This window comes from Hibiscus syriacus, unplaced genomic scaffold (genome assembly GCF_006381635.1).
Source record: "Hibiscus syriacus cultivar Baekdansim isolate YM2019G1 unplaced genomic scaffold, ASM638163v2 tig00110940_pilon, whole genome shotgun sequence".
Taxonomy (NCBI): Eukaryota; Viridiplantae; Streptophyta; class Magnoliopsida; order Malvales; family Malvaceae; genus Hibiscus; species Hibiscus syriacus.
In genome coordinates this window covers 2,494,916-2,604,464 of record NW_024062923.1, presented here as the reverse complement: position 1 = coordinate 2,604,464, position 109,549 = coordinate 2,494,916, and the positions used below count along the sequence as shown (strand labels likewise).

Here is a 109,549-nt window from a genome sequence, read left to right as displayed (position 1 = left end):
TTCCTCCCGTTCACTTGAATCGAAAATGCCGATGCTTCCTTTCGTTCTTCTTGAATCGAAAGTGCTGATGCTTCCTTCTGTTCACTTGAATCGAAAGTGCCAATGCTTCTTTCCGTTCTTCTTATTCACCTTCATTTCTTTCTTCTTCATCCTCTTATACAAGATTACTAGACATATTTGTTTTTCCCTAAAGGACTATATTATCATACTTATTACAAATTCACCCCAAGTAATTATATCAATTTTACTTTACCAAATTGAAGGGAAAAAACAGTTGATACAGTAAACCACGAACTCCTTTAGATGAAAAATAGGACCACCACCGGTTTAACACGCCTGCTATGGCTCATCAAATGATCCTGTACATCCAAAGCCCAGAGAGTAATTATATCCCTTAGCAGTTGCATTATAAGAGTGTTGTCCTTGTATGACTCTTCTCCAAGAGTATCCAGCTCTGCGATGGCTTCATCGAAAGCCTGTTTCGCAATAGTGCAAGCACGATCCGGAGAGTTCAAGATCTCATAGTAGAATACGGAAAAGTTCAAAGTCAATCCTAATCGAATAGGATGAGTTGGGGCCAGCTCAGCAGTCGCAATGTCCTGAGCAGATTTATAGGCAGTGAGCGTGTTCTCGGCAGCCGCTTTCCGGTCATCTCCAGTCTTGAACTCAACCAAGTACATATGGTAATCTCCCTTCATATTCATAAAAAATACCTTGGAATCACCGGTCCCAGCGGCCGAAACGAGCTTCTTCTTGAGGAGCTTCAAGATTCCGGCATAAATCTCGGACAATTCGGCCTCGATCTTGGCCCTGTACTCACGGATGACGGAGACGTGGTCGATGTTGCCAGGTCCTTCCTCCTTCTGCTCGATGGAGGAGATGATTCGCCAGGAGGCACGGCGAGCACCGATCACGTTCTTGTAGGCGACGGAGAGGAGATTCCTTTCCTTGACGGTTAGTTCGATGGATCCAAGCTCCTTATGGACGTTCTCTTTCACGAGGAAATCACTCTCTTCCGCAATGAAATCGAAAACCTTCTCCAAGAAACCAACGGGATTCGCTGGATCCAAACTGGTAGTAAACGACACCGGTTTAGCAGCCGTTACCGCTGTCGAAAATGTCGGTGGCATTTTCTCCTCCTCTTCCATGCAGTGGAAGAAAAATCAAAGTCAGGACCGTTTGACGAATGATACCACATTGGGAAACTAGATTGAGCTTCAATATTCAACAAACATTGAATTCTTTCTTATTACTTTCAGTGCATCAGTTACATTGTTTATATAGCATCTCGTAGAAGCTTAGCACAAGTCTAGAAGCTTTACAACTAACTACTAACAGTTCTAACTCCCTTAACTGCTTAGCTATTCTAATATGCTCTTTCGAGATATTTAATGGTTGAACAATTACGTCTACAATGTATATATATCTTAATGACTAAAAAAATTCTAAACAAATAATACGTTAAATTGATAGAAAACACAATATAAGATATTCATAAAAAAGCTGAAAATCTCAAGTTTGCTTCTATTATTAGGATAAAAATATAAAATAAAACAAATGAAAAATTAATGTTCATCATAAAGATCCTTGATGGTATTAGTTTCATTTGTAAAATTTATCATTAATACACCTAACAATAACTTTAAAGAAATACATAAAAGTTATAATTCTAACATATGCCAATAGAGAAATAAAGAAGATGGCATTCTTGTTAGAATTGATTAAAAATTTAACGTAAGATACACATAAAAGAAAACGGGAAAAGCCGAAAATCTCAATTTTGCTTCTATTATTGGGACAAAAATATAAAACAAAATAAGTGAGAAATTCGTGTCGTGTTCATCATAATAAATTCATGATGGTATTTTAGAAAATAAAATAAGCGGCTGTGATGTGGAGGCCGAAACCAGCCTCCAACACGCTTTCTAAAGCAAGTGAAATTGACATTGATTACTTTCATCAAAAAAAAAATAGAAAATATAATATTTAATTATTTTCGTTTTTATTTAAATAAGATAATATTGATTAACTATTATTATACTTTTAACAAATTATTGATGTTTTATGATGAATATATTGGTTATATCTATTGTTTTCGGGTGTTCTTATCTTCAATTCATTCAGATTACAGGGACAATAATCGGTGTCTTCTCGATTTTGTATTAGTGATCATTTGTATAATTTTTTTAAATTTTATATATTAATTATGTAAATCTGTTAAAAGTTTAATAATAGTTAAACTTCAATTATCATATTTTAATTAAATAAAAATAAAAATAATTAAATATTATATTTTTTGAATTTAATAAAAAATTATACAAAATTCAATCATATTTTTTATCCAATGAAATAATTGTACCACTTAATAATTATATAGCTAAATTGGAGGTTTATTTTCTTTTCTATTAAGTAAAAATAAAATAAAAAATTCACAAGTCATAAAGGTAGTACCTTACACTTTGAAAAAGTAAAATAGTGTTGGGCGTTTTTCACGAAATATCACATTTTACCATTAATTTTTCTTGTCAGATACTCTTTAGACTATTTTTTTCAATCTAACACCCTTTGCAGTAAGGCGCGTCCCCTGCAGCGCGCCTTAGGTTTAATTACCTACCTACCCCGGACGTTCACACCCCCACCCCTCCCTATAAATACCCTCATTCTCAATCACTTTAATCACACCAAATCCTCTCAACTTCTCTCAAATACTCTTATATTATCTTATAATTGTTTAAGGTATATTTTATTATATTTAATATTTTATTTTTAATTTATTTAAGTATTTAAATTTTTTAATATTTTATTTAATTAATTTTTTTGCAGATATAAAATGGAAGGCGGTCTACTTCGCTTGGAAGGAAATCATATATCGCGACATTTTGCTGATACGATAACATTTTAACGTTTTAATTTAAATTATTAGTAATAATTTATTTATTTATTTAATGCATGATTATTAGTTTAAAAATTAATTTTTGTAATTATTTAATTTTAGGAGAGGGATCGTGTATTAGATCCTTTTATTAGGAACCTTAAGCTAGTGATACCTAGTCGTGTCTTGCTGTATTTAGTAGAGGCTGGATTCGGCCACAAAGGTAGATATGAGGGTCACTGTAAGATATAACCAGACCTTATTGCTGCCTTAGTAGAGCTGTGGAGGTCGGAGACCCACACATTCCATCTTCCGTGCGGAGAGTGCACGATTACACTTGAGGATGTTTCTATGCACCTGGGGCTTTCGGTGGATGGAGATGTGATATTGGGGATGGCGCACGGTTCATGGACTGCTTTGTGTCGGGAGTATCTAGAATGTGTCCCGGAAAGTTTTAACGGTGGTCAGATACCATTAAATTGGTTAGATGCCAATTTTTTGGAGTTAAGCGAGGATGCCTCTGATGATGAAGTTAAAATGTATGCAAGGCATGCATACTGCAGCTGATAAGAGGGTTGCTGATGTCGAACAAATTGTACAACCAAGTTCATTGTATGTGGTTGCGACATCTTGTCGACTTTCGTTTGGCCGGATCACTCAGTTGGGGCTCAGCAGTTTTGGCTTTCTTGTACAGGGAGATGTGTCGAGCCACTGATTACAAGAAAAAGGCTATCGGCGGATGTCTCCTGCTGCTGCAGTCTTGGGCATGGTATCGATTGCCATTTTTATGACCCGTTGTCAAGAACCCATTCGTATTTTCGCTACTATTGAGGTAATTATAAAACTGATTTCGTATATTAATCATTTTATACAGTGTATAATAAATTTTGTTTTCATTGAATAGGTGGTCTACTGATAGGAAAAATCATCAGGAGCTACCTGATGATTTAGAAAAAATTAGGGTGATAATCAATCAGAAGGTTGGCACACAAGTATGCATTTTAATGTTTAAAAATCAATTTTAGATTATAGTTGTATAATTAGATTATTATTTTGATAAAAACTATATATATATATTTGTTTTAGTTTGAATGGTTGTCATATTTTAATGATGATGTGAAGATGGTGATCCCACCTGAGTTGAGGGGCCCATTTGATGTTTGGATGGCGATGGTCCATTTGATATGTTATGCGATCGTCGAGTGGCACTCCACTGATCACGTCTTCCGGCAATTTGGTTGTTTTCAACCAATTTCAGAAGCACCTCGCAATATGGACGAGTTGCATAGCATAGATAAACGCGACAAGACTGATACAGATTGGCTGGTGAGGCATCATGAGTGGGTCGTGCTGTGGGAGGATCGACATCGATGCCTTTCCCGTAGAGAGCCAATTTATGTTGACCACTTAATGGTTGGTGATGATTATTATGAGTGGTTTAACAGTAATGAGAAACCATTTATACTTTCCAACGATGCACAAGGGCGAACCTTTTTGCGACGTCGACAATAAATTTCACCGACACAACACCATCGTCCCCCGACTCGTGGACGAAGAGCAAGTATTTTCGGTTCATCCTCAGCTGCACCAGCAGGACCTTCACAGTAGCCACCGTCTACAACGACTTACATACCGCAGTCATATGTGATGCCTCCACCGTTATTCCCTTACCTGATGCCGTCGTCACCTGGTTTTATGACCCCACCGCCGCCACCGTCACAGAGTTATATGACCCCTCATGGAGGATATTACGGGTCTATGTTTGCAGATCCGACTTGGGGTTCATATACCCACATTTTGGCGGGTTCAGCCTCATCACCCATGGCCGTAGCACAGATACATCCTGTACAACTTTCACACTCAATGATGTCTGGGTTTTATGAGTTTTCCCAGTTTTCGCAGGTCGGTGGGATAGTCAGTCATACACCTCCAGAGTCCTTATTCTATGGAGGTGCTTCATCGTCATCAGCTCCTCATCAACCTGATGTAGCTTCTCAGGACGACGACGACGACGACGATGATGGTGATGATGATGACAGCGAGGAGTCACAACCAATGATACGAAGAAATCCTCCTCGAGACTAACAGCCACCGCCTTGCAGAACACATTCGCGTCGTAGGCATTGATATATTTTGTTTTTTTATTATATTTGTATTTAGTTGTTTATTGGACTTTTTATTGTAATTTTTTTTATTTATCATTTAATACTTACTTTATTTCGTTAATTTGGTTGGATTTATTTTTAATTTATTTTGTTAAATTTGTTGGACTTTTTGTTAATGTATTTTGGTTAGTTTTGTTTATTACCATTTAATATCAGTTATTATAATTTGATTATCATTTACCATTTAGTACTTATTGTAAGTTTGTTGTATTTAGAATTATATTCAAATACCAAATTGTTATTAGTTTGATAAAATTTAATAATTTTGTTCGATAACTTTCTTCAGTTTGTCACTTATTATCTATTTTATTATAATCACATATAACGCCAACGTCCAATCTTGTATTCTTGTATCGTTTTTTTAATCTTCATCATCGGTTATCGAATGACATTAACTTGAAGTAAATGCAATTAAAGTGCAAGAATTATTATTTGATAAACAACTACATCAGTTCCTCATCAATTGTTACTTGATGACAACAGAAGTGGACATGTTTTTCTAGTGTGTCATGGGTTTCTACAATGCCCACATATTATGTCTTGTCTAGATCTTTCTCGAATATCCATATCACAATGAATTCGATTGGATTTTGGACGACCACACTCCCTCAATAAAGTCAGATTTGATACAATTGAAAGCCAATCATGAACCTAATCAGGGTCTTTGTCATTACCTATGGGGGGAACTCAAATTCGTATACCTTAAAAACTTCAGATAGTATGTATACGAGATCCACAAAACAGTTATTGTCTTAACGTGTATACGAGTAAGCTGCTATCACATGAGAGCATGGATACTTCAGAGCTTGAAAAAACCCGCAGTCGCATGTTATGTCTCGTATATTTACTCTTAACGACACAGCTTCAACCCCTTGCCCCGCGCTATAGCCCTACGTGGCGTAAGGCGTGCTCCAGGGGCCGCGCTTTAGACACGTATGTCCATGTCAGCATAAGGCGCACTGCAGGGGACGCGTCGCAGGGGGCACGCCTTTCCCCACGTGGCACCAGATCAGCGTAAAGCGCGCTGCAGGGGGCGCGCCTTATTGCAAAGGGTGTTAGATCGAGAAAAATAGTCTGAAGGGTGCCTGACAGGGAAAATTAATGGTAAAATGTGATATTTCGGGAAAAACGCCGACGAAAGGTGATCCAATCTTTTCGGTCAACTTTTAAATTTTGATGTTAGGTTTACTGAGGAAAATGTGATTCAAATACAGTTTTTTATTATGATTTTAGGTGTTGGTGGGTTGGTGTTCCATTTTTTAGTTTGAGTTGAATTCACGTGTTTAAAAATTTAATTTAACATTTAATTAATATTAAATGGGTAAACTACATAAAATGTCATTAAAGTTTGAATAAGTTTCTCTTTTTGTCACTGAGTTCACCGACATTATCGGTTTATAATAAATCAATCATTCAACCGTTTATAACTATTATTAGGACTAACCTTATGTTGACGTGACCATCAAATCAGTTGACCTGGCATCATTTAACCATACGGGATAACAATTTTGATCGACATTTAACTTCTCATTCACTTCTCTTTATAAATTAGATATCACATCATGACTTACATAAACAACTTGTCATTTCTCTTACAGATCTTAGACTAAGTTAATGGTAGAATTGGAAATTGTAGATACTCATTTTCGGCCGAAGTTATTTTGTTATTTTTATATATATATTTTTATTATATATATATATATGTGTATATAGTAATATAGTTTGTGAAAATGTTTTTGACAAAATATAATATATAATTTTCAGAAAACGATTTTTGAAAGTTTGTATATTATATGGTTTTTGAAAATATTTTGAAAATATATATAATATATAGTTTTGAAAACATTTATATATTATATAGTTTTCAAAACATTTTGAAAACTTATATAATATATAGTTTTTAAAACATTTTGAAAACTTATATAATATATAGTTTTTTTAAAAAAAAAATTGGAAAATTATATAATATATAATTTTAAAAATGTTTTTTTAAAAAATTATATAACATATAGTTTTAAAAACATTTTTGAAAAAAATTATATAATATATAGTTTTAAAAACATTTTTTGAAAACTTATATAATATTTTTAAAATATTTTGAAAACTATATAATATATAGTTTTGAAAACTTTTTTAAATATAATATATAGTTTAAAAAAATATTTTTGAAGAAAATATATATTATATAATTTATATTATTATTATTATTTATTCATTTTCTTTTATTATTTTCTTTTTATGTTTTTAGGGTCCAATAAAAGTCCAGATTTCAGTCCAGATTGGGCCTAACCCAGCCCAATCTCGAGTTAGGGTTTCTAGATATTCAAAAGACACCGCAAAGGAGGGAAATAGGGAGACCGATAGCCAGTCAAGGCACGTCACAACAGCACGAGATTTCTGGCCGGGGAAATCGAGACTGACCCATCCCGAAATCCTCGGCCAACGACGAGTTTGTTACCACGGCCATCGGAACTGTCCAGCACCGGTAGGGGTATAAATACCCCACCATATATCGAAAAGGGGGGTGAACGTCTACACCGAACAAGAATGCATATCAACCAACAAACCGAGGGCCACAAAATACCAACACAGAGATCAACCATCACGAGAAACCATCATCGGCCAAACACACAGAACCATCAACCCATACTACCAAGACAGTAAACCAAAACACCAAAAACCAGCCAATCACAGAAACACAATCACAAACAAAATGCAACCATCAACTAAAAATCAAGGCAGCAAACAACGAAGCAAGCATATTTGAAACAGCAAAGAACAACCAAAAGGTTCAGTTTCTGAACCATTCGGAAGAGAGCACGGCCGTTGAACACTAAAGGTCACCGAAAAAGCGAGAGGGCGACGCATCAAAGGTAAAAAGCCGAAGCTTTGAGCGTAGATCTACGCCGGTGGGGGGATTCCTTGAGTGTTTAGGTTTCGATTTTGGCTTGGGGGCATTAAGACGAGTGTTTCGGGGTGAGCTTTGATTTTTCGGCCGTCGCGAGCGGCGACGTTCGGTGGCAGAGGTTCGACCGAGGAGCTGGTTGAGAGAGTTCTCTCTCGTTTGAGAGAGATGAAATGGTAAGAAATGAGAGAAAAATGGTAATTGATCTATTTAAATACCAGGGGCCTCTGTGTAATTAAAGGATTCTTAAATTCTTTCTGTCGTCCCTCATGTTCTGAAGTGTAATTCGTTTCAGTCACCATATGCAATTTGGCCACTGAATTTTCAATTGATTCAATTTGGTCCCCGTTTATATTTTACATTTTTTTGCAATTTGATCCCTAAATTCTTATTTTATTTTTTTATTTATTATCATGTTTTTTAATTATTATTAGTATTATTTATTTTTATTTCATATTTTTTCCATTTTATTACTTTTAAAATATTTTTTTATTTATCTAATATTTTTAAATTTTATTTTATTTCTTTGATTTGTTTTTGTTTACCATTATTTTTATTTTATTTTATTTTAATCTTTATTTCTTTTTTCCTTTGATTTATTTTTTTTATATCACTACTATTATTTTTTATTTTATTTTTTTATTTTTATTTGTCTTTTTATTTTTATTTATTTATGTTTCTATCTAATATTCTTTTTGTCTTTTTTCAGTAATAATTTCAATCGATCAAAAGGTAATTAATTCGGATTGAATCTTTGAATTTCAATTTTCGCAAATAAAGACAACCGGAAAATTAATTGGTACCGAAAGGGTGGTTCAATAGTGCTAATCCTTCCTTGACCGTAACCGACTCCCGAATCCGACATGTTTCTGGTATAACGCAGATCAGGTAAGATGGTGTCCGACCCACCTAAATTTGTTTTACAGTGGTCGGTGGTGACTCTAACCATTTAATCCAAGTCGAAGCCCAATTCCGGGGCCCAACCGAAAGACGGTTCCGACATGACTCGACTCGTAAACTCTGAAATAGAGCTTGACTTGACTCGAAAACTCGCGAGCTTAAAATTTTCAAGCTCGACTCGAACTCGAAATCCTGAACTGAAGCTCGTGAGCAGCTCGAAAAGGCTCGAAATGAAAAAAAATTCTTAAACTTAACTCGATTGAAGCTTCAAACTCAAACTCGAACATGAACCTTCAATACATAAAAATCTTACTGTATTTAAAAAAAATCAATGCATAAATATTAATATTATTAATAATTTATTTTCTAAAAAAATAAAATCTTAATATATTATATTTTCGAGCTGCTCATGAGCTTTTTGAGTCGAATATCGAGTAGCTCGTTTCGGCTCGTTAAGAACTCGAGTCTAGCTCGAGCTCGAGTCGAATCCATTCGATCCGAGTATTTATCGAGCCTTAATCAAGTCGATCTCGAATAGCTCGCGATATGTCTCGTCTCACTTACATCCCTACTCTTCACAATTTCAAAAATATGGGTAACCTTAGATTTCCATTTTAGTTCAAGTGCCAATGCCCTCTCAACTGCTTCCTTTTGTGAATTCTCTAATTGTTGATTCAATTCAGAAGTCATCTCATCCGACCTTTCATGTAAATTGAAAAAGTGACTATACATTTCAACAAATTTTAATTGATATTCAATTTCTGACAAAGCTCCGCATTTTCTGAATTACATCTTTCTTACTGCTTTGGAGCTTCCTGGAGAACCTCAAGTTCATTGTTCTTAGCTTCAATTAAAAATACATGCAGCTTAACAACTTCATATAGAACCTCAAGTTCAATGTTACTTACTTCAAGATTATCATCATATTCTTTCAAAGCTTCATGTAGGATCACGAGTTCCCTAAATGTCAAATTAGAAAAATTTTACTAAAATATAGATGATGAATTAGTTCCATGTCAAAAAATTAATGATTGAGTGGCTAAAATATAAAAAAATATTTGGATGACCAAATCATTAATGACCAAAAGTTGGATGACTAAAACATTAATTGATGTTAGAGGTTTAAGGCATAGGTGACCAAAAAGTTAATGTCCTAAAAGTAGAGTGACTAAATTGGAAGAATTTTGTTTAGTGACTAAATATTAGAAACCTAAAAGTAGAGTGACCATATAGATAGTTTAACTAAATTAAATGATAACCAAAGATGATATACGGAGGAACAGGTTTCGTTTCTACGGAGGAACAATGGAGAAATTTGTGTTTTTGACTTGAACAAGAATGTTGGAAACAACGAAAGTCCAAACAAGAAGACGTTTTACACGAGCTTGAATATGCGGTATCCAAATTCCCAACTCACATTTAAAATCCAACCAAATTTTCTCCTCACCCGATCATCAAAATTTAACCTTTTAGATCATAGCCAGAAAACCAGTTGTCAAAACACCAGAAATAAAATCAAACCACGAAACTCAATCGAAGTCTCGGTGTGGGTGTTTCAAGAAGGAACCAAAAGAAGAAGAAAACAAAGAAAAAAGCAGAGAAAGCTTTGAGATTGAAGAATTTGCAGAAGAGATTATGGATAATATGTTATGTGATGAACTATTACAGGAAATATTCAAAAGACTGCCATCAACGCCATCATCTTCTTTATCAGTTTCCTTAGTTTCCAAGCGTTGGCTTAGCCTTTATAGAAGCTCAAAAGCTTCACTTTCTCTCAGGTTTTCCCCCCAAAATTCAGTAATTGTTTCTTTAGCTTCTCTTCTTTCTTATTACCCTTCACTTTCTTCTCTCTCACTTCTTGTTCTGACTGATTCAGTCACCAAGGAACCCAATTCAAGCACTGCCTCCTCTGATCACCTGCTTTTCATAGTTTCTACTTCTTGTTCTAATCTTCATCATCTTAGGCTCTTGCCCTGTCCAGTTTCTGTTTCTTCTTTATTTTCGCTATCCAAATCTTGCTCTCAACTTACTTGTATTACTGTTTCTTTATCTGAGCCTCTTTTCCTCAGCTGGATCGTTTCATTTCCTTGCTTGAAGGAGTTATGTTTGTATATATGCCCCAATGAAATAGTTGACGGTGAAGTTGAACGATTCAGGTCGTTTTTATACGAGGAACTGAATGCAGAATTCGGTTTAGAAACTCTTTGTTTGTCTGGGATTCAAGCAGATGATAAGGGTGTTGATTGGCTATGGAGGAACTGCAAAAGGCTGAAGAAATTACAGCTAAAGAGCTGTGAAAGTGTTGGTGATGGAGACTCATTTTCATCGTTTATCTTGTGTGTTAAAGGTCTTCAAGAAGTTGAATTAAGGAAATGTAGGAGTATCGTTGATGGGGTTTTGTTAAGATTGGCAGAGAACTGTGTTTCATTGAATTCTCTGTTGGTTTATGACGGAGGAAGCAAAGAAGGTTTGCTGGAGTTCATAAACACCTGTGGGTCGAATCTGCAGAAACTCGACCTTAGATTGCCATTAGACCTCAACAACAATCATCTCGCGGCCGTTGCAACGAATTTAAGACATATCTCAACACTTAGGCTTCAAAGTTGCTGTCTTGTTACAGGTGAAGGTCTAAACACTCTTGGGACTGCTTTACAGAACAGTCTTGAAGAACTGGCATTGATAAACTGTGATGTCGTCGAAAGAGAGATAGGGTTGTTAGCCACCTTGGGGCAAAGTTTAAGGATGTTGAGGAAATTGGACTTGTCTTATAATGAGCTATTGGTTGATAAAGAGCTTGTTTCGATGCTCATTTCATGCAACAATCTGACGGATTTGAAGTTAAGAGGATGCAGGAAGATAACTGGTGTGGCCTTGGTTTCTATATCTAAGAACAGCAAACGTTTGCGAAGTGTTGATATTACAAATTGTCCCGGGATAGAAGCCGAGGCTGTCGAGTTCTTTGTTTTGAACTGTTCACAAATGAGACAAATGGTGGTCGAGGAGAGCAAGATTTCTGATATTGCAAGAGCATGGGCATTGCATAACGTTATAGAGGTAACTTCTGGTTGATCAATTGATTGATTGAAGTACATAATATATATTTATGTATACACCAAAACTATTGCTTGTTTTCTGTAAATATCTCATTGAAAGGAGCTGCAATAATCATGCTTAAAACTGTTTGTTATTGAAATAAGATACCTGCAACCTAATAGAATAAGGGATTGCAGTTTTTAAAATTCGAACATCAGCTGTATCATATGTTGCCTTGTAAGGGTGATGATATAAATTAACCGAGTTAAGTCTCGGATCGGTGCAATAAACCATTTTTCATATTCATGATACTTGCAAGTTTACGAGTGATTGAGTTTGATGTGGTTATCTTATCTGTAAACAAAGGTGCTGCCTTTGTAATAATAGAATTAGTAATTTTCTTGGAAATATATGAACTAGTTTCCTGGAATGTTTTGCTGTCTTCTTCACGGAGGGGTATGAGGTTAAATCCAACCATTGAAATGTTTACATCGAGAAATGTTTCATATTATACAATATAATGAAGGCAAATATCTGAATCGGTATGAATAAGATAGCTTGGAAGAATAAGTGCGGACATTCCTTACCAACTTTGATGTTCAGTCTGCCCCAGACGTCATCCAGCATGATCTTTACTCATCTTTACTCATCTTTACTCAAGTCAACCTTAAAAACATGGTAACCCAAGTATTGGTAGGCACGTGTAGGGGTGTAAACTAGCTGAGTCGAATTTGAGTTTTATTGAACTCAACTCGAAAAGTTTAAAGTTGAAATCGACTTGATTTGAAAAAGCTTGCGAGTTTAAAATTACCAAGTTGGATTTGAACACGAAATTAAAAATTGAAACTCGACTTGACTCGAAAGCTCGTGAACTTAAAAATTTCAAGTTTTACTCGAAATTAAAAATTAGAAGTTTGACTCGAGCTTGAAAAAATTTGAACTCAAAACATTTTTAGACTTAATTTGATTGAAACTCAAATTCAAGTTTGGTTCAAGCTCAAATTCGAGTTTGTACTTGAACCTTAAGTACACATGAAAGTATTTAAAAAAAAGTTAACAACGTATAAATGTTAATATTGTTAATAATTTATTTTAAAGTTTTAAAATATTATTTTTTCGAGTTGTTCGCGAGCTTTTCATGTCAAGTATCAAGTAGTTCATTTTAGCTTGTTAAGAACTTGAGTCGAGTTCGAGCTCTGTGAATTCATTCGACTATAGTATTGATCAAGTTTTAATCGAGTCAAACTCGAGTAGCTCGTGATCAGTCTCGTCTTATTTACAGTCATAGACACGTGTTCACCTTAAAATCCAAATTTTCTACGATTAATTATCTATTTTACCGATTGTATTTACTCTAAACGATTAGTTACCCATCTTATTCAATAATTTTGTGTTATTAATATATTTGTCCACCATAAAAAATATTTTTGTATGTGTTACTGTTATTTACCGAAGAGCTGAAACAGACGGAAAAACAAGTAATGGACTTTAGCCTTAGCCTTGGCCTTGGAGAGTCTCACCAGACTCCAAATTGATGGATGTTCATATATTAAAGTATTTCGAAATAAAGACTTTCGATTTTTATTTTTAATATTTGGAATTTATAGCTAGATACAAAATATAGTCAGAGTACTCTTTCGTCTCAAAATCTGAATAGAACAATCTTTATTATTTGAGGTGATTCTTTCGGGCAGTTATCAAAAGAGGATTATTGTTTCGAATTTAATCAATTGAGATATTTGAAAACAATAATATAGATATTTCATTAGGACATTTGAATTCAAAGTTGATTCTTTTTCTATTTCTATATTCTTTTTAGATTAAAGGATTAAGTACCGAATAAATAAAAAACAGATACTAGATTCGTGGGCCCTACCTTATAATATAATGAAAGACATGCTTGATAGAAAGATTAGATCAGGTCCTTCATTTAAGGCAGCACGTCTGATATCATTCACAACACACCTCAGCCACTTAGAAGCTTTGCATGGATTAACAATCCACTCCTCAACATTAATCTCAACCTAAAAATTAACCCCAGTAATTGCTCGAATAAATTTTAACATCTCATTTCAATTTGAGGTTAGCATGCATGTGGTGTTTCAAGTTACTAAAAAAAACAAAATCCCATGAATTTGAATAACCTTAAGTGAAATCAATACATCTCAAGACCAACTATTCTCTCACACATCTCGTCCAATATTTTCGCCTCAAACTCTCTGCATTTCTTTTACATCGAAATCGAAGAACCGGAAACTACTCTGATGGCATTCTCTGTTTTCCACCTATCTTTGGTTGGTATAAAAATATACAATTTATATTCAAAGGCATGACCCAGAGCTTTTAAAATAGTATGAAATGGACAATCCTTCCCAATAATAAAAAAGAATACTGATCTCTTTAAAGGTCTTAGATTCGAGCATCAGCATTTATAAGGTATGTATATTGTCAATAAGTTAAGAAAATTCTAAACATAAACAACAATGACATGTATCTAACTAAAAAGAATATAACAATTAATTAGTTGATGCTGGATTAAAATTCATAATAATTGGTACATATGTATAATATTATCGTAAATTTGATATTAGTATATTTTTCTTTTAGAAATAAAAAAATTAAAATATTATATTCAAACGGAAAAAAAAAGAAGCAAAATGTGAAATGAATAAAAATGGAGGGTTATTAAAGTCAGAAAAGAAAACGTGGCCAAAATTGCTCTAATAATGTATTGAAAAAAATTAGTCATAGAGGGTGTAAAGGAAATTATTCTTTTAACTAGAGTGTTTGTTATACTATCTGTTAAAAATTGTTTGGAGATTTCTAAAAGTAGTTTGGATCATTTGACGATTTTTGGAGCACTACCAACTATCCTTATTATCATGTAATGTATGAAGACTTAAGAAGACACCCTACAATTTAAACAATTTATAAAAATCGTCGTGTATTCCAAATAACTTCTAATAGATTCTATAATAATTTGAAAAAAATAATTTTTATATACTCAGTATGACAAAAAAAATCAACATATTAATCAAAATGAATTGCAAAACTTGAAAATATGTCACCTATCTAATGTTTGAGGTATGGATCATGCTCACAGAATGACGACGTAGGATTGGGTTGGCCCCACCGGTGGTGGCGGTGGGCCGGTGGCAAATGGACGGCATGGCCATCCAACCTTAACCATGCACTCCTACTAGCGTATATGAATGCTGACATGGCTCCACCTATATCTTTAGGTTGGCTACCGCCCTATATTCTACGAGGATATCATTGTCACCAAATTATTTTGACCTTCACATAAAATGATAAAATCGACTTATTGAGATACGCAACGTCTACATTCATATAAGTTTTCTTTTTTCATTTAATGTTCATTTTTTTTCAATGTCGGGACATCTTTGTCATTACTCGGTTAATCTTTCTTACAATGCATGATCTTGCGACTGACTCACTTTGCTTTAACACTTAATATAATTACATATAATCAAGAGAAATTATTTTTGAATTATCCGAGGTGATAAATTCTTTAGAATTTAATATTACAATTTAAAATTCTTAACTCTTCTCGTTATACATTAACACTTATAGCCCAAAACCTTCACTGATTTCTCGATTTAAGAGTGAAGCACTTTATGCTAATTTTATTTAATTATAACGTCCTTAATTCTATTAATAACTCACTTTTGTGTATAACAAAATAAATTATTGATCCAAATTAACTCCGGCGATTAGGTTATTTTATTATTTGGAATAAATTAGTGTTTATATTAGTTAACAAATAATCTAATAATGGACGTGACAGTGATATGAACCAACAAAGGACCGACCATGATCTATAGTTATCAAGATTGATGCCCTTTATTGACCGATTATGACCAAATGAATGGAATTGTGGGACTTGTTTTCTATTCAACACATTAATTTTATATGGCCATCCAACTTCATGGTTTATCCATAAATTTATAGTAATTTATAATTGAGGGATACATTATTAATAATGTGCTCTTAAAAGTTAAATTATTTATTCAATTCAACAAATTTAGTTTGATAACAATTCTTTTAACTTAAATTAAATAAGTACGAGTCCAATTATTATCGAAAAAAATTATTTGAATATTTTAATAGAATGATTATGATTATATTTTGTATTAATATAATTAAATTTGATAAAAAAATCTAATAACTAACGAAAAATTAATACTCATAAATATTAAATTTTTACTTTAAAAACGATATTGTTAGAATGGAAGTCACACATGTAAAAAATTTCAGAGGATATCGAGAGCTATTTTTTAAACAAAGAAGTAGTTAAAATTTGAAACAAGTTTTTGGATAATAAGAAAATAATAACTTAAAAATAATTTGATCGAGTCAATTCATTTGTTGAATTCACGGAAACATGGTTGACGATCGTCCATCATGTGTTTTAGTAAAGGATTGCGAAACGTTCATCAAAGAAGGTTAGATCAAGGAGTGCGCAGATCATTTAGCAAACATAGCTCAGTACCAACATGAAGCTCTCGTTATTTTAGATGAACCTCCGACTAGTCTTCTCCCGCTGTTGAATACGGATGTTAGGGGAATAGACACTTTGTAGCTCTAATTACTTTTCTTTCCGTTATTTAAAAAAACCCATATAATAACTAAATTTATCTGAATTAATTTTATCAAATTAAAAGAATAGTAAAGATTTCACGAAGTGGGAATAAAATAAATGTTAACATAAAATGAATTATTATATGATGTATTATTAGTTCAAATGGCAAAAGACCAAGTTGGTGGAATCTTTGTTCATCCACGCCGAGGGCGGCGGACCACGACAATAAATCTTTGTTTGGCCGGTTTGGTTGAGGTTGTTCTTTTATTTAACACTTCACATAAAGAAAAATAATGAGTGGCTGTTTCATTTTTTTTTGAATAAACAATAAATTTTATTTATAATTTAATTTAATTTAATTATTCAATGTATTAATTATTTTTCTTATTTATCCCATAAATATAAAAACTTATTAATATTTTAAAAATTACTTTAATGAATCATGTATCCCTAAGTTATAGATACATTACATAGTTATCTTCTAATATTTATTTTAAATTTATAATTAATTCAATAATTTCTATTGTTAATAATAATATTTTATTTATAATTTAAAAACAATCTGATCTGAATCTAATTTTTAAAATAAAAAATTAAGAAAGTTTGAACCCGAAACATAAATTAACAACAAAACTATCAACCAGAAATGAGAAAACAAAGTTTGAACCCGAAACACTGCCTATCCCAAATGAAGAAAAGATTAGTCAGTCGCCCAAAGAAAAACTTGTTCACTATCGATACCACCATTCTTCAACGAATTAAAATATTTATTTGTAACACTCAAATTTAATTAAAAGAAAATTAGGGACCAAATTGCTAAATTTTGGATTATTTGGGGTCATTCGATAAACTCCAAATCATTTCAGGGACCTAACACCAATTTTACCCATCCATTCTAACCATAAAAAAGTATGGATATGTGTTAAACACCGTGACCTAAGGCATAGTTAACAATGCCTCTACCACTAGACTATGTTCCTATTTGAGTTGTAATAAATGTGTTATTTGATTATATATGAACCATATTAATTCAAAAACAAAAAAACCCCATTAGTCGAACCAAGCTCTCATTTATCGCCCATTTCTTCGTTTAGCCTCCGGCCACCGGTGACGAACACCGCCACCACCGGTGTATGCGTCGTCGATTCGCGACCAAAACCCAACCTACCAAACTCCGAGAAGTCTCGTCGTTTGTTGTAGAAAGCCCCGCAAAGATTCGTCAGAGTTCAAGCTATCTCCTTCAGGTTTTCAATGTTTTCGACCGATCCCGATGTCCATTCATAACACATTCACCTTCTATGTGTGCCTTGTCGTTTTGCGAACAAACCCTAACAGATTATGCCCCCTCACTATTGCTCAGTCGTTGTCACTCACCCGTCACTGTTGACAAAGTTTAAACATTTTAAAATGTCACACTCCGTCGTAAAATAACTCATGCACGAGACTCTTGAGGTGTCGATATACACGAATGGAAAATTTCTCACCGAGCCAATGACTAGAGTTGCCGCACGCGCCGTTCCCTGCGCGTGGGCGTCGTCTGTCAACTAGGGGGTCTGTTGATCGGCTGAATCGGTCTGAACCAGTTGGATTGGTCTAAACCGGTTGGACAAGTCTTAATCGAGCCAAGCCATTGATCATGCCTTGATCGTTGAACAAGCGTTGATCGAACATTCACTTTTTTGGGAACACCTATCCTGATATTATTCGATATCCTGAGTACGTTTTTTAGGTCCATTTCACTAAATTCGAACAAAATAAGTTATTTTTCACTGATTAACCTCATGATTCAATCTTTTTTTGTAATTAAACTCCTTTTCTGATGTAATTTTTGTTGATATGTATTTGAGATATTATTGGACGTTGGATTCAAGTTTGAGAGCGATCAAACAGAGTTTGAATGTTCGATCGGTGTAGCTCGAGAATCGATGTAATACTTTACTACCCTATGCATACTTTACAGTACATGTTGGTATTCATAAGTGCATGGATGAATATATTTCATCTCATCTGTATAGTTAATTATTTCTAAACTCGATTCGAATGCGGTAAAAAGTAAGTAATTGAATAAAACTCTAATGACTCATATAAGAAATTGGAAGATTTATAAGGAACAATTCCAAGTTCCGTAATTAACCATTGAAGTGTTTAACCTCATAACCCTTAAAATTTGATTACTCTAGTTAAAATTTGAAACACCGAAAATACCTAGATGAGAAATTACAAAATTACCCTTGAGAGGTAAAAATAACCTGGATTGACCTTGATTGAAAAAGCATCATGAGAATTCGTATCTAATCCGATAAATTATTGATTTAACTGTTAAGTTTCTATTTTTTTTCAGAATATTTCTGATAAACAGTTCGTAACCTCTAAGAAGGCACTAGACCTAGAATTTCTAATTTATGAGCATACACCTAAAGACTAACTTATCGAAAATACTATTATTGTCAGAATTGATTGAAATGAAAGAAATAATGACAAGTTTGAATTAAATGGAAAGATTGGACGGAAGGAAATGAAATAAATACCCTTGAATTATAAAATGACCAAAATACCCTTGAAGTGTGAAATAACCTAAAATACCCCCAATCCCTGGAATGACTGAATACCCTTAAGCTTTGGAATGAATAAATCTAACTCGAATATCAGAATGATATAAATACCCTCATGACTTGGATTAAGCAATGCCTTTGGATAACTTCTGAAGATACCAGTGAAGTTTTAAATGTTGTAACGCCCCTGAGGTTTTTAGAGTACGACCTAAGTAGGTTGATCATCCATAATACTATTACAATACGGGAAGTAAATAAATACTTCTTAAATACATGTTCTTCTCCTTATGATCCGTCCAAAGATGGTTTTAGAGGTGATCAGTTCGATTCTGCAGTTGAGCCAGTTTTAAGAAATAAATATTCGTGAAGTTTATCTACCTTCATAATTGACAAGTGACTCCTTTGCTGGGATATGTAAAGTGTGATTGGAATTCTGTAAATCACTGTAAACCCTTATTAAATGGATTTATCAAATTTCTCAAGAATTAATTGACAAAAATACCCTTATAAGCCTGATTGATGAAACCACTTTAGAAATGTCTGAATCCTAAATAAATTTTGATTCAATAATTCCTGAATACCTTGCTGATATATCTGAATACTATATGATCTTGATAAATCAATTCCTGAATAACTGATGAATCCATTAGCTATTAAACTCTCTTTTTATAGGGATCTCATTTTGAAATTCCATCAGTTTGTAAAAATTTTGTGGCTCCCCACCTGATAAATACCAAGTGCCCCGAAAAGTAATTAGATCCTCTAGTGTGTTCCCTATGTGTTATAGAATTGTTTTATCTATTCTGAAATGTGATTCATTGAAGTTACTGAATTACTAAAAATTTTAACTGTTCAATATTCTGACTTACTGATGTATTGATTTACTATTTATGAATTATGGCTACATGATATGTGCTATCTGGTTACATGTTTTCACTAGAAAAATATAATTATGCTTGATTTATGGATCATGGAAATTACTGGATTTCTGTATGAATCGATTTATTGGGATACTGTCTAGGTAGGATTCTAGAGTATGGAGGTTCAACTCTGATTAAGCTGGTAAATCCTTACGGACTTAAGGTGACACTTGGGTAGGTTCTGAGGCCTCAAGGTACACTCTTGGTGGGCTCTAAGGCCCCAAGGTATTCCCTTATGTAGGCTCTTAGGCCCCCAAGGTACTCTATTGGGTATTCTCTCATGCTCCAAGATAATCCCTTAGGTTTGCTCCTACGCCCAATGAGCCTAGGGTAAGTCCTTATGGATGCAGTTATGGGAATTGCATATCTGTGTTCAGTTTAAGGGTATTACTGTGGTTTTAAAATATGTTTTAAACTACTAATGTTTTTAAAGGATCTGTGCACATTTCTCTATTTTGTTGGAACAAACTAGACTCTCCAATTCAATATTCTAAACCTTTCTCTCTGAATGCTTCCTTCAGACCGTAAATTCCTGTTTGTAACTGAAGACTCAACTAATGAAATCTGAAATCACCGCTAGAATCTGATGATGTCTGTCCCGCTAAGGGAATCTATGCTTTACCATATACCTGATGACCTATTGCATTCATCTGTTAGTTTTGTATTATTGAGCTTTCCAATGTTCACTATGTTACTTACCATTTCAGGTTAAAGGAAATGTCATTGTGTTGCTTTCGACATCAGTCTTGGGAGTTCCTTCGACGTTGCTTGCAGAGTACAATGTACGTGTAATTAGGGGCTTGTATGTCGCAGTTATTTTTATATTGGTGTCTAAACTCGTTTTAATAATGTATATATTTGACTTATGTTTTCAATATATGAATTATTTCTGAACTTGTGTTTTTATTTATAATTGCATTACGGTTTCAGATGATTTAACAAAATTTTAAATTTCTCTGAATTTTCAGTGTGGGTCGTTTCGATGGCCATAATGTGACACATTGGATTAGATCGGGTCACCCGTATTGATATGAGGGTGTTACATTATCTTTGTAAAATTAAATTAAATTATTTGATATGAGATATCAACTTGACTAAATATTTTTAAAAACCAATAGATTAACTTAAAATAATTATGAAAAAATAATTTAAAGATTTTTTTTTACTAAAACAATAATTCAAATCCTTAATATAAAAAAATAGTTAAGATTCGATTCTAAAGTTTATGTTATTTGATCACTCCAATTAATAATTAATAATTAATAATTTCAATGTTATTTTCTTGGATATTATTTTAAAAAATATCATTAATTACTTTCAAAGAATTGATCATGGAAGTTGCTGCCTTACAACCACTTTGATTATGAAATTGTCTCTCTAACAAAATCCTCATTTTTACAATCAAAGTTACCCTTGCAATTGACATCTTTCATTGTTTCTAGTAGGTAAATTAGGATAAACCTTCATTTCAATAATATGCTTAATGTTGAGGCAATCCATTTAGATTTTTGTCCATTTTAAAAGTTTTAAACTTTTATATAATTTAAATATTTTTTTATATTTTTATTCATAATTTATTTTTGTTTCATGAAATTTTATATGTTTGTCCCTTAAAAATTTTATAAATTTATCATTTAACATAAAATATTATGTCGATCTCTTTATTTAATATTAGGAGGTTGCATGGGCAAGTTTGTATAGCAAAAAGGACTTTTAAGAGAATCTAAAGATCACAAATTTAAGGTTAATTAAGAAAAAAAAGGATGTTGGAACCCCCCAACAGACAACTCTGACAACATAAGGCCTTAAGACAAAAGAGAAACTGTTAACAGGGTTTGTCTGAAACTGGAAACATGTCAACAAAATTCTCATGTTCTAAAATCAAATTTGATCTTAAACCAAAAGAGAATATATTTTTGCATTATCAACAAAGCTGTATCAGCCATCACAAGCCATGTGAGTGACTAATCAGTAGGTCCAATGTCCAACTCAGCATCTATATCAGCAAATACCAAGTTGCATTTGTCAGCTTATAAGCCTTGACTTTGAACAATATACCTGTTTATCAGAAGATTAATATATATACGTATACATATACATATATGTACATGTATATATATAAGCAATCATCCAGCAATTCATGTTTATGAATGCTTAAAGATCATAGGTAGTTTTCTTTAGTATTCTCGAACTCGAAATTCGATTATTCTTCTGCAGGAAATAAATGGCAACTGAAGCAGTGATCATTCAAGAACCCGTTTCCATGGTGGTAGGGTTTTTTTTTATCTTCTATGCTCCATAATTTATGAATGTTTAGAAACCGTAGACAGTTTCTTTAGTGTTCTTCAACTCGAATTCGATTACTTCTGCAGGAAAAAATTGCAACCGAAGCAGTGATCATTCAAGAATCCATTTCCATGGTGGTAAAGTTCTTTCATCTTACATGATTAACAGTTTAAGAATGTCCATACTCACGGGCAGTTTTCTTTAGTGTTACCGAACTCGAATTCCGTAACTTCTGCAGGGAAAAATGGCAACTGAAGCAGTGATCATTGAAGAACCCATTTCCATGGAGGTATAGTTCTTTCATCTTACATAATTTGCTTAATAATTTGCTTAATGTTTAATCTCCATGTCTTCTAGTAATTGTTGATTGGTGATCATGCATCGAGTTTGATATTCAAAATCACGTTTTTTTTCTCTCTCTCGAGTTTTCGATGTTTATGAAAAAACTTAAAACTGGATGATCTCTGAGATCTTTCATTATCCATTAATTTATGTTGGTTGATGAAGATCTTCTTTCTTTTCAATCAGCATAAAAGACTGTAATAAGCTTATAGCAGCACTGCGTTCACTATGAGGTATTATAGTCTTTAGATCTCCAAAGGCATGAACAAGATCTCTCTTTTGTATCAAATTAGTTGGTCCAAATACAAGGAAAAAATGGAATAAAAATTTAACACAACAGGTATCCGTATTCGATATATAACTCTAGTCGAGTTTGGTAATTTTATTTTACTTCCCACAACCAGACTAAGATAAGTACCTAACACTAACTATTCGGATTCGGATATTCATTTCGTGTTCATGTTATTATTTTTATAAATTTCTTTGACATGTTAATAATTCGTGTTCAAAATTGGCAAGTGTTATCTGACAGCCAAATAGCTTCAGTATCACTATTATTTGAAAATCCTTTTGAAGAATAGTTCAAATGGAAAAGGGAAAAAATCCAAGAAATGGATAGGCTTACCAAATTTAATGATGTTACCAAATTTCATTCTTCCAGAGAATAACAATAACAGGTTTCTACCATATGTGCAAATGAAAATAACTCTTTATTATCAACAAATAAAAGAAAAAAATAACTTTTTTTCCTCCATGCAGAAAACAGAAGAGATCAAGCACTTGACCTTGGAAGTATCCGCTAGTAATAATGGCGTCGAAATGCCAGATTTTGTCGCTGAAGGCAATCATGGAATCGCCAAGAGTGAGAGTTTTTTTGATGTCACCTGAGATTTCCAAGGTTGCCAATGAGACCTGTGGAGTGTTAGATCACATTGAGGTTGTTGGCACTCCATTTAAAGCAGAGAAGATACCAGAGGATGAAGTTAAGATCGCGGTTCTGATCGAGGAAGAATCTGGAATTGAAGAGGGAGATACAGTTGATGGCAGTGAAGAACTCGAGAAACAAGCTTCAATGGATTCCCATGACGCAACAGTTGAAAGCTTGAAGGAGGCTAAAGAAACAGTTACTGAAGCCAGTAGCACCGATCAAGTTAATGAAGCCGAAGACACCAAACCGGAGAAGCTGCCAGCCGAAGCAGGAAAGGAACAAATCATTTTGGATAGCCTCGGAGAGACCTTAACTGAAACGGTAGCTGAAAGTGAGGGGATCGATTGTATGGATGAACCTGAAGTGTATGAAAAGGTTGAAGAAGTTTTCAATGAAGAGATAAAATGCACCAATGGAGAAAATGATGGCCTAGAAGATAATGTTGACGAAAACGGGTAAAGAAAACGAAAGAACACGAGAATTTTACGAGGTTCGGCAATGTGCTTACGTCCTCGGTGCCTAGGCGGCGCTAGAAGTTTTATTCAATGATATTTTAGGTCCAGGTTACATCTCTATTTATAATAGAAAACCCTGGTACATAATTACAAAATCAACCCTGTACCGTACCGCGGGGGCTGCGCCCCCACACCCCCAACCCACATAATTCGTAACCCCACAACGAGACCTTTTATGAGCCATACATAACAAATCTCCACCTTGGCGAATATCCTGCCCCTTGGAAACTTCAATGTGGGTTGGGTTACCTTGCTTCTTTAACAACTCGAAACATTCAACAAGTCCAAGCAATGCTTGAACTTGTCTGTCGTAACTGGCTTGGTGAACATATCAGCGGCATTCTCATCAGTATGTACCTTCTGAAACAAAACCTCTCCAGATGCAACCAACTCTCTCTGATCTTGTGGAACCTTACATCAATATGTTTAGTTCTAGCACGATACACCTGATTCTTAGCCAAGTGAATAGCACTTTGATTATCACAAAGCAACTGAACTCCACCTTGTTGAACACCCAACTCCTTCACTAAACCAGTAAGCCATAAAGCTTCTTTTGCAGCTTCAGCCGCTGCCATGTATTCAGCTTCAGTTGTAGATAGTGCCACGACAGATTGAACAGTAGACTTCCAGCAAATAGGCCCTCCACCAAGAGTAAACACATACCCTGTCGTAGATCTTCTATTATCCAAGTCACCTGCATAATCTGAATCCACATATCCTACAACCAAAGGATTATCCCGCTGACTCCCAAAAACAATTCCATGTCCCACAGTACCCTTTAAGTACCGAAAGATCCACTTGACTGCATCCCAATGTTGCTTACCAGGTTTAGACATGTACTTACAAACTTGACTAACAGCATGAGCTAAATCAGGACGAGTACATACCATCGCATACATCAAGCAGCCAACAGCATTAGAATACGGAACCTTTGCCATATTTTCAGCTTCCTTATCTGTCTTAGGGCACTGTTCTGATGAGAGCTTAAAGTGATTCGCCAATGGAGTGCTAACTGGTTTCGCGCTGCTCATCGCAAACCTTTCTAGCATTTTCTCAACATAACCCCGTTGAGATAGCCGCAGTTTCCTTGAGTCTCTGTCCCTGCAAATTTCCATTCCAAGAATTTTCTTTGCAGCACCTAAATCTTTCATATCAAATTCATGACTCAATAAAGTTTTCAAACCGATAACATCATCCATGTTCTTCGCAGCAATCAACATATCATCAACATACAGTAATAGAAAAATAAAAGAACCATCATCAAGGCTCTTAACATAGACACAACAATCATACTCACATCGGTTGTAGCCAATCTTGATCATATAGGAGTCAAACCGTTTATACCACTGTCTCGGAGACTGTTTTAACCCGTACAAAGATTTCTTCAATCTGCAAACTAAATGCTCGTTTCCAGGTTGAGTGAAACCTTCAGGTTGCCGCAGGTAGATCTGCTCCTCTAAATCACCATGCAAAAAAGCAGTTTTAACATCCATCTGCTCTAAATGCAAATCCCAACTAGCCACCAATGCAAGTACTGCTCGGATTGAAGTGTGCCTGACCACAGGAGAAAAGATTTCATCATAATCAACTCCTTTCTGCTGTGAAAAACCCTTCGCTACCAAACGAGCCTTGAACTTCTCCCCCTCTTTTTCTGTTACTGCTGGTTTCTTCTTATACACCCATTTGCAACCAATCGTCTTCTTACCCTCAGGAAGGGGAACTAACTCCCATGTGCGATTGTGATTCAAAGACTCCATCTCCTCAACCATGGCTGCCATCCACTTGTCGTTTTCCTGACTAGTAACGGCATCATGAAAAGTAAGGATCATCACTGCTAACAGTAAGTGCAAAAGATACCAAGTCTTCAAAACCCAATCTGTTCGGAGGCTTTATATTCGTCCGTCTCACCCTGTCTCTGGCGAGACTATAATCCTGCAAATCATCCGTAGTGGAACCACCAGAAGTCGGTTGAGAAGTTTCTGGTTTCTCAACTGGAAACTGCTCGAAATCTACCACTGTCGTGTCTTGCTTCTGCTGCAACATAGACTGTTCATCAAAAACGACATCTCTACTAATCACAACTTTCTTCGCAACTGGATCCCAGAACTTGAATCCTTTGACACCTTTCTTGTAACCCAGAAAAATGCACTCCTTCGATTTTGCATCAAGTTTGGATCTCTCATCAGCAGGTACATGCACATAAGCAGGACAACCAAAAATCCGTAAGTTATCAAAACTAACATCATGACCAGTCCATACCTCTTCTGCAACTTTCCCAGCCAGCGATGCCCTTGGCGATCTGTTGATAAGGTAACACGCCATGTTAACAGCCTCAGCCCAGAAGTGTTTGGGAAGCCCCGCATTCAACCGCAAACATCTGGCTCTTTCATTCAACGACCTGTTCATTCGTTCCGCAACACCATTCTGTTGTGGTGTCTTGCGCACTGTAAAATGTCTCTGAATCCCATGCTCCTTACAGAATTGTAGGAACTGTGAATCTGTGTACTCCGTACCATTGTCAGACCGCAAACACTTGATTTTTCGTCCTGTTTGGTTTTCTACCTCAGCTTTCCACAGCTTGAACTTCTCAAAAACTTCAGATTTCTGTTTCAAAAAATACACCCAAACTTTCCGTGAAAAATCATCAATAAAAGTAACATAGTACCTAGATCCACCCAAAGACGATGTCGTGGAAGGCCCCCATACATCAGAATGCACATAATCAAGAATCCCTTGAGTTGTGTGCTTCGCAGTCTTAAAACGGACTTTAGTCTGTTTACCAAGAACACAATACTTGCAAAAATCGAGCTTACAGCTTTTGACACCATACAACAAGTTTCTCTTGTGTAATTCTGCCATACCACGTTCACTAAGATGAGCAAGGCGCATATGCCACAATTTTGTCGTATCATCACAGGACTCAACAGAGTGAACTCCACCTGCAACGGTACTCCCTAACATCTGTAGATATTCCCTGCAGTCATCTTGCCTTTCATCACAGTCAATTCTCCTTTAACAATCCGAATGGTTTCCCTATCCTCGTCAGCCTTAGGGATAAAACCATTCTTGTGCAAAGTGCCCAAGGAAATCAAATTCTTCTTCAAGTCTGGGATATGTCGAACACCACTCAACGTCCGAACGGAGCCATCGTGCATCTTAATTCTGACATCACCAATACCAACAATATTGCAACATTGATCATCACCCAAATAAACCGAACCAGAATTAACCGGCATGTATGTCGAAAACCATTCCCTATTTGGCGTGATGTGATAAGAACATCCAGAATCAAGAATCCAAGCATCCGTCAATTGTGTCGTTGAAATAGAAAGCATATCACCCTCACTGCAATCAGAAGTATCATCCTCGACCACGTTCACAGACTTGGATGAGCCATCACGCTTCTCATCAGTCTGCTTTTTCAACTTCGGACAGTCTCGCTTCATATGTCCCGCTCCTTGCACTTGTAACAGTGAATCATCTTCTTATCCTAGACTTGGATCTGGAATTCCGCTTCCCGGACCCTGCCTTCTCTGGCTTCCGTCCACGATCTCGATTACCCTTGACATAAGCTATCGGCTTGAGAGCTTTCCCCTGCATTCTGCTTCCGCTGGTTGTGAGCCAACAAGGCTGCAGTAATCTCCTCAACGTTGATAGTCTCTTTCCCATATGTAAGAGTAGTCACCATGTGTTCGTAAGAGGAAGGCAACGAACACAACAGAATCATCGCTCTGTCTTCATCCTCAATTTTCACATCAAGTCGAGCCAGATTAGAAACGATTTGATTGAAGACATTCACGTGTTGCGCCAAATCGTGATCGTCCTGCATCTTCAGCCCATACAGCCGCTGCTTCAGATACAGTTTTGTCGTTAAGGATTTGGACATAAACTGACTTTCCAACTTCCTCCAAATTTCGTCTGGAGACGATAGATGCATGACGTGATACATGACCTCGTCCGCCAAGCATAATCGTATGGTTCCTGCCGCTCGCTGCTGCAATTCTTCCCAATCTTCCTCATCCATCGACGCCGGCTTTGTAGGTCGCAAAGCCTTCAAGATCCCTTGCTGCGCCAATAGATCCTTCACCCTCGTTTGCCATAATCCGAAGTTACCCTGACCATCGAATTTCGCGACTTCGAATTTTGCTCCTGACATCTGATACCAATTGTTGACGAAAACGGGTAAAGAAAACGAAAGAACACGAGAATTTTACGAGGTTCGGCAATGTGCTTACGTCCTCGGTGCCTAGGCGGCGCTAGAAGTTTTATTCAATGATATTTTAGGTCCAGGTTACATCTCTATTTATAATAGAAAACCCTGGTACATAATTACAAAATCAACCCTGTACCGTACCGCGGGGGCTGCGCCCCCACACCCCCAACCCACATAATTCGTAACCTCACAACGAGACCTTTTATGAGCCATACATAACAGATAAGAATTCCATCATGAAAACTGAAGAACTGCCTCCACAAGCACCTGATTTCGGGACGCAGAGTTTCAGCCAAAGCTTCGGAATGCCAAGTGAATTAGATAAAGATTATGCAAACTCTGAATCTGAAAAGGTTGCGGTGGATGTGATACAGGTCACATGCAAGGATCTGGCCGTGACAGAGGCATCAAAGGAAATGAAAAGAGATGAGGGATCTGCTGTTGCAATGCCTGAAGGATACATTACTGAAGTAGAACTTGTTTCGATCCCGAATAAGAAGCCCTCAAGTCCTATGAATGTAGTTTACAAAGATGTTGATACTGCCATCTCTGGTGAAACCGCAGAAGGAAGCGCAAGCATTGAAGACACATCAGTAAAAGACCATAAAGAGAGTTCCGATGACAATGGGAATACTGAAACTGTGGAAGTAGAGATTTCAAACAAGAATGCTGATGATTCACATGTTACAGATTCATCAGTTGGACAAACGGTGGAAAACAAGCATGAAAATCCGGATGAGTTCTCCTGCATTCAACCCGAAGAACAAGGCAATGAAGCAATTGGCACATCTGCAAAGAAGGAAGAAGATAGTGAAGATGTCTCCAAAGCATGTCAAAGCAGAGATAACACAAATTCGGTGCATATAATCACAGAAGCAGCAGCAATAATAGATTTGAAATCGGAAACTAGTCAAACGCGTGAGGAGAATGTAAAAGAGATTTATGTCGTGGACACTGAAAAATGTTCACAAAGCAACAAAGTCCTTGAATACAAAGAAGAGGATTTAGAAGATTGTAAAGCGGAGACGACGGATGAGATATCTGAAGAAGAGAATACTGCAGCAACGATGTCCATAAAAGAGGTAACTAACTTATATGTCTCACTGATCTTTGAACTTCTCACTTGTTCGGAATTTCCAAACTATTCGCACGCGCATGCACACCATGACATAAGAGCAGACCAGGACTCCCTTATATCGTATTAAAACGGTGTACATTAAAAAGATTTTTGCATTATCCTGCATCAAGTTTGGTCTTGTTTAATCTGATCTGTTACCTTCTAGTACTTTGTCACGGTTAAGTTAAATTGTGTTTTTTTCATGCAGGTCCATAAAGAATACGAAATAGCAGATTCAGGTACCGTGAAAGAAAACCCAGGAATGAAAGAATATCCGATAGCCGACATCACTAACTCATCAATTAGTGATAAAACTGTTAAAGAAAGCATGAAAGAAGGTGAAAGCAGGCCGATGAAGTCAACAGAAGAGGTCAGCTATTAATGGAAGTTGATTATGTTTGACAAGTATTTTCCTTTCGAACCCTCATTCGTTGTCAACTTATGGACTCAATTCTTTTATAGGTTAGCGACTCGAACATTGAAGAAATGGACTCTATAGAGGAAACAGAAAAGCCAGAAAACAATCACAGTCCTTCCAATGTAAAGGAGTCAAAAGAAGAAATAATACCAATTGAAGTGAAAGAAGACCATGTCCATAGCTCATTGATTAAGCTTGAGGAGTTCGGGAAGGACACTGAAAAAGAAACAAATGTAAATGAAGGGGAAAAGAACCAGATGCATAACATTGTTAGCGTTGAAGAGATTGGTGTAACGACTGAATATGAAGGGATCAGTAACATGGATGTGAATTCAACGGATTCCTCCCTGACATGTGGTAAGAACTTGGAGATACCCGAACCCCAAAATGATGGAATGCAGGATAAAGTTCCCAATGCAGGAAGAGAAGATGATGTTGAGCTGAAAAAGGAGATTCGGTTGAAAGAAGTACCGGTAGACGAAGTTAAGGAACATTCAATGGTGCCTTCAGAAGAATATGAGGACACACCCATTGAAGAGAGGACAATAGCTGATGAGACTTTGGAGAGAGATCAGGATCTGTATGAGCACTTGGAAAAAGTTTCAGTGGACGTGAAAGTTGTACTGGACATAGACAAGGGGCCGCAAGTGGTAACGGAGGTATTAGATGAACTGAAAAGGGATGAGGAATCAAATGTTCCGATGCCTGAAGGAAGAATTACTGAAGCAGAAAATGTTGATTTAGTACGGCAGAGTCAGGAAGAAAGATCGAAGGAAGAAACCCTGGAGAGCTTCCAGCAAAAGAATGAACCGGAAAAGGAGAAGCCTATTTGTCCTTTGAACGTTGTTTCTGAGGATGTCAATACTGCCATCTCTGGTGAAACTGTAGAAACAAGCACAAGCATCGAAGAAACAACATCAATTAAAGACCGTGAAGAGAGATCTGAAGAAGAAGGGAGGGAAGACTCACCAACCAACCACCTGCAAATTGAAGTTAATGAAAATACCGAAACTGTGGAAGCTGAGATTTACAATAATGCCGATAATATACATGTTGCTGATTCATCAATTGGACAACTAGAAGAAAATGAGCATGAAAAGCAGCATGAGTTCTCTGATGTTCAACCCGAAGAACAAGTCCATGAAGCGATTGGTGCATCAAAGGAAAAGGAAGAAGATGGTGATGATGTCTCCAAGGCATGTCAAAACAGAGATAGCACAAATCCAGAGCATACATTCCCAGAAACAGCAGCAACAACGGAGCTGAAACCCGAAACAAGAGAAATGGACAACAAAAACACAATGTTCATAAAAGAGGTTTATCTATTGGACTCCAAAAACTTTTCAGATACCAATGAAGATTTAGAGAATAAACAAGAGGGGATACAAGAAGAATTAGGAGAACATGCTGCATATGCCACGGAGAACATAGAAGAGGTATAGTTCTTGAGAGTACCAACTCAGTTTCGATCTTTTCGTTAAAAGCAAGTGAAAGAAAAAAAAGGAGAGATCATCTCGTAAAAGTACTTGTTCTTCATGCAGGTTCATGACGGTCCAAAGGAAGAATGTGCAATCATAGATGACTCACTGAAATTTATAAAAGGAGAAAAAGAAGAGAAACCTGAAGTAAAGGTGAGGTTCAGACTTTTTAAACATTTTGTGGCCTTGTTCTTGAGGTCAAGTTGAAAGCTGAAAACCTCCATGTTTAACTGATCTTTCGATATATTTTTCATTTTCATTCAGGTCTGCGGAAAGCTGGAAACAGATGATGCTGTTGAAAAACAAGTTCCAGAGGAAGAGAACGAAGATCAGATAACACTGAAAGAGGTAAAGAAATTATACAACTCACTTGTTCGGGATTTCCGAACTCGAACTTCCATTGAAAGTAATTCAATAAAGTTCACTGAAGAGGTCAGCTATTAACGGAAGTTGATTATTCCGAATGTTATTCTCTTTCGAACCATTATTCGTTGTCAACTTACAAACTCAATTATTTTACAGGTTGGTAACTCAAACATTGAAGAAACAGACTCTATAAAAGAAGAGAAACCTCAAACATTGAACACCTTTTTCATTATGCAGGCTCATGAAGGTCCAGCAATGATCATAATGGTAGATTGTGCTGTCACAGATGACTCACTGAAATCTACTGAAGAAGATGAAAATGAAGAGACACCTGAAGTAGAGGTGAGATTCAGAAAACTTTTAAAATGTTTTAGACACTTTTTCTTGAGATTATGTTGAAATATTGAAACCTCCACGTTTCACCGACCTTTAAATATATTTTTGTTCAGGTCTGTGAAAAGCTGGAACTGGACAAAACAGTTGAGATTGCTGAAAAACAGATTCTAGACGAGGAAGATAACAAGGGTGAGACAACACTAACAGCAGAGATGGTGAAAGAAAAAGCTAAAGAAGAGAATACTGCAGCAATGGTGTCCATAACAGAGGTAAGCTTGATCTTCCATCAACTTATACATTCAATTGTTTTACAGCCTAGAAACTCGGTCATTGAGGAAGTGGACGCTATAGAAGAAACAGCAAAGCGACGTAATGATCCTAATCTGTTTGATATTGTAAAGGAGTCAAAAGAAGAAATAACACCAATCATAGTGAAGGAGGACCACGTCTGTAGTTCTTTGTTTGGGCTCGAGGAGTCCAAAAATGACACTGAAGAGGAAGCCCCAATATCATGTGCTACAGAAACAGAAGAAACAAACATAAAGGGAGCTGAAGCGGAAGAAGAAAAGAATGAAAGAAATAATGCTGTTGTTGTTGAAGAGAGAAGCCTAGAAACAACTCAACTTGAAGGGATCGGTGTATACAGTGCAGAAATGAATGTGAAATCACCAACTGAGGACACAGAAATTCCCCGAGAAATAGATGCAGTTCAGGACAAAGTTCCAAATGCAGGAAGTGAAGATCGATTGGAGATGAAGGCTGAGGAGATTCCTTCGAAAGAAATATTAGGATGTGAACTGAAGGAATATGACCCCACGCTCATTGAAGAAAGGAAAATATCTGCTGAAACTTCAGAAAAATATCGGGATCTGTATGAACACTCCGAAATTCTGCTGTCACAAGAAACAGATGAGAAAATAATGCAAAATGAGGATAATCCAAAATCAGATGTCCCTAAAGCAGAGCCTCAAGATACTGGAAATGAGAGCAGACATGAAGTTAAGGAACAGTTGGCGGAGGAATCTAAAGCTGAGGTCACCAATGTCTCTACTGGGGAATTACGTAGTGAACAGGACAATCAAACCGATGCTTCCAATGCAAAAACTCTGCAAGATGAAAAATCATTGGATTTAAGACTGAAAACAGAGCAAAATGAAGATGGAAAGCCGTTAGATGAAGTCACGGATTTGGGAGAAACAGTGGGTTCATGTAATGATGATGAAAAGGTTATCAAAGAAGAGAACTTAGCTAAGAACTCGGAAGAAACAGAAAGCTTGAAGGAAGATAGTGAAATAGGAAAAGAAGATCAGATTCCCCGGGTGATTATCATGAATGATAATGAAAAGGTTAGCGAATAATTACTATTTTCATTCTTTAATGTTCTTAAGAAACAAAATCAAATTAAAGAATATGAAAACAGATAACAGTTCAATTTGATAATTTTCATTTTTGCAATCATGTAAGAGATTCAATCTTATAAGCAATCTTGCTTTCTATGTCTCAAATAAATGTATTGGCAGGTGGAAGACTACAACTCGGTGTCAAATGAATGTCTCAACGAAGAAGATAATAGCAGATAGTAGCAGAAAACTTGGAGCTCGAAGAAGATAAAACCAATGACGGAGAAGCATCCCACATCATGAAAGAATTAGAAGAAACGAGACAGGATGAAGAATCCACAGATCCTGTAAGTGTGCACATTGAAGATCGAGAAGCAGAAAGAAATTGAGATTATCCATGACTCGAAACAATGTCATGAAGAGAGTTGTATTGAAGCTGTAACAGAAGTAAGAGCTGAGAAGAGCTTAAACGACACTGATGAGAATTCAAAAGCATTGAATATCCACTCAGTTGAGACGAGTCCAGAAGTTGTTGAGAGTGATGCTAATCAGGAGGCTGAAGTAGAAAGCAGCTTGAAGAGAATCCTCTGGCTTGGATCCTGATGTCCGAACTAATAACAACGACGATGTGCAAAAGCAGAATCTAAATGTGGAAACTTTAGACAAGGATGAAGCTGAGGTAATCAAGAGAGCTCCCAATGCATTTATATGCCTGAAGTTCGGATTAATGAAGCTGAGAAAGGCCACAAAGCGAAATGGTGATGAACTGAACATGGATCATGAGCTTGTAGAGGAAAAAAGTGAAGCCTCCAAAATTCGAACGCTGATGAACTGGGGAAAATTGATGACATTGGTCCCCCTAAAACTGTTTTAGAAGTGAAACCCGACGAGCAAATCCAAACTTCAGTTTGCACATTGCTTTCTGAGGATGAAAGAGATCAGAATTGAAAACCCATTGAGAAGATTGAAGAGAAACAGAAGGATGCTGAAATAGAACATGATAGTGAAGAAGATTCTTCTGAAATAAAGATAATAGAAAAGGTACGCTTGTCAAATGAAGAACAAAGAGAGCTTAAAGCAGTCTCGGAGAAGAAACTATTGCTGATCAGGGTCCTCTAAATGATGAACCAGAGGAGCAAATTCAAACTGCATCTTCGACATTACCTTCTGAGGAAAGTGAGCATGGACTGGAGCCATAAGTAAGGAGATAAATATGGCAAAACAAAGGAAGAAGTACAAAAAAAGCTAGATGCTGCTGCAGGAGATGAGTAACTGGTGAGCAGACTATCTCAGATGATAAACCAGAAGAATGGATTACCAGCCCTCCATTGGTTTCAAGGGAAAAGGATGAAGAAAATATGCACAGTTGAGAAGACAGAAAAGAGAAATAAATGAAGCAGGCATGATTCCGGAAAAGATTTCAGAAGAATTTTTTTTTGTTACGGAGACAACAACTGAGCTATGCGTAGAAAAAGAAGAGCTTCTTGAGCTTGATGATGATAAAAAGGATGATGCTGAAAAGAAGATGAGAAACAAAAGAAGTGTCATCATAAAAGATGAGACTGAAGAAGATGCTAACGATACAAAGACAAGATTAGAGATATGTTCACAAACGGAAAGGTCTGTTGAACTAGAAGCTGTTGGAGAATATGAAAGACAGCTGTTGAGACTCTTGCCGAAAGATATCAACGAACAAGTTCCGAATCTGACCATTGCCAACAAATCAGCTTCATCCTACAACCTCAATGTTTCCGTCTGAGGTCCAAGGAGATGAAAGGAAGGAATTGAATTGGAAGAAGAACAGAGTACTGAGAAGATTCCAGAACAAACACAGGAGATTGGGGAAGCTTCGTATTTCAATACAGAGATACATGAAAAGGCTTAAAAATGAATTACTCGACAAAACAGAAGATGTGACAATCCAGGAGAAACTTGTCAAAGGAAGAACTGAGGCAGGGAAATCATACTGAATGAGGTTTCAGCAGAAAAGGTAAGCAATGCTAAACTTTGTCTTCTTATTCATTCTGCTTTTCAATATCTATATTGAATTTTAATCTATAACAGGTCATAGTGGAAGCTCAAAAGACCAGAAAATGAGGATCTGGTCGAGATAAAACTGTTGAGGCTCCTTGCCAAGCTTCAGTTGCCAGGAGTGAAAGCACAGCGGTAATAGAAGAAGTTAGACTGCATCAAATCCTATTTCCGAATCTTCATCAGAAATCCATTAAAATGACGAAAGGGATTCCAAGTTTCGGCATAATAGAACATGGTTAACTCATTGAAGGAACTCATGAAATCAACATTAATACACATACAATAATGGAAAAACCAAGTTGTATAAAATGTCAATTCTTTTCAGATGTTTCATATCACCATTCAATTGTATTGTTCATTTAAGTAGGTAGCAGATTCCCTGAGCCCTAAACTAATATATCGTTTTCAAACAGAATGTAGTACTAGCGGGTTTTGAAGAAAAGCCCAAATCTGATCTGCACCAGTGACTGAAGACCAAAGTGAGGGAACATTCCCTGAATCCAGCAAGTATGAAGATGAAACCAGCATTGATTTCAGAATCAGAACTGGAGAACAGATAAAAGAGGACTGAAAGACAAAGTGAATGATGAACATATTATTAGCAGAGACCAAAACACAAATGAGACCGAGGATATCATTTTGCCTGAAGAGGTAAAGAACACTTGTAAATATTTTTCCTACATTGTTATTTAAGGGGATTTCTTATGTTAATTGAAAAATTCATTTTGAAAGGTTGGTAAGGAATTGAGAAAGCCGAGGGTAGTAGTGAATGCATTGAAGAAATGTCAAGGAGAAAGAAAGTAGCACAAATGAAACTCATCAAGTACCGAATGGAGACGAAGCAATTAATGAGGTCATATCATTAGTTCATAATAAGTCGTTATGGTGAATAGCTCTTTTCATGTGTCAAATTCTCAATGACTTTACTATGTATTATAGGTGGAAGATACAGTGCAGTCTCAACTGAATGTATAAAGGAAGCCGAGTCCGAAGAGCAGATGCAAGCAGAAAACTTAGAAGTTGAAGAAAATTCAACCAACGACAAAGAAGGTTCACCTGTCATGAAAGAATCAGATGAAGGGAGACAGGATAAAGAGTCTGGAGATCTGGTAAATGTGCATGGTGAAGATAGAGAAACCGAAGAAAAAGATGAGTTTACTGATGACGTAAAATTCTATCATGACACGAGTCATAACGAAGTTGTGACAGAAGAAGAGCAGAAAACTAGCTTAAATAGCACTGAGGTAAATGAGGAGCTCGTAAATACATCGAATATCGGTCAGTCAATATAAGTCTAGAAAATAGTGAGATTGATGCTAGTAAAGAGACTGAAGAAGTGGAGAAGGTGCAGCTTGAAGAAATATCCTCCAACTTGGTACCCAAAGTCCCAACTAACAATGATGAAGTAGAGGTAAACAAGAGAGATGACGAGGAGTTTACACAGCACAAGATCGACTGCTGAAGCTGAGAATGGCCTAACTGTGCAAAAGGTGGATCAACTAAACCAGGATCATGAGCTCATAGGGACAAAGAGTGAACCCTCCAAGAAAAGCCTAACAGCAGAACTGGAAGCTGATAACGTTGATGAAACTGAAGGAGTACCAGAAACATCATCCGATTACATCTGAAAGAGTTGAAACTATTCTCGAAGATGATGATAGTTCAAATAATACTTTTCTAGAAGAGAAAGAGGAGGAGCATCTTCAAAGTTCTACCACACATTGCTTTGTGAGTATGAAGAGATCAGAACTGCACACCCAATTGAAAAGATTGAAGAAGAGATACAGAATGATGCAGGAATAGAAGACAAGAGTAGAGAGGATTCTTCTTACACAAAATTAGTAAAAGAGGCATGCTTGCTGAATGAAGAACAAAGAGAGCTTAAAACAGTCTCAGAAGAAGAAACTATTGCTGATGAGGACCTTCCAAATGATGAACCTGAAGCTGTGTTGGAAGGTGAAACAAATACTAGTCGGCTTATAGCAGAGGAATCAGAGGAGCATGGGGCAGTTACGGAAGAAATAAAAAAAGATCATTTGAAGATGAAAAAATCCCACAATCAGCGTGCACAAGGAGCTTCAAGGTGCCTTGGAAGTTGGAGCAACTTCGGTTCATATTCTCCCAGATGAGATGTCAGCAGATAACCTTCATGCTACAACCTCCACATTGCCTTCTGAGGTCAAAGAAAAAGAAACAACGGAAACAGAATTGAAAGAAGACGAGAGTCCCAAGAAGATTCTGGAACAAACAACAGAGAGATCGAGGAAACCTCGAATCTCAACAAGGACACATGTAAAACTTCTTTTGAATTACTCGGTAAAAAAGACGCTGCTGCAAATGAAAATATATTTATCATGGCAAGAGATGAGACAAGGGGTGAAGGAAATAAGTGCGAGAAAACAGAAGGAATTGAAATCACATCAAACGAAGATTCAAAAGAAGAGGTAAACAGAAGAGGTAAACAAAACCAGCTCAAACCTTTAATAGTTTCATGTATTTCCTATTTATTGTCTTGCAATTAAAGTTTAGTATCTTGAAAAATTTTAAATGAGGGGAAAATTAACAGGTTATGGAGGACAAGGAAGTTACTGAAACATGATTCAACTTCACATTCAGAAGAACCGATGAAAGATGGCTATGGAGAAGAGAGCTTAAGGAAAAATTGGTGGAAGACGAAACACATGAAGAGGTGCGGAAATAGAAACTAAACTTTTTTCATATTTATCTTCCTTGCTTATCAATATCTATATTGAAGCCTTGATCTATAACAGCTCAAGACCAGTGAAATAGAAAACCAGATCACAGATAAAATCATTGAGGATCCAGGCCAAGCTTCAGTTGCTGAGATTGAAGCCACATCAGTAACAGAAGAGGTTAAATCATACCAAATCCTCCTTTTAAACTTTTTATAACATTTTATTACAATGCAACTATAATAGTAGTTAAAGTGCACAATTGTCCTGTTGATTTCATGAATCTGTTCGAATGATGAAAGAGATTCCAGGTTTAGTATAAAACATGGTTTAACTGACTGAATGATCATATGATGTCAAATTATTAAAGAAGACTAAACAAATATATATATATATATATAAAAGTATACACCGTAATGGAAAAACAAAGTAGTAAATAATGTCTGACCTTGTCCAAATGTTTTTTTTTAATAAGAAAGGGAGGCCTCGTTAAAAACCCCCTTCATACTCGTCAAGAACCGTGGGGTATCTTGACGGCCATTGGAAGGAGGAAAAGAGTGCCTCATAATTGTATTTCTGCCGAACAAGCCATTACATTATAACCAGTACATAAAATACAAAACCAGCAGAACAGAATAATCTATAGGAACCTAAAACCAGAAATTCACCCAATTCCTATCTTAGCTAATTCATCGGCTTTACAATTCACAATTCTACTAACATGTTTTACAACAACACTTCTATCTTCTACCAGTGCACTAATTTCCTTGACTAGTGAGCTGAAAATCATAGGTGAAGAACTCGGCCACTTGATTCAATCCACCATCGGCTTTACAATTCACAATTCTACTAACATGTTTTACAACAACACTTCTATCTTCTACCAGTGCACTAATTTCCTTGACTAGTGAGCTGAAAATCATAGGTGAAGAACTCGGCCACTTGATTCAATCCACAACTTTACTACTATCTCTCCACGATTAATCTGCCCTCGAGCTCCAACTAGACTTGAAGAAGAATAAAATCTTGCTTTAATAGTCAACAACTCGGCTAGAATTGGAGGGCCTCCCCCAACACTCTCAGAGAAAGAACCCAACACAACCCCGTTTCATCCCTCAAAATACCACCTATTCCCCCTTTACACCAAGATTTCTCCACAGCTCCATCAACATTAAACTTGAAAACCTTTTGGAGGAGATTCCAAGAGAGCGAAGAATCACCAGATTTAACAGTAAACACACAGGAATCAGCTAAAACCGGATTCCCCACAAGACAAAACATAATAGGGATATCAGGAAATTTTGCAACAAACCAAGAAACCAGTCTATACCGCTAAGAAATGCAACAAAGCAGTGTCCATCTTCCTAGCATCAAATATAATCTCATTCCTGAACTTCCAGACTGACCAAATAATAGCTCCTGGAATAAACACCAATATTTCGAATGAGGGAACATCATTCCCCACCCTGCAAGAAGATCGTATGGACTTTCTGGAACAACAAAAGAAACGTCCCAATTCAGTAGAAAGTAAGACCATAACTGCCAAACTATCGGGCAAACAATAAATAGATGTGAAACTGTTTCTGCAGCCATACCACACAGGGGGACATATATTATCCACAATCCCATTAACTCCACGTTTCAAAAGCTCAACTTTAACCCCAACCTTCATTCTCAGAACCTGCCATAAAAAAACTTCACCCGAGGAGGAGCCATCCCAAGCCAAACAAGTTTTGCCAGTCCATATCCATCTTCTCTTTCTCATTCATTAATCTTAAACAAGATCTAATCGAAAACCCCCCTCCTCATTCCCTTTCCAGACAGAGGTGTCTTCCAACGAATCATCAACCACAGAACTGCATAAAATATAGTTTAAATCGAGCCAAAGCTGTAACTACCAATCCGCAAGATTTCTCCTCACTTGAATGTCCCAAATCCATCCTGCTTGACTTTGCTTCCTGTACTCCGAGATTGTTCCCCATTTGTTAACCGCAAGAGCATACAACCTTGGAAATCTTTCTTTTAAAGACACACTCCCCTCCCACACATCATGCCAGAAAAGAATAGCCTCCCCACTACCAACCTTGTAACTGAAATGCTTTATGAAACTATCCCCAAAATCATCATTGGCCAAACAACTATTAATCACTCCTTTCCATACCCAAGAAGCTTTCTGAAATCCCTTCTGTCGATAGAAAGATCTCTCGGATCCACATCATTCTTACAACATACTACCCTTTTCCACCAGGAGCTAGATTCAGTCGCAAAACGCCAACACCATTTACCCAAGAGAGCTCTGTTCACGAGGTTCAAATCCATAATCCCTAGCCCTCCTAACTCCTTAGGCTTACATACAAACTGCCAATTTACCCAATGGATTCTTCTCCTTCCATTCAAATCACCCCATAAAAAATTTTCCATTATTGAATTCAACCTCGATAGGACAGTAGATGGCAACTTGAAAACTGACAAGTAATAAATTGGTAAGGAACATAAAACCGATTTGATTAACACCACCCTCCCTGCAATAGAAAGAGAAGCTTCTTTCCATCCCGACAGTTTCTTATAGAACCTCTGAATCACTGGTTCCCACAACGACATCGAACTTTTCCTCGCTCCAAGCGGAAGCCCTAAATAATCTAAAGGAAAAACTCCCACTGAACATCCGATCGACCCAACCCACTCTTTTAACTCCAACTCATCCACATTTATGCCAAAAATTCTGGTTTTATGCAAATTCAACTGCACCCAGACATCAATTCAAACAAAAATATTACCCTATACACAATTTTTAATTCGCCGCCCTCTGCACTACAAAAAATAATAAGATCATCAGCAAACTGCAAATGCGACAACATAAAGGCATTATTACCTTCACCAATCTAGAAACCCCTGAATAGACCAACATTAACGCCTTTGACAGAAAAAGATCACAACTCCCCTACCAAATTGAATAGCGATGGATAATGAGCAACCTTGTCGAAGACCACGAGCAATCGAGAACTCCTCCGAAGGAGAGCCATTCACTAACACATACATAGATGCCGAAGAAATACAAGCTCTTATCCAGGAACACCACCTCTTACCGAAACCCATAAATTCCTTTGTCTTCAACAAAACTTTCAATTTACCGATCATAGGCTTTTTGATATCCACTTTAAGTCCAATACCTTTCAGACCTTTCTTCCTCCAATAGTCTATTCCTTCGTTTGCGATCAACGAACAATCCAAAATTTGCCTTCCTGGAATAAATGAAAACTGAGATAGACTAATGAGCGAATCGATGCACTCCCTTAACCTTATTGACATCACCTTAGACAATATCTTATAAAGCCTGCCTACCAAACTAATAGGCCTATAATCTTCTACTCCAACTGCACCCCCAATTGAGAAGATAGAAGAGATACAGGATGATGCTGGAATAAAGCACAAGATTGGAGAAGATTCTTTAGACACAAAGACAACACAAGAGGTACTGCATCAGGAGGATGAAGCTCTTGTAGAAGAGAACATTGACAATGCTTCTGCTCTAAATATCCTGTCAGAGAAGCCCGAGGAGCAAATTCAAAATCCTGCTGTAATATTACTGTTCGAGGAGCATAAGCACAAAACAATCAATGAAGTTGACAAAACTGAAGAAATGAAAAATGGAGACTCCCATGGAAAAGAGGTTGTAGAAGAGAAAATCACAGAAAAGAATGAGACAAGGGAGCCTGAAGAAATGTTGGAAGGGGAAACAAATACTTGTCAGGTTATACCTGAGGAATCGAAGGAGCACAGAACTGTTACAGAAGAAAAGAAAATAAAAAAAGCAGAATCATTTGAAGATGAGAAAAGCACACAATCAGACTGCACAAGAGAGCTTCAAGGTGCCTTGGAAGATGGAGCAGCGGCGGTTCATATTCTCCCAGGTGAGAGCTCAGCAGTTAATCTACATACTGCCTCTACATTGCCTTCTGAGGTCAAGGGAAATGAAACAGAGGAAACAAAACTGAAAGAAGATGAGAGTCTGGAGAAGATTCAAGAACAAACAAGAGAGATCGAAGAAGTCTCAGATTTCAACAAGGATACATGTGGAAGGGCTTCTGACAATGAATTACTCACTGAAACAGAGGATGCTGCAAACGAAAAGAAAATTCTCATAATCGCAGTGATCGAAGTTTTGAAAGAAGAGGTAAACAAAACCATCAAAACCTTAATAACTTCATGTATTTCCTTGCAATTAAAATCTATTATCTTGAAAACTATTAAATAAGGGGGCCAAACTAACAGGTCATGGAGGACAAGAAAGTTATTGAAACATCTTATTCAACTTCCTATTTGGAAGAGATGATCGAAGATGGCTCCGGGGAAGATGAGCTAAAGGATAAGCTGATTCAAGAAAACAAGGTCAGGAAATGAAAACTAAACTTTGTTCATCTTACATGTTCTTATATTTCAATATTTGTATTGAAGCTCTGATTTGTAACAGCTCATTGTGGAAGCTCAGAAGACCAGTGAAAATGAGATAATTGAAAACCAAATCAAACATGGTCATGCTTCTATTTCCAGGATTGAAACTATAGCAGTAACAGAAAAGGTCAGACTTCTTTGCACCCTAATGTCAAACTTAGTATAATGTTTTTTTTTTTTTGATAGAAGATGAGGCCTCATAAAAACCTCCTTTTACCCTCCATGTTATGAAAGTAACATGAAGGGTAATGAAAGGAGGAAAAGAGAACCTATAATTTTATTAAACAGAAGAAAAGTACATTACCCACTTTACAACAAAATAAACCTTCCCAGAAAGCATAAGACTTAAAAACCACTATCAGGAAAGCGTAGACACAAATTACATAATACTGAGAACAAAACCTGCAGAAACAAAATGAAACATCCACTCCAACTCCTCAAATACAAAGGCAGCTAATCAACCAATTCCATCTTTAGCTAGACTGTCCGCTTCCCAATAAGCATAAGACTTAAAAACCACTATCAGTGGAAAGCGTAGACACAAATTACATAATACTGAGAACAAAACCTGCAGAAACAAAATGAAACATCCACTCCAACTCCTCAAATACAAAGGCAGCTAATCAACCAATTCCATCTTTAGCTAGACTGTCCGCTTCCCAATTGGCAGCCCTCAAGATTAGCCTTAACTAATATCCATCCCTTCCATAATAGAGACAATCTCCTTCACCAATGATTGGAATAAAGGGGTGCTTAATTCCGGATTTTTAATCCACTTCAGAGTTAGTAGAGTCGATTCTAAGATAATCCTCTGATTAAGAACCTCACCTGAATCAATAACCAAACACAACCCTCTCTTAATCGCCAAAAGTTCTGCCAGAATCGGAGGTCCACCCCCAACCTTTTCAAAACCAATGAATCAACCTACCACTGCTGTCCCTAATCAGACCTCCTATACCTCCTTTGTTCCACCCCTTCACCATCGCTCCATCAACATTAATCTTAATAAAACCAACTGGAGGAGGAACCCAGCAAGACGATTTGGATCTTGCTTTGTGACTAACCATCAAATCAGCAAGTGTTAAATCACCCACAAGGGAGTCGAAAGGAATCAACATATCAAAACTAGCAAACCAAGAAAATATTCTAAAACGAGCAATAAGAACAACAACACCCCATCTAGCTTCCCATTCTTAAAAATAACTCGTTCCTGATTTCCACACCGTCCACAAGACTGCCCTGGAATGACTTTCCAAATACTAGAGTTCGGAAGAAGCTCATCCCACTGAGTGATACAATCTAGGGATTCTAGGAATCACCCAAGCAACATCCCACATATTCAAAATCTGGCCCACAGTCCCCAAGCAACCTCACAAAGCAGAAAAAGATGAGAAACGGTTTCCCCAAATCTGCAACAGCCTAGTGGAATTTCATGAATCTGTTCGAATGAAGAAAGGGATTCCAGGTTTAGCATGGTTAACTAATTGAAAAACCTCATGAAATCATATCACTAAACGAAGACAAAAGCCAAAACTTTATATGCAATATATATATACCTTAATGGAAAACAAAGTTGTATATAATGTCTAACCTAGTTCAGATGTTCAAACCGCCATTCAATTGTTTCTTTTCGTTTAAGTAGTAGCAGGTTTCTCAAGCCATCGACTGATGTATTAATTTTAAACAGAATGTTGAGCTGGCACCACCAGGTTTCGAAGAAAGGCCCGAATATGACTTGGAATCTGTGGCGAACACACATGTCATTGAGGAAGAAAGTAGCACAAATGAACTTCATCAGTATCAGAAGGAGATGAAAGAACTAATGAGGTTATTAGTGATTCAAAATGAATAATTATATTCAACAACTCATTTTTTATGTCAAATTCTCAAACATTTTAACTATGTATTCACAGGCTGAAGACTACAGTGCAGTCTCAATTGAACGTATTGTGGCAGCTGAGTCTGGAGAACAGATACAAGCAGGAAACTCGGAGGATGAAAAAAAATTCAACCACAACAAAGAAGGATCACACATTATGAAAGAATTAGATGAAAGGAGACGGATGAAGAGTCCAGAGACCCTGTAAATGTGCACGGTGAAAATAGAAGCAGAAGAAAGAGCTGAGACAAGATTAAATGGCACAGAGGTGAACGAGGAGCTCGTAAACACATTGAATATCGACTCATTCAAGATGAGCTTAGAAACCATTGAGAGTGATACAAATCAAGAGACTGAAGAAGTAAAGAAGGTGCAGCTTGAAGTATCCTCTGACTTGGCACCTGAAGTCCCAACTAACAACAATGATGAAGCAGAGGTAATCAAGAGAGATCCGGATGTTTTACATGTCCAAAAATCAGAATGCTGAAGCTAATAATGGAACAAAAGCAGAACTGGAAGCTGATAAAGTTGAAATTGAAGGAGTACCTGAACCGTTGTCTGATAATGTAGCCCCCAGAGTTGAAACTATTCCCAAAGATGATAGTACTTCAACTCATACTTTTCAGGAAGAGAAACCAGAGGAGCTACTTCAGGGATCTCCTACACATTGCTTTCCTTTCCAAATGAAGAACAAAGAGACTTAAAGCAGTTTCAGAAGAAGAAACTGTTGCTGACAAGGTTCTTCCAAATGATGAACCAGAGCAAATTCCAGCTACATCTTCGACATGCCTTCTGCAGAAAGGGAGCATCGAACTGGAGCCATAAGTGAGGAGATAGAATATGCAAAAACAAAGGAAGAGTAACATCTAGAGTTACGGAGCTGAAATAACTGATAAGCAGACTCACGAGACTAATAAACAGGAGGAGATTACGAGCTCTCCATTGGTCTCCCTGGAGAAGGAAGCAGATGTAAGCTCGGTTGAGCAGATAGAAGAAGAGAAATTAAGTGATGCGAAAATTCCAGAGAAGATTTCAGAAAATCCTTTTGATGAAAAGAAAGCAGCAGAGACATGTTTGGAAATGAAGCAATAAGGAGCTTGATGATGCTAAGAGAGACGCTCAAGCTCTCCAAATGGAGGAATCAAATGAACAATCTTTTACTTCAGAATTGCCTGTTGAGAACCTAAAGCATAGAACTGAGGCCAATGATGAAGAGGTGAAGGAAGAGGAAATTCTTGGAAAGGAAGGACGTCAGGAACATGAAGCTGTCATCAATCAGAAACCGTTGTTGCTCGGGCTTCAATAACTGAAGAATCACAAAAAATTGAACCAATAAGGATTGTTGAGAAGCTAGGTGAAGAAAAAAGGAAAGAAGCAGTAAAGGTTGAAGAAGAGAGTTGTGAAGACTCGTCAGTTGGAGAAACAAAAGAGTTAAATGAGTTTCATTTACTTACAAAACAAGAAACTTCTTCTTGTCTAGCTTTCTCAGAAGAGCAACTTCATTTTTTCACCCTCTTCTATAACTAGTGAAGAATCGCAGCATGAAACGAAGAGAAAGAAGATGAGAAAACAAGCGAAGGGGAAATCATAAAGTATGAGATAGAAGAAGATACTTCAGATGCAAAGACAACAGTAGAGATATGCTCACAGAAGGGCAGCCATGTTGAGGTAGAATCTGTTGTAGAAGATGAAATGACAGCTGACAAAGCTGAGAAGATGGAAAGCAAGAAAATAGAGGAAGCAGAATTCTTACAAGATGATAGCGGAGAAGATGCAGCCTTGCAAAAGAAACTGCTTCAGGAGGAAGAAGCTCTTGTGGTAGAAAATAAGCTTCTTCACAGACTATCCCAAAACAGAAGCTGAGGAGCAAATACCATATCTGGTTGTCACGTTGCCATCAGAGGAGCATAAGCAAGAAACCATCAATGAAGTTGACAAGATTGAAGAAGATAAAATAAAGGAAGAAGGAATGAAAAATGGAGACTCTGATGGAGTAAAGACAGTAGAAGAGCTAAGCACGGAAAAAGATCAGACAAAGGATGCCGTAGCAGTGTTGGATGAAGATGAGAGTCTCAAGAAGATTCGAGAACAAACAGAAGAGATTGAAGAATCCTCTGATATCAACTTGGAGATACATGAAAAGGCTCTCAACAGGAATTGATCGATGAAACAGAAGATGCTGCAATCAGAGAGAATCTTGTCAAAGCAATTGATGGATCAGGAGGAGAAGCACATCAGTATGATAAAATAAATGAAGGAAATGAAATCATACAGAATGAAGTTTCAAACGAAGAGGTAAGCAATACTACCTCAAAACCTTAATAACTGCATGTATTTCGTATTCATTCTCCTTTGTATTGTCTTAACTGTTAACTGAGCCGGCAAAATCGACAGATCGCATCTCATTCAACTTATCAACCGGAAGAGCCAACCAAAGATGGAGAAGATGCACTTAAGGATGAACTTATTGAAGAAAAAACATATGAAGAGGTCAGGAAACAGAAACTAAACTTTGTCGTATTTGTTCTTGTTTTTCTATATCTGTATTAAAGCTGTCAATAACAGCTAAATGTGAAAGCTCAAAAGACGAGTGAAAACAAGGTAACTGAAAAGCAGATGGAAGATGAAGTTGTTAAGAATCCAGGACAAGATTCAGTTCGCAGGGCTGAAACCGCAACAGTAACAGAAGATCACATTGAGAACACGGGGATAACAAGTTCAGTTTTCGAGGAACGTGTTCTGATAGATTTGCAGGAAAGAATTGTGGAATGCTCGCAAAAGGCTGAAGTCAGAGATGTCAAAGAGACTTATCCGGAAGTAGTTGAACATGTTGCAGAAAAAACAGTAAACAAATCTGTGGAAGATTCAACCACAGTATCCTCATCTGATGATGTTGAAAGATTCAAGGAGACAGAAGACGAGAAAAAGAGCAAAGTGGAAATCATAAAAGACGAGACTGAAGATGCATCAGATACAAGGACAACAGTAGAGATATGCTCACAAATAGACACCTCTGTCAAGCTAGAAGCTGCCACAGAAGATGAAATGACTTCTGGTCAGACTCTCGCCACAAAGATATCAGAAGGACAAATGCAGAATCCAACCTCTGCACCGCATCCAAAGGAAGAGCAATGCGTAAGAGCAAGTATAGCTGAGGAGAACGAAAGTAAGAAAATGGAGGAAGTGGAATTCTTACAAAATGATAATGAAGAAGATGTGACCTTACAAAAGGAACAGCTACAGGGAGATGAAGCTCTTGCAGTAGAAAATAACGCTTCTTTACAGACTATCCCAACAGAGAAATCCGAGGAGCAAATTCCAAATCCTGTAGTCACATTGTCATCAGAGGAGCATAAGCACGAAACTGTTAATGAAGTTGACAAACCTGAAGAAGAGAGATGATGGAGAAAGAGAGTAGAAGAGTTAAGCACAGAAAACGATGAGACAAAAAGGGCTCCAGCCGTGTCAGAAGGTGAAGTTAATCACCTTCATATTACAACCTCTGCATTGCCTTCTGATGTCCAAGGGGGTGAAACAAATAAAACAGAATCAAACGAAAATGAGAGTCCCAAGAAACTTCCAGAACAAACAGGTGAGACTGAGAAAGCCTTGAATTTTAACGCAGAGATACATGAAAAGGCTTCTGACAATGAAACAGAAGATGCTGCAATAAAAAAGAATATTGTCAAAGCAATTGATGCACAAGGAGCTGAGGAAAATCTGAAAACAAATGAAGGAAATGAGATCATACTGAATGAAGTTTCAAAAGGAGAGGTAAGCAATACTAGCTCGAAACCTTAATAATTACATGCATCTCCCATTCATACTCCTGTTTTATTACCGTCTTTGATAACTGCTAACTAATTGGGAAAAATCGACAGATCATATCTTATTTGACTTCCCATTCAGAAGAGCTAACAAAAGTTTCCTCGCACGAAGATGCAGTTAAGGATGAACAAATTGAAGACAAGACATATGAAGAGGTCAGAAAACTGAAACTAAACTTTGTTCATCTTTTTGTTCTTGTTCTTCAATTATATTGAAGCTTTGATTCGTAACAGGTCATTGTGGAAGCTCAAAAGACAAGTGAAAATGATATGAACGAAAACCAAATTAAAGGTGGGGCTGTTGAGGAACAAGACCAAGCTTCAGTTGTTAGGATTGAAACCACAACAGTATGAACCCCCCTTCAAACTTTGTCTAATATTTTATGCGAACGAACCTGTAATAGGGAAATAAATCAGTTTGGTTTGATTTCATAAATCTGAACAGATCTTTGTTTCGCCTTTTATCAGGAATCAAGCACAGAATTAATGATGACGGAAGGCAAGCAAATACTCAAATACATTCAACAGACCGGGAAAACAACTAAAACAGCATCTGATATGCCAATTCCAAGGGAATTAGATCCCACTGAGAACCCAGGGATAACAAGTTTGGCTGAAAAGGAGCATGTTCCAGTAGATTTGCAGGATGGAGTTGCAGGGTCCTCGCAAAAGGCTGAAGTCAGAGATGTCAAAGAGAACTATCCAGTAGGACTTGAATGCAGTGGAGATATAGCAGCAGACTGTTCAGGCGAAGAAGTGACTCAAGACATGATTGGGGGAGATACAAAAGATGAAACTAATGCTTCCCGACTTCTTCAAGCAGAAAAACCAGAGAAGCAATCTCCAGCTCCAGTAGAAGAAGAAAGGCTGAAGGAAGCGGAAACCCGAGATAAAAGTACTTCTGACCCAAAGACCGGAGGTGAGATATGCTTGGAAAAGGAAGAAAACAAGGAGCCAAAGACCGTTGTGGTGCAAGAAACTATAGTTATTCAGGCTCCACAAACAAAGGTTAGATAGTACTAATTTAAACCTAATAATTAACGTAACAATTTTACTTGTTCCCTTTCTTCATTTTGGTTTGCTTCAATAATATATTTATGAACTCAACAACTGCTAACGCTCGGAGCAAACATGACAGTTTAAGGAGGACCCAGTTTCTCATTTTGAAGATAGCAGCCAAGAAGATGAACATGCTGGAGATAAGACAAATGAAACCTTTAAAAACGCAACATATGAAATCCAAAATAAGGTTAGTTCCAGAAACACTCCTCTGTAATCCTCTTGTTCTATTGCCTCTATCTTTAATATTGAATCATAAATTTTCAAACAGCCCTCTGCGGAAACTCAAAAGGACGGTGCAAATGACAACATCAGGAAAGAGACAGTTGCTGAAGACAAAACTGTGAAGGGTGACATGAAAGAAGCCCCAGTAGTAAGCGAAGGGGTAAGAATACAATTTAGTACTAAAAATGAGATCACGTTATGAGTATAAGGCTTTAAAAATAAGTCTTTATCACCTGGTCCCTTGATCTTTTTCAAGGTCCATTAATGGAGTCTAAACATAAGTCATTACGTAACATACTATGTCTAGCTTGGATATATCACTAATGTAACATTTGACAAACAGATTCCAGGAAAGGAAGACCCCATTGAGTTCAAAAAGACAACAAATTCAACGGGCAAGCAACAGTTTCTGACAGAACAGCAGGATGAAGCTTTTGGAACCGCGGACAAAGCTGTAGTTGGAGATTTGGAACCTGGAACTGCTCAAGAGATTTGTTCAGAATCAGAAGATTCTGCTAAGCTGTCATTATATGACCTACTCCAAAGATCCACAAGAGAAACAATACAAGGGACTAAAAATGGGATTGAAGAAAGGGAACTAAAGGTAAGCAATGAAGAGCCACATGAGGAAGAAGCAAAAACAGATGAAGAAGATGAGGGCGGTGAAAACAGTAAGATGGAGTCTGGCATTAAACAACATAAGAAATCTCATAACATACTATCAGGGGTTGGATCAAAAGTGAAGCATTCAATTTCCAAGATGAAGAAAGCAATCACTGGTAAATCATCTCATTCAAAAGAATCGAAGCCAATATCACCAAAGGAAAGCAAGAAATGAAGGCGTAATGATGTCAGTCAAAAAATATTCACATATTCTTAGGTGATTTTTCGATGTAAAGTTTGTTTAAGTCAAATGTTTTATGGTCACGGTATTGTTTGTTAAGATTGGTGCGTTTTTGCTGCGAATTGGGAAATTTCAGTTTTCTTTTTGATAAAAATACTTGGATAATTTCATGGTTGTCAAATGAGTATTACAAAGTTGTGGTATCTGAGCTAGATATAATCACATATATACAGATTTGTTTGTTCATCAACGACTTCTAAAGACATTAAAGTTCCAAATCCAAACTTCAAATTACAAGCTCGTACATCTAAAATCAAGTAAACCTGTAAGGAGCAATTTTAGTTTGTCTTCAACTATGATATTCAAACTCACGTGTGAATGTCCACCAATACAGATGTGTCAAACAATGGTATGATCGAAGTTTAATATGTTCTTCCATGTATTTGAGTCCGATCTAGCTCCACTTTGGAATAATTTGTGCCCAATGCGATACAGGATACTGGGGTCTTGGGAGGGAAAAACATTGGAATGTGAAAACATGAAATTTGTGATTGAAGATAAACACCCTACAAGCACACTTCAAAGAGAAACATTTAAACCAAGAGATTATATAAGTTGGCTAATTAAACTGAACATTCCCGCAACACAGAGAATACAGCCCTGAAATTGAACCATACTTCACTAGAATTTAATAAGCAAATAACATCCTTTAGTTTGCTTGCAATTGCCTATGAAAATTGCAAAAAATAAAAAAAAATAAAAAAAATAAAAATCTTATAGAAAGCAAATTCCCTATAACGAGAATTGGGATTCATTGACCTGAAAAGGAACTCCAAATGTATTTTATTATACTCTTAAACTCACCATTTGATCTTTAAACATCTAAAATCAAGCTTTGTTGTATAAAAAGATATTCAAAGAGAAATGAATCAATTGGAATTAATTAAACACGCTAACAAAAATATTACCCATTCCAAGCACCTTCAAAAGAAATTACACATCAAACTTTATAAGTTTCAGTAGCATTTAGAAATAACCAAAATTGTTAACAATAAAAATACAAAATTCAAAACCTGCCCAAAGAAAAACATAACAAACTTAAGATTAAAGAACCCGTCAAGTCCAACGAAAACCCACCACTTAAAACCTCCTTCCGGGTCCACCTCGACCAAACCCAACTTGAGGAACTAAAGCAACTGGGTCAACCTTAACAAGTCCAGGAATATCAGCCATCCCAAGAAAGCATCCAGAGTTTCCTTAACTTCTATTTGATCAACCTTAATTGCCGATTCATCAGGAACGAAATCCATGCGTCGCTCGCGCTCTTCTTGTAGCTTCAGCGAAATGCCGCGAACCGGACCCTTCTGGATCCGTTTCATTAAATGGGTCGAGAACCCGGCGATCTTGTTTCGGAGCCTCTTCGATGGATTATAGCTACTTCTTCGATAATCTTTTTGTTGGTGTGGAAATCGAGGGTCATGCGAGAGTAATACCGCTCGATAACCTGACGAGACGATTTCTTCACCGTTTTCGTACGGACGCGTCCCATCGTCTGGATCGGAGGAGGGAGGCGGGCCACTAAAGTTTCTGATGTGAGGAAACGTAGAAAGTGAAAGTTAGTCGAAATTAGGGGTTTTATATATGAAAACGGAAAATTTGGGTTGGATATCAGGTTTTACCGCTTCTTTTTAGGTCTAGTCGAGCCCAATTGAAAAATATTGTCCTTTCGCAATAATATCACTTCATAATTAAATTTTAAACTTTTTTGCAAGCACAATTTCAATTTCAATTTGATTGAACTTGCAAAACACTCGAACCATCCAGATTTTGTTTCGAACCAGATTCAGATTTTGTTTGGAGCCAAAGCTCGACTTCCCAGTACAAAAAGCACTCTTACTCTATGTTTGAATTAGGGTTAGGGAAAAGAAAATAATAAAAGGAAAACAATTTTCCTATAGCGATTTTTCCTCATCACAATAGGCTCCAACATTTTGGTTCTCTGACAGCTTCATAACAAGGAAATATGGACCTAGTTTGTTTGTTTTTTAATCATCTCAAACCATAAACGAAATTTTTTCCAAATACAACAATATCAGGCAATGTTCAACTTCGAATCACTAATAACTTTAAATAGCTTTGTAATCAAGCAATATTACAGGTTGAAAAATACTCTAAGAAAGTTGAGCTTTTTTATGCTTCTTCTCTGATTCTGTGCTGCTTCAATATTCCTCTTCCGTCCTTGAGTTCTCAACATGATCCTCTTCCGTTGCTGCCAATCTGTCAAAGAGAAATACGATCAAGTCAAAACAAAGATGACATTCTGATTAATGATGCACAAAGATCATCTTTAACCTATTTACCCGACTCTCAGTTTGTCTTAAAGTATGCATTCGACAATCTCAAACAAGTTGGTCCAAATAACATGAACTTTAACAATCATCCCATCCCAACCCCTTCCTTATTTTTTCCTCCAAATTAGAGAAGTGTTAAACTGTTGTTTACTGGGGACTACTATTGATGAAACCAATATCAAATAAATCTCTGCTGGCCCCGACTTTCAAATCAAAAGGTAAACCATACTAAAACTATGATAAGAGTCAAAGTCAGTTGTTAGTGAGTTGCGACAAAAAAGCTATTATAAAGTCCAATGAAGTTACCTCAATGGCTTTAGCAAGCCCCCTCTTTCTACGTGACATCAAGAGTTTTGATGGATCCTCGGCAATTGGTTCTTCTACATCAGGAAGCGATTGTTCCTTAGACTCGGTGTTTGCTTACTTATACTTGAAACACATTGAAGTTCCATTTCAATTCATCATGATACTGCTTCTCTAGAAGCATCATCTGCATCCAATGAAAAACTTACAGTAAACAGCGGCAAACATGAACTTCATAGGAATTTCTCATGTAAACAATAAAATTTTAAATCTCTATTGTGTATCAGGCTTCCCATTACTCCACTGCATACCTGTCGCTTCTTTTCAGAAGCTTCCATAGCCTCTGTTCTATTGATAAATCCTTCTGCCAACATATTTTGAGAGCTATCCAAGTCATCATTTCCCGTACCAGGCAAAGGTTTAACATCACTTTTCACAGCAGCCTGAAGTTGTTTAATGGCCTTGGCATAATCAGGAACATAACCTTCAGCCTCATCATCAACAAAAGGCGAAAGATGTGGAGGGGATCCCTATTTGCAGGAAGACAGCTATATCAAATACATTGACATATCAAGACAATATTCTAACTTCAATCGCAATTAAATGATTGTAATGACCAAATGGGGTATGCACACTATGAATTATATCAAATGAAGAAGCCAAATTAGAAAATGAGAGCAGGTCATTCGTTGAATCATTACAAAAGCAAAGAAGTATAACACTCGGTAATGAAACAGATATTTCATGAGTTTGTTCCCAAAATTTACCTCCCAACCATATATGGTTCAGTTGGCAAGATGACCAGTGCATTTACACAGTCAAAAACCCATTGTGGCTGAACATATTCTCTTGAAAGGTATACATGCCCTTGTGTTGGTCTGTCCACAATCTACACAAACAAAAGCAACAAGTAAAAATTGAAATCTCCAAAGCCATATGTACAAATCTCACATATGGTCTGTTATTAGCACACCTGATGAGTAATGCTATCATCATTTTCAGAAAACGGGGCTCCATCCTTCCCAAGAAACAATACCTCCAAAAGCAGGAATGACGAAAAGCAAGGACTCTCTCGGAACCTAAACATAGAGACATTAGGAACTATTCCAACAAATGAACTAACATAAAGAAATGGAATCCACACATTGTACTTCTATTCTCATGTTTATCAAATTGGTAAACAAAATGGAAGCAAATCTTGTAACTGATATAAAGTTTTAGCAAGGAAGAATTAAACAAACCTCGCGACTCAAGAAAAACTTATTGTTTCGAAAAGAATTTTACAGTCCCTGGTAGCTTCATCTTCTTCAATTTCACTGGATGCTCTTGCACAAGGTGCATTAGTGCACCAGGTTCATTGGCAGGCAGTTGACGCTGAAGTTGTGCAAGTCTTAAGCTAGACTCCTCCTGCTCTTGCTCCGATCTAGATGAACCAGCAGCTTGAGGTTCTTGAACAGAAGCTCTGTAGTTAGCATCAAAATACCTTGATAATGCATAGAGATCTGCAGTATTCAGAAACAGAACACACTATTTTTTTTTTGATAAAAAAGGCCTCATTAAAAACCCCCTTCATACCCTACATGTTTTAATAAACATAACATGAAGGGCATAGGAAGAAGGAAAAGAGTGCCTCTAGCTTTTATTATGAGAACCATAATACACCTCCACACCTACATGACTAACTACTAACAACATAACCTTTAAGCCACAACTGTGGATACATAACGCACCCTAATAACTCTCTTAAAAAACAGTCAAGATATAACACCTCTAACCACAATAGAAACCCAAAAATCAACCTATACCAGCTTTTGCTAATTCATCCGCTTCCCAATTTGCAGCTCTCGGAATATGCCTTGTAATAATACCCTTCATTTCCACACGAGTAGCTATATCCGTCACCAAGGATTTAAACAAAGGAGTACTAAGGTCCGGATTTTTAATCCACTTTAGAGCATTAGTCGAATCTGATTCCAAAATAATCCTCTGGCTTGGACTATAACCAACTTCCTCAGTAAGAATCAACCCTCTTTTGATCGCCAAAAGCTCTGCAAGTAAAGGAGGACCTCCCCCTACCTTCTCTGAAAACGACCCAAGCACCGAACCACTCCCATCCCTAATCAATCCACCAATTCCCCCTTTATCCCAACCTTTGACCATTGCACCATCAACATTTACTTTTAAAAAACCTTCTGGAGGAGGACTCCAACTAGAAGGAGGAGGAGTCCTCTTATTAAAATTACCATTACAATATGCTAATTTTAAGTCCCCCATCAAGGAATCGAAAGGAATATGGACATCTTAAATGAAGTTCCAAACCACGAAACAATTCTGAACCTTGTAATGAAGAACAACAATGCAAAATCAACCTTCCCGCTGGAAAATCACCTCATTCCTACATTTCCAAACCGACCACAACACAACCCTAGGGATAAACTTCCATATGAAAGATCTTGGAACTAACTCATCCCACACAATTAAGAATTCCATCAACTTAGTCGGAACCACAAAGCAAACATTCCAGAACTTTAAGAACTTAACCCAAAGGTCCCACACCACATCACAGTGCAGAAACAAATGTGAGACCGACTCATTACACTTCCTGCACAAAGAACACATAGTGTCTTCCACCCCAGTAACTCCTCTCTTTAGCAGTTCCTCTTTCACCGCTACTCTGTGATGAGCAAGTTGCCAAACAAAGGTTTCCACTCGTGGTGGAGCTACCCCCTTCCAAACATATCTTTCCCAATTACCTTCTACTTCATCATTCCCCTCTCTATCAAAATACAATTGCATGCATGATTTTGCTGTAAAACAACCTTCACCAGTTCCCAACCAAACCCAACAATCATCCTCAACTAATGATAAAGAGTAACTGTTCAAGAGAGAGATAAGCTGCAGCCACTGTTCAACCTCCCAATCCACCAGATTCCTCTTTGTCTGAATATCCCAGACCCCACCTGAGTCATTATACAGCCTGAACTCTGCAACCTTCCCCCCTTTGTTGTTCGACAAAGCAAATAACCTTGGAAACCTATCCTTCAGAGGAACCGTACCCAACCATACATCATACCAAAACTGCACTGATTCTCCATTCCCAGCTCTAACACACAAATTTTTCCTAAAACAATCCCCAAATGCATCACTTGAAAAGAAGTTCTTAACAACTCCTCTCCAAATCCAAGAAGTACGTGTTATCCAAGTATTCCGGATCATCATTGAATTTGGATCCATATTGTTTACACAACATACCACTGTTTTCCACCAAGAGGATTTTTCTGCAGCAAATTTCCACACCCACTTCCCCATAAGAGCCCTGTTTAAAAGCAACAGATTTGGAATTCCCAAACCCCCCAACTTCTTTGGCTTACACACCAATTCCCATTTGACCCAATGGATGTTCTTTTTTTCTGTCGATCCCCCCAAAGAAAAGACGCCATGATAGAATTTAATTTGTTGAGAACACTAATAGGGATCCTAAAAATAGAAAGGTAATAAATTGGAAGAGAGCACAACACTGATTTAACCAAAACTGCCCGTCCAGCCAAAGATAAAGACTTTGCCTTCCACCCAGCCAAACTATTATAAAATTTTTGTACCACCGATTCCCACAAAGAAAAGGAATTCCTCTTAGCCCCTAACGGTAGACCTAAATATTCCGATGGAAAAGCTCCTCTTGCACAACCTATTTCCTTGGCCCAAGAAGCTAACTCCTCCTCCCCCACATTGATTCCAAAAATTCTGCTCTTATTCAAGTTCAACTTCAGCCCCACCAACAATTCATAAATTAAAAGCACCCTTCTAATATTCACCAAATCATGAGTAGATGCCTTGCTAAAAATTATTAAGTCATCCGCAAATTGCAAATGTGATAACATGAAAGAACGACCCATCGAGCCTAATTCAAAACCCGCAAACAACCCTTTGTTCACTGCTTTCACCAACATTAGATGTAACAGTTCGCCTCCCAAATTGAACAGCATAGGCGATAATGAACAATCCTGTCTTAATCCTCTAGTAGTGTATATTCTCTTTGTAGGTGTGCCATTTACCAAAACCGAAATGGAAGCTGTTGAGATACACTTGTACATCCAAGAACTCCATCTATCTCCAAACCCCATTTTGCTCATTATTTTCACCAATATCCTCCAATCAACCGAATCATAGGCTCTCTTGAAATCCACCTTAAAAACAACTCTCTTCAATCCTTTTTTCCTCCAACACTCAATGCCCTCATTTGCTATAAACGAACAATCCAAAATATGTCTCCCCGGTATAAATGCAAATTGAGATGGACTAATAACTTCACTAATACACAAGCTTAACCTTCTCGCTAGAACTTTTGAAAGAATTTTATAGAAACCCCCAACTAGGCTAATTGGCCTAAAATCTTCTAACCCCTCCGGATTGGCCTTCTTAGGAATAAGAGAAAGGAAAGAGTGATTGGTGTCATTATCCCAGTCCTTTCCCTCATAAAATTCCTTAAAAAACAACAACAAAATTTCCTTCAAACTTGACCAGAACTTCTTGAAAAAACCTAAATTCAGTCCATCCGGGCCAGGTGCTTTGTTACTATCCGAGTTGGCAATTACACCCCAAATTTACTCTTCAGAAAAAGGCTTCTCAAGGGCCAATCTCTGTTGTTCCGAGAGTTGTAAAAAATCCAGGTCCAGTTCCTCCACTTCCAATGTATTTTCCTGATTAAACAACCCCTTGAATAAATGCACCACTGAAGATTTAATTAATTCTGGATCTGAAATGTCTTCATTGTCTACTTTGATGGATTTGATACCATTTCTCCTTCCTCTACCTCTTGCACATTGGTGGAAAAATCTAGTGTTCTTATCCCCTTCCAAACTCCACTTCAATCTTGACTTTTGTAGCCAAATCGATTCCTCTTTTTTATACAAGTCCCACAGCTCTTTCTTTGCTTCCACTAAATTCTTCATAGACACCAAGGGGAGACCTTGTTGCAATTGAAGTTCCTTCTCATGAATTCCTTTCTCCAGCCTATTTATTCTCCCGGGGAACTCTAAATACCCCTTCCTAGACCATTTCTTCACTGCTTCTTGCACCCCTTTTAATACAGTAGAAATCGGTTGTCTATTCTCCACTCTACATAGCTTGTGCAGCTCTCTCCATCATTCTACAAAAACCCTCCTCTTCCATGACATAGTTAAATAATTTAAACGGTTTCGGTCCCCAATTCCATCCCCTATTTTCCAGTAAGATGCTGTTATGATCTGAAACAGACCTTTCTAAGAGTTTTTGTGTTATCATGGGGAACACTGATAAAAAAACTTTGATCCACTAAGAACCGGTCTAGTCTCTAGTAAGTTGGAATTTCTCTATTATTGCACCATGTAAATCGACCTCCAACCATAGGCAAATCCACTAGATTAGCTTTACTCACAAATTCTCTGAAAGCAAACATTGAAGCTAAATTCACTGCACCTCCAATCTTCTCCTCCTGTGACATAAACACGTTGAAGTCCCCTCCGAGACAGACTGGACTGTCTAAATTCTCCAGAAATAAAAGCAACTCCCCGAAGAACGCCTCCTCTGACTCCACACTCGGTCTATACACATTTATGAACCAGCAAGACCCTAATACCTCATCAATAGTACCCTTAACTGCTACAAATCTCCTATGAATGATTTCCTCTTGAACCTGACACTCTTTTTCATTCCACAAAGTAATCAGACCACCAGCAGAACCTTCAGCTGCTGAAACTGCCGTAGCTGTCAGCAAATTTCCTCCCATTTTCCTCACTACCGATTGATTCACCACTTCCATTTTCGATTCCTGAATGAATAAAACTAAAGGCTTTCTCTCCTCCACAACCCTCATAACAGCTCTAGCCTTTACCCTCCTACCCAAATCTCTAATATTCCAAGACATTAAATTCCAACTAGTCATCAATATCCAGCTATAACCCTAAAATCCAACACCCCTTAATTACCCCCCTGTACTTCTTTCTCCTTTATCAAATGAATCATTTTGTTCATAAAAGCTTCTTTCCCCCCTCTGAATGTGACCCCTAACAATTCACTTACGTTCCAACACTCCAAAGCCTCTGCCCCATCCACTTCCTCATTGTTATAAGCATGCTCCGAACTTGTACCAATACGGCTCCTAGATCCCCCCCTCCTTAATCGTGAATAAACACGTTTGCACTTACCCCTTCCCACTCTACTCCCAGATACAGTCTTCCCAGAATTTTTATGAGCAGACACAAAACAGACCCCTCCTGCAGGGAAGTATGATATTACACACCCTTGAATCCTGTTGTAGTAGTACAATAATCCTTGCTTAATCTCTCCTTCTCTTGATCCAGCCCACTCCTCACCTGTACTACCGGGCCCCTAAGAAACCCACTCCCACAGTCAACTTTCTCATGCTCATTGGGAGGATCTCCCAGACATTTCCCATTTTCTCTCCCTTCATTAACTTCTTCTGACTTTTCCTGCTGGATGGAGACATTACCTGCCTCAGTCCCATCTTTGCACAGGTCAAACGTATTTTCCATTCCTATGTTTAAATTCAAACCCCACTCGGTATTTGTGTGTATCCCTAGTTGGGAACTTCTAACCCATTCGTCAACCCTATTTTGGGATTCTGACAGCTCCTCTCCCACCTGCTCTTCCTGTCCATTCTGCACTTCTTCATTGCTCCATTCCGAAGAACTTTTCTCCCATGGGTCTTCTGCAACTTCTTCTTCCTCCATGTCTGTTAACTCGGGAAAAAAATCCTCCACACATTCAACATTAATTTTAATCATGAACTTCCTCCCATATGTATTGATGATGACATGTTCGGGAATATCAAATGGACTCTCAACCCTTAGTAACAACTGTGCCACTCTGCAATCCACTCTATGTGCAGTTTGATCTTGAATTCTAACAAACTTGCCCCATCTGGATGCTAAACTAGAAAAGAACGGGACCGACCAACAATTTAATGGAACACCAACCATTGAAATCGCACAATAAGCTAATGGATGCCCCCCTCGTCCACAACCGGATCCAATAATTGAAACCAAAACGACAGAGCTTCCCATCTTTCTTCCATTGCAATTCTTCTCTCCTCGACCGACTGAAAAACTACAAGACACGCATTCTTTGCAAAACCCCACCTTATCACTTTCGCCTTGAAGCCCTCGTTCCGTAAGGCTTTCTGCACAAAATCAACTTCAAAGATATCTTTACAAATGCCAGTAAGTGAAGAAGATTTCAACCATATTCTCTCTTCCACTGGGATAAAGACTTCCAAAGATTTATTCTCCTCTTTTTTATCCCCTTGACTGCTTACTTGAAGGCCCTCTGGAACTTTTTCACCCCAACTACCGTGTCTCTATACGTTCTTCCATCAAGGAACCTATTCATCCTCTCCATTTGCTATGCCAATTGTGCTGGAGAGATCATTCTTCTGCCTTTCAACTCACTTGTTTCTACCCTTTTGGAACCCCCGCTCTAAACCCTTCACGACTCTTCATCTCAGATAGCTTGTCATATTTAGCTACTGACACATAAATTATCTTCCCATCAACCCTGACATTATTCGTCTTCTCCACCGCATTGCATAGATCCTCCTTGCTTGCAAAGTGAACGAACGCAAACGTGCAATCCTTATATTTCGGTCTGTTATTGATAAATGGAATGAACACCCTAATGACTTTGCCATGATAACTAAAAAGTTCTCCTAATGTTCTTCTGCTCACTCTCCGACTAAGATTATCAACAAACGCAGACCAAGTACCCCCTCCATGGACCTCACTCACTTTTCCATCAGAAAACTTGGACTCTCGCTCTCTCACTCTCTCCATTTCTCCACTTTTGTAAACTTAAGAATTAGCTACTGGTCACTCTAAAATAACTTGATATGAAGTAGCTAGAACACACTATCATTGACAGCCAGTTGTTGGTAGACACCACTTAAAAATGCATAATTTAGAAAGAACTTGCAAGTTTTATTACAAAACATTAAGCAACAAAGTAAACCTGCAGCAAGAGCTTCCAACCGAGGATCCAGAATAGGAGGATACTTCACATTTATGGAATGATAAAGTTGAAAATTGACAAAGCCAAGAAGCGTCTGCGCCCAAAATAAATAAATGCCATCAAGGAAGAAACTAGCAGATAACATATTTGGGGATAAAGTAGCTTGAAACAATTTACAGAAACTTAATTATGAAAGTAGCAAGGTAATATTGGAGGAAGACTTTAAAAATAATAAAAAGAAACAGCTCCTCTATTTATGCTTGACTAAAGTTTATTTTACCCGGGTTTCTCAGACATTATGGCACACTTTCCACCTTCCTGACCATAAATCAATAATAAAAGACCCTGTATCTGTTTAGATACAAACTTGGATGAAGAGAGAGAGATCTAACCTCATAAAATTCCAAAAATGTTAACATGACATTGAAGTCAATGTCATCAGTCAATACTTGTTGCCGTGCATGCGGCACTAACCATGTGATTTTTTGACCATCAATCTCAGCCTGCACAGGAAATAGGGTAATCTTAAGCAACATGCATAACAGCAACATTAGAAAGAAACAGTCTTATAGCAAACCAAAAACATAATTAACAACATAATGGTGTAGTACCTGGTAATATATACCCTTTACAGCCACAAAAACCTTTCGTAATTTATGGGTACGAGAAATGTAAGCTTGCCATTCATGACACAACCTGACAAAGGACCAAGAATAGCAAGACAAGGGGTGCAACTGGTAAGATTATAGAAGGTAACAATAAACCTATATGGTCTTGTCTTCTTTCTCACTTAAAAAAATGCTAACCTTCGACAATTATGGATGCGCTTTACTTCAATTTTAAGTCTATCAATGGCAGGCAACATTGCAAAGAGGTGCACCATTGTAAGAGGATCATCCAAATCTCTAAGTGCATCAATAAACGTGGGATACCTAAAATATCAAGCATATCTTAGAACTTAAATTCTCAAGAATCCATATATTTACAAATGATGGGAAATAAAAAGATCAAAGATTGTTTAAAAAACCTATCGCGGATGACCATGTCAAGCTTGTAAGAAGGTGCACGAGATGAAAGAAGCTTTGCTAGCTCGTCATTTTTTTTAGCCTTAGCTTTCTTTATCTTCTTTTTATATGCCCTTATTTCTCTAAACTTCTCCAGTAGCGGATCATGAAGAATGTACATGACATCCTTCAAGTGATAGTAAGTGTGATGGTTTCCTTTCACCTTCTTCTTTGGCTCCCTCGGGAAGACTCCTTTGTGAATGCATAACTTCCTGCAATATTGAATCTATTAAAACAGAATGAAGCCAGCCATATTCAAAGGCAAAATAATACACTTCCACCAAAATAACTCCATATCTACTCTTATTCCATAAATGTTCCATGTGATTGATGCTTTTTTGCTATTTTCTTACTACATCGTCTAAGTTGGATAAAAAGAAAAGCATTTTCAATTACAAAAAGCTAAAAATATAGCATACAATAAAACAAAGTAATAAATTCATACTGAAGTATAATCATATCAATAAGGTTAAAACTTCTAAAATATTTTCAAACATACTACTTCTCGCTTCAGTCAGCGAAAGACAGGTAGCGGAACTAGCAACCAAAGGCTACCTGATAAACTAATCCCAGCTAACGAAGCTCAATAGTTCCGATTTCTTAGCTACTTAATCTAAGAAGCTATAGATAATAAGAAAATGTGATTATAGAATGTAAATAAAGGAAGCTGAAAAATTAAAAAATTAAAAGTGGAATACAAGATATGGACCTGAAATCCGATAGGCTAACTTGAAGGATTTTAATAGCTTGTGACCTCGTCACATATCTCGCAGCATTACCTTCCTTTTTCTTTCCCTGTAAAATTTCGCCATAACTTGTGAGAAAAAATCCCTCGAATAAGTCTAAATATTGAAAATTTTAAATTGTTAAATTGAATGTTAAAGTTCATGAATAACTTGCCGGAGGACGGTAGTGCTTTGGTTTCCCCATTGTAAAGAGAAATGAGAAACAGAGAAGTGAGAAGGCGCAAAAAAGGAGTGGCGCAAAAAGCAGAAGAAAAATATTAGGGTTTAACGCTTGCTAAATATAGGAATTTAAGAACGATGACGACGATCCGGGTCGGATTCCCGTTTCATGGGCTTAGGTTTATTTGCAAACGGATTGTAATTACGTGACCCAAATAGTTTTAAGGGTAAACCATATAACTGGGTCCCAAAATTTTTAGGTATCTTGTAATTTTGTCATTAAACGTTAAAAGCTATAATATAATAATTAAACTTTGATTTCACTGTTATTATAGTTACTATCATTAGTTGTTGTTAACGACATCTTCACATCTAATTTTATTTTCTTTTTTCTTTAATTCTCTAATTTTACTTATACAACTTATTCTTTTTCATTAAATTCTTAATAAGAATTATTAAAAATTGAAAATAATTTTTTAATTGTATCTTGTTTTAACATGATTTTGAGTTTTTGAATATGAACAAAGATAAAAAGACTTAAAAGAGCTTCATTGAAAAAATCACGTCCATAAATTGACCATATCAACAGCTGTACATGATTTTAATATCTTTATATTATTTTTTTCTCAATGTTATTAGTATGTATAAATTAGAGGTAAAAAGATTCAAATTATTTGATAAATTATGTATTAATTTATTTTTAGTGGAGTGATTATTTTGTTATATTTTGAATAGTGGATGTGGGGCGGAGCAAAATAAATTTATTTTTTCCGAAAGGAGTACATGGAGTGATTTGGGTATTTACTTGCTTTATCCCATTCTTGATATGTAAAATTATTGTTTTCTTTATGTATAATTGTTCAAACTTCAAAGGGTAAACAAATAAAATACTTAAAATTATTTTGTATATGAAATATTTATTATAATGTATTATTTATGATAAAATAATAAGTTTTATATTTTTTTAAAAATTAAATTAAAACGAAATGAAACAAGACAGAACAAATGTTTAGAGAAAACATATTACTAATAGATTAGTAAATTTAACAAAATTTGTCGCTGCCCCATTCTATTGTCATTGCCAAATGCCAAATGCCATCCTTAGTTTAAATTGGTATATCCATGAATTATTATTATAGTTTAAACCATAATAGCATTAAAGAATAGAGGTTAAAATAAAGTAAGGAAACTATTTGAAATATTAACATAATATAGGGACTAAATATATAATTGATGTATTTTTGTTTAATAAAAAAGGGTAAATACACAAATTGGCCCTTGACTATAAGATAATGTTTTGTTAAGTCTCCCAACTATTAAAAAGTACAAAATGGTTCAATTACTATAAAGAGTTGCTTTGTTAAGTCTCTTGACTATTAAAAGTTACAAAATGGTCACTCGAGTATTCATTATATTCCAAACTCGTCATTTTTTGTTAAAAATTTAACAACAGTATGAGTTGGGTATTAACCTTCTAACTAAGATATAATAAAATATGATCTCATAATTTCAAATGACTATTATATCTCAGTCAACATGTTAATGTCTAACTTAGACAATCGTTAACTTTTAACGAAAAATGATGAGTTTAAAACAAATTAATAGTCAGTAATCATTTTGTAATATTTAATAGTCGATAGATTCAACAAAATAACTCTCTAGAGTTTATTATCATTTTATAACTTTTAATAGTATAAATATTTAATAATAATCAAGGGACAATTTGTATAAATTACCCACTGGAAAAAAATTCCCGCTGGTTACAGGCGAAAAGAAGAAAATTGAGTTTTCACGCGCCATCTCAAAACAGCCAAACACCCCTCGCGCCAAACCAAATGATATATACAATGGCTTCCCTCTCAAATGCTTCTCATTTCTTTCTTTTTTAGCATTTTCAATTTTCTTCTTTCGATTTCCAAACCCCTCTCTGAGAAATGCAAATGGATTCGTCCAAATCCGAATCTTGCTTCCATGGCATCAGTTACAGAGAACTCAGTACATTTCGAGGTAACTCACATTCTCCCTCTCTCTTCTTTTTATCTGCGTTTTTCTATTTCTGTATCTAAGATATTTTTTGTTTAATTTTCAGTTAGAAAAAGACCATTTATTGATGAATTAGCTTCGGAATTTAATGAAGTCTGTGCTGTTGCCATTGAACACGATGCTGAGCCGTCACCTCCTTTGGCCATCTCTTTTTGCAAGGTACTCTTTTTCTCCCCTGCCCCCATTTTCAACCATACAATGTTAGTATAGTTTTTTATTTCTACAGGCAGGATCAATATTTTTTTAAATTCATATCTGTTTCCTCTGATTTTGTTTGGTCTACTGTTTTAAAACTCCTCATTTATGAAATCCCAAATTACAGGCAAATAAGAATTCCCATGTTTTTGCGGTATCTGATGAATTGGGATATGTAAGCTTGTTTGATTCTAATAGGAAGATTTCTCCCGCTGCAGCTCACCAGGAAAATACTGGTTAGTTTGTTTAATTTCGTCAAAATCTATTTTGTTTTACCTTCCAAAAATAACAATTTTAATCTTTCAATTTTATTACAGTTGATATGTATATATATATAATCTAATAAATTTTGTGCAGAAAAAGCAAGAATCAGTGAATGGGTTGCTCATGAAAATGCCATATTTGATGTATGCTGGATAAAGGTAATATCACAATAAATCTTTTGAATTGAGCTTAAGTCTATGGCTACAAATTGAAATATCCAATGGAGATACTGGACATGTCTACGATGAATGGCATCTCTTAACACAAGTGCTCATCCTTCAAATGATTTTTGAGTTTGTATCGAGGCTTTAGATTCGTGTGTATGCTTGAAAAGAGTGCGCTGGTTGGGAAAGCATTATTTAATAGTGGTGGATATCATCAGTGAATTGAGAAAATTATTGTTTTGCAATTTTTGGTTTTACCGGAAGGGACTTGAAGAGATCATTGTTACTATTTGTTAGAGAAATGATTGGATAAAATAGCTATATTTAATCATTTTTTTCTCTTCCGTATAAATCAAGCCACAAGATTTTGATTACCATGAGATTTTGAAAACGAAAGTTATTTATTATAAGAATATGAACTATGTGGCACGATACAGAATAAAAAATGAGTTTACATACAATTCTATCCTGCATTGCCACGCAAATTCTAGTAAATGATTTTAAGCCCCATGCCTTTCTTTTTTTCTCTTAATGTTTGTGAATATTCTTTTTGCAGGATGATAGTCACATTTTAACAGCTTCAGGGGATCAAACTGTAAGTAGCCATGCATGAAAAACAGTTTTTATATGGCTTTGTCCAGTTGGTTCTTTTACATTTTGCATTTGTCCCTCATTTTAATTATATTTTTAAAATAAATTTTTGGCTGTTCACTCTTTCTTTCAAAAAGTTTTGCTTTAGTAATTCAACTCAATGAGAAAGCAACAATGAAAGCAACTATGCAAGTGAATTGATTGTCCTCTTGGACATTCTGCAGATAAAGGTATGGGATGCTCAGGAAAAGAAATGCACTGGAGTCTTAATATTGCACACAGGAAGTGTAAAATGTTTGAGTTCTCATCCAACTAATTCTGGTAAGGTTTCCTGAAACCATCCCCCCTCCCCCCCTCACCTCAAAAAAAAAAAGAGATGACCTCTAACTATTAATTTTCCAACAGATCTATTTGTCTCTGGTTCGAGAGATGGGTCCTTTGCCATTTGGGATCTAAGATGCAAGATAAACTCCCGAAGTAGAAGTGATGAAGTTTGCCTTCCGTAAGTTGTACGTATGTACGTATGTACGTATGTACGTATGTACGTATGTACGTATGTATGTATGTATATTGATATTTTGGCCTTCTATATTTTCAACACTGATCATAGATTACCACTCCATTCATTACTGTTATTGTCACTTCATTCAGACCAACTACTCTGGTCAAAGGAGCTCATCCTTCATCTCAAGCAAGGCGGGGTAGACGTGGCAAGGTTTGCTCACTGCTGAAGTTTCTTCAATATTTTGTATACATTTTTTTAATACTATAATCTTTTCAGGCTGCTGTTGCAAGCATTACTTCAGTTCTTTATCTCAAAGATGGCATTTCCATTGCTACGGCTGGAGCTGCAGACAGGTAAGTTAGAATCCCCTGTGAGGTCCTAAGTTTTGAGTACTTAAGCTAAATACACGCTGACTTAATCCCCTCTCCTGCTAATCCTTGTTATTTCAGCGTTGTGAAGTTCTGGGATACAAGGAATCTGAAATCTCATGTCACTCAGGCATGCCCCCAACCAGAGGCTGCATCTAAAAAGGTTCCCTTTCTCTCCTGCTATATATGTTGAAATGATTATTTTACCATGTCATTACTCATTACTAGGAAATAAAAGCCATTATTAGATAATTGAATATTCTGTTGAATCCACAATCTATTCAATAGTCCAGTGATGATTGCAAGAGTATTGATAGAGATCCATAGCATTACTTATAGTTAGATGTATCAAGCTAAGTTACTCAGATTCAGGTGTTAGTGTCAGATATAGCTATATATTCCACATGGGGATGCTCATTTTTTTTTTGAAGTTTTACACGAATTTGGAGGGTTCTTGGATAATCAGATTCTGATACCCATATCTGAATGTGTCAGATGAGTTTCAAACACAGTTATTTAAAAAAAAATAATCTTAGCAACATATATATCAAGGATGTCTCATGGTCCTTTTTTCAAACTTCTCTTTCCTTGATTTCAGGGTATATCTAGCTTGTCCCAGGACTCAAGAGGAGTGTTTCTAACAGCATCATGCATGGACAATAGGTATTAACGAGCTTAACATTTCGTGCACTAAAGAAAAATGTTTAATTAATTACTGCTGAGTAACTGATTTCCATCCTTTTTTACTAGGGTATACTTGTACAATATACTTCAGCTTGATAAGGGCCCAATGCATACTTTCTCTGGATGCCAAATAGAGTCTTTTTATGTGAAGGTATATAAATGTGATTGCTAGGATTCTCGTTTTCCTTTTCGTATGTATATATTGTGAGTATTAAGATATGATCCTCCAAGAGCTTTCTAGATGCATGAAAAAAATTGAACATAATTGTGCTAGACATTCTTATATCCAATACTCACCATCCAAATCTGAGTAACATAGAACTCTATCACACCACTAGTTTTGTTAGATTGAAAATCTCTCCTAAACTTGAACATATATGTTATTGCAGTCAGCAATCAGTCCAGATGCAGACTACATACTAAGTGGTTCCAGCAACGGAAATTCTCATATTTGGAAGGTTGGTTTCATTCCTAAAACAAACGGTTCTTATTCTGTGTTGGTACATGAACATGATTTAGTTACCAATGGACACCAGGTAAACAAGCCTCAAGAGGAGCCTATCATCTTGAAGAATCACCTTGGTGAAGTTACTGCTGTAGATTGGTAAATTTCCTTTTATTGCAACCATAATTTCTATTCTTCTTCTCATTGCTTATTCCTATTAGCTAGGTTTAAAATGTCAAATCTTTCAAATTATTTTCGTATTTCGCAGGTGCCCATCTGAGATCGGGAAGATGGCAACCACTGCAGATGATTTCACTGTCAGGATATGGAACATTCAAGCCAACCATTGCTCAAGCTCAAGATCACCATCTTCCATCCGAACAAGCACAGAGAGTAGAAAATTACTGATGAATGAGAAGGAAGAACCAGGCAGCTCAAATTCTTCAGATGAACCATTGTACCATATCCAAATCAACCCACCATCAACTCCAGAAACCCATAAGAAAAAGTTGTTTTCAATTTCAGATTCAAACGAAACAACCTTGGAGAAAACGCCTGAAGCTTTGATGAAGAACAGCCCATCTTCAGTTTTAAGCCCTCCTTCCTCATTGAAACGAAAAACCATAAAGGATTACTTTCTAGCAGCTCCATGAAAGCTTTGGTGGTAAATTTCGTTAAATACTTTGGTAGAAAGGCTTTGTATAAAATAGCAATGTTTTTAGTCTTTTAGGAAAGTTCAAAGTTGATACCTTGGTTCGATGGGTGTAGTTTTTGACATGCAGGTTTTGTAAATTGGTTAGACACCACCTGCTCATTTTGCTAATTAATTTATTTAAATGGTAATTTAACCTAAATATTAACAAATGCAGGATCTGGTGTGAGTACATGAAGTTGGATTGTTTTATGAGACACAAGACCCCCTCCCCCAACTTAGGGGTATTAGTGAAATTGGATCAATAGGATTAGTAGAACACTATCCGTGTCAATTTAAAAACTTTTAATCCGTGTAAATTATTAAATTAGTATATTTATTGCAGAATTGTGGGATTCAGAACGAATGGATCTTGACTTGGAACATGCAATGAATTTGGTGGAGACTTCTGAGAAGAAATTCTATAAGACGTAATGAAATAGATTTTATTTTTTTATTAAACAGTAGAAAAACCTCGTACATTTAAAAATATCATCATATGTCTCGTTAAAAATCTATCTAACATGGTCGGAAGAAAAGAATACAGAGGCAAAACTATCATTATTAAAACTCTTGGCAAGCGCGTCGATTATTTTATTTCCATCACAAAAAATGTGCTTGAACTTTAACAATCCAATTCCGCTGTCTAAGCTCATCTAAATTCCGCCTCAAATGATGAACAGCATTGTAATCGTTACGAAGAACATCCAAACTATCAACTTTGAGCACAATAGGACGGCCTACCAAACTAAAACAAAACTCATAAAGACACCCAAAGCTCAGCTTCAATAATCAAATGAACTCCAAATTTAGTAAAGCCTTCCAATTGAAAATACTATTGTCGCGATATGATTGAAGTTGAAATAACTGTACATGTTAAAAATCGTAACTAATAAATTATATTTAAAATAATATTTGTATTACCATTGTTTAATAGAATATACATCTTTGATAAATCATTTAATAATCTTAAAAGAAATTATTTCAGATTTCAATACTATGAATATTAGGTAAGAGAAAGGGGATTTAGGTCTAATTTTCTTATTTAATTTTCAAACGAACAATTCTACATATTAGTGAATCTCTTAATTTGATGAAGTTGAAGTAGTAAAAAACTACTATAACAGTGGATTTCTATCTACTTTTGGCGAAGATAAAACTATGATAATAATAATATTATATATGACTCCTAATCGAGATTGATCAGTATGTTCATGACATGAGTATTGGCTCAACTAAAATTAACGTGTTTCACAGGGTTGGTCAAATACTTAGTAATATGAGATATATTCAAGATTTTATTATTTTGGATTTAAAAGGGTACAAAAATTCTAATAAAGGTTGAGCTATGAAAATTTACATGAATTTTCTCATTATGCTGAAAGGATAGAAAAATGTTGCTAGGTTTTATATTTTAGATAATACATTCGTTATTTATTCCTCCATATCAAATGTCAATATTGTTAATAAAAACGTGATGACTGAATAAAGAAAAATTAATTTGCAGCAAGTGATCACTGATGGAAGATTAGTTGATTTTTTTTACAGGAGCTAAAGACGTTAGGCAAGGAACGTATTCATTATTTTAACGAGTGTCCTCTCTCGACTCTTAAATCTTGCTCGTGCTTATCAAATTTTTCAATACCACCCCCAAGTGTAAGTGAATTCAGCTTTGCTGATGATTTGCTTGTGTTTGTGAAGGGGTCTTCTGAATCTGTTAATGAATATAATGATATGATTAAGGATTAAAAATGTCAACTTTTATCTAAATTCAAAGATTTAATTCAATTAATTTATCATAGAGATTAATAATTTAAATCAGAAACTGTCCAGATTTATAATAAATAAAAAAATATTCAAATCCTAAACAATTCTAATTAGGAAAAAGATTAAAACCTAGATTAATTTAATCTGAAGCCAAGTTAAGCAAGTGTATTAGTAACACACTCCTTGTAATCCAGATTCTAGAAAGAACGAGGCAAGGGCACTTAAAGTTAAGGCAAAACCCACATGTCCCCATCCAGAAAGCACAACTCAACACTTGTGCACCTTTAAAAAAAACTCAACAATTGTGCAGAATGGCCTTGTGAATGTGGAGTTTTTTATATATAAATATAGAGCGAATATAAATTAATATATGTTAATTTTTTTTTTAATTTTTTGATAACAAATATTTGTATTTTTGTATATGTGATACTCAATTTAAAACTCTAAAAATAATAATAAATTTCTTAATTATTAAATTCGTCTGATTCATGCATAATTCGATTCTCTTTGGTTTTTTTTTTTCTTTGAAGTTTCAGGCACAGAATCACAATGCAATTTGTTTCCCATGCAAAGCCCCACCTCGCCATCTCATCCCCTACGTGTCTTCTCATTAAACTTCCCCTTTCCTCCATAACCCCCCCCCCCCCCCCGTTGCCTCATTCCTCTCCATCTCATCTTGCACTTTCGCTTTCAAACTCTCTCTCTATATATATTTTATAAAGCTTTGCTATCTTTTTATTAGCAATGGCCGAAATTCGTGACCGCCACCAGCCTCAGCAGGTTCAAGTTCACCCACAGTACCGTTACGACAACTCGGCTGGGGTCGGTTACGGTGGTGTTGGGAAGAACTATCACAGTAGTGGACCGCCACTTCCCAAGTTCTAGCGGTCCTCACACTTCTCCCCGTCAGTGGCACACTGCTTGCGTTATCGGGGCTAACACTGGCCGGTACCGTTATCGGGCTATTACTAGCGACACCGCTCTTCCTAATCTTCAGCCCGATTCTGGTCCCGGCCATCATAGTCATTTCGATGGCCGTGATGGGGTTCTTGTCGTCCGGAGCATTCGGGTTGACGGGGTTGTCATCGTTGAATTACGTGTTGAACAGGCTGAGGCATGCGACGGGGACGGAGCAGATGGACTTGGAGGAGGCAAGGAGGAGGATGCAGGATATGGCAGGGTATGTGGGGTCAAAGACAAAGGAAGCGGGGCAGAAGATCGAGAGCAAGGCTCACGAGGGACAGGTTACCACTGCCAGGACATGAAGTTGAAGGTGGGTAATTACGTATATAATAAGCAACAATAAAGTGGTGTTGGTGATGGATGGTGTAGTACTTTGTGTTTATTTGTGGATGTGTTTTGAGTGACGAATGTAATTATGTTGGGGTTTTACTTTTTTTGCGTTCAATTCCATTTGTGTATGTGTATTAGTAAAGGTTTTCAATCTAATGTTTTCATTTAACACGTTACTGCAAGTAGTTACTCTTATCATCTTCGCCGTGGCAGCAATGGAATGAAACAGAAGATTATACTATAAAACTCGATGATCCGGAATAGTCATACCTTTTTCTAAACAAACCAAAAAAAAAAATTGAAGTAATTGACGACAAAATTAAGAGTGCGATAGATTAATTTGTACATATATAATTTAATGATTAACTTTTTTTTAAAACTTAATTTAAAAATGCATAAAGATATATGTTTTAAATATTATTAATTTGTATATAGTTACTTACAATAAATTATTAAAATATATATATATTTATAAAATATGTTTTTGATGAGTCAAATAGCATATCTTAAGATTGATTAAAAAACATAAATGAAAAAAATAATGCAACGATACAACAATTCTAATTTTCATTAAAAAAATGATATTTTTATTGTAAAGCAACACACTTTAGATTTCATTTCCATTCTAATTTACAGGGTAACACCACCCTCCATTATTTTTTACTGCAAAAATACATGTTAAGCCTGACAAAACCTACCTAACATTAGACAAAGTATAGAAAATATTACCCTTTATGCAGTTAAGCTTCACCTTTTGCTCCACGGCGAGCACCTAGAAGCGACTGTTCAACAGAAGAAAAAAAACAAAAGAACCATATAAGCATATGTTGGTTCTAAGAGACTATTTTATGAGATGAGTGTTGGATACGAATATATAGGCATGTTAAGAAAGCCGTGTAAAATTGAAACTAACCAAATTTAGAAGGTGTAGAGCCGCAGGCCTGGTGAATTTTCTTGCAAAAAGAAAGCACGGGGCTGGCTTCCCCTTGCTACTGCACCATTCTCTTCGGTTTTCAGTCTCGTAATAAATATTGTCAATATCCTACATAAGTATTCGATCATTTCATCAAATACAACCTATGCTACTCAAATTTGGGTGTATCTGTTAAGGGTATGTGTAATTTTGATTGAAGGAGCATCATATCCTCATACCATGTCCGAGTATGCATCGGAATGATTTTTAGTTAAATTGATTAGTTTCGAACCAATGCAACTGTCTACCAAATATCATTCTAGATCTTTTAGCTTTGAATATAAAATATGTGGAGAGCCGAAGATTTATAATTCATTACCATCTAGGAGCTCAAAGGAAGGGAAAAGATACCTTTATAGATTTAATAAGCTCTGGAGTGGCATCGGAAAACTTATAAGTCACCGGATGCCATCCACGGCGTTCACGATCTTTAGAGGCTGAAAGATCCCATGCAGAATATATTAACGATCTTCGTGTTATTTCTCCTTCAAAACCCTCTTGCTGTATAGTTTCAAGGAGATGGTATTACAAAGAGAGAATAATTTGAAAAACAAAAGAAAGAATGACAAAACCAGTATGATTATTGGCACTTCAATTCATTTCAAGAAGTTTCACGTGTAAAATTGAAATGCTCGCTGATCAAAAGGGAACGTAGGCTAGAACGGAAAAATTTAACATTCTTTGGATATTTGGTAGTTGTAGTGACTCAGTAGCAATTCGGAATATTATTTTCCAGTAAAAGGAGACATTTTATATCAACTCAAGAACTAAAAATGTAGACAAGGGGCGGTTCAGACTTCAGACAAATTCTTACCGCAAGTAATGTCTGAACGTAATGTTCATCAGGTATACAATTGTGCTCCTTTGCAGGATCAGATGGCTGCTCATTATAGATTGATAAGATCATTCCATCTATTAGAACGCTTAAAATGTACAAAGAAATTCGAACAGCATGTGAAATCATATTGATGATATATAAAAATGATATTTCATACTTACAAAGGGACGATCTCGCCAAAACTCCGGCAAGGATTTCCTCTGCAGATTATTGATTAGGTACAATATGAGAAAATAGCATATAATAAAAACCACGGAAACTTCTCAGATCATTTGATTTATTATGTTATTAAAGAAATGGCCCGTTGAGAGAAGGAACTATAATTCGCCATGTTAAGCTTGCAATGGAGCCAAAACATCACTCCATTGAGCAAAGTTCCCCTTCATTCTCAAAACATGTAAAGGAAGCATTAATGTTAGCGTGAAATGCTCAAAGAGTCACAACATTCTGTGACTACAAAGACCACGATCTTCTTAAAATAATAAAAAGGCCAGCAGTCATAAATACAACTTGCCTTGCAATGTTGTTGGAACATTGGAAAGACTGTAGTATCATTTACAACCACCTCTGCATGCTTTCTTGTTAGCACAACCCACTGCAAGATAAGCATATCATACGACGATTATGGTCATACCACAGCAAAGTTCTTGCAACAAGTATACATACTATTTTACTTTCTTTTCTATCGATTAAAACATTGGAAAATGTCGATTACAGAAGCTTAACCATTACCTGAGATCCTTTCCTCCAGTTGTAAACAGGAATAACAGGATCCATTTTTGGGTTGTATCGACCCTCTTTTGTATCAGCAAAGCTGCTCACAAATCATAAGAACTTTCAGAAAGAAAATCTTCAAAGACTCGTAGAAGCTTATATTTGTTATTAGCCAGTTGATTCCAGTTAGACGACAATATTGGTGCATCTTAAAGCTAGTTCAGAATAAAGTATTAAAACTCATTTTAAGTTTAATATCTATTCCTCATAGCAAGGTTATCATGGAAAAAAACTAGTTAGGTCAGAAATATAAATATTATACGAAAAGGTGAAATGACACAAGTATGTACAGAGTATACTTTCTCAGTTTTTTGGTCAAGAATCAGGTCTTTAGCTTTTTCTTACTGACAGAGAAAGCATCACAATGTAATATACAACACCTTTCAAATATGCAGGGAAAAAATACATAAGAAATGTAAATGCAGCCGAAAAGTTATTATTTAATCACCATTTTGCTCTATAAGTGACATAAGACTAAGCTCTATCATGAAACCATTTGAACACTTTAAATTTTAGTTGTAAATTTGTATTCCAAATATATACATTAATAATGGATAGCATGGAAAATACAAGAAATGCGTCGAAAAATTGGAACTCCAAGTTCCACTAACCTGTCAACAAAACTAGTTGGTGTAGACATGATATAGTCATACATGTAACTGAAGTTATAAATAGGTATGCAGCTGAGAGGAAACCAATTAACTGAAGCATTGTTAGATATCACATTTTCAAAAAAGGAGCATTCTCTTAGCTTTGAAAATGAAAACAATACAAATAAAGCTTTTATAGAACAATCACCATAGAGATCAATCCTCACCTATCCGAGACAAAAACAAAGCGTTCGTTATAACGATCTGTTAATGCATGTCTAAGTAATATACGCTCAGCCTCAATCATAGTCGCTTCTCCCCAATCTACCTGAAATAGAACACATGAAATAAAATCTTATCATGTCAAGAAAAACAGAAATACGTTAGTTCAGTTTCTATCACCAGTTATGATTGATTGCAGAAGTGATAGGTTTTCAGACAAAAGGCTCCACAAAAATTTCAGATACATCCATAACATACACCAACAAACATGTCAGTATAACAACTCTATCCTAATGTTAGAATCTAAAGTGATTGTAATTCTACCCTCATATCTTCTGGTTTAGCTATCATAGGTCTCAAGTTAAGCATCAGATCCTTCGGCAATTGGCCAACAACTCCACGGGTCATGTATGGCAAACAAGTTGATAATATCATATTGAAAATAGTACATTTTCCATTCACGGAAAAGATGAGTCACAATTAACAAGTCCGTGCAACAACAGATTGGCCTTAAGGCAGCACCAGGAAGGTTGTTACTGGTTCGTGGCTTCAATTGAAACTTCTAGTATTTGAAAAGCAAAATTTATAACACAATCTTCCCTACCATGTCAGTAAAACCTCAGGAAATCAAAATTCAACATGTTATTTACAGTTGCAATATCAGCATAAGCACTAGAATGAAGACAAGTGATATCATAAACACATTTATAGACACCGAAACAAAGCATCAATTGCATCTGTCAATAAAAAAAAAATTGGAATTTCTTTTAATTATAATAAAAAAAACTGAAGTCATAAAAAACAGTAGAAAAAATAACCTGTATACTATCGTTAACTTGCCGATTCAAAAAAATAGCGGATCTCGTTGTTCCTCTGTTTAACAAAAAGCCAGGCCTAGAATGAACATAAATTGAAAATCTGTTCTCTTCTCCCTGCAAAAATAAAAAATTAAAAAAAAAATACTTAATGATCAGGACCATAATTCAAAATAGAGGCATCATAACTTCTCTAATATTCAATCTATAAAAATATTTAGTAAGTATTTCGAGAAAAATGCAGCTAAAACGAAAATATAACAAACTTATCCATAAATGCTAAAATTGGAAACATAGTAAAGCACACTACAAAGCATCCGTATTAAGCAGGATTTTATTAAATTCATGAATAATTAAAAGCATTAAATTGAAGTACCTTGAAAAAAGCATCCCAAATCATATCGAGAGGAAGCCGATTCCTGGCGATGAAAAGGAAGGCGATCTTCGGGTTGCCGGTGAAACGATGTCGTAAAGAAGCCAACGAGACAATCCGAGAGTACTGCGTCTCCACTAACACTAAACTCGCCATACAAAGCGACACTAAAAGCACCGCCAAAACCTTCCTCTTCCATCTAATTTGCGATTTCTGCTGTACCGGTTTTCGCTTCATCGCACTCATTATTTCTTCCTTTACTTATTTATTTATCTTTCGTTTCTCTCACTTCAACAACAACGACAACACCGTCGCCGCCATTTTTTACTTACTCCTCTCGCTCTTCCGTGCGTGAGAGCTTCAAAATCAGTTGAATTTTGTTGAGAATTTGAAAGGGAAAAAGGAAACGAATTAGTACTTTGTTTGTTTGGAGAGAGAGTGGAAAGGAAACTAATGTGGGAAAATGTGATGAGTGATGATGAAAGCTAGGGTGGCTTTTGAAGAAAGTGAAGGAACTTCGACCTCCGATGCGGGAGTCGTAAAGGGAAGACAGTTCTTTTACTAAAGCTTGCGTGAGATGTAGGAGATCTGATCCCTTTTCAACACAGATCAACTAGCCTTCATTTTCTTCCTTTTCAGGACAATAATTAAAAAACAATATTTAGTTAATAAAATTATTGTTCGTACAATAGGCTTAACGTGTTATAATTGGCATGTTAATAAATGTAATTTTTTTGATAAAAAATATTAATTCTAGTTTTATATAAATTAAAAAATTATATCATGAATTTTTTCACCAAATCATTTTACTTAATATTTCATTTACATTGTTGCACTATACCTTATGTTAAGGGATGAACGTAAAATTTTATATTATGGAGTGAATTTTTAAAATTTTATAAAAATATAAATTTATAAAATTAAAGGACGAAAATAGGTTATTAATAAAACATATAAAAAATAGACTTAAGGGTCACATTTGTCCATGTAGTAGATCTAATTTATAATTTTTGTCCCTATTATATTTTCGTATCAATTTAGCCCTCAAAATTATTTAATTGCATCATTCTATACCCTATCTCTAACTTAAAACCCTAAATTGATAACTCTAAACTTTAAACCATAACCTCGTAACCTTTAAACTATAAACCCTAAACCTTAAACTATAAACCCTAAACCTTAAACTCTGACTTAAAACTCTTGATTTAAGGTTTTAAGTTAGGGGTAGAGTATAAAATAATACAATTAAATAATTTCGAAAGCTAGATTGATGCGAAAATACGATAGAGGTGAAAATTAGGTCTACTATAGAGACAAATGTGACCCTTTTGCCAAAAAAAAATCTAAAATATATAATAATTTAAATTTTTAAAAATAACAATTAACTTTTGATACTCCTCTTGGCGTATCTCTATTTATGTGCTATTGCTTAATCATTTTCCTTTTATAAGAGGAGCAATGATTATAACTAAAATGAGTTGCTTTAGAGGTTAAAGAAAACAAACATGAAATGACATTGATTATAACTTTGTGTTTAGCTGTGATGAGAAATAAATTAATTGAGAGCACGAGGTGCTAACTAACTGGTTGTTAAAGACTTATTTGGTGAGTCCCCTTGATGAATAGAAAAGGGTTTATTAACCCTAAAGAAATGCAACCACTAAAAGTGGGGTATCGGCTAAGTAAAGCCTTCCTCACTAAAATCATTAGGGGGTCAATGCCAAAACAGTGTGATTTATCGACCTCCTTGCTTTCAACAACCATGAAAGAGAACCACCATTTTGTCTTTCTGAATCATCATCTTTTGCACCTCTTTTAGAAGACTTTTTATAATTTCAACGGACAAAATGATTGTCATATTGTTTTTTGGGAAATAATTTTTTTAAATTTGTTCTTTTAAATAGAATGGTTTTTACAATGTTGTAAAAATATCATATGGATCACCTAATATTTTCATAAAGACGTAGAAAAGACATGACATCTTCTTTCAAGATGTATGCATGCTCACAAGTTAACAAATGTTGAAGTTCAAACGGTGCATTCTTAAAGAAACCGTCTAATCCCGAAGTCTTTCAATAGTCGTTAGATAATTTAGACGTCTTTTATAATGTATTGTAACAATAAGCTTAGATGAGAAAATAATTTTTCCAACCCCTCATATGAGTAAATCTTTTTTTCAATTACATTGTATGAGAAAATTTATCATTTCAAATTAATTTTTTTATCCAAAACTCGACTTGTATTAAAGGACTTATTAAACTTCAAAGAGACGAAGATAGGCCCATTTAATAGTTGGGCTCAAGTGTCCTTTAACCCAAAATATTGGAATTTGATGCAACGTCGTTGGCTCCTTCTTTCTCATACCGAAAGCGTCCACCAAAGTATCGTGAGTTTCGCTGCAGCCTCCAGCAATGTCTATCGAATAATTTTGAATTCTCGTTTCGTCAAGAATTATATAATCTTTTTTTCAATTAAGTCCTTTAAATTACAGTTCTTCAGTTGATGAGACTGCAGGGAAATCTACATGGACATCCTTCAAATCCCCAAAACTTCAAAGAGACCATTCTAAAATCAGAAAATTTTCAGCGAAGTGTAGTTCGAGCTTCAAAAATGGAGGGCTCGAACAGTTCCCGAATGGGGTTAGCAAAAATCGTGAATCCAATCTCGTGCTAAGTAAGCTTGAGCCGTGTAGACGGAGATGCCGATGAGGGTGCAGCTTGTGCCGGAACAAGCAAATGCAGCTCTATGAACTCATGGATGTAATTAAAACTTAAGTTTTCAGGATCGAATATAAGGATCCAACGGGTTATGAAAGTTGAGATCTTTGCATATTAAGTAACCCAACAGTTCATGCATTTGCTGTCTATAACTTATGCCGATAAAACTTCTTTTATCATAATTTTAATTTTAGTTTTAGTTTGTGTGGTTGGTTTGAAATATTGTTTATATTATATTTTTTTAAAAAAATTTATCTGTTTTACATTGATTTTATGATCAGAACAAATTTTTTAATTAAAAATATTTTAAAACAGCATTTTCAAATGCACCCTAAATATGTTAAAATTTACTTTAAAACTTAATGAAAAATACTCGTAAAATATTTTCCTCTTCACTTGATATGCTACTACTCAATACTTCATTTTCCTCTCAACTCAAATCACTTCTTTTACCCATTTAATCCACATATATAGTGTTTACCATCCATGCTGCCTCAGTCACTTCTTGGTCTGTCATCTATCATGCATGTATACATAGGGGAAGTCGTCACCAAGAAGGATAGACCTAGAGGGATAGATAAGGGTGGTTGTCTTCATAAAAATTTTAATATTTTAGATATTTTTTATTTAAAATATATTTTTGTCATTCTAAAATTTTATAATTTTTTTATTAATTAAAATTTATAAATTTATTTTTTAACATAAAATCATGTGTCCGTCCTAAACATGAACTAAGTAACTCCCTAAAATCGTTTGCATCATACAATGATATTTTTCAATTTTTTAATAAAAAAATTAGATAAACTTGTTGACATGAGATAACGATTTCACATTTATTATTACAGGAGACTACAATTTACTAATTAGTTATTATTACAGTATCAATCTCATATTTTTAAATAATTCAGATAACCATAGTTTTAATTTTTTAAATAATATTATTTCTTTAATTAAAGATTAAAATAGTGAGTGTTTTTTCAAGAAGTGAACACTAATTTCTAATATAGTCTCAAAATAGTTAAAAGGAATTTTTCTAAAATAATTTTACGTTAATTTGAAAAATTAAAACAAAACTTTAAAATTTTAATATCAACTTTTAAGATTATATATTTATGGATGAATTGAGGCATTACGCATCTAAATTTATTCTTAATTATTTAATATTTCAAATATTAAATTTTATACTATAATTTTCCCATTTCCAATGCTTTCATTTCTTAAACCATTTGTGTGTTCCACTGCAATTTACAAAATGAAAATAAAGAGGACTGATCAACAACTTTCCTTTACATTAGCCATTGGCCACTTCGATGTCTGGAACCTGCAGTCATATTTCTTCTTAATCTTAAACCAGAAGACGATAATCTTGTTCATCAGTTGGAGTTTCATGGAAGAAATAAGGAGTGCAAAACATGCCTCCCCACAGTGGAAAATAGATTAAGGTGATCGGAAGTGAACAAACAATCATCATAAGTCCCATTATCACTCCCAGTGAGCAAACAACAGCCTCTGTGTCACAACTTCTCCCAATTTGCCTCCACTTCCTGTCATCCCTGATATCACTCCCAGTGACCTGCTAAGTCGAATTTGAGTTTGATTTTTCTATCGTATTAATTGTATTAAGAGATGGATATAAAATTTTATAATAAAAATGAATTTATAAAATCTTAGAAAATTAGATTAAATTATTAATACAATATATGAAAGGTTGAAATTTTTTAAATTTTAAGGTAACCATTCTCGCCAACCTCTTATTCATCTCTGATCGTACCTTTTGGAAACGAAAGGAACAATGCCAAATATATAGTAAAAATACTGAGCAATGATATTATCCATTGTCATCTCCACCCCAAAAGTGAAAGCGTATATTAAGCCTAGTATCCACCTTCTATGGTTCATCAATCCATTAAAAATAACTTCCAGAAAACTCTCATTTGGCTTGTTGGAAACCTTTTTCAAATTCTCATGGTTCTCACGTGGGAGTTCTTGGCTGTAAACTAAGACCAGTACCGCTGTTATAGCTTGGAAAGTCGCCGGGAAGACGAAAACGACCCTCCATGCGGTGTTTTCCGGTACGTTAAAGGATTTCACGAGGGAAAACAAGAGGGGCATGATTAACTGAGCGATACCGGCTCCCATGCTAGCCCAACCGACAGAGAAACCGTTAGCGACGCCGACGAGGGAGGTGGGGAATATTGAGCTTATCCAAAACTGGTTGGCCACGAAGTTGAAACCTACGAGGAACCGTACCAGGATGAAAGAAGATGGTGATGAAATGAAAGCGGTGGCTAAAACTATTGGAGCAATGAGGATGGAGAGAGTGGCGGAGGCGATACGTGGACCGATTGCTAAAAGTCAGCACCGAAAATGGTGCATTAATGCACAATTCGGTGCAATGGTCAAAAGGAGTACACAATTGTTGAAATTTGCTAAATGGTATAATTAAAATTTAGTCATTGTAATTTAGGGTATTTACAAATTAGTCCTTAAGCTTCAACTATAAATACCCTAGCTCATTTAGCTTCAAAATCATCCCAAATCATTATAGCTTTCTCCCAATACTAGAGAATTTAGAGAGTTTCTTAAGAGTTATTTTCTCCTTTTTATCAAGAGAAAATTATCATTGTTTTCTCCTTGGTAGATCGAGAGAAGTTGTAATTCCTATTTTCTCATAGTGAAATTCTTATACCGTTGCCCGTGGTTTTTACCCTATATTATTTAGGGGTTTTCCACGTAAATTTTGTGTATCTTTTATCTTCATTTTTATTTTCTCAAATTATCAGTTGCAATTTTGCTCTATCCGATAGCCGTCTTCCGCAACAATTGATATCAGAGTCAGATTAGAGTGTGTAATATCTATTTATTGTCTTTGTGGTTGCCACCAAAAGGTGGATCCTCCAACATAAGAAAGTAAGAAGGTATTACCCATTCTTTGAAGGTTACAGAGAACTATTCACGATAGTGAAATAGTGATAGCTATCTGTAATAGAACTATGACAACGAAATTTGATATTGAAAAATTCAATGGGAGAAATTTCTCATTGTGGAAATTGAAGATGAATGTAATCTTGAGGAAAGACAGTTGTCTAGCAGGTATCAGTGAAAGGCCGATGGATTTCACAGATGACAACAAATGGATCGAAATGGACGGGAATGCTATGACAAACTTTCATCTAGCATTAGCAGATGAAGTATTGTCAAGCATCGAGGAAAAGAAGACATCTAAGGAGATATGGATCATCTAACCAAACTGTACGAGGCCACATCGCTGCACAATAAAATTTTCCTTAAGAGAAAATTGTACACTCTCCGTATGCCAGAATCTACTTCAGTAACAGAGCACTTAAATACACTGAACACTTTATTTTCTCAGCTTACTTCCTTAAGCTGTAAAATAGGAGAACAAGAACGTGCTGAACTTCTACTTCAAAGTCTACCGAATTCGTATGATCAACTCATCATCAACTTGACAAACAGTAATGTCATCAGTCTAGTCTTCGATGACGTTGCAACTGTTGTTCTACAAGAAGAAAACGGCGCAAGAACAAGGAAGACAAACAAGTAAATCTGCAACAAGCAGAAGCATTGACAACGATGAAAGGGAGATCAACAAAACGTCATCAAAGTAGCAGTCACAAACATGGTAGATCGAAGTCGAGAAGAAAGAAGAATTTAAAGTGCTATAATTGTTGAAAGAATGGTCACTTGAAGAAGGATTGTTGGAGTCTAAATAAAAACTCCAATCCACAAGGCAATACAACAAAGACTTCAGATGATGGAGATGCTCTATGCTGTGAAGCGTCAATAACCGTGGAAGGAAGAAAACGATTTACAGATATATGACTCATTGATTCGGGAGAAACATATCACATGACCTCAAGAAGAGAATGATTTCATCATTATGAGCTTGTCTCAGGAGGATCTGTGTATAGTTGCAATGATCATGCCTTAGAGATCATTGGCATTAGAACCATCAAATTAAAGATGTATGATGGAACAATTAAAGTTGTTCGAGATGTACAGCACGTGAAAGACCTGAAGAAAAATTTATTATCATACGGATTGTTGAATAATAATGCAAGCAAGATTGAAACACGAAAAGGAATCATGAAGGTGTTCTGTGGAGCGCTTGTGGTGCTGAAAGGTGAAAAGATAGCAATAAACTTGTACATGCTGAAGGGAGAGACTTTACTAGAAGCAGAAGCCTCTGTTGCCTCATATAATTCAGATTCTGCAATGCTATGGCATCAGAAACTTGGACACATATCAGAACAAGGAATGAAAGTCCTTGTGGAGCAAAAGCTACTTCCAGGCTTAACAAATGTATCACTTACTTTGTGTGAGCATTGCATAACAAGTAAGCAGAAATGGTTGAAATTCAACACGTCAAATTCTAGAGGTAAAAGTGTTTTAGAATTGGTTCATTCTGACGTATGGCAAGCACCAGTTACATCCCTACGTGGAGCAAAATACTTTGTCTCATTTATTGATGACTACTATAGGAGATGTTAGGTGTACCCTATTAAGAAGAAGTCAGATGTGCTTTCAACTTTCAAAAACTTTAAAGCGTGGGTGGAACTTGATTTTGGAAATAAGATCAAGTGTTTCAGAACAGATAATGGAAGAGAATACACAAGCGAAGAATTTGATGACTTTTGCAGGAAATAAGGCATCAAAAGACAGTTCACAATGGCGAACACTCCTCAACAAAATGGAGTGGCATAGCTGATGAGCAAAACCTTGTTAGAAAAAACAAGAGCAATGTTAAGGGATGCAGACCTAGAAAAATTATTCTGGGCAGAAGCAGTCAATATCGCCTGTTATTTAGTGAATCGAATCAACTGCAATAGAGCTGAAGACACCAATGGAGATGTGGACTGGTAAACCATCTGATTATTCAAACCTCCATGTATTTGGAAGTATTGTGTACGTGATGTACAACTCCCAAGAAATTTCAAAGTTGGATCCAAAATCCAGGAAATACAAATTCTTGGGGTATGCTGATGGTGTAAAGGGGTATCACTTGTGGGATCCCACTGCCCGCAAAGTGATCATTAGCAGGGATGTTATTTTTGTAGAAGATAAAATACAAAGAAAAGAAGATGATGATAGCACTGAAAAGTCAAAGACTACAAGATACATGTGGAAAAAGGAGGTTGAATAAAGAGATTCTTATGAAGCAGAACCAACACATGATGAATAAGAACTAGAGAGTTCTGAAGCTCCAACAACTCGTCAATCAGATCGTGTGAGAAGACATCCCAATTGGAACTCAGATTATGTTATAGAAGAAAATATTGCATACTGCCTTTTAACATACCAGGAGGCAATTAACAGCTCAGATGTTTCACTGTGGATGATGGAGATGCAAGAAGAAATTGAAGCCATTCATAAAAATAATACATGGGACCTTGTGCCACTACCACAAGGAAGAAAGCCAATTGGTAACAAATGGGTCTTCAAAATCAAGCGAAATGGTGACAACCAAGTGGAGAGGTATCGTGCAAGATTGGTGGTCAAAGGATATGCTCAAAAAGAAGGTATTGATTTCAATGAAATATTTTCTCCCATGGTTCGACTAACAACAGTCCGAGTAGTATTGGCAATGTGTTCTACATTAAATTTACATCTAGAGCAACTAGATGTTAAAATAGCTTTTCTTCATGGAAATCTTGAATAAGAAATTTACATGCTCCTGCCTGAAGGTTTTGAAGAAAAAGAAAAAATAACTTGGTCTGCAGGTTGAACAAATCTCTATGCGGTCTAAAGCAGGCACCGAGGTGTTGGTATAAGATATTTGATTCCTTCATTATGTGCCTTGGATACAACAGACTTAATACAGACCCTTGTGCTTATTTCAAGAGGTTTGGTGATAACGATTTTGTTATATTGTTGTTGTATGTGGATGACATGTTGGTTGCAGGACCCAACAAAGATCATATTGAAAAATTGAAGGCACAACTGGCTAGGGAATTTGAAATGAAGGATTTGGGATCAACAAACAAGATTCTAGGGATGCAAATTCACCGAGACAGAAGTAATAGGAAGATTTGGCTTCACAAAAGAATTACTTGAAGAAGATCTTGTCAAGATTCAACATGCAAGATTGTAAGCCAATTTCTACCCCTCTTCCTATTAACTTCATAATATCCTCCAGTATGAGTCCTAGCAGTGAAGAAGAGAGGATGGAGATGTCTCGAGTACCATATGCATCGACAGTGGGAAGTTTAATGTTCGCTATGATATGTACAAGACTAGACATTGCACAAGCAGTGAGAGTGGTTATTCGGTATATGGCGAATCCAGGCAAAGAGCATTGAAATACATTAAAGAGGATCATGAGATACATCAAAGGGACCTCAAATGTTGCATTATGTTACAGAATATCAAATTTACTTATTAATGAGTATGTTGATTCTGACTATGCAAGGATTTGGATAAAAACAAATCTACTATAGGATATGTTCAAAGTTGCTGGTGGAGCTATAAGCTGAGTTTCAAAATTACAGTCAGTTGTGGCTACATCCACAATAGAAGCAGAATATGTAGCAGCTACACAAGCCAATAAAGAAGCAATTTGGTTGAAGATGCTATTGGAGAAGCTTGGGCATAATCAAGAGTATGTCTCTTTGTTTTGTGACAGTCAAAGCTCCTTGCATCTAGCAAGGAATCCAACATTTCATTCAAGGAAAAAACACATACGAGTTCAATACTATTTGATTCGTGAAAAGGTGGAAGAATGGACAATAGATATGCAGAAAATCCATACCAAAGATAACATAACAGATTTCATGAAAAAGGCAATCAATGTTGATAAATTTACTTGGTGTCGATCCTCTTGTGGCCTGTCAGGAACGTAAGCAACATGATGGTACAAGGTAGAAAGAATGGTGTGAAGATATGATTATTCCAATCAAATCTTCAAGTGGGAGATTGCTAAAAAGTCAGCACCGAAAACGGTGCATTAATGCACAATTCGGTGCAATGGTCAAAAGGAGTACACAATTGTTGAAATTTGCTAAATGGTATAATCAAAATTTAGTCATTGTAATTTAGGGTATTTACAAAATAGTCTTAAGCTTAAACTATAAATACCCTAACTCATTTAGCTTCAAAACCATCCTAAATCATTCTAGCTTTCTCCCAATATCAGAGAATTTAGAGAGTTTCTTGAGAGTTGTTTTCTCCTTTTTATCAAGAGAGAATTATCATTGTTTTCTCCTTGGTAGATCGAGAGAAGTTGTAATTCCTATTTTCTCATAGTGAAATTCTTCTACTGTTGCCCGTGGTTTTTACCCTATATTATTTAGGGGTTTTCACGTAAAATTTGTGTCTCTTTTATCTTCATTTTTATTTTCTCAAATTATCAGTTGCGATTTTACTCTATCCGATAGTCGTCTTCCGCAACACCGACGAGGTCACAGACGGGTCCCATGGCTAGGAGGAAGAAGATGGAGCTGACAAAAGTGGCTTTACCGGCAGCGCCGACGTCGACAGCTAAGAGGTTGAGGTTTTGACGAATTATTGGAATAAGGGGAGGAATTGAAAAGGTGGAAAAGAAACAAGAGAACAAGGATAGCCATGCGACGTGGAAGGCAAGCATGTGAGGTGGTGAAGTGGAAAAAGGGTGAAATTCAGTGGCTCTGTTGTTTCTTGGAGAAGAAAGTTCCATTGAAGGAGCTTATGGTGCATCCTGAGTTCGATATCAACTCCTCAAAATCATACAATTTTTAACGTTGGAGAAAGGAAATTGGGATCATCACTGAATTTAAATTTATAGATGTTTTAGTATTATGGTGCTAATTCGGATTCTCTTGCCTAAATGGCAATGGAATAAGTTTATCAACTCATTGTATTTTTTATCCGTTATGTTAACACAAACAGATCATTGTAATTCTTATCCGTTATATACACGCATTGAAATCGTTTTCCTTTTAAATATAATTTAGTTCTCAACCCATCAAGTATTCTAAATAATTAAAAGAGGTATTATTTTTCTTAAAGATCGTAAGTTCCAATAACAACCTCTACAAGACGTATATTCATTATGATTAATTAAAAAAATTATAAATAGATAATCTTAGACTATTAAAAAAATTAATTCTTTCTTGTTCACAAACATGTTTGAATTTACAAAAGGAATTTTATTTGTTTAATTTTAAAATTTTGAAATATACCAAAATATTATTTATCATAAATCCAATCCTATTCGTGATGAAAGAAAATCTTTTATAATATACTAAACAATAATATACAATTTGAATATTATATATAAATACAGTACATATATTTTTATTTCTTTATTTCCAATACAATATGATCTAATATCATATGTGCCCCCAAAAAAAGATATATGTTTTTTCAAATTAATTTTGTATTTTCGTACGGTGGATATATATAAAGCTGGAAAACACATGTGGTGTGCATCATTTTCTGGCTAAAAGTAAAAGCCAGTGACAAAGTCTCTTTTGATTTCGGGGAAGCAGACAATACTGTTGAACGCAGTAATTCCTCGTTCGATTTCCCGTCTAAATGGGATGAATGAATGATTCAATGCATTTGTACTTACGATTTGGATATCTGATTAGGCTAGATTGAGAATTGTTGGAGTGTGGTTGTATTCTTAAAATTTTAAATTTTATATAATTTAAATAATTTTTTCTATGTTGTGGTGATAATTTAATTTTATATATTTTTTAAACTTAATAGTTTCATACTCTTAAATTTCTATGGTAATTTTAAGTAAAAACCCTCAACAATTAATTATTTGAAAAATAACCCCCCAAACAACATTATTTAAAAAATAACTCTTAAACTACCCACACAGGACTATCTCACGTTCTACAAAAAGTGTTTTAAAGATTTCGCATTTTGCAAAACGCGAAATCCATCAATATTTCAGATAAATTCATTTAATTTATGAATTAAAGAACACTATAAATACACGGAACTCACGTTTCATAAAACACGAGGTCATAATCGTTTTTTGCAAAACGCGACGATGTCATTTTTCTAAAAAAATTGATTGGAGATTATTTTTACAAATAATTAATTATTTGAGAATTTTTTAACATAATAACGTCAATTTCTAATAAAAATTCTTAACTTTACATCTTTAGTATAAGATCACATGTCAGTCTCTCCATTAAACTAGAAATTATTAATTTTAATTTTAAAAAACTATAAAACAATTAAAATATGAAAAAAATTATATAATAAAAATGGTTGATTATTGAATTTATAAATATTTGGATAAACTACACATTTAGTACATAAACTATCAGTTTTATTTATTTTTAGTACCTAAACTTTCATTTGTTTCGAAATCATACCTAACATATACTTTTTAGTTTCGTTAAAAACTTAGCAGAACTGTTACAAAATGTCATTTTTTATGGGTAAATTACATCGTTTATCACTCAACTATCTTCTCACTCCTATTTTGATCACTGAAGTTTAATATTTTAATCTAATTATTTAACTTTCAAATTACTCATAATTTAATCACTGTAAATTTCAAATTTAATTTTTTATTTTAATTATATATTAATAAAATAATAATAAAAAATGTCATGTCACAAAAATGATTAATAAAATAAATTAGAGTGATTAAAACATGAACAATTTGAAACTTGAGTAGTTAAATTGAAAAATTTTAAACTTTAGTAACCAAAATAGGAGTGAGAAGATAGTTAAGTTATAAATGATGTAATTTACCATAAAAATGTCACGTGCAATAGTTCTGTTAAGTTTTTAACGACGGTGAAACTAAAAGTAAATGTTATATATAATTTTGAAACAAATAAAAGTTTAAATACTAAAATAAAATAAAACTGATAATTTAGGTGGTATTAAACATGTAGTTTACCTTAAATAATTTTATAATTTATATTTATATAAAATCTTCAATTTATTTTGGTGTAAGCTAATCAGGTCACATCAATTTACCTGAAAATATAGTAAGAAGTATTTTATATACTATTAAGGGTTAAATGTATTTTTATACTAATTATTTTAATTGTCAATCATGACATTAAGCCATATATCAAGTGACTTTTTGAGGTGGAGTGATAAAAATATAATCTTATTAATAATTCAATGATTGTAAGTATAATTAGTAGCATGAATCCAATAAAATCTATTAACTGACTTGCTTCGATCGTAAGCCGTTTGGACCGTTATTGAATCGGAAGATTAATTATAAAATCAATCCAACAATAACCTGTTTGATGATAAAGAAATAATTTCTTTTGTTACAAAAACTAAAATAAAGAGAAATTAAGGTAAACCCTTTATAAATTGAGTAATATTTAGTGAGCTACAGTTGAAGTTTCCAAGAGGGGAAAGAAAACCTGAAGCAATCTTTTTGAAGAAGAGGGAAATGGCTTTGCGTAAGGCTAAGGAGATCGTTTCAACCAATCCCGTTGTCGTTTTCGGGTACACGTATTCTTACACGTACATCATTCATGGTTTCAGTTTACGAATTTGTCTTTTCATACGTATTGTTTTGTTGCAGCTCGACGAACTGTCCCTTCTGCGTGGAGATGAAGCAGTTGTTTAACCAAGTTGGAGCTTCTTACAAACTCATTGAGCTCGACAAAGAAAGTAGTTTTTCCTTTTCCTTTTTCCTTTTCTTGGGAAGGGGAGGGGGGGGGGGGAAAGAATATTCGAGGCACGGTTTTGTGATTCAATGGTTGAGATTTTGTTAGTATTATTAACTTGATCTGTTTGGTATCTTGGAAACGATCCTTTCCGGAAATCAAACTGTGATTTCAACGCTTTGTTTGGCTTCTGTTTGGTATCTTAATACTTTGAAAAGATAGCTACGGATCTGATTTGTAGTTGAAGTAAATGCTTTAAAACTGGATCAACGGCTTATGGCTTCCATTGTTACATTTTCAAGGTGATGGAGGTGAAATTCTTGCAGTTCTGGCCGAGTGGACTGGCGTGTGGATTCTGCCCAAAGTTTTCATCGGTGGAATATACATTGGTGGCAGTGACAGTATGCCCTTAAAATTCTTGTGCTATCATCTTTTATCTAAATATCAATGACAGTTCTACATATAAACCATGCTCATTATAATTGCCTGGTTTGTAAATCTGCAGCTACAACGGTTATGTATGCGAATGGGCAGCTGATTCCGTTGCTAATTGAAGCCGGAGCTTATGGTAAATCTTGAAATTCTGGTAAACAAATACCAACATCGGTTTTATGTAGATTCTGTTGTTTGGGATATTGATATACTGGATTGGAATTACGAGTTTAACTCCTAGTAGTGTCTATTGATTGATTGTTAAATGAAGTGATAATCACGTTTTAGTTTCAATCCTTTTACCTTATCGTCCTCTGGGATTCTTAAGCTCAGAGAACACTGCCTCTGAAATGAAAACTTCAGAATCTTTGGTAGCTGAAATGTGTTCATCAATAGGTGCGATGCTAAAGCAACTAAACCCTTCACAACTTTCATCTGCATCTACTTCTTTTCCATCCCATCCAAGTTCGATTTCCTTCTTGGCACTTTCTTGTAACTGCAGTGCAAACTCGAGTCCCCACACGACATCGTTCATTGATGGCCGTTTGATTCCCTCATCGTGCAAGCAACTTATTGCTACCTCGGCATATTTCTTCAAGCACTCCGGTGCGATCATTCCTTTCAAAAATGGATCGATTATCTGATAAAGATTTCCATTCCGGTAGCATTTTTGTGCCCACATTGCTAAGTTCACTTGGCTCTTTTCTGCTAACCGATTGATTGGTGGCCTAGCACACAAAACTTCACATAGCACGACCCCGAAAGAATATACATCGGATTTTTCGGTCAGTTGTTGTCGGCGGTAATACTCCGGATCCAAATACCCGAAACTGCCTTTCACCAATGTGCTAACATAGGCTTTGGAATTGGACATGCTGGTTGGACCAACTTTGGACAATCCGAAATCCGAAACCTTAGCTACCCATTTCTCATCCAACAAAATGTTGGTGGTCTTAACATCACGGTGAATGATTACATGCTTTGCCCCGCTATGGAGATATTGCAATCCACGAGCCGCACCGATGCAAATCTCGAGCCGTTGTCTCCATGGAAGATGAGGGTTTTCGGTGTCGTAAAGGTGATCGCGGAGTGTACCATGAGCCATGAAATCATACACAAGGATCATCTCATTATCATCGTTGCAATAGCCAATTAAAGAGACTAAATGGAGGTAACGGAGTTGGGAAAGCATCTCAATCTCCGTCCTGAACTCAAGGGCCCCTTGTTTGGACTCGGGATCTAACCTTTTGATTGCCACCGCCATTGCACCGCCGTTGATGAATCCTTTGTATACTTTGCCGAAACCTCCAACACCGATTATGAAAACAGTATCGAAATTGTTGGTGGCTGCTTTTATCTCAGCTATTGAAAAAAGGCGACAAATATCGGATGGTAGAGATGAGCTATTGTTAGACTTGTTGCTGGCCGAACCTCCACAAGTCGAGGTTACGTATTTGATCCTCATCCTGTGCTTCACAATGAAGAAACACAAGATAGATAGTAGAACAAATCCGGATACTCCAACACCGCCACCAATAATTGTCGTTTTGTTGTTCTCGTGCTTCCTCGGTCGACTCGATTGTGCAACGGTCGTAGGCGACTCATCGTCTCAGGGTCAGGGTTAAGACCGGCTAGATTTCCATCGTTGCTCAATTTGAAGATTTCGACCCCGTTGAGGATTGCATCTGAATAATGAGTCATCCACTTTGGGGCAGGGTGCAAAGCAATGGAGAGATTTTGTTTCTTTTCATTTCCTTTCAGTCCAATCGCCACCACATAGTCTTTATATGTCGGGACTCCTCTTCCTCCACTCCAGTTTATAACATCCATTTCGGTTTCCGCCGTTAAATTGGCTATGAAAATCTCAAACACTCTGTCACCTTGTCGTGTTATCTCAATCTGGAACTCACAAAAGTGTAACCTAACAAAATAATTAAATCCAGAATCAACAGGGAACTCCCAAGTCAAGTTGTAATGTTCATTAACAGTACTGTTTTTTCCCATCGTCCTAGCCGTTTTATAGACGACATCCGGTGCAGAAAACAAGTGCTTATCATCGCTGTAGTTGAGATTGATGCTGAGATTAACCGGAAGAACCGCGCTTGCAGCTTCTATCAGGTAATCGTCATCGGCCGACCAAAAACGGTACATGCCGGTGTCATCTACGGGAGAGATTTGCTTCCCACCAACGTTGATTCGATTCATCAGCTCAATAGCAGTGTTGTTTCCCATGGTGTACAAGCTTCCCTGTCTCTGACCTATAAACTCGATCCCTTCACTATCGGCCGGTTGATAATAAAGATTAGTCGGCATGGAAACAATTTCAATCCCGTTTACAAAAGCATATGAATCTGAAATGTCAGGACTTGGAATAAACCTTAAGTTTAACCCCTGCTGACCTTCATCAAGGTTGACACAGAATTCTTTGATAAGCGTTTCTTGACCTTGAGCATGAAGAATAGCACTGAAGTTCTTGAGAAGAGTAAAATCACCGGTTATAACGGAAAAGAACGTTTTCGAGATGTCGAAGCTCGGATACGAAGTCGGAAAGAAATACAAGCGAACAAACTTTTGGCCGGGTGTAAGGGGAATTACGTAGGCGAATTCAGACCGGGAAACCCGAGCCGTCGAGAAGGGGGCTTGACCAATACTATTGGGTGCTTTCAAAGACACTGAATTGTTGTTTTTTGATTCAACAAGCGACAACTTCGGGGTATTGTCTCCGGTCCAAACACGACCATCTAGAGCTATGTTGTTATCGGAAGAACCACAATCAATTGTTAAGCTTTCTATAGGGGTGTAACGAGGAGGGTACGCCGAAATGGTTGAAAGAAAGAGAATGAGGAGGATGGTCGAACTCTTCATTGTAGAAGAAAGAGAGGGAGATGTGCTAAAAGAAGTAGTAGGCTTATACCATTTCTCTGGTTCGACATGTATATATCTCTCTATAATTGTGGAATTTTGCTTTAAACGGCTTCAACATAATCCCAACCAAATTTGAAAAACAAGGAGTTATCAAAGTGGGGGTGTTAATGATGGATGTTCCACTTAGTTTCAATGGGAACTTGGAGCAGCTAGCAATAAGAATATGGTGAGGATAAATGTGAAGAATATGGAGTTTAAATTCCAAACCAACTTCAAAGCCTAAAAACTTTCCACCATCTAATAATTCTCTCTTCTTTATATATATTTCAAAAAAGGAATAATAACAGTAATTCCATTTATCTCTTTCACATCTCACGCGCGCGGAAATATGATTACATGTGGGCTTGAGCCTAACGCACTTTCGGATTGTCTTAGGAAAGACATATTAATATATAGTTAATATACAGTTAATATATAATTAATATACAGTATTATTAGATACATTAAAAGATATTTAATAAATTCGGTTTAGCGCTATCGAAAATGTTGAGTAATAATAATTTAGTAGGTCTAAGTCATGAAGAAATATTAAAAAATTTGGCAACCGACAAACTTAACTTGTCGATTTGTGTCGATCCAAATTAAAAATGTATTATCCATATCAATATAACAGGTAAAAATATGATAAAACCGGTCACGAAAAGACTATCGATAAAACACTACCGGATATATTGAACGTGTCGATACTTTAATATAAGGATCGACACTTTGTGAATTTAAAAGAGAAATAGTTTTAACACCTATAAAGTGTCGATACTTTGTAAAAATGTATTAATCCACAAAGATATAACATGTAAAAATATGACAAAACCGATATCAAAATGATAAAACCGGTAAAGCGCTACCGGATATATTTAAAGTGTCGGTACTTTAATATAAGTATAGACACTTTGTGAATTTAAAAGAGAAGCACTTTTAGCGCCTATAAAGTGTCGATACTTTATAAAAATGTATCGATCCACAACGATATAACATGTAAAAATATGATAAAACCAGTAAAGTGCTATCGGATATATTGAAAGTGTCGATACTTTAATAAGTAAATATAATAAATTATCGATACTTTCAAAGAAATATGTAATTATCCTTTCGAAAGTATCGACACCTGACATGAAAATATCGACACTTTGGCAATTGTATCGATTAAATATAAATAATATATCTGATGAAAATATAAAGGCCATAGCTAAATATCCTCTGAAAATAGATAGAACGGACGAGTTTTTGAAATCGAAGTGTAATTGTTGCTGCATATCAGAAGGCGTTTCTAAAGCGAAGTTTGTTTGTTTGTTGCTGCAGTCGAATCGAAAAGTATGTTGTCGAAACCCTAGTTTTTAATTATTACAGTAATAGGAAATAGGTTTTTATATGTTGTTTGGGGTTTTGGAGTAAAGAAGTATTTGAGACTGATTACAGGTAGAAAGTGATATTCAAGGTAAAATATAAATGTCGATACTTTTATTAAACATTATAGGTAAAAAATGATATTATAGGTTGTATAAATGTGCCGACACATTTTGTAGTGGCCATTTAAATTCTTTTGAAGAAAACCGTTTTACCACAAGAGTAGTTATCTATATTTGTATATTGAATAAAGTGTATGTAACAAGTATTTGATTTGATTTGCGTAAACTAATATATGAAGGAAAAATGAGTCAATGGGTGGAAAAATTATTGGTGGCGCAGATGACTTTGAAATTGAGGCCGAGACTCGAAAGCAACCAAAGGGTGGATATATGTACTTCTAATAAGTATCAATGTCTTTTTGTTATTATTGTTGAAATGGTAATTGGATTAAAATATTTAAGAACTTTAAATTGATTACAAATTTTAAATGTTGACAGTATGGCCGAATGCAAAAGGATGAAGAAGATGGCACACAGAGCGGTTCAGTATGTAAAATGAAATTGACATTGAGTATTATTTAGTGTTAATGTATTGATTAAGAAACGTTTATGGTTAATATTAGGTGACAAAAGATGTGAGGTCCAAATGGAATTCGATGAGTGATGCTGGAAAGGAACCTTACATCATACAGTCAAGGAATGATAGTAAAGAATACAAATAACGGAGGAAAGCACATGAAAATAAGGTATTCATTAAACTTGTAAATACGTTGATACAAAATATATAAGAACTATAACATTATATATTGTTAAAAAATGTAGGAAGTGTCGACAAGGTGCAACATTAAAAGGGTGAATTCATTAATTAAACACTTTAAGGAGAATGGTCAGTTGAATGTGCTGGGAGAAATAGGTTTTGGATCGTAGGTAGGAGTAAGGGATCGACCTATTCGGAGGGAATTGTGTCGATCCTTGATGGCGCAATTTGATGTCAAACAATGTATTGCTAAGTATGGTGATTTTTCATTTCCTCTCAGGATCCTATGTGCTGCAGCAGTATAGGAAAAAGTGTTGTAGAAGTCTGTAAGAGTTAGAACTGGAAAGCACTTGCCTCCAAATATAGTTTGAATCAGAAGGTGACATATGTTGAACTTGGAGAGGAAATCAAAAGTGGATCTTACGAGGGGATGAGCTGAAGGCCAGAGTTCTATTGTACCTTGTCGGTATCTTTCTTTGTCCAACGGGTGATACGTCAACGAACAAGGACTATATGAAGCTCATTTACGATGAAGGCTTGAATGGTGAATTCAATTGGGCTGAAATTCACCATTCGAGATTGATTGAATAAATTATCACCTTTAAAAAGGGCAGCCAGAGATACCTCAAAGGGTGCATAGCAATCTTAGAGGTAAATGACTTGAAGAACTTTTTTGTGTTTTTATATAAAATGATAGTATAGTTATTATATAAAATTATAAATTTTATTATAAATGCAGGTTGCACTGTTCGATTTTTGGTCGGGCTGTGAGGCAGTACCGGTTTATGAAAGAACTGGAGTGGCACACATCCATGCATGGGAGAAGGAAGAAGTGGTTAGAGTGATGGCGAAGTTGAAGTTGGATAGACCAAGGAAGCAAGAAAGGGTAATAAATGTAATTAAATAATATTAAGAATATAATCAATGTCTTAATATTGAAATTTAATTTTGAAGGTTATTGGCAAGTAGGTAGTGGAGGCAGAGGAGAAGAAAGAAGAGATGATTGTATTGGGGGATGATGGTGAGGGGGATGACGGTGAGGGAAAACATAGTAACTTCGACATTTTGATGTCTGAATTGGCTGATACCATAAAAATCCAATTTGATATCATGCAAAGATATTCAAGAGTCGAAGAGAAACTTGAGAGAGTCGAAGATACACTTAAGAGGCATAAGGGGGAAGTTGAAGGAAAAATTGATGGAGTGGTGAAATAAGTAGAGGTGTTGAGGGGTGAAGTGGTGAAAGAAGTTGAGGTGTTAAAGGGTGATCTTAAGATGGTGACGGGTGAAAAATTTGATGGAGTGGTAAAGGAGGTTGTGGAATTGAGGAGTGAACTTACGGGGGTGAAGGGGGTGGTTGATCAATACTTGGATGGAGGAGAAAAATTTAAGGGTGAAATAAAAGAGATGAAGAGCTATGTAGAGCAAAAATACGATGAACTGAAAAAATATGAAGAAGAAAATAGGGAGGAGGAAGAATAAAAGATGGAAGAAATAAGGAGGAAGGATGTCGATGTCATCTATACACCAGAGAGTGTTATAGATGCAGATTTGGATTCGGAATGTCCTGCACCCCAGAAGAAGAAGCAGAAGGTAAGTTGAATAAAAGAAAACTTAATTTGATCTTTATCATGTTGTCGTGACAAAAATTTGTATGCAAAATTGTAGGTTGAAAAAACGGATATTCCAAGCGGAATTGATGACATCGAAGTTGCAATTTGTGATTATTTATGGAATAGTGGGTTAGAATTGGGGTAAGTGAAATATATTGCTTTGTGAGTGATATTTAAATATTTCATGACAACATATTAATCCTAATGATTCATACAGATATTCTGTAATCTCAATGGGAAATCAATTCGCTAGTGTATACGACGTTGCAATGTTGAAGCCTACGGAATGTTGGCGGTGTGGTAAGTAGAAAGTACAAAATGTTAAAACCTATTGAATATGTTCTGATTGTGTAATTAATTTTTTTAGGTTATTGATTTGCTCGCCTGGACAATATGCTACGATTCGAAAAAGTCACTCTAGAGGATTGATTACATTCCATACCACTTAGCGGTAAGTTAAATTAATAAATGTTGAAAAGTAGTGTTATAGACGGTAAATTAATAATGATTGTTGCGTAATTGAAGCAACAGGCGTTGGATGCCAACAACAAAAGTGTTGAGAGTATTGCTACCTTTTGGAGTCCCATATTGGATAACTATGTTAAATTCACCGACTGTGAGAAAGTAAGATACCATACCAATTGTAAATGATGTTTTCGGATATAGAATGTTGAATTTTGTCAAATTGGGTGTGAAATTTGTTGCAAATCATGATCACAATAAACTACCATAATTCACATTGATATCTGTTGGTGTTAGATATGGTATATCGTATTGCAACAATATATGGTAGTATGTTTACATCTGAAGCAGCTAAACAGAGAGTGAATGATGCTAAGAGATTGGAATGTATGTATGTATGAAAGGACATTATGTAAATTATAATGCATAATTTTTTTGGATCATAACTTCATATTTTTTTAATGCAGATTAAAATATTAGATGTTTATAATAAGAAACACATTTGGGTAGAATACTGTGGATCTCTAGGAAAGTTCCCCTTGAAAAATTTTAAATTTGTGGAGCATAAGAAGAATAAGCAATTGAATGGGTATCAGATGTTATCATAAATAGAAAGCTTAATTTATGCATGATTCATAATTGACATGTGTGGTTTTCAAATTTTGTAACAGATATGATTGCGGCATGTATGTTATGATGTGGATAGAATTGATCGGTTCTATAGGGCAATTGGTGATTTTGTAAGTGGAATTAAAAATTCGTTTGTGGTAAAATTGTTAAAAGTCGTAGATTGAATGTTGTGGTTTACAATACTTAACGTTCTGACAATTTAAATATAGGTTGTTGGAGAGTGGGATAGATCGCGAATATTAAACGATCTCGTAAGCCACAATCAAAATCAACGAAGACAAGAGATAACAAAAGTTGCCATGATACACAAGAATAACAAAAGGATGTAATGATGTAAATGTAGGGTTAATGTTGTATAAGATTTATAATTTTGTATACGATTTATAATTTTGTATGTGAATGTAATTATGTATGAGATGAGAAAAGTTAGCAGTAGGTTGTTGTACATGTTTCTTATACACATTAAGAGTCATGTTGATACGTACATATATGGATATTGTTGTAAAAGGTAAATTTACAATGTAGTTGGTATAAATAGACTTTTTACTGAAAAATTAATAAACAATGATTTGTTTCCAACATTTTGTCCAGTATCATTCCCAAACGTAAAGTTTCCAAAAAATAAGTAAGCATATGTGTCGATCCATATATAAAAAGTATCGATCCCAGAAACATCGAAACCCATAAGTATAATGTAATAGGTAATTTTTCAATGTAACCTGTATAAATTTACCGGTTTTACGAGAGAATAGGTCTACAACATGTATCGACACTTTTTAATTTTGTTTCGATACTTTTGGTCCAGAATGAATGCCAAAAAGGGTGCAACCATAAAGTGTCGATCCATTTATAAAAAGTATCGATCCCAGAAACATCGAAACCCATAAGTATAATGTAATAGGTAAATTTTCAATGTAACCGCTATAAATATACCGGTTTTACGAGAGAATAGGTCTACAACATGTATCAAACATTTTTAATTTTGTGTCGATACTTTTGGTCCAAAATGAATGCCAAAAAGGGTGCAACCATAAAGTGTCGATATATTTATAAAAAGTATCGATCCCAGAAACATCGAAACGCATAAGTATAATGCAATAGGTAATTTTTCAATGTAACCGGTATAAATTTACCGATTTTACGAGAGAATAGGTATACAACATGTATCAACAGTTTTTAATTTTGTATTAATACTTTTGGTCCAGAATGAATGCCAAAAAGGGTGCAACCATAAAGTATCGATCCCAGAAACATCGAAACCCATAAGTATAATGTAATAGGTAAATTTTCAATGTAACTGATATAAATATACCGATTTTACGAGAGAATAGGTCTACAACATGTATCGAACCTTTTTAATTTTGTGTCGATACTTTTGGTCCAGAATGAATGCAAAAAAGGGTGCAACCATAAAGTGTCGATATATTTATAAAATTTATCGATCCCAGAAACATCGAAACCCATAAGTATAATGTAATATGTACTTTTTCAATGTAACCGGTATAGATTTACCGTTTTACGAGAGAATAGGTCTACAACATGTATCGACACTTTTTAATTTTGTGTCGATACTTTTGCTCCAGAATGAATGCCAAAAAGGATGCAACCATAAAGTGTCGATCCATTTATAAAAAGTATCGATCCCAGAAACATCGAAACCCATAAGTATAATGTAATAGGTAATTTTTCAATGTAACCGCTATAAATATACCAGTTTTACGAGATAATAGGTCTACAACATGTATCGACACTTTTTAATTTTGTCTCGATACTTTTGGTCCAGAATGAATCCCAAAAAGGGTGCAACCATAAAGTGTCGATCTATTTATAAAATGTATCGATCCCAGAAACATCGAAACCCATAAGTATAATGTAATAGGTAAATTTTCAATGTAACCGATATAAATATACCGGTTTTATGAGAGAATATGCTACAACATGTATCGACACTTTTTAATTTTTGTCGATACTAATTTAAATATCGCGTGTTTTTCCCCCTTCATTATTTATATATAAATCAATACAAACTCTAAAGCGACAAACCCTAAACCTAAAGGCAGAAGAGAACTCTTCCTCTTCGACGAATACTAGCGTTATCATAACAGTGACGAGAAGATATTCAGGTAAATTTATCGATATTTTATGGGTTTGATTGATTTCTATATTGGAGTTTTTTTTTCTGAATGTGTTTGTGTTCCATTGTAATAGCATCCACACCCAAAATGTCTCCAAAACGTCAGCGTCAGAAGCACGGTCTTTCTCAAAGCTCTTCTCAACCCAGTTTTTTCTCAACCACAACCTCCTTCTCAGACAAACGTTTCTTCTGAGGAAATCAGGTCCTTCGAAACTCTGAACTTTAGATACGATATGGAGAAACAAATATGGCAGTCGAGTTTTTAAGTAAAGAAGATTCGTCCCGGACGTGTCATTGACCTGGGTTTCTTGTTTGATGATAAATATGCATTTAGTTTTAAATCTACATTTACATCTTGGGGTTGGCTTGAATTCCTTGGTGTAGAACCAAAATATTACCCCAACCTAGTTAGAGTCTTCTACAACAATGCTTCCTTACAACACGAGCCTAATAAGACTAATATAATAGGAATTAATACCCATGTCATGGGGAAGGAAATATATATATCTCCGGAAACTATTGCGGAGGGTCTAGGTGTCGAGAATAAAGGGGATTCAGATGAAAATAATTTAGATATTACAATACAATGGGTTGCTAGAAATTGCCCAATTCACCTAGACGTAGAGTCGAGAGTGTTTCACAAAATGCTCACATGGTATATCCGGCCTAGTGGGGGAAAACATTCAACGCTTCGAGACAACGATTATTGGTGGATAGCAAAGTATAAATCCAAATCCAAAACGGCTCCAAATATTGCTAAACTGATATTTAATACAATTGTATATATGGTCACAAAGGGAGCAACAATTTCAACTTCACTACCATATGGATGTGTCATCACCCATCTGTTGAAGAAGAAAGAAGTTGATTTTTCGCATGACGCCGCTGTTCGATTAACCCGTAAGATTGACATGTTATTTATTAAAAAAGCGGGATATGATTTTGTTGAAAAACTCGGTTGGAAGCGTGTCAAGGAGGTCAGATTAAATCAAGAGACGGAGGAAATAGACCCCATTAGCCCAGAAGACGAGCAACCAATTGGAGACGCAATGATGGAAGAACTTCCCCACACTTTCACATGTGTATTTATTTTATATTTATTTTAACCACGCACATATATAATGTCAGAATATATTAATTTAAATTTATTTAAATAATTAAATCTGTAGCCATTAAATTTATAAATTTAATTATCAATTAAAATTTAAATCAATATAATAATCTTCTCATATAAATTCATCAAAGAATTAATATAATGATCAAATATTCATTAAAGTACCTATTGAATTGCTTGAGAATTATCTCTTGAAACTGAACAATTACTTGTAATCACATAATCATAAGTCTTGAATTATAACTCTGACAGTAGTAGTTAATATATTCTCATGTCAATATATTACCAAAATTCTTCTAATGTATATTATAAAGAAATCTTCTGCTTTTGAATTTCAAAAGTTATGATTAATTACAAATGTAATTCTTCTACTTTTTTTGGAAAAATAGAAAGAAAAGAAAGGAAAAAACTGAATTTTCACCCCAATGATAAAAGGTGCTAACTATTTGTAGAAAATGCTCCAACTTGTTGAGCAGTAAAAATCAGAGTGTTATATTAGTGGAGAAAGATTTTTTAGGGCTATTATTTGATATTCAGTAAAAAATATTTTAATTTTAAAATTTTAAAATCTTAAATAAAATGAATTTCACATCGTCTAAATAAAAATCTTTCCTCTTATGTGTGTGTGTGGAAGCTAAATTCATTGTTCCTCACATATTTGAAGATGAAAATCCTGGTAGTGGGAAGAGAAGGGATGCATGCGTCCCCATTACTGGTAGTTGATATCATCATTTCACATCTTTATTTATTTCTTATCCACTTATATTGGGTTTTGACCGAAGCCCATGAAAACCGCACCGATGTCCCACTACACATCTGCCTCTCGTAACTGTCTTTCGGGTGGTCCCGAAATTGAGTTTCGACTTAAAATAATGGTTAAAGTTGCCACCGATTATTTATCTTAAGAACAAAATAGGTTGATCGATACCTCAATTTCTTACCTGATCTGCGTCTTACCAAAGATATGTCGAACTCGGGAGTCGGTTACAGTCAAGGAAGGGTTGACACTCTTGAACTGCCCTTTCGATACTAATTAATTTCCAGTTGTCCTTAATTAAGAAAATTGCAAGCTAAATTAAAATGGTAAAATTTTGATCATAATTACTTACCTCTGATCAATTTAAACAAAGACCTTTAAAAAATATATAAATGTTAGATTTGTAATAAAGTGAATAATCGAATTAAGATAGAAAATACAAAAATATGAAAATAATACAAAAAAATAAAAAAAAATAAAGGAAAATAATAAAGTAAATAAAATAAAAATAAGACAAAATGAAATTAATAAAACAAAACTAAACAAAAAAAAAAATAAAATAATGGAAGAAATAATAGAATTAAATAAAGAGAGACAAAAACAAAACACTACAAACATAAAAAATAAAAAAAACAAATAAAATTTTAAAAAGAAAATAAAAACCAAATATATATACGTGTGAAATAAAAAACAAAAAGATAAAAAAGAAAATAAAAATATATAATATATATATATATATATATATATATATATATATATATATATATAAATAGGTGTTTGTCGCAACCGTCTTTCGGTTGGGCTCCGGAATTAGGCTTCGACTTAGGAAAATGGATTAGGAGTCGCCACCGATCATTTATTTTAAAGCAAATGGATTGATCGGACACCCTATTTCTTACCTGATCTGCGTCTTACCAAAGATGTGTCGGATTCGGGAGTCGGTTACAGTCAAGGAAGGGTTAGCACCCTTGAACTGCCCTTTCGTACTACGTAATTTACAGTTGTCTTTGATTAAGAAAATTGTAAGTTAAATTAAAAGATAAAATGACGATCCAAATTATTCACCTCTAAGGTTTGGAAAACGAACCCTTAAATAATAAAGAAAAGTATTAGAAAAACAAAATCGATGAAGATAAATTGAAAATAAAGAAAATGAAATAAAAGAGATAAACAAAAAAAATACTAACAAATATGGACGAAAAGTAAACAACACAGTTGATATGGAGATTATGAAAATAAAAGGAATATATAAAAAATAAAGACAATGGAATAAGATAAATAAATAAATAAAATAGGAAAAATGAATCAATGAATAAAGAAAATAAAAATAAAATAAATAAACAAAATGAAGGGAAAAAAGGTAAAAAAGAAAATACGTACATATTAGCTTGTAAACTAAAAAATATATAAAGAAAAATATTAAGAAATAACGTAATATATATAATATAACATATAAATAAAATAAATAAATAATAAAATAATAATGATACATGTATATACATAACAACAAAAGAAAATAAATAATAATAATATACAGGAGTAATATCAAATATATACTATAATGTAATATTAAATAAAATAAGAAGAAAAATGAAATTCAAATCTAGAAAACGGACTAGAATGTAAAAATAGAAAATCGAATGACAAATTTTGGAGCACTTTGAGGATGAATTAGGATTTAAGGGTGGAAATTAAATCCTTTATAAACGAGGGGACCAAGAGTGAGATTACCCCTTTTTCACACCCATTCCGAAAATCAAAGTATTTTCTCAAGAAAAGAAGCCTCGGGGGCTAGATCTATAAAAATAGATCCCGAAAAATGCCACTGTTCATCGGCAAAAAATCGTTTGCTTTGGTGTTTTTCGAATACAAAATGTAACGAGACACAAGCATGCAAGCGTAAACTCAAAAAAGGTACTATATTTACCTTGTATTCTCTTCGAAAACTTGCAGGAAAAAAACTCTGATTTCGCTCTAAGATTGCTCGTAATTTTTGCTTGTATTTCGTATCTCCATTCATGTGTTACAAATGATACGGATTACATGTATTTATAATGGAAAAAACAGACTATTTTTAGAATCCTATACAAAATAGACTTCTAACGCTCTTTGGTTGCTGTGAAAATTGGCTGTAGGAGGAGTCTTCTGGGAGGAGACATGTGGCGTTGGAAAATTAGTGTCTACAGCTGCCCCTCTTTGTCCTTTTTCGTGGAACGAAAAATAGGGCAAAGATAAAAGACACAAATTTTCGTTCATATCGAATATCCTCTATCGTAGAGTTGAAATCCGATATTAAATTGAACTGAAATATGTAATGACTCCCTCGTCGTGAGGTCGAGTTGAACTGGAAGCTTCTAAGCACGATATCCTTCGTCGTGAAGTTGAAATCGAACTCAAAGCTTTTGGCGAGTGGCCTTTGAATCATCTTCTGGATCAAGATACTTTGTCGTGAAGGTGAAACTTGTCCTGAAGACTTCAGTGTTGCTGCGTTACAGATGACTCCTTCGTCATGAAGTTGGGTCAATCTGTTTGTGAAGTTGGAATCGAATATGGCCCCTTCGTCGTGAAGTTGAGCCTTGGATTTGGATATCATTCGTCGTGAAGCTGAAATCCAATGTAAGTTGCGTTGTTTCGAGGCCAATATCCTTCGTTGTGAAGTTGAAATTGACTATGAAACTGAAAAGTGTGTTGACAGACACTCTTTCTTTGAGTTGGATATCCTTCGTCGTGAAGTTGAAATCCAATCTAGAGATGGATATGTTGCTTGTGTGCACGATTCCCTTTGTTGTGAAGTTGAAACCGTTGGTGACCCCTTCGTCGTAAAGTTGAGTCTGGAATTGGATACCCTTCGTCGTGAAGTTGAAATCCGAGTAGGTTGTATTGTTTTGAATCCAATATCCTCCGCCGTGAAGTTGAAATTGGTTCTGGAACTGGGAAATTGTTTGTTGACAACCAGCCGTCCCTTCGTTGTGAAGTTGAACTTGTGTTGTCTCGAGTCCAATATCCTTCGTTGTGAAGTTGACATTGGTTCTGAAATTGGGAAATTGTTTGTTGACAACCAGCCGTCCCTTCGTTGTGAAGTTAGACTTGTGCTGTCTCGAGTCCAATGTCCTTCATTGTGAAGTTGAAATTGGCTCTGAAATTGGGAAATTGTTTGTTGACAACCAATCGTCCCTTCGTTGTGAAGTTGAACTTGTGTTGTCTTGAGTCCAATGCCCTTCGCTGTGAAGTTAAAATTGGCTCTGAAATTGGGAAATTTTTGTTGACAACCAGCCATCCCTTCGTTGTGAAGTTGAACTTGTGTTGTCTTGAGTCCAATATCCAGCTGTGAAGTTGAAATTGGCTCTGAAATTGGGAAGTTGTTTGTTGACAACCAGCCGTCCATTCGTTGTGAAGTTGAACTTGTGTTGTCTCGGGTGGCGCGATATCCTCCGTTGTGGAGTTGAAATCGTGGATGTGTGGGAACGATATCATCCGTCGTGGAGTTGAAATCGTGGATGACCCCTTCTTCGTGAAGTTGAGCCTTGACTTGAATATCCTTCGTCGTGAAGTTGAAATCCAAGTATTGTGAAGTTTGGCTTCGAACTAGATATCCTCCGTCGCGAAGTTGAAATATACTCTCGAGTTGATTGTGTAGCTTTGAGCTCAATATCATTCGTTGCGAAGTTGAAATTGACTCTAGCTAAAACCTGAAAAAGTTATGCATATATGTAATGATATGGATGCAATGCTCTTAGGTATGCCTAAAATTCATATGCAACATATGTTAATTTTGGGCTCATGAGAGAAATCTCGATCTCCGGTTGCTTTTCTGGAACCTTAGTTCTGGAATCTTCAAGTTCTGATCCCTGATCTCGAATTCTTCAAATGTTCAAATCTGATGTGCACATTCTATTTTTTTGATTTGAGAAATGCTTTCGACCATCCCAAGTATGTGCCTGAGCTGAGTGTAACGGTTCAGATGATGCTTCAAGAGAAATTGTCTCGAAAGAGACAGAATTCGTTTCAAGGGAAACGGTCTCAAAGATATCTGTTGTTTCATGAGAAACGGTCTCAAGGGAAACAAAATTTTGTTTTAAGAAAAACTATCTCAAGAGAGACAAAACTTAGTTCCAAAAGAAATTGTCTCACGGGGAGATGAAATTAGTTCCAAGGAAAACATATTCAAAGATTTTGTTTCAAGGGAAACTGTCTCAAGAGAGACAAAATTCATTTCAAGGGAAATGTTTTCAATGTTTATGATTCAAAGGTTTTTGTGTTTCAAGAGAAACAATTTCAAGGGTTTTTTTCCAAGGGAAACTGTCTCAAGAGAGACAAAGTTTGTTTCAAGGGAAACTGTCTCAAGAGAGACAATGGTGAGCACGATTCCCTTCGTCGTGAAGTTGAACCGTGGGTTCGCCGTGAAGTTGAGCCAGGAATTGGATATCCTTCGTCGTGAAGTTGAAATCCAACTTGAAAATGTGAACTGGATCGATTCTGAAATAGCTCTCGAACTCGTCTGAAGTTGATTCTAAGATTTGTCGATCTTTCAATATATCAAATTAGTTGAGGTGTAGCTCCTTGCTACTGAGTTAAGCAACCACTATCGATTTTTACAAACTCTTTTGAATCAGGTATCTTTCGCATTGAAGTTGAAACTTGACTCTAAAGCTGAAAAAATTATGTATGCTAAAAATGATAAATATGATGCTCTCAAGTATGTCTAAGATGCATGCAACATGAATTAATGTCATTTATCTCTTGGATAGAGCCTCATTTTTGCCTGCTTGTTCCTGCATGTGGAGGAAATTCCTTCAGAAGGTTTGATAATTCGCATTAGGATGTTGAATCCCCAAAGATGCCCCAATATCCAAAAATGCCCCAATATTTGATGTTGAATCTTCAAAGATGCCCCAAATGTTCCTCATTTTTTGCTTCAGCATTGATTCTGAGCACGAGCTTTTTGTGTAAGAGTCACATGTCATTTACCAAGATCCACTCTAGAGAGACTGTCTTGTTTGAAAAAATGTTTTTCTTTCTCTTTTATTTTCAAAGTTATGAAAATATCAATTAAAAGAGTTTCGAAAAATGTTTAACCAAAAGTTTTGAAAATATTGTCACTTTTACGGTTTTACAATTGAGACGAATCATAAAACTAGAGTTCATCGGATATCAAAGAATTAATTACAATGTTAATCCTTCAATAAATTATAGATATTTGACAAGTGTCAAGATCAAAGCTATCTTTGGGAAATGGTTAAGTAAGGAACGGATAAAAAAGTCTCAGATTATCGTGTTTGGTCAAAGGTTTGGCATTTTATGCTCAAAGGATTGATGGGGTAGCTTGCATGTTTCTCTGCTGGAAGTGTTCTCTGACTCCCAACCTTCGTTGTCACACTCGGATTGTGCGAGCCTTATCAAGGAATTTGTGTGATCGCCTTAGTTGCACAATTTTTATATTCGAGCAGCTTTTTAGGTTTTCAACTCGAACCCTCCTTTGGTTTCAAGACGTTATTCAGGATTTACGTCTTGAACCCCCCCCTTTGTCATTTTTCTCTACCATACATTAATTACATTTTTTTTTGCAAATTAATCCTGATGGGCGGGATGAAATCTGAAGATAGTCTCTTATGTTTAGAAATCCATGTATGATTAGAAGGGACTTTTAAGGCACGTAATGTAGGCCATGGCTCATGGTTATTAAAGAAAAGGATAAATAGGCCCAAATAAGTGTTTTAGGGTATTAAACCAAGGATCAATTCATTCTGTTGCCCTCGATCTTGTCTTGCTCAAAATGTCTCTTTTTCCTGATGCTCTATGATCTTCGAGTGAAGTGATTTAGTGATTCAAGAATGATTATGCTTGATCAATCTCATAGTTTGAAGCTTGATGTGCCATTTGTCTTTAGGGAATCTTTGCATGTGCTTTTTGTCCCTTTTCTTTTGATTTTTGCTTCTTTTCTTTTTTCTTTTTATTTTTTTTTTTGCTTCTTTTCTTTTTTGTTCTTGATTGAATCTTCGCACTTGGTATTTGGCCCACCTTTTGGTATTTCCTTTGGATTGATGTCTTCACTCATGTGAGCAGATTTCTTCCACCTTGCCCCCAGTGTGGAGGGTAATCCTTGGTTAGGGTTGAATCAGAAGAAAAATACTATAGGCTCAAAAGGGGACACAAGGGATATATTTTTTCTCCTGTTGTGAGGGGATAAAGAAAGAAAGTCGTTCATCATTTCATACATGGAAGTCTTCACAGAAGAGGTATCCCCAGGGGGATAGATTTTCAGGATTAATTCTATTTACATGAAAACAGTGTAATTAATGCATGATTGAATTGTTTCGGATGAATTCTTCTTCTTTTTCCCCCAGATGTCTTAATGTTCAAGCTCCCTGCGAGATGCCCCAAGTTATGTCTTAGAAGAATGCTCATGTTCAAATGAACAACTCGATGCTGTGGGCTTTAATGGTGTAAAAATGTCAATTTTGAGTCTAAAAAGACAATGGTGTGATCTTATTGACTCAAAGAAAGGTGTGGGTGTATCAAAAAGATAAAGGTAATGTTCAAGAATTTCAAAGGGAGGTAATGTCAAAATTTGGACTTTTTGGTAATGACCATGAGTTATTTTGGGTAAAGAATCAAGGTATTTTGTTTTGGGGTTTGAGACAGGATAAGAAAGTTCTAACCTTGCCATATGTCAAAAATCTATAATTCTTGAAAATTAAAAGAATCCTTAATTCATTTAATATTCGAAGAACTAAAGATTAGAATTTGTTCAATTGCTCCACCTTAGAAAGTAGCATAAATTCAATCCTTTAAAAGATTAAGCAAACGATGAAAGATTAGAGACGTGTTTAAACAAAACAATCCTCTAAGTGCAAATGGTATATGCCATGCCCCCTTCTTCGGCCGTTTATGCCCCTGAATCCAACAGGTTTTGGATCTTGCGCTTCAGCGCCTTATAGTTCTCAGAGGAATGTTTGGGGCTTCTTATATGGTAACAGCTAACAGCTTTAACATCGTAGTCCTTAGGATATGGGGATTCTTTTCTTAGATCATCCTAGCCGGCTTTGTCCTATCATCAGATGATCAAGCTCTTTAATGTTACAATCTTGCTTCCATGTGGTTAAATCCACTTCATCGAGTCCTTCATGACTTAATTTCATGTTTGTGAAAATGCTTAAAAATGTAGATGAAGATGCAAAAAGGAAAAAAATGCAAAATGCAAGAATGCATGAAATGTTCGAGGCATTGATCCAAAAAAGTGTCTATTATTATAAATAATCTTTATTTAGACAAAAAGTTTTATCTTGTAAGAGACATAAAAATGATCAAAGGTATATTCAGACTAAATCCTCTAGACCCCAAACAGCTTTTAGTAGGTTGACAAGTCTTCTGTCTTCATCTGTCACTGGTTGTATGCCTTGTCAGACCATTCCAGCTTCCCTTGCCAGGCCGTGTAGATGATGAGATGCCTTCTGTACTTGATCCAGGAAGTCTCCGATGACTGCGTCTCTGGCCTTCAGCCTTTGTTGTGCTTGCTCCCAACGGAAACGCCACTGTAAAC

At 35.7% G+C, this 109,549-nt stretch overlaps 10 protein-coding genes, 1 long non-coding RNA gene and 4 pseudogenes across 12 annotated transcripts; 9 read left to right on the top strand and 6 right to left on the bottom strand.

Moving 5' to 3' along the window:
* Nucleotides 1-299: 299 nt before the first annotated feature.
* On the bottom strand, nt 300-15,711 carry LOC120147512 (14-3-3-like protein). Its single transcript, XM_039160870.1, has 2 exons — nt 15,705-15,711; nt 300-1,108 (listed from the first exon to the last, which is right to left on the bottom strand). Exons 1-2 carry the CDS (start codon nt 15,709-15,711, stop codon nt 300-302), a joined length of 816 nt encoding a protein of 271 aa, XP_039016801.1.
* On the top strand, nt 10,275-12,211 carry LOC120147708 (EIN3-binding F-box protein 1-like). The gene has a single exon (XM_039161020.1). The coding sequence runs from the start codon at nt 10,478-10,480 to the stop codon at nt 11,909-11,911; it is 1,434 nt and encodes a 477-aa protein (XP_039016951.1). The 5' UTR covers nt 10,275-10,477; the 3' UTR covers nt 11,912-12,211.
* Nucleotides 15,712-21,808: 6,097 nt separating the features above from the next.
* LOC120147384 (STE20-like serine/threonine-protein kinase) lies at nt 21,809-36,902 on the top strand. The gene is made up of 20 exons (XM_039160762.1): nt 21,809-22,219; nt 22,323-22,373; nt 22,475-22,525; nt 23,338-23,947; nt 28,462-29,172; nt 29,236-29,316; nt 29,560-29,721; nt 29,814-31,205; nt 31,311-31,400; nt 31,512-31,595; nt 31,851-31,955; nt 32,063-32,218; nt 32,264-32,731; nt 32,786-33,295; nt 33,470-34,330; nt 35,272-35,279; nt 35,400-35,467; nt 35,737-35,974; nt 36,056-36,176; nt 36,263-36,902. The coding sequence occupies exons 4-15, from the start codon at nt 23,387-23,389 to the stop codon at nt 33,527-33,529; spliced, it is 4,380 nt and encodes a 1,459-aa protein (XP_039016693.1). The 5' UTR covers nt 21,809-22,219; nt 22,323-22,373; nt 22,475-22,525; nt 23,338-23,386; the 3' UTR covers nt 33,530-34,330; nt 35,272-35,279; nt 35,400-35,467; nt 35,737-35,974; nt 36,056-36,176; nt 36,263-36,902.
* Nucleotides 36,903-37,013: 111 nt separating this feature from the next.
* LOC120147389 lies at nt 37,014-44,567 on the top strand. The gene is made up of 6 exons (XM_039160767.1): nt 37,014-37,111; nt 41,427-42,190; nt 42,289-42,405; nt 42,488-42,595; nt 44,156-44,295; nt 44,382-44,567. The coding sequence occupies exons 2-6, from the start codon at nt 41,657-41,659 to the stop codon at nt 44,506-44,508; spliced, it is 1,026 nt and encodes a 341-aa protein (XP_039016698.1). The 5' UTR covers nt 37,014-37,111; nt 41,427-41,656; the 3' UTR covers nt 44,509-44,567.
* On the top strand, nt 37,675-38,199 carry LOC120147392. The gene is made up of 3 exons (XR_005518285.1): nt 37,675-37,767; nt 37,890-38,012; nt 38,095-38,199. It is a non-coding gene; the product is annotated as an uncharacterized LOC120147392 (long non-coding RNA).
* Nucleotides 44,568-45,885: 1,318 nt separating the features above from the next.
* Nucleotides 45,886-62,977, top strand: LOC120147388. 2 transcript variants are annotated; one of them, XM_039160766.1, is made up of 4 exons: nt 45,886-46,642; nt 46,742-46,837; nt 46,913-47,759; nt 62,959-62,977. In XM_039160766.1, the coding sequence occupies exon 3, from the start codon at nt 46,964-46,966 to the stop codon at nt 47,747-47,749; it is 786 nt and encodes a 261-aa protein (XP_039016697.1). In that variant the 5' UTR covers nt 45,886-46,642; nt 46,742-46,837; nt 46,913-46,963; the 3' UTR covers nt 47,750-47,759; nt 62,959-62,977. The 2 variants fall into 2 exon arrangements, with proteins under 2 accessions (XP_039016697.1, XP_039016696.1); XM_039160765.1 differs by lacking the exon at nt 62,959-62,977 and having other exon boundaries at nt 46,913-47,932.
* LOC120147386 (neurofilament heavy polypeptide-like) lies at nt 47,751-50,329 on the top strand. Its single transcript, XM_039160764.1, has 7 exons — nt 47,751-48,121; nt 48,229-48,330; nt 48,409-48,522; nt 48,643-49,182; nt 49,322-49,423; nt 49,505-49,618; nt 49,802-50,329. Exons 3-7 carry the CDS (start codon nt 48,445-48,447, stop codon nt 50,294-50,296), a joined length of 1,329 nt encoding a protein of 442 aa, XP_039016695.1. The 5' UTR covers nt 47,751-48,121; nt 48,229-48,330; nt 48,409-48,444; the 3' UTR covers nt 50,297-50,329.
* LOC120147390 lies at nt 51,246-70,358 on the bottom strand (annotated as a pseudogene).
* On the bottom strand, nt 52,351-63,005 carry LOC120147391 (annotated as a pseudogene).
* Nucleotides 64,821-68,891, top strand: LOC120147385 (denticleless protein homolog). Its single transcript, XM_039160763.1, has 16 exons — nt 64,821-64,933; nt 65,016-65,128; nt 65,292-65,400; nt 65,522-65,586; nt 66,149-66,187; nt 66,408-66,504; nt 66,589-66,685; nt 66,835-66,898; nt 66,965-67,041; nt 67,138-67,219; nt 67,655-67,719; nt 67,807-67,891; nt 68,130-68,198; nt 68,277-68,344; nt 68,454-68,849; nt 68,880-68,891. Exons 1-15 carry the CDS (start codon nt 64,861-64,863, stop codon nt 68,836-68,838), a joined length of 1,488 nt encoding a protein of 495 aa, XP_039016694.1. The 5' UTR covers nt 64,821-64,860; the 3' UTR covers nt 68,839-68,849; nt 68,880-68,891.
* A 952-nt stretch (nt 70,359-71,310) lies between the features above and the next one.
* LOC120147641 lies at nt 71,311-72,059 on the top strand (annotated as a pseudogene).
* A 517-nt stretch (nt 72,060-72,576) lies between these two features.
* Nucleotides 72,577-76,971, bottom strand: LOC120147665 (glycosyltransferase BC10-like). Its single transcript, XM_039160979.1, has 11 exons — nt 76,525-76,971; nt 76,152-76,265; nt 75,339-75,439; nt 75,133-75,204; nt 74,480-74,561; nt 74,262-74,342; nt 73,909-73,947; nt 73,724-73,789; nt 73,261-73,410; nt 72,850-72,978; nt 72,577-72,718 (listed from the first exon to the last, which is right to left on the bottom strand). The coding sequence occupies exons 1-11, from the start codon at nt 76,765-76,767 to the stop codon at nt 72,677-72,679; spliced, it is 1,119 nt and encodes a 372-aa protein (XP_039016910.1). The 5' UTR covers nt 76,768-76,971; the 3' UTR covers nt 72,577-72,676.
* A 4,022-nt stretch (nt 76,972-80,993) lies between these two features.
* Nucleotides 80,994-86,910, bottom strand: LOC120147511 (high affinity nitrate transporter 2.7-like). The gene is made up of 2 exons (XM_039160869.1): nt 86,649-86,910; nt 80,994-81,586 (listed from the first exon to the last, which is right to left on the bottom strand). The coding sequence occupies exons 1-2, from the start codon at nt 86,908-86,910 to the stop codon at nt 80,994-80,996; spliced, it is 855 nt and encodes a 284-aa protein (XP_039016800.1).
* Nucleotides 86,911-89,585: 2,675 nt separating this feature from the next.
* On the top strand, nt 89,586-90,447 carry LOC120147761 (glutaredoxin-like). Its single transcript, XM_039161071.1, has 4 exons — nt 89,586-89,675; nt 89,755-89,843; nt 90,142-90,240; nt 90,345-90,447. The coding sequence occupies exons 1-4, from the start codon at nt 89,620-89,622 to the stop codon at nt 90,416-90,418; spliced, it is 318 nt and encodes a 105-aa protein (XP_039017002.1). The 5' UTR covers nt 89,586-89,619; the 3' UTR covers nt 90,419-90,447.
* LOC120147760 lies at nt 90,324-93,166 on the bottom strand (annotated as a pseudogene).
* Nucleotides 93,167-109,549: the final 16,383 nt, after the last annotated feature.

Coding starts and splice junctions, on each gene's coding strand:
- LOC120147708 (XM_039161020.1), top strand. CDS start 10,478: ATGGATAATATGTTATGTGATGAACTATTACAGGAAATATTCAAAAGA.
- LOC120147384 (XM_039160762.1), top strand. CDS start 23,387: ATGGCGTCGAAATGCCAGATTTTGTCGCTGAAGGCAATCATGGAATCG. Junction 23,948..28,461: donor ATGATGGCCTAGAAGATAAT/GTTGACGAAAAC, acceptor ATAACAGATAAG/AATTCCATCATGAAAACTGA. Junction 29,722..29,813: donor CGATGAAGTCAACAGAAGAG/GTCAGCTATTAA, acceptor ATTCTTTTATAG/GTTAGCGACTCGAACATTGA.
- LOC120147389 (XM_039160767.1), top strand. CDS start 41,657: ATGAAAAATGGAGACTCCCATGGAAAAGAGGTTGTAGAAGAGAAAATC. Junction 42,191..42,288: donor TCGAAGTTTTGAAAGAAGAG/GTAAACAAAACC, acceptor CCAAACTAACAG/GTCATGGAGGACAAGAAAGT. Junction 44,296..44,381: donor GAGATGAAAGAACTAATGAG/GTTATTAGTGAT, acceptor ATGTATTCACAG/GCTGAAGACTACAGTGCAGT.
- LOC120147388 (XM_039160766.1), top strand. CDS start 46,964: ATGGAAGATGAAGTTGTTAAGAATCCAGGACAAGATTCAGTTCGCAGG.
- LOC120147386 (XM_039160764.1), top strand. CDS start 48,445: ATGAACGAAAACCAAATTAAAGGTGGGGCTGTTGAGGAACAAGACCAA. Junction 49,183..49,321: donor TTCAGGCTCCACAAACAAAG/GTTAGATAGTAC, acceptor CAGTTTAAGGAG/GACCCAGTTTCTCATTTTGA. Junction 49,619..49,801: donor CCCCAGTAGTAAGCGAAGGG/GTAAGAATACAA, acceptor TTTGACAAACAG/ATTCCAGGAAAGGAAGACCC.
- LOC120147385 (XM_039160763.1), top strand. CDS start 64,861: ATGCAAATGGATTCGTCCAAATCCGAATCTTGCTTCCATGGCATCAGT. Junction 66,505..66,588: donor TTCTCATCCAACTAATTCTG/GTAAGGTTTCCT, acceptor ATTTTCCAACAG/ATCTATTTGTCTCTGGTTCG. Junction 66,686..66,834: donor AGTGATGAAGTTTGCCTTCC/GTAAGTTGTACG, acceptor CACTTCATTCAG/ACCAACTACTCTGGTCAAAG.
- LOC120147665 (XM_039160979.1), bottom strand. CDS start 76,767: ATGAGTGCGATGAAGCGAAAACCGGTACAGCAGAAATCGCAAATTAGA. Junction 75,440..76,151: donor AAGTTAACGATAGTATACAG/GTTATTTTTTCT, acceptor GTTCTATTTCAG/GTAGATTGGGGAGAAGCGAC. Junction 74,343..74,479: donor ACTGGAGGAAAGGATCTCAG/GTAATGGTTAAG, acceptor CTTATCTTGCAG/TGGGTTGTGCTAACAAGAAA.
- LOC120147511 (XM_039160869.1), bottom strand. CDS start 86,910: ATGGAACTTTCTTCTCCAAGAAACAACAGAGCCACTGAATTTCACCCT. Junction 81,587..86,648: donor ACCCGTCTGTGACCTCGTCG/GTGTTGCGGAAG, acceptor GCTGACTTTTAG/CAATCGGTCCACGTATCGCC.
- LOC120147761 (XM_039161071.1), top strand. CDS start 89,620: ATGGCTTTGCGTAAGGCTAAGGAGATCGTTTCAACCAATCCCGTTGTC. Junction 89,844..90,141: donor CATTGAGCTCGACAAAGAAA/GTAGTTTTTCCT, acceptor TACATTTTCAAG/GTGATGGAGGTGAAATTCTT. Junction 90,241..90,344: donor ATACATTGGTGGCAGTGACA/GTATGCCCTTAA, acceptor GTAAATCTGCAG/CTACAACGGTTATGTATGCG.